General features: G+C 39.3%; 4 protein-coding genes and 2 long non-coding RNA genes across 9 annotated transcripts; 3 read left to right on the top strand and 3 right to left on the bottom strand.

Annotated features, from left to right (window-relative positions):
* The first annotated feature begins 2057 nt into the window (after window positions 1–2057).
* Window positions 2058–15134, top strand: slc17a6b (solute carrier family 17 member 6b). Its single transcript, XM_012850733.3, has 12 exons — window positions 2058–2698; window positions 4024–4279; window positions 5012–5130; window positions 8476–8590; window positions 9519–9606; window positions 9717–9803; window positions 10152–10294; window positions 10394–10543; window positions 11789–11921; window positions 12271–12381; window positions 13028–13155; window positions 14710–15134. The coding sequence occupies exons 1-12, from the start codon at window positions 2625–2627 to the stop codon at window positions 15049–15051; spliced, it is 1746 nt and encodes a 581-aa protein (XP_012706187.2). The 5' UTR covers window positions 2058–2624; the 3' UTR covers window positions 15052–15134.
* A 1073-nt stretch (window positions 15135–16207) lies between these two features.
* On the bottom strand, window positions 16208–18298 carry LOC118560083. The gene is made up of 2 exons (XR_004929059.1): window positions 17191–18298; window positions 16208–16502 (listed from the first exon to the last, which is right to left on the bottom strand). It is a non-coding gene; the product is annotated as an uncharacterized LOC118560083 (long non-coding RNA).
* Window positions 18299–34900: 16602 nt separating this feature from the next.
* gas2b (growth arrest-specific 2b) lies at window positions 34901–58531 on the top strand. 2 transcript variants are annotated; one of them, XM_036130779.1, is made up of 8 exons: window positions 34901–35069; window positions 42039–42277; window positions 42909–43018; window positions 44300–44441; window positions 46206–46269; window positions 46760–47315; window positions 47397–47504; window positions 55665–58531. In XM_036130779.1, the coding sequence occupies exons 2-8, from the start codon at window positions 42070–42072 to the stop codon at window positions 55902–55904; spliced, it is 1428 nt and encodes a 475-aa protein (XP_035986672.1). In that variant the 5' UTR covers window positions 34901–35069; window positions 42039–42069; the 3' UTR covers window positions 55905–58531. The 2 variants fall into 2 exon arrangements, with proteins under 2 accessions (XP_035986672.1, XP_021165262.2); XM_021309587.2 differs by having other exon boundaries at window positions 34902–35065.
* A 1250-nt stretch (window positions 58532–59781) lies between these two features.
* On the bottom strand, window positions 59782–76724 carry si:ch211-150g13.3 (transmembrane protein 178B). Its single transcript, XM_012850664.3, has 4 exons — window positions 76012–76724; window positions 71880–71993; window positions 64340–64477; window positions 59782–64116 (listed from the first exon to the last, which is right to left on the bottom strand). The coding sequence occupies exons 1-4, from the start codon at window positions 76388–76390 to the stop codon at window positions 63869–63871; spliced, it is 879 nt and encodes a 292-aa protein (XP_012706118.1). The 5' UTR covers window positions 76391–76724; the 3' UTR covers window positions 59782–63868.
* A 4844-nt stretch (window positions 76725–81568) lies between these two features.
* Window positions 81569–100663, bottom strand: slc39a13 (solute carrier family 39 member 13). 2 transcript variants are annotated; one of them, XM_021309588.2, is made up of 10 exons: window positions 100514–100663; window positions 94532–94897; window positions 92308–92415; window positions 91932–92074; window positions 90308–90421; window positions 88339–88416; window positions 83863–83913; window positions 83565–83697; window positions 83366–83465; window positions 81569–82515 (listed from the first exon to the last, which is right to left on the bottom strand). In XM_021309588.2, exons 2-10 carry the CDS (start codon window positions 94857–94859, stop codon window positions 82440–82442), a joined length of 1131 nt encoding a protein of 376 aa, XP_021165263.2. In that variant the 5' UTR covers window positions 94860–94897; window positions 100514–100663; the 3' UTR covers window positions 81569–82439. The 2 variants fall into 2 exon arrangements, with proteins under 2 accessions (XP_021165263.2, XP_012706190.2); XM_012850736.3 differs by having other exon boundaries at window positions 88327–88416; window positions 100514–100661.
* Window positions 100664–108373: 7710 nt separating this feature from the next.
* On the top strand, window positions 108374–111730 carry LOC110366741. 2 transcript variants are annotated; one of them, XR_002426938.2, is made up of 2 exons: window positions 108374–108565; window positions 111563–111730. It is a non-coding gene; the product is annotated as an uncharacterized LOC110366741 (long non-coding RNA). The 2 variants fall into 2 exon arrangements; XR_004929056.1 differs by having other exon boundaries at window positions 108374–108627.
* The last annotated feature ends 4696 nt before the right edge of the window (window positions 111731–116426 follow it).

The raw sequence follows: 116426 nt of genomic DNA, 5'->3' as shown, positions 1-116426 counted from the left end.
ATTTTGCATGCAGTACACACTATTTGTTTTCTTTAGATTGTTTTTGAACGTTGTAAAAAGTTATGTTCAGTGAAAATCGCTTTAGATTTACTGAACAGTCCATGCAGTGACCATATCAATTAATGGTGCTAGGTTTTTTCTGACCCCCCTTCCCCTCCCCCAAAAAACGTCAAAACCAAAACAAAAAACTAAGCAATTAAAGTTAGTTTTGGCCCTCTCTTCTTTGGTAAATTAAAATAGTCGATATATTATGTCACAGACATCCTTGATCAAAATGCGTAGACAGAAAAATTCCATCCTCTCAGAAATCATTGTAATATTTAAATACATTGTGGCTTACATTTATTTGGATCCTTTTTATGTGATCGTTTTAGGTCTGACTAATTGAGTGGTTAGAGTCTAACTATACAAAAAATTGCCATAATGTTGAAATTCTTTCAAGCTTAATGGATTTTATAAAACGTGTTAAAAAATGGGATTCAGCAATTATCACACAGTATTTTAGATTTTCAAATCCACTATGTTTTAGTCACAATCAATAAAACAGATCAATGAGCATCACATGAAGTAATATGTTTTATTAATTTAAAATGTAATACTTGTTACATCTAGTTCACAGCAAATAGTGTATCTGAACATTTTCAAATACTTTACACCGATTGTGAGTACCCTGAATGTAGAAATCATATTTGATGGACATACTTTTAAATTAATTGGTAAAAGTAATAGTACATCTACTCCCAAACAAATAACAGAGAGAGTATCAATGAATAACAAACCACTGCTTTATGTTTCTATTTTATGGACGATCCCAACTTTTTTAGTAAATGGATGGGACACAACCAGTAAGGAGATGTTGTAACATAAACACCAAAGTCTTCTTTCATTCATTTCATTGCAGTAGGGATGTAAAACGTGTTTTTTTCCTTGAATGAAAGTCTGTGCCCAGTTTCTCTGCAAACGTTTTTTTTTTTTTTTTTACTTAAATCTAAGGATCCTGCAAGCTGATACAGAGTGACTCTCACACTTGCAATGGCCCTAAATTAATTCACACAAACTGAATTTTTAGATAAGCACAAAAAATATATTTTCTCTTCAAGAGGCAGATGAGAAAAGTCTGCATATTGACCAGTTTGCCCAGTGGGGCTAAAAAGTACAAAGCACAATCCTATTACTGAGTGGAAAGGCATCTACAAGAACGATTATAGCGAGAGCACAAAATAACGTTTGCCTACCTGAATGTAGAGCAGAAATATGTCAATAAAAATATGATAATAATTAACAAAATGTCGAAGAGTTGGAAAGAACCGTAGACAAGACTTTCCCTTTTCAGCCACCAGGTGGCAACCAATACCCACAAATGAAGAGAAAAGCGAACCTTGATTTAGCTTTCGCTGTTATCACTGATTCCCAGGCTTTATTTCCTTAAACTGCATTAATTTGTTTATTCGTTTCCTTTTTTATTTATTTATTTCTAGTCTCTATTTCTAGTCTATATTATATTGTGACATCAACTTTCCAGTCGATGTTACTATCCAAAACAAATGTTTGAATTCCAAAGAAATATTAGGATAACGATGCTTCCTAAATGAAGTTCATTTTTTTCTGGTGAAGATGTGGTTGTCAAGGAGAATGGGAATAGCAGAGATGCTTGAATTATTGATGGATTCCAGCGATGGAGAGAGGAGCTTGTTGAAGGGAAAGAAGGGGGTCGGGAGTGTTGGTTCTGTTCATCTGGTTACCATAGTACCACCCTCTAGAGAGCTTCAGCTTTCTTTTTTAGGGTTACTGTCCTTGATTGTTATACATATATATATATATATATATATATATATATATATATATATATATATATATATATATATATATATATATATATACAGAACATCACAGAGATTTACAAGTGTTTTTCAGATTACAGATTGCAGCAGCTCATATATATATATATATATATATATATATATATATATATATATATATATATATATATATATATATATATATATATATATACACACACACACACACACGAACGCGTACACCCAAAAGCACAAATGTAGAATGCAGCTGGCCAGATGTTGGGCGCAGAGTTGCTGTCGCTGACCTCGGTGCTGAACACGACGTCAGATGAACCTGCGCTCACCACAGGAGACACCATCCAGTCTCCCTCCCTCTTTGATTTATTGCTACTGCTCCAACGCCCCATTTTTTTTATTTGACTGTTTTACATTTCGCGGTTTCTAATGCTGTGTGTCGCTTTGTTTAGCTTTGTGTTCTAAACTCAGACTGCTCTCTGACGCTGCTGGCTCTGACTTTCCCTCGTCTTTGGTCGTGATGGCACTGTGCGCGGCTACTGTACTCCAGGCGGGAGGAGAGCTGCTGGTGGATGAAGGCGCTCACCTCGTTTGAATTCATCTCTTTGTGAAAAGGCGTTTTCGTCACAATTGCGCTGAAAATTAAACTCGCCTGCTGGATCGTTGCCTCCCTGGGCTCAGATTCCGTCTACCTTCGTTTTGTCGCTTCCCTGCCGTCAGCCGCTGCAGTCGGCCATCCTGCGCTGTAACATGACGCTGAGGCAGTAAAATCATTCTTTAAGATAATAAGCAAACACACAAAAACTGGACATGGAGTCCATGAAGACGAGAGCTGCGACAGGGGTCAAGGAATTTGCGGGAAAGACCCTGGGTCAGATGTACAGGTAGGGACAGGCTTTTTTAAAATGTGGTTCTTGCGCCTGTGATTTAGGGAACTTCATGCTAAATGCGCTGGATGTTGTAAGGCTATATTACCGTGGTTGCATGGGTCAGTTTAATATTTTTGTTGGCTTCCAGGGATCGGGAGGCACGGCACTACCAGTGAGAATAAAATTATGTAACGCCATGTTCGTGCATGTGTGCGTGTGGGCGACGTTCGCAGGGCTCGGATGCCTCCGGATGGAGGGCCTTTACATGAAGCGCATTGACAGATAGGTTAAACTGGACGCAAGGATTTCTTCTCTATCAGTGACAATTTTCAAACCATCTGGAATGACATCGGCCGTGTTGTGGGCCTGCATGCAAAGAGCAACTTAAAGCCATCTATAATTTTCCTTTTATGTGCAGTCAAGTGAATGCATTACTTTAGACTTTGAATTTACATTTACACAATACTTACCCCTTTTGAATTTATGTTCCGTTTTAGGTGTGCATGGCACATTCTTCATTTGAAATAAAATAAACGTGATTGTCCTTGTGATCAGTCGATGTCACACTATTCCCAAGGCCTTCGGTCTCACCAACATCAATTTATTTTCGTTTTTATGTGTCCTTATAAATTATTCCTGTTGTTCATCCTCTAAATGGGTTTAAAAGGGCGTGTGCGCCATTTCAGATTTTTCCAATCGGAATTTTAGGCAATTTAATTTGTAAATGAGCGTGATTTAGCTGGGGGTGGGGGATAGAGGGGGGGGGGGGGGTCGTGCTTGAGGAAAGCCCACAGACGAGTGTCTGCAGGTTGGAGCTGCTGCTGTGTCTCTGAATACTAATGAGCGTGAAAGTGAAAGGCTGCTGCAATGCGGTACAGTCAGGGACATTTTGATCCATTTTCTGCATAAAGGCCAAAATGTTTTCTCTTTTCTTTGCATTGATTTATCTGGAGTCGATGCAGGTGGGCCTATTTGGTTTTGCGTATAGGTAGCTACTCATGTTATTTCTTCTGCCTTGTGGTCCTGAACGTGATACCATCGGCATTTTTCCCCTCGGTGGGACAGAAGAGAACATTGTGTACTGTAAAACACAGGTGTTCCAGAGGCCTCACCGGGCATATGGTTCATAGTACTCCACATATCGTATACATGAAACGCCATCATGCTAAAATAAATTTTAAAAAGCTGATAAAGATAGTGTTAAAAACATTTCCTCCTGAATTTAAGATGCTCTTGTTTTAAATGATCACAAGCAAGCATCACCGTCTCATGTGAAGGTGGGATATTTATTGCGGGTCGGGACTCAGCAGGCGGTGTTTCCTTCACCTGACTGTCTGCAGGGTGATAGAGAGGAGGCAGAAAACCGGGGAGGTGATCGAACTGACGGAGGACGGGCGGCCTCGGGAGGCCGCGGAGAAGAAACCCCCGCTGTGCGACTGCAAGTGCTTCGGTTTGCCGCGCCGCTACATCATCGCCATCATGAGCGGCTTGGGCTTCTGCATCTCCTTCGGCATCCGATGCAACCTGGGCGTGGCCATCGTGAGCATGGTCAATAACAGCACCATCCACCAGAATGGCAAGATCATCATCAAGGAGGTGTGACGACGGCAGACGCACGCTTTTACGCATGTAAAAAAAAAAAAAAAAAAAAAAAAAAAAAAAAAAAAAAAGAGGGAGAAAAGTCTGGCTGAACCCCCATTAGATTCTATTTTTTATTTATCTATTTTTGGTCAGAAAAAAGGGAAAACAACAGGTACATTTTCCAAGAGTTACGTGAGGCCTGTCACTGCTACACAAGTCAACTGGATAGGCTAATCCATCCAAAATTGCAAATGGTTCATCATCATTATGGTTAAGTAACGTGAAAATGTGTGAGCTTTGATACAAATAAAGAAAGAGCATCATATATTGTGCCTTTAAATACAATATTTATGAATAAACCGGCAAAACAACCTTGTGGTTGGACATTTCAAGCCAACCTTTTCGTTTAGTTACGAAGCTGGCATTTATTTAAACCTCATCCTTGCATAAGAATAAGCGTTACGTTTTACATGGTATTTATTTCTGTGTTTTGTTCTAGAATCTAATAAATATTTGATCACTACTAAAATTAAACGTGTTCACACACTTTCCTTTAATTTTTATTAGCCAAATTATCTTACTTTCCCAGTGTATTGCTGTGCTTCAATAATCTCATCAATGCAATCCAATTTGTCAGCTTTCAGACCTGCATAAATATTTAATAATGGCAGCCAAAATCTGCCATGTCATCTCTCTAAGATATGACCATTTTATCCAGCTTATTCAATTTTCGATGTCATCCACCAGAAAGCCAAGTTCAACTGGGACCCGGAGACAGTGGGGATGATCCATGGATCTTTTTTCTGGGGCTACATTGTGACGCAAATCCCGGGAGGATACATTTGCTCCAGGCTGGCAGCAAACAGGTCGGCAACACCGATCGTTTTCACAACATAATAACGATATTAATCATAAGAGCAATATTATAAACACTCGGTTACAATTTAACGAAAGATGAGTTTGTGGCGATTTTTTTTTTTTGGCATCGCTTGATAAACAAAATAATCTTGTTCTCCCCTTTTGTATTTAATAAATAAAAAGCCGACGGTTAAAGCGTTTCGGAACCAAATCCAAGCAGACGAGACGAGATAGAAACAGCTCTGTGTAAAACGTGGTGAGTCCAGGGCTGTAAAAACAGAGAATGACTGCAAGAAGCAGCAGACAGTAAGGCAGCGGGCTGGCGGCCCCGCAGGTGTCAAGGCTTTGTGCCACCTGTTAATGAGCTTCCTGAGGAGACCCGGGTCTAATCTGTCGCTCTCTCAGGGCATGGATACCAGACCCGCTTTGCTTGCCAAACGCTTTACTTGCCCTGCCAATGTCTCGGTCATTATAATTACGTATAGCTTACTATACAGACACCCAGTAATAGGCTTACTATGACGGTGCACATTTTTGAGGGTATATGCAGATGAAGTGGAAATCTTTCGCTTTGATTCTGATATAAACCCAACATTTATCTAATGGTAATAGCAATTTGCTATAAAATTCTTTAGAAATCTATCTGCTTTTAATTGATATTTTTCCTGTGACCCAAATGCGCGCGGCCTCACCCGTTTGATTGGCGCGAGCGGTTTTGATCTAATCATCTGGTCTCGTGCCCGACAGTGGCCCCCATCGGATTAAGGAGTAGTGGGGCGGGATAACGTGCCAGAAATGACAAATGCATTTTTTTGTGGCCTTCTCTCCCTTTATGCTAAAAACGAACTTGGGGTGGTTGGTTACAAGATTGACTGCCAGTCCTGTAGCATCTAAATCAGTTCCCCCTTATTGCCATGAAACCACATTCGTCTTCCTCTTTTTTAGAACCGTGCAAAGGGGAACCTGGTTTCCAGGCGACAGTAAGACCGCTAACCAGAGCACCGCAGCTTTTAATATTTGACGAAGCATAAAAAGAGCGCGCGCAGCCGGTCGTCGCCAAAGAGACACGTGACCTGGGCCGGATTTTAGCAGGGGCTTACCGGGGCTGCAGCCCGGGGCCCCGGCATTTCGGGGGCCCGAAGGATGTTTTCTATTTTTGTGAACGGCCGGCACCACAGCGGCGCTTGGCTGCGCAAACCCCGCCCGCCCGCCGGCCGCCGGTGCGCGGACCCCGCCCGCCCGCCGGCACCGCAACGGCGCTTGGCTGCGAGGGCCGATCGACGCCGCTTGCGGCTTTAACATCCTTCATATGCGGCCTATCAGCGTACCTCGAGTCGCTGTTGCACGTTCCATAACAACAATGTTTAAAAACCATGGTTAGTAGACATCTTAGACTTAGAAAAAAAAGTAGTTTTACTTTTTTAAAGTTTATCTGCTAAATGAAAGTAAAAATTTAAATGAGTGTAGATACAAAACAAAGATTGTGCATGTCTGCATTATAAGACAGGCTCAAAGTTTCAAACTTTGAGTATTGTTTTCTTATTTGGTTTGCGTTTGAGTAAATGTAGGTTGTGTTTGTGGTTCGAGTTCCTACAAAGAAGTTGAATGCAAAAGTGTCATTAATAAATGGAAATCTGTATTTTGTTCTTCATATTTTTCAAGATGTTCTCTGTAAAAACCTTGGTCTAGAAGATGAAAATTGTTCATCTGCACCCACCTCTGCTTTTATTGAGAACCGGGGGCTGTAAAAAATCCTTCAGAGGGCATGAGGGCATATATATATATATATATATATATATATATATATATATATATATATATATATATATATATATATATATATATATAGGGTAGTTCACGCGTGACGTCAGCGCTACATCCGGGTCCCGCGGGTAGGCAAAAACAGTACTGTTCTCGTCTACTACATGACAAAACGGGTGATTTAGAGCGTACTTTTAGTTTGTTTATTTTTGTAATCTAAGCAATGCCTATGACTTGTTGTGCTCCCGGTTGCACACAGAGGCATTCCAAATCGTTGGATGTACGTTTCTGTCGTATACCGAAGGACGAAGAAAGAAATGGATATTTTCAATGAAAAGAGCGCAGGCAGACACTCCCAATGGACTGGGGGAGCCATCATACTACGAGAGAATTTGCAGTCTACACTTCATTTCCGGTAAATACAACTTAATTCTGCTCTAGTCATTGTTCTACTTAAACAGCGGCGGAGGGGAGGTGGCGATCACTACACGGGCCGGAGAAGCGGTAGCAGCAGCAGCCGCTGCTGCTTCAGACAACTGCGGCAGAGCAGGCAGCGGCTGCTCCGCCCGTTCACGGGCTGCGGCAGCATAAGCCAGCGGCTGCTGCGTAAACACTACACGGGCCGGAGAAGCTGCTGCTAGCAGCGGCTTCTCCGGCCCGTGTAGTGTTTACGCAGCAGCAGCGGCTACAGCAGCTGCTGCTGCTATTACGCCCCCATTCACGGGCGCTAGTACTTCTGTGTTTACGCTGCAACGTTGCCGACACCGACACCCATTTTAACAAGACAAAAACACCTAAATAATCCGTAGTGAAAAATGGTTTTTTTAACCTACCAGGCCTCTGCTGAAATGCGGCCTGTGTCCGACGCCGCTTTGTGCTGTTGCACAAACATGTGTGAACAACATCCATCCATCCATTTTCTGACCGCTTAATCCCTCATGGCGTCGCAGGCGTTGCTGGAGCCTTTTTCCTGATATAAAATAATTGTAGCCGTCCAGTGGTTTCAGGGGCTTTCGTGCTCTCTTGTCCATACTGGCCTGCCGTGTTTATAAGGGAGCTGCATATGTCGCAGTACGGAACCCTTGGCCAGCATTTCACAGACTCGCTCCGTCCCTTCAGGCTTTTGCTGTGTGGATCTGGCAATCTGACACCATCAACCATCAACTTACTCTTAAAACGATCTTGTGATACGTTATCTAAAGAAGAAAAATACGTGGAGAACTCGTCAGTTTCGCTGTTTGCGTCCGCCATTGTGTTCGCCTTTTGCCTACCAGTCCGGCGCGCATGCGCGAAAAACCCGCATCAAAACAATAACAATGAACTGGTCTATATATATAGACTCTAGCCCAGGGGCCCCCATCCTGACTCCAGCCCAGGGGCCCCCATCCTCCTAAATCCGGCCCTGCACGTGACCTGCACGAAAAAAATGTTAACGCTTTCAGCATGGGGAGAAAAATTATAATATTGCACCGACATTCATGAAATTTTGTTTAAAAAAATGCTAATTTGTTTTATTAAATCAATTTCCAGTTAATTAATGCTAGCGAGATAAAGCGTCATTATTTTAAATGTATTTCTCATGACATTTGCAGGGTATTTGGTGCAGCTATTGTCCTCACCTCCACTCTCAACATGTTCATTCCCTCCGCTGCCCGAGTCCACTATGGCTGCGTCCTTTTTGTTAGAATATTGCAAGGACTGGTGGAGGTAAGAGCATCTGAACGTGTTTCAGCTTTTCGTTTTGAATGAGAATAACAACGTAAAACACATTGTATGCACTTAAAATGTATTCTTGGCCAAAGCTTTATTGCATATGTTTCCATTTTGTTCCATCCAGAAAACAAGTGCAGGGACTAACTGCGGGCAGGCTTTTTGGAAGCGCAGCCAGAGGAAATGTGATATGAGCTTTATTGATCTGATCCACTACAGTTTGTTTTTGTAGGACATTCAACCTCTTTTTTTCTTACGTCATGCTTTGTATCCTGGATACACAGCAGCAGAGTGCCCCCCTAGAGATATATGAAAGGGGAAATGCTTATTTAAGGCACAGCACTCCTCTGGCTTGCCTGCTTTGTGCATTTATACAGTTAATTGCAAAGAAACATTATTTAACAGTTCTGATATTTAAAACAGAAACGACGCAGATAAATAAGGCATTATCTTATTTCTTATTTCATTTCTTTTGAAGACAGGCTGCTCTACACACCGTTCTGCTGCAAAGAGCATGCAGACTGTAATTTCCATCTGCACACTTTTCCAATTAGCAGCTGATAAACATTTGATATCCGAATCACTGCTTTGTTCCACGAACAGCTCATCAGGCACTCAGTTTATTCAAGGTTATAAGAGAGGTGAAAATGTCAATTACTGTTAGTTATTGTCACAGATGTGTGTTTGTTCAGCTTCATGCATGCATGGGGCTTTCCAGAATGGACTGCTAAATGAAACATGAGGAAAATCTCATGTAACATAATGTAATTGGAGAATACAAGAATATATGTGAACAAGCGAACGTAAAAAGCTCATCATTCACAATCCGGCTGCTGCCTTTTTACGGATGCACAAATGATCAAACTGTTGACGGCAACTATTCATGATAAGTTAATAGTGACCCCTTCGCTGCGCTGATTTTTAGGGAGTGACTTACCCTGCATGTCACGGCATATGGAGCAAGTGGGCTCCACCCCTAGAAAGGAGTCGTCTGGCTACCCTCTCGTTTTGTGGTGACTATTTTTTTTTTCTCACAATCAAGCTGCAGAACTGTACATTTGCCTGTTATAATGGTGATTAACATGTCTAATCTTGAATAAGTAATTGCGCTTGTGTTTGTTAGGCTCCTATGCTGGCGCTGTGATAGCGATGCCTCTGGCTGGGATCCTGGTCCAGTACACAGGATGGTCCTCAGTGTTCTACGTCTATGGTACGGCATGTAAAACTGAGTATAAATGAATGGATGTATTCTGCTCCTGTGGGCTGAAGTGTTTCTAAGCTTTAGAGTTGGACGGCTAAAGAGTCCAGTGAAAGTCAAACGGATTTATCCAGGCAGACTATTGTATTGATTTCCTCCCCCGTTGTTTTGGTTTGTCAATAAATAGGCCCCCCCGTCTTTCCCTCCAGACAGGATACAGTTAGCTCTCCTGTCTGGGTTTTGTTCTCTCTCAGGCATTTGGTTGACACATCCTCCAAATGCTCACTTTACAGATCCAAACGATCTGCAGTACCTCGTCTGTAATTAACCGATGATTTTTAAAATGTGTCCCGCTTGTAGGATGCTTTGGTATTTTCTGGTACATGTTCTGGATCCTCGTGTCTTATGAGAGCCCTGCTGACCACCCAACCATCACTGATGAGGAACGTGTATATATAGAGGAGAGCATCGGAGAGAGTGTCAAAATGCTGGGCCCTGCAGAGGTAAGAGGGCGGCAATTAGATATATAGAAACTACATATAAAAATGATTTGACCCTGTACTATTTCAGTTACACTGATTCTTTGTCATGATCACTTCTAGAAATTCAAGACCCCTTGGAGGAAGTTCTTCACCTCTATGCCTGTCTATGCAATCATTGTGGCAAACTTCTGCAGGAGCTGGACCTTCTACCTGCTGCTCATCAGTCAGCCCGCATACTTTGAGGAGGTCTTTGGCTTTGAGATAAGCAAGGTGGGCCATGCTGCATAAAGCCTAATTTTACAACTAAATAAATGACACTTCACCTAAAGTAGGTGGTGGACAGGTTCTACCATTCAGATATATTTACATAATCTATCAAATGAGTTTGTTGTTTTTAACAAATTTCAAGGGTCTTAAAATATTTACTAAAGCTTTCTGAAGATCTTTTATTTCTGGACATTGGCTGCCCCCCCCCCCCCCTATTTCAGTCCTACATCTGACACATTTTTGTGTTGTGTCTTAAAGGGGACATATCATGCAAAATAATTTTTTTTAGCCCTTAAATACATTTTGGTTTTGCAGAAATGCATTCAAATTAAACGTAGCCTGTCCAGGAGCCGTGTAGATATCTGGGTCATATGTTTCAAGCTGTTCAGTTTTCTCTGCTTTCTATTATGTTTTTGAACTATCTTGATCCAGCATTTGCTGCGGAAGGTAATTGACTTCCAGTTTACTGGTCTCGCGAATCTGTAGTCAAAGCTGAAGGATGCCGATGCTACAAGTGGATGAGTCAAAATGTTCGGATGTTCATCACACTATCCCCCAGCGTACTACAAAAATGGCCAAATGGGGCGGAGTGAAACGCTCTGCATACTGGAGGGTGGCTGGTGTGAAGTGCTTCGTTTGGATTTAAAGAGACAGCGCCAAAATGAGTTGCTCTTAGACGAACCTCAGAACAGAGGTAAAAAGGAGGAATGTGGGGGCAAATTAACGAGGAATTCAGACCAAAGCATTGCAGTTCCACTTTATATAGACAGCAACTGAGTGGTTTCAATGTGAAAAGGAGGAATTGAAAAGTATGATATGTCCCCTTTAACATGGTTGTGTGAGTCATAAAGAAGGGCTCAAAACTCGTCCAGAAAACATATTGTAAGAAGACACATTCCCTCTTTCAGATTATATTCACCAGCAGTTCTTTAGGTCTGCCATTTCTTCATGACCAGATACAAGGACAAACCAGAAAACTAGAGTTGATGCAAAGATTTGCAAACTCACAATTATAAAGAGGACACCAACAACATGTTCTTTCAACCATTTCCCTCAATTATTGTTTAACAAATTATTAAAGAGACAGGCAAGAATAAAACACAGACAGGATTGGTCAATGACATCTGAAACGTTTATTTTAAGGCTTCTTATATGATTACCAGTACAGACTAAATCTGTATCTTGACGTTGTTTTTTGTTCGGTTTCATACGCATTGTAGATGATTTGATTGTTTTTATTGTCTGCAGGTGGGTATACTCTCCGCCCTCCCCCACTTGGTGATGACCATCATCGTGCCCATCGGCGGTCAGCTGGCCGACTACCTGCGCAGCAGGAACATCTTGACAACAACCACCGTCAGGAAAATAATGAACTGTGGAGGTGAGAAAGCTGAACCACAAAAATAAAAAAGTAAAATCCATAGCTCTCTCTGCTTAGCCTCCAGGTGTTGATTTCACAGTGTCTGAGCCACGCTTTTTTAAAATGTCTTTTCGAGATGATTTTGTTTATATTTTTGTGAAATCTGTTCAATACCTCCATTCTCAGGTTGACTCACTGTGCGTGCGTGGGTCACTGCGCATTGATTTCATATCTGTCAGCTACGTAATTGAGTGCAGAGCATGTATCATGCTTAATTCAATTGACACCGTGATGACCAGCAAGCCGCCCCTGGGCGTTTTGTGTACTTTGTGCACGCACATGTGTGACCCGCTGTCTTTCTCCTTGCTAGGATTTGGCATGGAGGCCACATTGCTGCTGGTGGTGGGGTATTCCCACAGCAAAGGCGTGGCAATTTCCTTCCTGGTGCTGGCAGTGGGCTTCAGTGGATTTGCCATATCAGGTTTGTGATTTGAAATCTAAAACGTAAAGTTCAAAACGTGACACAATGCTCTTTTTTTAGTTAAATAGATTTATTGGCATTTCTATGGTGCCTATTTATATTCCACACGTCGTGGAGAAATTAAAGCCGTTTTAATGTATGATTTTCTTTTGTCAAATATATTTTTGGCAGCATTTTTTTCTATCCCTACAGATCAGACTGCTGCTCATAGTGGTCTTCTTTTTATCTTTAAACCTTTCAACAGATCTCTTAGCTCATATTTTTGTTCAGTACAAAGGATGCAGAAAATCCATGTGCAAAATCAGTTTCTTGCCTCTTGTTCTCAAGCTTTCGGCCAGATTCTTTAATAATTCAGTGTGAACCGTCTCAAGGGATACGCCAAGCAGGCAGTGTGCAGCAGCTCACGCAGACACTTACTCATTCAGCCAGTCAGAGTGGGGGAGGGAGGAGGATGTGTTGCGAGTCGATGCCCATTTCTGCAACAAGATGGTCTGCATTTGTGCTGCTTTTAGCTTTAGCTTCACTTGGTGCATATTGTTGCACTCGCTCCCCAAATGCAGCAGTTAAATCTTAACTTGTATCAAAAAAAAAAAAAAAAACACGTGTTGGCAGTGTTTTAATTTAATTTTATGTTTGATACCATCAGGTTTCAATGTGAACCACCTGGACATCGCTCCTCGTTATGCCAGTATCCTGATGGGTATCTCTAATGGGGTTGGTACCCTTTCTGGGATGGTGTGCCCGCTAATTGTTGGTGCTATGACGAAGAATAAGGTAAATCCCTACTCTCTTTATGTGAACAAAATCAATATCTTCATATTACATCTGACTGCAAAAAAAAAAAAAAAAAAAAAAAAACAAAAGAGGCTTGACAGATCAGAACCCGATCAATAAATTCCTCTGTTCATTAATTACATGTAACTGTTGGTAGAGCAAATATTTACCATACAACAAAATTTCTTTTGGTGAATAATAGTTAGGCTCTTAGAGAAAATAAAGATCCACATGCCTAATGAGTAAAATCCTGCTAAAGAGCTAGCAGCTAACATGTCTAACCAGCTGAAGAGCTCACCGCCAGCTAACAAGCTATCAGTCTGTTGTTCTGAAGCAATTCCAAAAGTGGATTTTATTTTCATCTTAAAGCAGCTCCAGTATCACAAAGCTGAAGGTTTGGTGGGAATAATTTACATTTCTCTGTTTTATCTGCTTTCGGTAGTTGTTTACACATAAATCTACAGTTATTTACAGGGATGACCATGTTGGCACGGGCTCTGTTGAAACAAATACTAAACAGAATGTGTTGACAGTAATTCAACAGAAAAACGATTTCATAAAACAGCAAAGGAATTGAAATTCCCCTAATGATCCCTAAACTATTTATTTGATTAGTCTCTTTTGTGTTTTGAATACAGTTCAGCCTTAAATGATTCATACCTCTGGCAGATTGAGGTATAAAGAGAAACATTAATATTACCAGCCGCTGTCTTCTGACTGTTAATATTAACATTTTGGTTTGGCTCAGCCAGAGTATTTTTAATCTGATAAAGAATCGGTGGAGTGAGCTAAAGATTAAGGTGATGACAAAGAGACCTTCCAACCTCAAAGACTTGGAGCCCATCACTAAAGACAAATCTTTAAAAATCCAGAGGCCATAGATTATAAGAAGCGCTTGGTGAAATAATATAAGTATAAATAATTTTTAACATGCAATTTAAAAAGAAAAACATAAAATTATTTCTTTCCAAAATTTATGTTTTTACATTGCTTTACATTTTCTTAAAGAACTCTTGTTACGTATGAGACCTTTCTTTTTTGAATAATAATGATTTATTTGAATAATTTTGAATATAAATCTACCAGGGTTGTGTATAACTTCGGTCTTAAGTGTAGTAACAGGGAGCTCGCTACACACACGAGAACTTATTTTAGTTTCTTTTGTTCAAAGAGCTATGTCTTATGTATGTTAGATGCTTTCGGACTCAAAGGGCTGTAAAAACATCAGGTTAGTTTTATCCAATCCATGCAACTTAAAATATAATTTTTCTTAAAATGTTTTTCAGAGGAGAAAGCAAAATAAAGCAATTTCAGGCTATTTTATTTCTATCAATGTGCCACTCTAATTAATGGGGATTAAGGGTTTCTGTAATAAACAATTTCTCCTGGTTAAAGACACATGGTTACAAGAACTAATTTTGTCATTTCAATTAGGAACCAAACATGTTACCACCAATAAAAGTGAGGAACTGTCATTCTGTTTCTGACAACCACTGCTTGTTGATTCCCTATTTTCAGGGAAACAAAATATAATTTTTCCTTCTTCTTCTTCAGACTCGAGAGGAGTGGCAGTATGTATTCCTGATAGCCTCCATGGTGCACTACGGAGGCGTGGTCTTCTATGGGATCTTCGCATCCGGAGAAAAACAGCCGTGGGCAGACCCGGAACTCACTAGTGAGGAAAAATGTGGCTTCATCGATGAAGATGAGCTGGCGGAGGAGACTGGTGACATCACCCAGAGTTACGGGGCTTTTGGGGGTGCAGCCAAAACATACGGTGCGACCACACAGGTGAACGGAGGCTGGGCTACCGGCTGGGAGAAGACGGAGGAGTACGTCCAGGAGGAAGCGCAGGAAGGAGGCTACGGATACAGGCAGCAGGAAGGGTATTCTTAGACCGAACGCAAAGTTACTGACACATGAGTTGACTTTGTTCCCTGAGTGTCCTGAGTGTACATCTGTTTTAGTCCTAAGAATATCAACAAATGAGAAACAAGAAAAGCTACAATCCAATGTCTTATTGTTTGCACAGAGAAACCCTAAAAAAAGATCAACTCAGTGTAGAAATGACTAATATATATATATACAAATGATCTAAAAAATATTTGATGACTAGGGGTGTAGCACATATCAAATTGGCAGTATGTAAATGTACTATTATGCATATTAATAATAGATATTTATTTGGAGTGCAATTGTGTGTAAACTTGTACATTTTCATCCCATCAGCCGAGGCTTTCTGACCACACCGAAACTTGTACAATTACATAAAAGCACATCGGTCAGATAAACATTTAGAGAACAGCATCCAAGAAGCCAGCCACCTCACCGTAGAAATATGTCGATACATAGCACAGTAAACAGACACTAGACACTCCGTGGCTATAGATTGTACTGTATCTCTTCTGACAAGCGTGTCCTTTCAGTGCAACAATATGATTTATTTTCTTATCACTGGCTTCTGGATGCAAATGACCTATAGACTAGAGATTCACCAAGTAATAAATTGGTTCTGGTGGTTGATTTGGTCAAACAAGAGGTTACTAAGATGATTTTTATTGTCAAGTTGTAAACTGAGCACACCTGTAGTTTAGCATTAGATTGTTGCAAAACATTTCATCATAACGGGATTAATTACAGCAATTAATATTTACATTGGGGCCAATCCACTTAAAGTCTGGCTGAAGCAACAAATTTTTTAAAAGATTTGTTATATATATACTAAACTAAATATGCACCATATAGGACCAATATGTCGTTGGTCAAACTTGGCCTTAAAAAAAGGGTACGTGCAATGGAAGAAGTAAAGGAAGTTACCTAAATCAGTATAAAAAATTATATTGCAGAGCCAAAACCCTTGAAATGTTTATTACAAAGAAAACTAAATTATTCCTAACAGAGAAAAGTATATATGAATAAACTTGTCCAGGAGGAGAGTAACTTTGTGTGCATGTTGTTAGAGCTCATGCTGCTGATCCTCATCAAAAGGACACTAGAGATGGAAACTAAATCGAACCATAATAATAAACATTCACGTCATGCAACTTCAGGCTTTTTTTTGGTAACAGTTTTATATTTCAGAGAGTTAAGTTAATCGGGTTTAATTGGCTCTTGGCAGAGCATCTCCTCTTCACAATTTATGTAATCAAAAAACAGCAAAGACTCAATTGTCATGCAATGCAACTTTGCATGTTATTCATCACATGTTTTGACACCAATTGGCAAGTTTCCAACAACATTCATATTCTGATTGAAATGAAGATGTATTCACTATTAAGTTTAATTTCTTTCATTCTTTCTCCCCTCTTTTTAACCCCCCACCCCATCTTGTTGCAGCCAAGTGCAACCTGGTCAAAATGCCATATATATATATATATATATATATATATATATATATATATATATATATATACTAAACTAAATATGCACCATATAGGACCAATATGTCGTTGGTCAAACTTGGCCTTAAAAAAAGGGTACGTGCAATGGAAGAAGTAAAGGAAGTTACCTAAATCAGTATAAAAAATTATATTGCAGAGCCAAAACCCTTGAAATGTTTATTACAAAGAAAACTAAATTATTCCTAACAGAGAAAAGTATATATGAATAAACTTGTCCAGGAGCACACTTTGTGTGCATGTTGTTAGAGCTCATGCTGCTGATCCTTATCAAAAGGACACTAGAGATGGAAACTAAATCGAACCATAATAATAAACATTCACGTCATGCAACTTCAGGCTTTTTTTTTTGGTAACAGTTTTATATTTCAGAGAGTTAAGTTAATCGGGTTTAATTGGCTCTTGGCAGAGCATCTCCTCTTCACAATTTATGTAATCAAAAAACAGCAAAGACTCAACTGTCATGCAATGCAACTTTGCATGTTATTCATCACATGTTTGACACCAATTGGCAAGAATCCAACAACATTCATATTCTGATTGAAATGAAGATGTATTCACTATCAAGTTTAATTTCTTTCATTCTTTCTCCCCTCTTTTTAACCCCCCACCCCATCTTGTTGCAGCCAAGTGCAACCTGGTCAAAATGCCTTACAGAAACTATAATTTCATTTTTTATTTTAAAAAGTTAGATAATTTTTTAAACATTAACACAGAGGTTGTGAACATTCCTACACAAGTATTTGGTATTTGTTTACATACATGCTGACCAAATGTCACCAGAATAAAATATTTTTTATTTATAGAGTGAAGAAACATTTGAAGTGGCAATCACTATGTGCATTTTTTTTTTTTTTTACAAACTTCTGATTGTTCTTTTCCACTTTTGAATGGAACTATGAATGGACATTTTATGCATCGTTATCAGTTGTGAAAAAAAAAAAGAAAAAGAAAGAAAATAATAATATAAAAGCCTTTATGTTTGGAAATCTGGAGAGAAGTTTCTATGGAGCCCTCCAGGTGGTAGGTGTTGATATAAAAACATCCATCTATCCATGTATACAGTACACCTGCTCCTCCTTGCAGGTGTGGGAGGTGGGTGGGTTGCCCTGATGCCTATCTAGAACGCTATGACAGATGTAGAAAAATCCCTTCCTGCAGTTTAGCAAGTTGTCTCTAAATTCTTTCTTCAGGCTCAAGAAAGAATTCAAGCTGCAAGCTGAAAAAGTAAAGACAAAAGTAACTGTCACAAAGAAATGCATCCGCCATTGTGTTCGTCTTTTGCCAACCAGTCCGGCGCGCATGTGCGAAAAACCCGGATCAAAACAATAACAATGAACTGGTCTATACAAGTGTGGATGTTTCTGGTTTACCCGCTGGATTCAGCATCACATAAATGTCCGATACAAAAAACCTCTGATTTGATTTTGACAATAATATTTAGATTAAAAGGTTTAGGAAGATTTTGTAACTTCCCATCACTGCTGGTGTTTAGTTTACTTTCATAAGTGTAAATCTACCCACTCAGCTCCACACTGCTGCACATGGACACTGATGGTATTGCTGATCCACACCTACACTTTACTAAACAGAGAACTGGGTTTTAAGAGCTCTTTTTTTGTCATTGTCAGGGCTCCATATGTTTCTCCCCAGAAAGAACAAACGACATGCATTACAACCACGTTTAATTTTCATTCTACATTTTCACTGACAACGTCTGAAAGGGGGCCAACTTGATTTTCTTTGTCACTTGTTTTTGGAGACCTCTTGTCAGCACAATGTAGATGTGTGTGGATGTGTATTTATGCATGGAACAAAGTGAAATTTGTACATATTTGTATGTCCATTCGTCTCGTTTTTTTCTTTCCTTTTTAACTCGTCTTTGTCTCAGAAACTGTTACTGATGCTTCGATTTCTTTGCACAATTAACCAAAGGTATAAAAAGACAAAAAACGAAACGCAGCTTTGATTCAGCTGGGAGTGTAACATTTCAAGGTAGAGGCGACCATCAGCAGTGAGGCTCCACCACAGTTAGCCCGTTAGTGTGCAGGTGGTACCAAACATCCCTCAATGTACAAAGCAATAAATTCATAGTAACAGCTCTGATCAAATGTCACAGACAGTTATTATTTCACAGATTTGTATGCATTTGTTTAGAGGTCGGGTTTTTAAATGTAGAAAACAAATATGTGTAAAGAAACTCTATGTGTGTATAAATATATAGTAATAGAGTCCAACACAAACAGCTTTGATGAGAAACAAGTCAATGTGTTTGTGAACGGGCTGCTCACCAGATGAGAATGATAAAAAGAGCTCCATCTGAGAGGTGGACGCTCTTCTTCTTGTTTCGTTATTTTTTGTTTTGCTGTGGTCTACACTGAATGTGTTGCTGTGCTGCTGTTCCTCTCTCTCTCTCTCTCTCTCTCTCTCTTGCTTTCTCTCTCTCTCTTTCTCTCTCTCGCTCTCTCTCTACCCCTCTCGCTGCATTTTGTTGGGATAGTGTCTTTGATTCAGTGGACGAACCCACCCCTGTCAAACTCCACATGTAGTATCCCCTCCTTCCCTTGTACAGCATTTCACTGTCACTTTGTTCACTGACATTAGAGCTGAGATCTAAAAATGCGATTTTGACGAAAACGACAAATGTGCAACCTAAAATAGTGCAAAGTTTCCTGTTTTTGTGCCTCTGAAGTTACAGCGTGATTATATGGCTTCTGTTGCTGTGTAAATTGAGAGGTTTGTTGATGTCAAGATGAAATAATCTATTTCTTTTTTCGTTCTTTTTGATATAAAAAAGTAAACAAATCTGTGTTTGCTTGGTGTGTTTGTGTTGACGAGAACAGACATGCAAAAGTCAGATAACATTAAAGAGCATATGGTAAGTGAAGCTGCTTTGTGCTATTATGTTTAAGTTTCTATTGAGAATATGTTTAGACAAGCTGGTTATTTACATTTTTCTAATTTATGGAGCTACAGTATTATTAATTTGGACAGCAAATCCAATATTCACTCTCCATTTTAATCTATTTGTTTCCTGAGGGAGCTGTCTACCTCCTTAGCTGCTAAATATTTCATTTCCAAATGGAGTAAAAGAAAAACTGCTCGGTTCGTATCACCACTGCAAAAAGCTCCATTTCAAAGAACAATTAGTCAAAGTTAATTACTAGGGTGAATATGGATCATTTGACTTTTTCTTTAGTTTTCTTTTAGGGTGACAAGAAATGCACAAAAAACAAATAACATGTTTAATACGTTCACAAAGGGTGTGTTCATACACAACTATTCAGAGTATTTCCACAGACTATTTCCTGGCAACACCCAAACCTTAATAATACGATAAAATAACAATCAACACACTTATTCACTAAAAAGATGAGGCAATACCATTATGGCAAGGATCTCAGTTAGTCTGAGATGCTCCAAAGGCTACAGGAAGTGCACATTTAATGGCTATCCTCCTTCCCGGTCTGTGAAATCAATAGGGTTGGTCCCCAGTGTCCAGCTGGACCTATTGACTATTCTAAACTCTTAATGGAGATGAGAGGAAGATGGAGCACTTATTGAGCTATTTGGAGGTGTTGTTGTGATTTGTGATCTACCTGCTACTTCTGCCCACAGGTCTGTCACAGCACAACAAAGGTTTATACCCACCTTAAATTCTTTCGACAGTTTTTCCATCTGAATAATCCTATTCTTCTCTTTGATTTTAGCCATAGCTAAAAGAAAAAAGAGATTAAGATTAATCTTATTTAATGAATGCCATGCATATATGCATTAAATTCATTAATCTCTAACTCTGGGTCATAGGAGTAATTCAGGAGGGAAATATGACACTCTCCATTTTGTGGAGATCAAATGGTTTTCACAGATAAGAAGGATATATAGTCTTTCTAGTGAGTTTTGAGTCCAACTCACAGTCTCTTTTCATCAGGATATACCCCTTAAAAGGGTAAAAACTCCAAAGGAAAGTATCAGATGCCCAAAACCACATTCGCTGACTCCTTTTAAATGTATTTAATTGGATTGTTTTTCTGTTCTGTTCTGGACAATATGTTTGGAGTCTTTCTTTAGGTAAATTCACCTTATTTACTAGAAATGTGTAGTTTATTACACACTGTGTACCAAGTCAACTGTCAGCTGTCGTTAGAAGTTTAGCTACAAAAACTCGTCATCTCCAGTGAGCTATGGTCCCCCACAGCAGAGGACTGGTGGCCAGCGGCTAGATAACAGGGTGCTTGTGTCCTGTAGATGCTGCAAGGTTCTGGGTGTGAATCCCACAAACTGCCACTCTGGACCCTTAAACAGACCGTTAGTGGCAGAATGCTCTACAGGCGCCACACCGTGGCAGACCACTGCTCCCTAAGGGATGGGTTAAATGCATTTATTTGAATGTATGTCCCAACGACAAAAGAAGATAGTTATTATGCTTAAACTCTGGAACATGAGTTATCTTTCTGTGACAACTCATGTTCCAAACCACTGACTTAGACTTAATTAGACCAGAGGTGGGTAATAAGTGGGCTTACATTTATGCAGTAGCATTTACTAGAACAACTTTTTAAAAAAGAAAGTAGATTCTAGGAGTAGCTTTACTGCATCATACTTGTACTTGAGTAAAGTTATTTTGAAGTAATGCTACTCTTACTTGAGTACAACTTTTTGCTACTTTCCACACCTTAAGTTACTTCACTGAATGAAGAACAAGCATGTTTCATATGTTTCTTTGTTGAAACAGTAATTTTTGGCATTAAATCTTACACAAGTTGAATACCTGATTATTCCACTTTGAATGGCGCCACATTTGTAAATAAAATGTGTTTGCAGGTTGAGCAGGTGTCAGGATTCAGTCTTTTGGCTTGCCTCGCCTTGGACAGTATCTAGTCTTTTCCACCCTGCTTCCAGCCTCAGTTACCTCTAGATCACTCCCACCTGAAGCCTCTAATTAGGATTACTCAGTCCACCAGTCCACCAGCTACTTAAACCCTCCTCAGCCAGCTCTTCCCCGCCGGAACATCTTCCTTCATTCGTCCTTCGACCTTCGTCCTTCTCCCTTTCTTCATGCTTTCCTCGTCGTTGCCTCGCCTCACGCCTGCCTGCCTTTGCTCCCTCACGTCTGCCAGCTCCAGCCATCATCTCCCACCTGCTCCAGTCTAGGTCACCGGTCTCCTTCTCCACTAACCATTACCTTCAATAAACTGCTCAAACGAAACTCTGTGTGTGGCTGAATTTGGGTTCACCAATCTCATTACCTGATAGTAGGGAAGTTGAATTTGTGGTTTGTGCTCATGAAAAACCTGCCAAATCTTCTCGAACAGTACCAAACAGCTTATTCTGTTACAAATTCTTTTGTGCTGTTGTTTACTGGATTGGATGATTCAAACGGGAGGAAAGACAACACATTAGTAATTAAACAAGTAATTCATTGAACAAATAAGAGCCACAGATGTTCTCCACTGCCAAAGCTAGTATGACATAGACCACACACTATGTGGGCAGCCATGAATATCTTGGAGGATAGTGTTTGGCCTCTAAGAGCGGATATATGAGACTTCCACCGGTTGCAGAATGTCATATTCTTATTGCTGTTTAATGACAAACTTTGTTATTCCAGCGAGGGAGAAGCTGTCCCACACATTCACAGTGCTGCCACTGGAAGCTGTACGGCATTGATAGAGAGGTTTTGGAAAGTTTTTTTTATTCAGCGCACCTATATACTCAGCTCTGCTGCTTAATTCACACATGCATTTTCCTTGTAAATGTGACACCATTTAACAGGAAAAAAACTGTTTTTTTTTTTTAAATTGGGATATTGCTACAACAACAAATTAATAAACCCAACATAAGTTTCTTCACTTTTTATGTTGAGTGCATTATTGTTATTTTGTATATATCAATGTGTAGAACTGGTCCAATAGGTTTACATTTTTTTGTTTTTGTTTTTTCTTGTAAAATGCACTGTGTAATTTGGCAATAATATTATTGCTGGTATAAGATGGAATTTACATATGCCTGCTGAACAAATATGAGTTGTTCAGCTCCTATACATCGATGATATACAGTATATACTGCACATGTCACAGTAACTGTGACATGTGCAGCAGTGCATGACTAGACCTACAAAAACAAATGTGCATTTTTTAATTCATGCATGAAATAAAACATTTATAAATTGTCAACTTTATACAGCCAAAAGATTCCAAAATAATCCCTTAAATATGTCATTTCCATTATGACAGCTGATGATTGAGAGATAAAATATTATATTTAGTGATTATAAATGTTAGTTTTAGCATATATCTCTTCAAATATTCCCTTTTTGCCATATTTTTCACTAACTGCTGCACACATTATTTTAAAAATCAACCTCAGTCATCTGTTGTATGATAAACTTGTCCTTATAAAGAGGAACAAGATGTTCGGTTTTAAGCTACATTCACTGTAAAATGTGTTTTTAAACGTAGGTGACTAATTTAGTTTGAATTCTTCCAATCAACACTCAAGAAATACAATTCAGACCACTTGCATGCCTCCTACCAACACTGACGTCAAACAACTCCGTAGGAGCTTTGTAAAGCCCCAAGGTGACTCAGAGATCAGCCTCTGATTGATGCACAACGTCTGGACCAGGTGATATTAAAAACATGCTCCTTCTGTCTGTTTTAGTGTGTGTGTGTGTGTGTGTGTGTGTGTGTGTGTGCCAGCGTGCGTGTGTTTGCTTTATCGTGACTCTTTTCCTGTCTCAGTTCACTGCACGAGTTAATTTGACAAGCTCAATAAACGTGTCACCACTCAGCCCTAAACTGTGTGTTCTCACAGTCAACCAGCCTTAACCGTCATGCTGTCCCGTTACATCTGGGTGGAGGTGACCCATAAATGTTTGTGACCGTCAGCCCACAGCCACAATAAATTACGTTAAAAACACAAAATCAGTTTTTCTTCTTTAAGAGGAAATGTTACTTTGCCTTCTCCAACCTAATGCAACTTTCTGTGCTGAAACCGAGATTCTAAATTATTAAAAATACAGCATGTGGGCGTGTCTGTGCCCAACTGAGAGAATGAGTTTACATATGTTTAGCCATTTTAATGACTGTTCAAGGGAGCGTGGGGGCAGGTGCTATTTTAGTCTCAAGGGATCTTGAGAATGAGGAGGAAAGGAGGGGTTTTAGGAGAGTGGAACCTGATGCCAAAATCACTTTTTAATGAAAGGGGGAGGGGTCCACGTCATGCTCGCCCCCCTGAGGTCCTGCGTGGCTCATAAATAAAACCCTGATTTGCACAATGCTTCTCCAGCAGCTCTACGCAGGTTGCAGAATGATGGCAAATACTTCTCCAGACAGCATATCAAAATTATGATCAGAGAAGACGCAGAACTTGCAACATTTCACATCTAAAACATTCATACAAGATTACCATAATATTTCTGCTCCATGCTGCAAAGACAAATTTAAAACATTCATCCTGCATTGTATGGTTCCCCCCCCCCCCCCCCACATGTGAGCTGTCCGTGGTGCTTAAAGAGGGATCACTGCGTAACACCATCCTGGGCGGGTTCTGAGACGTGCACAAAGACATGGAGAATCCAGACAAAACTCAACATACCATCACAGCATGTAACGCCTGAGGATAATCCTATCTGGAAGTTGTACTTCTACACTCACTCAGGGTAACAATTACCCCACAACAGGCGCTGGATCAGTGCAGATTGGTTCAAAAACTAGAAGCAAGTTCCTCCTCCTGTATGAGACAGAAACCATGATTGGCTGCCCATCCCAGATTTCAGTGCTGTAGCTTCACAGCTGGTATATATTTAGCTGGCCTGCACTGTCAAACTCCCTCTCTCCAACCACCACCTTCACCTCCTCTGCTCATGTGATTCCAACCCTCGTGTCGGGAAGTGCGTCATCAGTTCGTCAAGAGGGGAGCTTCTGGGGCGAAGCGCTCTAATATTAGGAAGTCAAACACGTTCCATCTTAAACCCAATAGGATGATGCAAGACTGTGTGCACCGGCCTGAGAAATGTGGGTGCAGAGTACACACTGTCTCTTGCATTCCTCTGGAAAATTAGGATATTGTGTTAACAAATAAATAAATAAATCTGAATTTTACTGCAGTGGAGAGAATTTTTTTTTTACTTTCATAAAATTCTCCTATTTTTGCTTTACTGCTACCCCTATATGTTTAAGATAACTAGATAAGACTTACTTAGATCAGACATACTTGTAGATAACTGTTGAACCCAATAATCAGCCTGACACAGAGTTTAATTCTTAAAAGGTTTATTGAAAAGGTGAGTAATGGCAGATGAGGCAGGTGAACAGAACCGGACATCATCAGATGAAGGCAGATCCAGACAGACCAGGAGTGACAGGCAGTGACAGGCCTGACACAGTGATGAAAGCAGAGGCTAACCAGAACAGGCGATGCAGAGCGAGGAACCACCAGAAACGGGCAGAGCAGTCGATTTGAACTCCAGCAGCATACAGCAGTGTGGGCTGAACACAACAGGGCAGAAGAGTCCAGCCAGCAGATCACACAGAAACTGGTAGCGGCATGGGTGGCAGTACGGACGAAGCAAGGTGAAATGTTCTGGCAGGTATATGTAGGCAGGCGAACAGGTGAGCAGAGTTGACTCTATTTAGTGCAGCAGGTGAAGCTGATAAGGAGGCTGAGCTGATTGGATGATGACTGGTCACTGGTGGCTGGTGGCTGATGGGAGTGGAAACAAATTAGTCCAGAAAAGTCCAAACAAAAAGAAACAAAAACTTAAATCATGACAGATAACATCATTAAATACAAAAGCAGTTTTTAAATAGGAAAAAGCTAAGCGAATCAATCTGGCCATGTGTGAAAATATAATTGCCCCCAGTCTTTCAAATCATTGATTTGAGAAACCAAAATTTATGATTTAGTTTCACTAGCCACACCCAGACATGAATACTATCAGAACAACAGAATAAAAAAAACACTGAAACAGAACCAGTCTGTCAAAAGGAATGCTAATAGAGCCCAAAAGCAACCCATTTTGCTTCAGTACAAAGAAATTGAAGAGGTGATGGAAAATTAAATCCTTCACATCTATCAGTCTGGAAAATATTACAAAACAATTTCTAAAGCTTTGCGGTTTCAATGATAGCCATTCTCCTCAAGGGAATAAAACGTAGGAAAATAATAGTGAACCATCCCTGGAGTGACATCTTCACCAGAATTACATCAAACGTACCATGGTAACTCTTCCAGGAGGTCACAAAGGAACCTGGATCAACTTTTAAACTACTTTTAAAGCTCAACTCCATCAGCTTAACTCTGCTAAGGTCAATGTTCACATTTCAACAATTGGAAACAGGCTGTGAAAAAGTTAGAAGTTATTAAAGCCAAAAGCTACCGCTGACCCAAAACAAGACTAGTGCTTTCCTCTCATTTGCACCAAACACTTTCTGATGATCCCCACCACTGTTCACCTCTGAACAAACCCAAAAATATTTTTTTTCTGCAGTGGCTTAGTCAAAGTCAAAACTGAAATCAAATTGAACGGCTGTCTGACGACCTTAAACCAACTATTCTCGCTCAAAAATTCCCCAATTTGGCAAAATTTAAAAAAGATTGGGCTGACATTCTTTCACTGTGGTGTCAAAGACTCAAGGGTAATGCAGCCAGTTAGCAAGTTTAAGGGAAAAAAAAACTTTTCTATAAAATCCTTGTTTTAAAACTGCATTTTCTATTTACTTAGGTTAGTAACAAAAAACAAAGGAAATCTGTTAAGGCACATACGGTCTTGTACGTACTGTGTGAAACAATGTTTTGTTGAAATGGCTTGGTTGTCATTCATAATATGCAAACAAGGTGGCGGTGTTTTATGAGAACCAAAACAACACCCATGCTAAATGCAGGTTTGAAAAGTAAAAGATACAAGGATGTGGGACTATTTTTTTCCTTTCCTCATTTATAGGAGCTAAGGCACCAAGACTAAAATGTGTTTCTGTGCACTGAAGGGCATTCACATGTGTGCTGGCAGGTTTTTATTCAGCCTTGCTCCTTAGTGCTCTATAACCAGATGGGAGCTAGCATTAGGCGTGTATGAATGCGATGAGGGGGGCGGCGGGGGTATTTCCTTGAGCCCGAGCATCAGGCCTCCTTTTGTCCTCTTTCCTGTCACCGATGGCTTCACAGTGGGGCGACGAGCACACTCCAAATCTAATTATAAAGTGAGAAAGGATGGGGTGGGGGGCTGTTAATGTCTAATGTTTTCTGTTGTTATTATTGTTTGGTAGCCATAAAACAGTTTGTGTATTTTAAGAAAAGAAAAAAAAAAACATAATCTGAAATGAATTTTTGCCGCGATAAAAAAATAAAAATAAAACAATCACCTCAGGCAAACAACACTCTTTCCTCGGATGATTTATTGATTTGATTCACTGTCATCGCTTTGTGTCCGGCTGATTTCATTAGACACAGAGGTGTGACACATCTGATAGAGTGGTCTCCAGGCAGAGGGATAATACGAGAGAGACACTATCGCAGCCCACCCTTTTGTTGTACATTTAGAGCAGGGTCTCTGCACACAGTCTTATCACTGTGAGAGCTGACCATGATAAACCCATTCTCCAACCCTGTCACTTGTGTTAAACAGTATCAGTCCCGATAAAAACATTCAATAAACAATGATAATCCTCAGAATAAGCCTCTTATTATCTCCATGTTCAACTATTAGCTGTAATTGCCACTGTGAATAGCCCTCTTTGTGCAACCTGCAATTTACCCATTTACCCATCAGGGCACAATATTGTTTAAAAATTGCCGTCGATTACTTCTAATCGACAGTAGAAACCAAGCACTTGCTTGACAATTTAAGTAAAAAGGCTGCATTCAGACACTTCACTCTCTATTATCCTCCAGCAGTCAATTTTACCAAGAACTTTGCACCATTATGCGGCTGTATGTTTTTCTGTTGTTGCAGTAATAAAATGTGAGGTTCCTTTAAGAGCTCAGCTGGTTAGAGCAGACACCTTGGGACAAGGATGAGGGATGGAAAAAAAAGGACCAAGCAACAAAACACAATGGAGACACTGCATTTGACATTTGCCTGCAGAGGGGGAAAATGTTACGACTTTAAAAAAATCGAGACAAAGCTCATAGACTTTGACCATTGGCATTATATAAAAAAAGCGTATGGAAATAAGTTATTTAAATACAAAGCCAAAGGGGGGTAAAAACAGAGGTGATTTTTTAATTCAAGAAGTCACCATGTCGGAGAAACTCTTGACGGATAGTGTGTAGCGACATATAAGATTCATCATGAAAATCTTGCTTAAATATCCACAAACATCTTCCTCCTAAATACCTTTCACAAACTCTACACTGATAAAAAGACAATATCAGGATGTCAAGATAGCACATGTGGGGTTTCAGAGCAAAGTGAAGCTTGCAACAAGGCTCACATGACAAGGATAAGATAAAGCCATGAGCTTTCTTTCATCATGTCTACTTCCTTTGTTATCTGATGGCTCTTTCCCCCCTCCCTCAAGCTCCTCCTCACTCTGTCACTGCTGCATGGTGACTCAGACTCTGCAGCGATGCTACATCTGAATGAGTCACTCGCTGGTCGGATAACGTCTGTCTCGGAGAGATTTTCAACAGTCATGCAAACACACAGACACTGCGCAGACACAAATTTGTGATCATGCCCTATGATCCGTTCCCCGCACGCACAGTATCTCGGGTTAAACTCCAGCAGAGTTGCAGCTGTAGACGAGGAGAAGTCATGAAAAGCACCACATGCTTGTTTTCAGGCTCTCCTCCGCACCTCAGCACTCCACAAACATTCTGATTTTAATAGTCTTCTCTTCACACTACTCTGACCACTGCGGCACCAGAAGGGCCGACGCTCGCTGCAAATCTGACACTCATCAGCTGCTAAGAGAAGGAAGATCTCTGTTCATCCTCTCACCGTTTCTGTCCATCTGTCAGTCTGTCTCCCTTCTCCTCCGTCGGACTGTTGGCAGACACGGTGCTGGACTGTCTAAACCATCTATGCGCCTCACACATGCACACACTTAAACGCCCGCTTACATAAATGCACGCCTCTCTTTGCAATAGAGGCTTCAACAGATCAGTCAAGTCGGGGGGAAAACAGAAAGAAATGGGTGCATCTAAAGTTTAGAACAAGAGCCAAATGATTTTATAGTTATTTTGTATTCAGACACCTGAGTAATTAATCCGATGCATGGAGCAATAGTTCAGCATTTAAATCCAGGTTCAAAAGGATAAAAGTTTGAGTTAATTTATGCATTTTGGTGTGATGGGCAAGAGTCCTTGTCCATCCTGTAGACAGTGGCAGCTAGTAGAGGGACATTGATCATGATTGCTTTTAAATGTTATTGGAATAATGTACTGAACATTATTAAACATTGTCTACTTACGTCAATCAGCATCTGCCTGAATTCAGTAACCTTTGAAGCAATGGTTCATGGGAGTTTTAAAATGCTTCTTTTCTAACTTCCTTTAGCAGCTAGCTGTGCTGCAGTGCTGACATCTCAGACATGACCTTTCACCTCATTTGACTGCTTTCCTCCAAGGCTTTTGGAAATATCCTTATAGGTCTAAACATGAGAAAACTCTTATTCAACACTGATTATGTCTCAGAATCTTGAAAATGTGTGTGTTTTGATGAATTCTTCACCTTTTTCTGAATGCCCATCGGTATCAACGTTCTTCAAATATAGTTTTGCTATATCAGAAACTCAGAAAAGGTTTTAAAATGATAAACAACTAGATAATCTAAAGAATTGCTTGATGTATTAAAATCTAAATGTTAACCGTTTTACTTTTATAGAGAAAAAAACGTGTTTGAAACCATTCCTTTTTTTTTTGCATTTTTAACTTTTCATAAAAGCAATTGAAATATGTTGATAAATAATCCAAACTGTACCGAAGCTTAATATATTTACTTTTTTCATCCAATTGACTACTTTTTTTTGCAAAGCTGGTGCATAATTGTTGTTTGTCCTTCCTTAGCATTGACAACATAGGTTTTCCTGATTGGATGTGATGACAGAAACTCTAAGCAGATATTTTAATCTGTTTATCTCAGAGAAAAAAAATTACTTAAAATCTTTTTTAAATTTTACACGAAGATTTATTGATGGTGAAGGTTCTGCATATGTGCATCTTTTCCTCATTCCAAATCTCCGTCTTTTAAATCTCTATGTCCTTGAATATCTTTGATTTTTTTTCTCCTGTCTTTTGTCCAACATTTCAGCTCTCAGATGAGTTTCTATGGAGACTGGGATGTAAGCGTAAAAGGGAAGAGGGAGGGAAACAGAGAAATGTGGCTGTCAGGAGACAGTACAGCCACGGTTGAGCCTAAAAGAGTAAGGTTACAGGGTGCATTACACATTTCTTATTTTCCCGTCTAGTTCTCGCAGCCTCACGGTGGTATGAACACAAATGCTTTCATGCATTCACCCTAATGCTGTTTACTAATTCTCACAATTGAAAATGAAATCATCAAGCAATGATTTTCTGAAAGTCTCCAGATAAACATTCACCCATCACTGCACAGGGGGATGAGTGACAGTCTGATCTCTCCTGTGTTGACAGGGGTTAAGAAACTCGCTGGCGATAATACAGACCTTTCGGGCACTCCATCACTTGATAATTACATTACACTGCTACTCCATTGCTTCCCCTCGCTCCTGCTAATCTCTTCAGCGTCCGAGTAATTGGGATCGCAGTGACAGAGAGGAATGACAGCGAGTCAGCTGCTGTGGAGCTCAGTCCTCTCAGCCCTTTTCGTGACTGACTGAAGCTTTTGAAGTGCATCAAGCCCTTGTCAGGGGAGGTAGCAGTCCAAAGTCACCAAAAAGCACCTATAGGGTTCTGGTTTTAGATCTGCTTTCTGAGGTTTGGTGAGGTATAAGATTTTACATTTGATTCTTGTACTTGTCTTAATCATTTTTATTTTATGTAATCAAGATTTCAATAGTTTCATTTTGATTTTGATTTTTTTTAAAACATGGCTCTCTTTTCGTTTCATATAAATACAGGATTTGAGATGAAGTTGCTATGCCGCCCTCTAGTGTCCCGCATTGGACATACCATAAGCGCCACTTTCATTGAAGGGACACTACAGTAGCTGTTTGATTATTCGTTTATTGATCTGAGAAAAATAAAACATCCTTATGAATGAGTCACATCGCCTTCACGTTGCTGCTTTGCTAGACTAAAAGGTAAAGTAATTACCAGACTGGGCCGACATAGGAGGCTCGGCTTGACAGGTAGTTTAATTAAAAAAGGTCTGCCCTGAAGCTACTGGGCGCCTAACACAGCAAGTCTGAGTCGAAGAAACCAGAACTAATTTTTCATCACCAGGGCTGACTGACATATGGTTTAATAGCCATTTTTAACGACTCAGCGCCACTCAGACCTCGACAGGCTGTAACTGAGAAAGGTTTCTCCTGTGGAAGGATCACTAAGAAAATTAAAATCAAACAAAACCACAATTAGTTTGGAGCAATAACTCATTGTAATAGAATAGAACAAAAATTAGCATTTCATCAAAACCTGTTTCCTGCATTCTAGGTTTTTACAACACCTCAAACATCAAAATAAACTCCTGTTGAGTCTAAAGACAAAAAGCTTGAGGGTCTAGATTGAATCGCTTTGATACAAAGATCTGAACATTTATCAGAAAAGCAGCAGAAAATCACATATTGATGTTTTATTTAAGAAAAACAAAGCTAAACTTATCTTTATGGTTATGCTTTTAGCTATCTTTTTGGTATTCACATTTATTCCTTATTCATATTTAAGGTAATTACACTTTTTACTTTGGCTTTATATTGATTTTATATAATTGTATTTAATTTGCTTAATTTGGTTTATTGTTGTGTATAATGAAAATTTACACCAATAGCTCAATTCAATAATTTCTGTTTGCTTATTTGTTTCATTCTTTCTTTCTTCCCTTCTTTATAGCTTTGAGATTTATTATTCATTATACATGTTATTTTATGATTCCTATGATAATTTATTCATTTTATTCTTTATGATCTTAGTTTCAACATTCTTATGAGGATTTTAAACTTTACTTCTTACCTGAGTGTCTTCTCATAGTCACTATTAACACAATGACATTTCCTTAGTTCTTTAAACCAATGACAGTGACGTTAACTGCACATTTTCTTTTGTATGCATAGCCTTGCTTAGCTCATTATTTCTTCCTGGTTGGTTTCTTTTTCTCCTTTTTATGCTGGTGAAGCCCTTTTTGTGCATAGAACCTTTGAAGCAATGCATAGAACATGTTACGTGAACAAAGTTTGTTTTAGTAATGGATTAATCAGGGGAATATACCTGCTCTGTCTTTAACATTCCTATCTAAACTTGATAAAGAAAAATTAAATAAGTAGCTTCTTGACATTTTGCACTAGTGTTTTGAAATCAGAGGGGAAAAAAAGACACAACATGCAACCACAAAGACACAGACCGAAAAAACAAACACAAATATCTGTCAGTTTCATTTAGACACATCATCCTGCATTAAAATGAGATCTGCTTTCATCTGACAGAATGATAAAACACTTGTGAGTCTCTAATACGTATTCTCCATCTGATGGGCCTGAGGTCCTCCTGACCCAGGGGACCAATTTGAGTGGTACACAGCACATGGTGCCCTGCTGAATCTCACCCCACCACCACCAAAACCTCACCAGTGGAAAGTGGGGTGGGGTGGGGGACAAGATGAAGGCGGATTTAAGGTTTGGTTGTCTTGGAAACCGAAGATGCCATCTGTCATGCAAGTGTTGATCCACATCGTGTAGCTGAGACATTGTTATAATTTAATCATACGCTCAGGGCCAGGCAGACCTCCTGGCAAAAAGCTTACAGTTCCACGCTTATTTCCTGACAATAATGACGATGTGGGATGGTAAAACCCTTTCACCAAAGGCAAATAATGTGTTTATGGCTTTTTACAATACTTTACAACCAACGCTGCATCCGGTTCTCTGTAAACAACATGAGAAGATGAAGGGCTGATTGGTGTGAAGGAGAAAATTAAACATGAATGTAAAAGCACTGGTAATTTTAGCAGTGTTTACAATAGTGTTGCACAGATGAATACTAACTGGGTTAAAAGAGGGAGAGGTCAGAGAGGAGGTGTATTGAGGGAGGATATGGGGAGTGTCTGTTAGAGGTAGCAACATAAGGGACATGTCCCCGGGGAGAGGCTGCAAATGAACCAGCAGCCACACCTGGGGAAGGACAGACAACAGGAGATGAAAATATTGGGTTTAGTTTGTAATCCACAGCTGATCTGATTGATTGAGGTCATATTGTCTCCCACAAAATGCATGGTCATAATAAGGTTCTGGACGGCTTCAGAGTATCGAACAGAAGGTGGCAGCAGGTCCAGTGAAACAACGAAACAAAAGGAGTTATTCTAGTTGTAGTCTTAGAAAAGTTGGACAAAATTACATTAGATCAGAAACCCTCAAGGGTTTATCTAGCTTATTTCTTACTTTGACAAGAAACAATAAGTACTGCGATTTTATGCTTTCTGTATGTTAACATATGAAAGAAGTCTAGTCAAAGATTTACTTAGCTTATTCCTTTGTTACTGTAATGGCTTTTTCTATGTCATATTTCTCTCTGTAATATTTTTATCTATTCATGTACAGCACTTTGAATCATCTTGTTACAGAAAAGTGCTACATAAATGAACTTGCCTTGCCTAAAAACACACTTCTTGTCACTTTGGTCAAATAATACAGCTTTTTCCTCTCTAATGATAAAACCTGTCCTCAGAAGGTATTTGGTTTGTCCATGTTGGTAGCCACAAATGTCAGACTTGCTTGAATGTGTCAATTCTGGTGCAGAGGCTTCTTTGTTGGACTTTTTATGGGTGTTGAAGTAAAACTCAGTTCACTGTGAACGGTGACACTGATTTTCCAGTTTGATTGACTTAATACCTGGGACTTAAGCCAGGAACAGACCCATCTGAAACCCTGTTTGAAAACTATTTAACAAGGCTTAAAAGTTGGGTTCTACCATTTCTGATAATGATTAAATATCCAGTCAGAATTATGCCAGGATCTTGCTGATGCAACTTGGTATGGGACATTTAATAAATTATCTGTGGGGCTGTATCTGTATGTTTGAGCCTGTATGTATAATGTTGAACCTGCGTGGGTTAGAGAGAGTATTTGTGCACTTAAATTTTGTTTTCAAAATCACTGTTTTAAGTTATGCTAAAAAACTGTCAGGAACGGTTGTAAAGATTGACCCAACAGCAGAAGCAGCAAAGTGAATTGAAGAATTCAATGAAAAAACAAAAAGTAAAAACCAACTGATGACAGCAGTGAAACAAAAACCAGCATGAATACAAATTGGCTTGGTGTGGCATAGACAAAACAGACTCGACAAAGCAAACAGTTTAATCCAGCAGTGATTAACTGAAAATTGGGAGTATAAATAGCAAAGAAAACCGGTGTCAAGCATGACTGTAATGACATGTGAACTGAATAAGCTTAATTTGTTGGGGTAATGGCAGAAGCTGACAAACTGAAACAAACATGAATGGAGCGGAATAGATATACAGGCACCTTAAATGAATACAAAAAAAATAGAAGGCAAAAAGTAAGACAATGCAGTAACTGGGAAAAATATCTAAGAAATCTAAAAGTTGGAGTGAGCCATTTGGCAAAACCCAAACAGCAAAACTAATAACTGAATATGGCAAGACCTAAAGAACATAAATAAATGACAAGAAAACATGACTCTAAATCAAAACCCATAAGTAAACACATCCATATCATGACAAAACTTTCATTGTATAATCATTTTATCCCCAAGGAAGAAAGGATAAAATAGATCACTAAAATTCTGAAAATAAGATAATGTTCATACCAATGATGAGTATGTGTAAACTTCTCACTCTGCACTGTAAGTTTATTTTGCTATTTAACCCTCACATCCAAAAACTTCAAGATGAAAGTCTTTGGATGAATCTCTGTGTATTTATTTATTTGTATGAGTTTGGGAGGAGTAGAAACTGTGGGAGGAGTAGAAAACCACAAATCAGAAAGGATCAGTTAAAAGAAATAGCCTTTCTTTTATGCTCTTGCATTGACAACGTATAATATCCCAAATTATTTTTTTCTTTATCGTTGGTTTGATTTCCATTTAAGCACCAGATAGTTATTTATTTTCTTTCTTCCTTTGTACGCACAAAAAAACACACCAAAAAAAAAAAAAACTTGAAAAGTAAACAACCTCCACCGGTGATAGTTTCAGTTTTGGTCCTTGCTCCTCTGATCTCACTCTGTAAGGTGACACCAGAAACCTGCAGGCGTGCGCATGAAGTCTTGTTTTAAATCTTCCCCTTGTTTCACTCCTGTGGCCAAGCTGAGGGAGATGAACATCTGGTTCTGTGCCATGTGTGCATGTGAGCCTGGGGACAACTCGCCGTAGAGGAAAGGGAGCACATCTTTGGAGAAGTCTTGCAGGGTTGGAGTTTGGCAAGTATATATAATTTTTACTTGGTGCAATTGATCGGGGTAGAGTGGAAAATAATGATGGAATAAATATTACTGCTGTAGCAACTGTATCTCAGTCAGGGCTTAATTTAGACTTTTATTAAATGCTCAATTGATTTTTCTAGATCTTAAGAATAAGATTTCCAGTATTAAAAAAGATTTATTTAAAAGTTTTAAAACGTATCACATGCTAAAATGTCTCGAGGTTTCGACTAGATGTTTCTATTCAGATTAGTGCACTTTGCTATGAGTTACTAAGACAACGCTTATGCTCATTTGAATGCTGGATTAGTAAATAGATTATGCTTTGACGCCATTAATCACATAACAGCATCATGAAGTGACAGCAGTATTTATATTATCTTGATGTACTGTTATCCTGAAATCAGTACATTTTTGATAAAACATCGAATCACGTTAGAAATCATAATTTTCAACACAGCAGCATGAAATAGACCTATTCATCCTCTGATGATTTGGAGTTTATATTGTTAATAAGAGGCTGATCGAAAACTCCTGGGGCATTGACAGAAGCTTAATACCTAATAGATATTCACTGCTGATCCATGACATGTCTTCTAACCTAAAAAATCTTAAGACATACAATACAGTCATAGTAGCTGAAGGAAATGATATAATTAGAAAGAAAGACACATTCAAAGTTATTCATCCCAGTTACTAATTTGAATGGTTTGAAGTAACTAAATGGTAAAAGCTAAGATCTGATTCTGATCAAAAGAAAAAAAAAAGTAAATTCAGCTTTCAAGTGTGAACATTTAATGCACCAGTGAGTGACACATTTTCTATCGTCTTTTCCCCCTAAGTAAACAGATGTATCTCTGCCATGTTAAGTGGCCAGATTCTGTTAACTAGCTGTGAAATTAGCTGTTTGCCAAATACAAGCTCTTGTTTTATTCCCAGGAGAAGCCAGTGCCAACGACGTGCTGAAGGCCACATACGCTCAAACCATCAATCACACTCACATTTGCCCTAAATACAAAACATTTGCAGCTTTTAAGACATCGACTTATCTCAGAATCCCCTCTTTGGATGCAACATTCTGAGCGGATGGCGCGTTGTTTTAAGCTGTTTCCACCTGAATCTTGTTAAAATGCCTAAAGCCCAATCAAAAGCTTTGAAGACTCCACTGAAGCGAATCTTCCTTGCAAGCGTTCAAGGCAGGCCAAAATAAATCAGACAGAATAGAAACACAGATACATGCATAGACCTGTGTGTGTGTGCAGACAGACTCTACACAAAGCTCTGCAGGAGTATAAAGGCTGCTAGTGTCTGAACCCAGGGGTGACCTCTGCCTCGTCTTCCCAGCAGAGCCATCCTGTAGCAGAGGCGTGAATCTTGCACCTGGATGTTTTCTTAGAGAGAGGTTCTCATGGTCTGCGGGTCAACCGTTAAGACCAACCTCAAACTTGGCATGCTTGGCCGTTCCATATAGACCTTGTAAACACACCCTATAGGCTTGTCCCATGTCTGGCGGGTGGACTTACACAAGACTCTTTTTCACCAAGGCCTGTGAGAAGCCTATAGCTACTATTTTACAATCATCAACACATGTGATATACTTTTTTTTCTCAGTTTCCTGATCATATGTGAGCAAATTACACCACTGCATTCTTGTGCATAACATTTACCGGGTATAGTCTCGGCTTTGTCAACTTTTAAAACAAAATATCAGTCTTTTTTTTCCCTTTCAAAGATAGACACAACATGAACTCATCTCAGCACACACCATGTGCCCGCAGTCTTTCTGACCATCTGAGCTGGGGCGATAAGGATGTTGCCAAGAGGCAGCTGGTAACTGTGGAAAAGCTGCAAAGATCCAAAACTTAGGTGGGAGAATAGGTTGACGTGACAGCTATTAATCTTATACTCTTCAAATCTGGGCTTTTTCGCAAGACTGGCAAAAAAAAAAAAAAAAAAGCCACGATTGAAGGAAAGCTATAAAGAGTCCTGTTTAAAGTTTACCACATGCCTGGTAGGCAACATGTGGAAGGAGATCCTCTGGTGAAATCTTTTTAGCCAGCCTGCTAGACACTGTGTGTTTTGAAAAGTAACACAGCACATCACTCTGAACACACAATCACTATGGTGGCATGAGAGGGTGCTGGCAGTACTAGGGTCCAGGGATACTTCTCTTCACCAGAGACGTGCCAGATTTTTGATACTTTTTCACAGATTAGATGCTCCTCTTTTTGCATTCATGCTTACATTTTCTGATGCAGTTTACCACAACTTTGAGTTCCCAAGGCATGCCAGAGCCTATTTGACTGTAGTGATCATAACAGAATAACATTTCCTCCAGGATTGCTAGCGTAGGGCTTAAATGTGCTGTAATGTCAATGTCAATGTCAAATGTATTTATATAGCACTTTTAAAAAATGGGTAAAACTGCACCAAAGTGCTGTACAAGAACAATAATAACACAAATTAATAAAAACAGAGTATCAAAGCACTACTTCAAATAAATGCCAAAAAATAAAACTGAGTTTTGAGAAGCGATTTAAAATGATCCAAGCTGTAGGCAGATCTAATTTGGAAAGGTAAATTGTATGTCCAACATTAGACTTCCTGCATGTTTCCCATCCTGTAAATGTTAAACTAACCTCACTGAACTGATCAAAGTTTCCCTGAGCCTGGCACTAAACAGGGAGACAAAGCCTGTCGCAAACATTCCTCTCTTTTGCACTTTTACACAACCACGACATAAAGCCATAAAGAGGCTGACTAAAATCTTTTAGAAGAGGGTTACCTTTTTGTTGGTCTGTCTTTGCTCACTGTGCATCTAGTCCCTACACGTGTTTCGATGAATCGGGATTGATTTGACTATCAAAACAAGAGAGAGATGTTTTACATGAACTGGATTATTCGGTTCATCTCCTGTTGTGGGCACCACTTAAACGCATCATGATTATTACTTCTCAAACCAAAACAGAAATGTCCTCCAGACTGTGTGTCAAAGAGAATGCATTTGTCACACTCCTTTTAGATGGCTTGTCCTGACATTTTGCATGGACTTTTATAGTCCCCTTGTACTAAATCCTTATGACTTATCCCTTTTATAAAGGCTCTGGGAAATCGGGATGATGAGAGTGATAAATATCATCTAAAGATGGAAATGTAAGCAGAGGTTCAAACAAGCTATTTGGAGGGCTGTAAACCTTTTATTGGAGAGTAGCTACCTGTGGGATACAGTCATTTACACGAGGTGGGTAGAGTGGCAAAAAATGCTAAACTCAATACAACACTGTACTCAGGTAACAATAGTCCTAATTCAATATTGTGAAACAGAAGTAAAAAATTGTTTTCCAAAAAAAAAAAAAAATCCTCAATAAGAGTTAACAAGAATTTGGAAAACAGCTACTTTATTTTATTTATTTTTGTATTTTTTCATGTTTAAAAAAAAGAAGGAATACAGCTACTTAATATAACATCTGAGTTAATTCCTGATAGTTACATGCACATACTAGTATTTTAGATAATGAAATAAGAACTGAGTAAAAATTAATAACATGATAAAGTAACAAATTCAGACTGAAAAATAAAATGTTTCCAAAGGAAACCTTTTCACATCACGAAGCCTTTGAACTTAATACTTATAGTAATTTGTACATGTTTGAACAGTGCAAAGAACTACCAGGTACAATGGATACTGTTTACTCTTCCCTCCAAATGGCTCAGGAGGCTCTTCAGATAGAAAATAACATTAGAACACGAGGCTTGGCAACTTGTTCTTGGCAAACAATAGACATTGTAAGTTTGTCTGGTAAATTTTTGTTCTTTCTTTTTTGAAGTAACTACAGGTGGATTAGAGTAGTCAGAAATGGTACTCACATAAGAATGGGGTTATTTCAAAATAATACCACTCAAGTACAAGCAGAAAGTAAGGCACAGTAAAACTTCTTCAAGAAGGAAATTTGTTTCAAAAGCTTATTCAATTACCCTCGTCACTACCTGCCTCGGCACATATACATAAGTACATACACACATATGTGCTGTTTCTGAAAAGATCCATGGTTTTTCTGAGGACTGACTGAATGTATGTGTGTTTAGGAAAGAGATCCTGTGGGATGTACTGTATTACGGTAAAATCTTTGTGCGTGTATTTTATATTTAAATGTTTTTGTTTTTAGCTGCAAGACGTTATTCCATCTGGGCTTTTTGCATCTGGCAGGCCTTGAAAGGGCTTTGTCTAATATTTAGATTTGACCAAGTTCAGAAAAAAAAAACACTACTACTATTTGCTGTCTCAATTCTCAGCTGTTAGTTTTGAACCGTGTTTTGTGGAAAGGACCCTATGAACGGAGCCGTTTGTTTGTTCTGTCTCACTCCAAATCAGACTGGAGATGTGCTGTTTGTGTTGTCACCTTGATTTAATATGATTAGCCGGAGTATTGCTAATAGTCAGAGCATGTCTCTGCAAGGGGTCAAGCTTTATGATGGAGTTTGTTCTGGGAACAGAATAAATGAGCCATGTAGCAGCACCAGGAGACTGGCTCAGGGCAACGGCTGTACGTCTTATTAAGCACAATCTGTCTACAGTCAGTCAGCTAAATCCCTTTGATTAATGGCTATCTGAAGTATTGTTTGGTTAAAAATACAAGGTCTGTGCACTGAAGACATTGGTGCAGCCAGAGTGTGGCAGATTTCATCTCATTGTTTTTGTTGGTGCAGTCTATCTGTCATGATGGATTGCACACTAAGGATCCTTGTGTTGACATCTTTTGATCATAGCAGCTAAAGCAATCCATGTGGTAATATATCAAATAAAAGCAAATATTTACTTTGACTCAACAATCTACTGATTACAATTTGGCTATCAAATATAACTCATGTGATATATTTTTTTAAACCTTTAAATCTATCATCTTGACTACTTGGCCATCTTGTGGATATTGTCTTTTTTACTACCACTTATTTGCATTATCTGCTGTTAAAACGCAAGACCGGAGGGGGGAATTTCCTATTTTTTTTTGCATTTTAATCTTGGTTTGACTGCTCTCATGTATTGCTTTGCAAAAGTATTCTCTGCTCCTCATACTGCTTGGATATTTACCAAGATCTGGCTGAAAACTGAAACTGAATGGTCCGGCAAGGTGCAGATATCTAGAACTCAGGTGAAAGACTTTGCTGACAGCTATTCGTCAAGTACTCAAATCTGAAGTCCATCTTTTTAAGAGACATGTAAAACCCCAGAGTTAGAATGGGATGGATTGCAACAAGCCCTGTTCATTTGTTAGTGTGGTTAGTATAACTACGATAAAAGGTGGTTCTGCAAAGTATTGAGTCACTCAGAGCTGAAATCAGATTCAATCCACATTCTTCCAACATTTATTTAAAAATAATTTTTTTTTTTGTAAACTATGGATAATTTTCCATCCTCTAGGAAGTTAATTATGCACTACTTCACATTGGTTTAACAAAATAATCCCGATAAAATACATTTAAATATGTAGTTTTAATGTAACAAAATGTGAAAAAGCACAAGGGTTATTATTTTTTTTGAAAGGCACTGTAAATGCAAGCTCACCTCGAACCTTTGAATATATAGATTAAATGTTAGCTGCATCTGTCTTCAACATGTGTTGCTGCTGTGTGACGCAGCGTCTGTTTTAAGGGTCAAGCTCTGACATTCGCACCAACCATTATTTTTGCTTGAAGGTTTTATGTAAGAAGATTGATGACTATTTCAATTTTAAACTAGCAAAAAGCAGCAACGCAGTTTTAAAAATGTCAGGTTTGCAATCGTATACAAGAAAATAAAATTTCTCAACACCTCTACATAGAGAAAAATAACTGATTTTAGGCTAAAATACACACATCTACACATATTTACTGGTGGGTAAGCTTTCTGGATTTAAAAACAACCCATCTGCCTACAGATATTGTGTACATACATTTCTATGCATTACACAGTGGTGTAGTTTCATGTGCTGCTGCCTGGCATCAAGTTTGCATGTTCTCTATGTGGGTGCATGGTTTCTCTCCAAGTACTCTGACTTCCTCCTGCAGGTAATTTGCTCTCCCAAAATTGCTCTAAGGCATGTGTGCATGGATATTTGCCTCTGTCTTGCTCTGTGATGGAAGGGTGACGTATCCAGGCTTCCCCCGCCTCTGGCCCTATGACCTGGGGTTAGGCAACAGCCTCTCTGTGACCCTGCATGGATAAGTGGGTACAGATGATGCCTGTCTGGATAATACACCTCAGACATCTATATGTAGTTTTAAAACTTTAATTTAAAATCAAGGACACTACACTGGTACCAGAAATGGACCATCTACATGTTCCGTAATCTATGTGTTTGAGCATGTGTGATGATTAGTTAACAATTCATGCATTTTATGAACCATGAAGACCAGGTGCCGCTAAAAAACTATTTTAGCTATAAAAAGCCAAAGTGTATGTGTACAAAAGTAAAAAAAAGACTTAAAAACACAAGTAAAAGATGAAACTGTTTAAGCAGTTTTCTCGCCAAAGTAGGTATGTATGACTGGAACATGGTCTTTACATTGGCATGCTCAACAGGACATGTCCAAATAATTATCACCTAATTTAGATGTATTTTTGAGATCTTCTTGTCTTTTAGATGCTTTCATCTTCATTTGATAGCATGAAGTGCAAGTCTTCCCCATAAAACAGTGTAGAAAATGTGTTTACCTGGACCTTGGCATGCACAACAAAGTGCAGTACCAGTCAAAAGAACATGTTGACAGCTATTCTGTGTGCTCTGGGATGACCCATGATCCACTAAGGCTCATTTTGTTTGTAACTGAAAGTATTCATTTTCTAATATTGAGCCAACAGGTTTAGTACCTTTTCTAATTGATTTATGAACTCCATTACTCATCACCTGTAGACAGTTATGACTTGTTCCATATTTTTATATTTCAAATTAGCAGAATTTCCAGTAAAATAAATGTCTAATATTTTCTCCACCAGCTAGAGCTGAAGCGCGGAGAGTGAAGCAGGAATGATGAGCGCCGCCAGCCTTGATGATCCTCTGAGTCGGAGCCAGCCAACCGGGTTGGGCGTGAGCTGCCCTCTCTCGCCCAAGTACAGAAACTTAGGGCCAGGCCTCGCCTGTCTTCAGGAGTACAACCAGTGGTTACCTTACCGCCATGATGCCAGCCTCCTGCCCATGAAAGAGGATCTGGCCCTCTGGCTCAATTCCATTATGGGTGAGATGCCTTTATACTAATGCGGTCTATCAAAGGGAAAAATACTCTTTTTCTTTTGCTGTACAAACACAGGTGTTTTTCAGTCTAGCAAATTGAATAGAATGACGTACATTTAAAGCACTGTAATGGTGCTTTATTAACTTCAGCTCCCTTTGAGCTTTTTAGTTTGCCGAAGATGAGAAAGACTCAAAAAGTTTCGTTTTGATTAGAGCATTTAGTACAACTGATGCAGGCAGTTTTCTTTAGCACAGAAACAAGTCAAGCTAATTATTTCTTTCCCAAATCCCTGAAATCCGTCTCCTTTCAGTTATTTTTCTTTCCACTCTTCTGAGCCGTGCAGGAAAATATAAAGCATCTGCACATGTCAGAGCGTGTTGAAAGATGCCTATGGAGTGATTCAGACTAGATAAATCTCTGGCATAAAAGGGTCATCCTTCAAATTCTCTGCAGGTTCACATGTTGACTTTGCGTTACCGCTCAAGGTGATGCTCCCTTTTCCGTCACTCAAAACAGCACTTCGTGAATGGAAGGGAAACGATATAGAAAGGCGGATGTTGTGCTTGTTGTTACGGTAAGTTTTATCAGGGTAGATTTGTGCAAGTGAGTTAGTGTGCCTGCGTGTGTTTCTTAGGGTTGGACCTCACAGCAGACAGTTTGATGGAAAAGTTGGATAATGGCGTTCTCCTCTGTCAGCTGGCACAAACGCTCCAAGAGAAGATGATTCTCGCCAGCAGTGACAAGGTGCTGCACACTCACAGACGCATCAAAGATTATTCACACTTCCCTCCCCGTTTACTAGTGTCCCAAACTTATGAAATCCAACGTATATCGGCCTAATTATAAAAGCACATTCACTTGAATAAATCGGGACAAATCAATCATAGAAACTAAGCTCTGTTGAAAGGGTAAGTTTGGAGTTTGGAGTCAATATTTCAAATGAGTGGCACAAGTGAACTCCAGAGTGGTGGAGCAGAGCAGCTGACAGCTCTGCTCCCCATGGTGTTGAGGTGGATGGAGGAAGATGACCTGTGGGGGTAGAAGGAAGTGGCCATTTGGAGAGGATCTGTCAAATAATGAGAGGCGAGATTGTGGCTGGCCTCAAATGTGCACAGGAGGATTTCAAATTCTCTGTACACCTTTTTTGGCTCCTTAGTTGCTGACCCATTTATTTCTTCAGTGTCAAACACACAAAAAAAATGGCTAAATTACTTGGGTTTATAGCTCCTATGTGTGTGGATATCGATGCGATGTCTGACCTAAAACAGATTAGACGTTTTAACAACTTTTGCACATTCTGGCCTGGACCTGTTATCTAAAGATAACTGTGTTGTTTCACCCATATTTGCTCGTAAAAGTGTATTTTTGCAATGAGCTACAGAGCTGTATGTAACAACTTTGCCTTTCACACAAAACACTGTGGGTTTTTACATTTTCACACCCATGATACATAGGAGGATAAACCTGTTTTCAAAAGTGAAAAGCAATTTGAGAGATACACATAGTGTTAACAATTTAACGCAACATTACAACATGATGTGATCTATCAATACATTTTTAAATATAATTTGGATGAAGAGTCCCATATAGGCTGACAATGAGACACAGATAAAGATGTTGGTTTTCTTTCATTTAGCTCTCAAAACACATTTAACCACTTGACTGAAACTTTGTCAAACTTGCAACAAATGATAAAACAGGTTTGGTCCCAGGCTGTCAGAGGAAAAAAATTAATGATCACCATCTAGTCATCTTTTCTCTTACAAGTCTCACTTTGCTGCCGTTGTGTTTTGACAAGCTGTTTATCCTAAATTTATTTCCTTGTGTTCAGAACAATCAACGCTTTGGAGAATGTCCCAGCAGCTACTTATATCAACACAGCTGCATGTTTTTTTAAAAGGATGGGTGTGAAATGTTTCGCTTTATTTAGGTTGAAAGAGCGCCAGAACTCTAATTAAGAGTTTCTTTAGGAAGAAGTGAGCCTGTTCAGACTGCAGTCACTTCATACCTCTAAAACCATTACAGCCCTTTGTCAGAAGAGTGATCCACTGGCGAGCCGATGCAACTTCTGGATCCTTTTTCGCCCGAGACAACACTGCCAACTTCCTCTACTGGTGTCGAAAGATTGGAGTTGATGAGGCGTACCTTTTTGAGTCTGATGATTTAGGTGAGTTAAACCTGGATTATCCCCAACCCCCCAAACAGTTACGACATGTTTCTCCCTCCGCTAACAAGCTATTATGTGGCAGTAATTGTGCATTTAATTCAAAACGAAGGCTTTTTAACTCACAACTGTTTAACACAAGTCAACAAGCTTAGTTAAAATTGTTCTGTGGAGAACCAATGCTGTTGCTTTTTCTGTTTAGCCTTTCCTTTATTTTTCATTGTAGATTTCCATGTATCTGTTATGTTGTTCGAAACTCATTTTCTACCAATGAGTTCAATCTATTTTACCCTTTTTTGCTATTTTACTTTGTTGCTGATATGATTGTTTGCTTGAGCTTTAAATTAACTTTTAAAGTTAACTGGGACTGTATTTAATTTTGATTGATTTAATTCAGTTTGTTTTTTTGGAAGTTGTATCCTTTTAAATATATACTTTTTGTTTTTCTCAACAACAAAAAAAAAACAAGAAACGTGGCCTTGCAGACATTTAAAAAATTACAAACATGTACTCTGTGTAGTATTTTGAGTTTCTGTGTATTCCTAAGTTTGGATTAATGTTAGGCATTTACTATGTTGCGTTTGTGAATGTTTTCTGTGTTGCCTGATTAAATCAGTAATACTGAGTGAAAGCATGTTTTGATTTAATCCAGTATCTCGCCTTCTTGAGCTCAAAAATACCATCAGTGATAATGAATCTGGTGAGCCTGAAAGTAAATGGAAGTCGTACCAATTTCTGTAAAGTACTCGTGTTAAACATCTGACAACAATCTCCTGTGTTTTCGGACAAAGAGGTAGGTCTGCAAGAAAGAAACATTTTCTTGCTCCCTACCTCTATTAGGTCAATGTTTTATAACCTGATGAAATCAACGTGAACTTTTCGCAACAATTTTGGTGTATTTGTCATAAACAACAAATGGCTCAATGCTGGAACTGAATCAAAAGGTGTTTGCATACTTTTGCAGCCAGGTTACTGTGGCTTTTTTGCTTTAACATTTAGTAAATCTGTTTCAACTTTAATTATACTGGATAAATGTCACGTTTAAGGCGTAACGAAAACATTACATTGTTTATCATTAGTCTCAATCTTATACGTCTCAAAAACCTGACAATTTTAAATGGTGTATGTTGAAATATTGTTTAAAATCAACTTCATGCATAACAGATCTCAGACCAGACAGACTCGTCAACCAATATACTAACAGTATTTTTAGGGTTGCCTTTCTCTGCACACCTCTAGCTTGGGCATGTCCAAGCAGAGCCAGAGATGCGTGACAATGATAACATGCTGGTAAAGCCTCCCAAACAATATGTGACAGGAAGCACACCAGGCTTAAAAAGAAGCTCCCTCTCTCAGTAGAATCATCATCCTCTTTTCTAATGTATGGCGGATGGTCAAAAGCCCTTCAGTTTGACATATATTGCTTTTATTTATTTTTAACCATCCTAACAGTTTAAAACGAAGTGACCTTATTAAGCCATGTTTTACTGATGAGAAGACATTGGGGTTTGCAGAGGTTTTCATTGTCAGTGAATCTCTAATGCCCCTATGCCCTCACCCAAAGGAACCCACAGGAATTCCTGCTCACCTGAAAAGATAGGAAGGCACTTTAAGAAAGGATGTTCCCTGTATCTGCCCCTCCTGTTTCAGCTGAAGCTTGTTTCCTTTAGTCAAAAACAGACTTTTGTTCCCAGAAACATCTTTCCTTTCAAATAAGTCACATTTCCATCATTTTTTTTATTGTTTGCCCTGCATCTTCTGATGAAGTCCTTCACAAGCAACCTCGGGAGGTGTGCCTGTGCCTGATGGAGCTGGGACGGATTGCAGCCAGGTAAACTAAATTTGGCCATCCCCACTCTGGAATGAAGATAATTTAAAAAATGACGTCAACTGTGTTAGTAAAAGAAAACAATGTTCTAAGATTGTTGTTCTTCATGTGCTCTTGTTCATAAAGTTGGGGCACAGAAAGAACAAAGTAATGATTGGATTATTTAACATATTACTTGGTATAAAAATAACATCTCAGAATGTGTGAATCTTTGAGAATCATCAAGAATTTGAATACAAATGTGAGGCTAAAGGCTAGTGCAAAATTGAATGAACACTGAATTTGTAATCAGTTTTCTCATTACTTTTAGCTCACAAGGGAAATATGGCAGGATTCTTACATTTCACTCCAATCTGTGACTCGTTCGCTTTAGTTTTGCCCAAGCAGAATTTGATTTTAGACATGAACCTGACAGGGGATCTGTGAACTGGGGGGGATCAGTTCATATTGATTCATCAGTACCGATTCATCAATTGTTACGTCTCACTTTAAGGTACGCAGTGGAGCCACCAGGTCTGGTGAAGCTGGAAAAAGAGATAGAAAGAGAGGAGGCTGGGTGCTTATCTCCATCATCTCCTGTCTACTTTATTTATCCAACATCTTTGTACTCACCACCAGCATCCTCCCCACCCCCAGCCCCCTCCCTTCCTCCTTCACCGCCGGCCCCCCTCGCTTCGAACACAACCTGCGTGCCCGGACCCCTTGCTGCCTCCCTTGTCTCTGATCTTCCATCAGCTACCACAAGCCCGCTGCCTACATGCTCGCCCCCTCCCCAGCCCCCCCTCTCAGCCTCTAACCTTTGTACAAGCACAGCCTCAACACAACCCTCTTTGTTCTCTTCATCCTGCGCCACTGAAACATCTGCTTCAGCTCTGCTGTCAGACCAAACTCAGGGACCCTCTGCTGAAGTCTGCCCTGCCACAGAAAACAAACTTACTCCTGCAGCCTGCAAAGCTGCCATCCCCTCCCACCCAGCAACACAGACCCCTCGTTCTTCCAACAAGTCCAGAAACCGGAGGAGCGTGACCACAAGCATTTTGGATGATACGGTACGCATTTTACTTCCAGTGGAATAAACTTTGTTTTGTTTTGCTCCTTGGCCCTGAAATTGTATTCTCTATCTCTTTCAGGTGCAAAACATTATTGAAAATCCCCCCTGCAGCTGTCCCACCAGGTTTCCTGTTGAGAAGCAGCCGAAAGGATGCTATCGTGTAGGGGAAAAGGTTCTGTATTTACGGGTAAGATTCCTGCTGACTTAGTCTGAAAAATATATTTTCTTATTATACAAATAAACCGTAGATGGCATATGAATCACCCTTTACTGCCTTTAATGCCCACCTCTCATATAAAACGTTACCAAAATGATCCTGCTATGACTAAATAACCAAATTGCTGAAAAAAAGTTGAAACAAACAAACCAAAGTTCATTCTGACGTGTTAGAATGTGTTGTACCACAACTTGTGCACCCTATGGTCAAGCCACTGATCTCAGAACCAGGTCCTGCTCTAGTTTAGCTTAACTCAATCCAGTTCATTCCAGTTAAAGTCCATTCAGAAATAAGCAACTCAATAAATTGGAATCTGTTCAAAGGGCTCATTTAATTCAGTAAATCAGTTTAAAAAAGGAGACACCTACTATAGCGATTCATTACATGCACATACACACTCACATACACACACATTCACACACATACGTGTCTTATATCCTTACTGAGGACCTAGCATTGATATTCATTCATTTTCAACCCTTTCTATGGCCTAGCCCTAGACCCTAACCATAACAGTACATACCTAACCATAATGTGAACCTAATTCACACCATAGTCCTAAACCTTACTCCCAATCCAAATCCGGATGATTTTCTCCGCTGTCCTTACCATTCTCTACACATTTCTGTTCTGAGGAATTGTAGGCCCCAGACCAGACAGGTCTGCAGCTGGTCATTACGCTCTCTACTCTCATTCTGTAGAAAGTGGTGAGGATGGGAGGCGGGAGGTTTGCTCTCTTCCCCAGACCAGATGTGTGGAGGTAGCAGGTCTGTGATCTGCACCCCTAGGAATTTGATGCTGCTGACTCGCTGCATTGCAGCATTGTTGATGAGGAGGACAGTGTGACTTGGCTGATTTCAATGATGACGATGATCTCTTTTGTTTTGTTGGCACTCGGGATCAGATTGTTTTTGTCACACAGTCCACCAGGTATTTTACCTCCTCCCTGTGTGCCAGGTCACTGTTGTTCATAATGAGGCCCACCACAGTTGTAGATGATGTGGTCCTTCACCAGCCTCTGAAACCATTTCACCATGTTTGCAGTGAGTGCTATGGGTCAGTAATCATTCAGTGATGAACTTGTGTTGTTGTTGTTTTTTTACCCCTGGTGCAATGGTTGCAGTTTTGAAACAGCATGGTGTGTTGCGTTTCACTTGCAGTCTCCCTAAACATGTCCAAGTCTGTGCATTCAAAACAGTCCTGTAATGCTGGCGGATCCTGCGGGCCAGACCCTCACCTGCTTCACGGTGGGTTTTCCCCTGATAAGCAGGCCTTCTGTGCAGGAATTAGGATAACAGAGAAACGATCTAATGAGCCAAGGTGGGAGCGAGGGGCAACTTTGAACGCTGCCTTAATGTTTGTGTAGGCTTTGTCTACTGTTTCTGAGTCCCTGGATGCAAAATTGCCATGCTGATGGAAATGAGGGAGACCTGTCTTCATATTGGCCTGATTAAAGTCCCCAGCAACAATTAAAACACCCCCTGGATCTGTGGTTTGTAAGTCACCGATGGCGCGGTAGAGCACCCTCGGAGCCTCCTTGGTGTTCGCACTGGGGGGGATGTAAACAGCAGTGCTGATGATGGTGGTAAATTCCCATGGGAGATAGAAAGGTCTACATGTGATTGTCAAAAACTCAAGGTCCGGAGAGCAATGGCTTGAGACCACCTTGGCATTGTTACATCAGCTGTTGTTAACATAGATGTAAACACCCCCGCTCTGGGTTTTAGTACTGAGAGCGCGGCTACTGCTCGACCAGAAGCCATTGTTACACTGCATGTTTTGGTGCTGAACTAAACAGTATAGATGCCTTACATGATGTTAAATGTGCAATCAGGAGCCATTGATGCCGCATCCAATCAGGGGCGCCTAAGAGCCAAAGAGGCTTTATGTTGAAGTTCTAGTTCATTATGATCCACCTGTATATAAACAGGCTAGAAGAGATGATTAACGTGATTTGCAACCGTTGAGCTGATTAATATTACAAAGCAGGTGGTGCAAGTGAGCGCCAGGAGTCGGGAAAAATAACCAGTAGACAAAGCAAAACTCCAAAACTTGGTTCTAACAAAAGCCTGAAACTTAACCTCAAAACATTACAGACGATGACAGAAAGGGCAGCAGGAAGACACAAACGCTGATTGTCAGTAACTAATGCCTGCAGGAGAAAGTCACAGTTGCCATTAGAAAGTATGTGATATAAATATAAATTGAGAAAAATAAGAATACTATACATATATATATATATATATATATATATATATATATATATATATATATATATATATATATATATATATATATATATAAAGTAAGGTATGCGGTCTCCTCGGATTGTTAATCAACAGTTTAGTTAGCAACAAGTGTACTGTCAGAGAGGCTGAAAATCGGTCACCGTGTGCTTTTCAGTCTTCTACAGACACGCTCCACCCGCATGCGTCTGTATGGATGCTCAAGGAATGGGAGGCAGGGTTGCTTAGTAACCAGCAGACGGGATAGGATTCAGCTGACAATGATTGTATTCAGGACGAAGACCTTCAGCGAAGAGTACAAAACCTGGAAGAAAAACAAACCTGGCTCTCTGAGGATAAGTGTGCAGAGTCGTGACCCTGCTGCATGGTTTAAATGACAGCCCACTAGGGAGTCTAAACCTTCTATGTGAAGGGAGTTTTAATATAAGGAAGCTTTTATTTCACTATCTTAATGCATCCATTCATCTACACAAATAAATAGCATTAATGCCCTATGCATGACTGCAGAACATACTACCTGAATGCCGTTAGCCCTTTTACATATAGCAATAGAGGAATATGTCCTCCAAGTCAACACACACATGTGGCCTTTAACACTAAATTCAGTCTACATAGGTAACTATTCTGGTCAGTGACTAAAATCATGAATCTATGAATCTATGTTTTCTAAGTAATTGGTGCCAGATTTCACATGTTTTTTTTTTGGGGGGGGGGGGGGGTTTGCTGTTTTTCCTGTAAAAGATGAACATTTAAGTCAAAGAATGCAGTTTCTCTTCACCAGACTTCTCAGCTACACAGCAGCACATGCATGAACACCAGTAAAAGACACCCGAGGCTCAAAAAACAGATACGATAACCAAAGCCTGTCAAAACATTTGAATATAGACAGTAAAACTACATTATTTATTTGTTTATTGCAACATTTCAGTCTTTCTGCGGTGTACCTGTTTTGTTTTGCCTGTTGCACTCATTCTTTCTGTGCAGCCTTGCCTTACAGCGTCTCAACTGCGGTGTCCAGCTGTCAGTCTCTGGCCATAATTACCAGTTTAAACAACAACTTTGACTTCTCCTTTTCCCTTTTCACATGACTGCTGTCAGGCAACCACATCTGGGCTGTTCAAACAGAGCGACATGCCCCATCGACCCTCATGTCATTTGTTACCTTGAAGCACACCAATGTCTGTGCGTGTGCAGGGAAACATGCCATACACCTCAATTAGCATACATCATGATAACCTCTGCTCTGCTTCTGGGAGAGCGCTCGGTGTGTACAGACCTTTTTAAAGAGCAGATACTATTGATTACCGAGGCAAAGTCATTAGCAAGGGGCTTTAATCAGACAGCTTGTTAATGAGCGGCAGAGCATGACCGCCCCTCCACACATGTAAACTTCACACCCAACCCCTCCTGTTCTCTACCCCTCCTCCGTCTATTCCCTTTGGAGACTATTCAATCATGCTGGCTGTGGAGTGCTCTGCCATTCTTTGGTGTTAAAAAAGAGGAAGGCTTTCCTTTCTTTCTGAAACCAATTAGGTTTTCCTTCAGCTTCATAGCATGGATCCAGACTGACGGTGTAAATGGGAGGGAAATGCACTTAAACACCCACGGATCATCACGGAAACTCGTTTCTGTTTTTCATCTTTTGAAGACGATGTATCTGGAAAAATCATAAATGGAGGAAATTCTTTCTTCTTACTGGAGACCAGCATTTTATTGGTGGACCTCTTTATTTTTTTCCCCCCTCTCAAGTATTCTTGAGGAAAACATTAAAACTAGATTAGCTCTTTTCTTTGTCCTCAAGCACATGTTGACTTCTGAACCTAACGCTGATGGAGAACATTAGAAATAATTAACCATAAGGAAATCCAAGAGAACATTAAATGATATTGTTGATTTGCAAAATTAAATAGACCGAATAAGACACGTTTGTTCTAACAAAAAAAACTAAAATCTAAATAAGATACCAATCTAGGTAAAATAGGGCCATATTTGGTATTAAAAAAAATGAAAGTCTGGAGGAAGACAACACTTAACAGACTGAGGTGTCGTCAGGTAAAACACTGCTGTGCCCGGTGAGAGACCTGCTTCACAAGTGTGATGTCACTACTAGTTTAGTTGCGGTCTAAGTGAGACAAACAGCCACAAAATGATGTCAGTGCTACTATGTCAACAGCCCCTGAATAGCTTTGTATGGCAGAATTAGTTGGAAAATATAATTCATTTGAACATTTCTCTTTTTTACATATAAACATGAATACATCATGAATGCATCACCAAATAACATCTGAGATCTTTTTGCCAGTGCGCATCCTGTACAGATTGATATTGCATTGACATGTTCCCATGTTAAAATGGAAATACGTGTTATTTCCTGGTGTTAGAGATTATGAGATTACAGAATTATAATATGTAAATGTGTCCTCCAGGACCAATATTATTTCCATTTCACCTCCTCAACAGCATAAAACAGACCTTTTTTTTCACTGAAATTAATCTCTCAATAGAAACCAAAAAGAGGAAACTGCTCTTAGCTATACAGAACCAGATGTATGCATGCACCTACCTCCCCTACCCCGGTGATTTTACTTTCCATTTGAGCTCCATATAATTTTTGAGTCTGGTAAAGAAAGTATGGCTACTGAAACCTCCTCAAAAAAATTTATGTCTACACCAAATGCACATAAAGACTCATTCTTATACTCATTTAAGAATAAATAAGTGCTAAGAGTGGCTTTCATCACTGGTAAACATCTCCAACGAGCTATTATGTTTCATTTCATGTGTTTGAATTTACCCATGGAGCGTATGAGCTCCAAGGGCTAAGTGTGCTTACAGTTCTCTGTATTGTTACCACAAGCTTGTGTTTACCATCTTCCCATCTAGGATTCATGTGTTGGAATGTAAACACTGCTAGGGGTCTCAAGATACGGTTAGCTTTAGCTCATTGCACAGTTTTACAGTTTTCTATACATTCATACAAAAAAAAAATAAAACATCCACTAGAGTAAGGCTGAATAATCCAATATTTTATGGGGCCCTAAGAAGAGTTCGATTTGCAGGGGCTTTCCAACTACCAACTCTCACCACAGCTTAGATAATATGGCCTTAATTTAATGTTTGAAAATATGTGTAATATACATATAAAATAAACTTTACAACAGCTTTTGAATCAGCATACAAAATATTATATAACAATTGACTGTGAAGCCAAAATTTGTGTTGCTTGACTCATGTGTTACTTTTTGGAGTAAATATGTTTGTAACACTTAGGATCAGTGTGTATTTGTCTATTTATGTACTTGTTTTATAGTACGTTTTTTTGTTTCCATAGATAGAAACTTAATCTCAGCTGAGTTAAGGATATACATAATTTAACAAAATATTTGAACTCTTGGGTCCTTACTGACATATTATTAATAATTATTAAGTTTAAAATGAACAGGTACCTGGTATGCTGCCTCTTTGCCAGTTCCTCTTTGTAAATGAGAAATTGTTCTCAGCTTTCACATCTGGTTGAACAAAAGTTAAATAAACTTCTGAAAAGAAATCTGACCTTTTTCACCAATTTGGTGCGCTTGGCAATCCCTGCTAGGTTGTGACCCAAGCAGCAACTTAGTTTCTTTATGTCTGGGCTGAATCTGTAATGCCTGGAACAATTGTATTATCAACACCCTGTCAAGGTTGACTTGTCATAAATCACTTGGTCTGCACTGTTATAGCCTGTTGACGATCGATCACTTCTAAAACTGATAAAATCTATATTTTTATTTCAGTCCAAACCAAAACGTTTTGGTCAGGTATAAGAACGTTTCAATTTTACCATAAACTACCTCCTTTGCAATGGAAATCCTTCATATACCTGTTATTAGGAAATTAGCTGGGAGTGAGTACATGTAGATGTTGGTAAGAGAGAATTTTATACAAACTTACTGATAACCGCTACGATTTCACCAGTTAAATACCCCTGTCATTGGTAAATATTATTTCAACGTCTTTGGATTTAACTAATCTAGTATACTACAGAAATTGATAATCAGCACTGGAATAGTAGGATGTCTCCTGACACTCAGAAACAAATAAAGCTGAAACAAACAAAAAAAAAGTCAAAATGACAGTTTATTAATGTAAATATTAATGGTAAGAACCACAATCCCACTGCTGTGCCCGCACAGAAACCGTCAAACAACAGCATGTGTTGCTGGAAATACCAGACAAACTATTTTAGATGAATTTCAGAAACAGGAAGACACCTTAACTCTGTATAAATACCCACCTCTTTCTGCATATTTGTTTTCTGCATTTATCTCCCCCCATGCCTATAGCCTACTAATGCACCAACCAATGTAAAAAACAGATGTTTGAACCACAGGAAAGTTGTAAGTCACGCTCATCCTGTCTCATGCGAACAGAGACATCTTGTAAAAACAGAAACGGGAGAGTCACACCTCTTTCATTCTTTTTGCCGTTATTCTTTAGCGTAAAATGTGTGTGCTGGGTGTACTTTCAAACGTTAGCCTTAGTGGTGGATGTGGCTAAAGCCTGCCTCCTATTGGCAAGTGTCTGTCCTCATCCCGAGCACACTCATGTATATTTCAGCAGGAGAGGAAAGAAAGAATCAATGGAGCAGCCAGGGAGGAGGACACATGGGAATCCAGACAGTGGCGTATTGGCTGCAGACGTAGCACACTTTGTTTGGAAAACTGAAGGTGGGGGTGGGCTCAAGAAACAAGAGACACATATAGATGGGTCAGTCCACAAAGGGAGCTTCTATGTATTATTCTGCCACAGAATTTCGCCTGATGATTGCTTTGGTAAAATAGGGAATTAAATCTGACGCCCCTTCAGAGGGGTTTAAAACGTACTAAACATGGGAGAGTCAGATGCCAAGTTAAACACCTCCAGCTTTATTAGCCGACAAAATGCAGAAATAAAAACAGAAATAAATTATGACTGAAAGAAGGTCAGATTGACATCCCTTCATTATGCGGTGGCTGGTGGGAGGTTTATCCAACATGTCAGACTTGACCCCTGTCAACCTTAACATTTTAATCCGCACGATGACAGCTGAGCCAAAACGCGTCTGGAGTTTCCTTTGAAGCTACTCGAGTGGTCGGCCTCTTTGCGCATGTCTTTGCTCGTAACGTTGATTATTTTCTCTCCCTCCTATCTGCCAGTGCGCCATGTTAAACACACGTCTGCACATTAGAGGAGCATATCTGCTTGTATTATCACAATCTTAATGGTTCACTAATGAAGGGTTTATTGGCGATAGGGGCGGGCAGGAAGGCGGGGGGGGGGGTGACAGTGGCAGGAAATAGATGGCTTTGCTGGGTCTCCTGAGAGATAAGGGTCTGTGCTGAACCTATTACAATTTGTTCTTCATTTCCAAGGCTTCACATTGATAATCAAATGTCTGAATGATGTCTGGCTTCAGATTCAGCTAGCCTCCCTGAATTTATAATCAACATGTGCACTGGTCATGCAGCGGTCCCTATATTTTGCTATGTCTTTTGTATGCTTTGTGTTGGAGGTTTATACATGTTTGTGTGTATGTGTGTGTGAGTGTGTGTGTGTATGTCTGTGTGTGAGCATGCATGCTTATATCTGGATTAGAGCTGCATGTGTGCTCAGCTGGTGCCATGAGTTGCAATTTCATTTGGTTTGATGAGATTTGGACAAAGCTACCCAGGAGATTACTTGGTCCTCATAGCCAGAGCTGCACGTGCACAAGAAGCTTGTGATTATTAGCGTGTTTTTGTGTGTGTGTGTGTGTGTGTGTGTGTGTGTGTGGGGGGGGGGGGGGGGGGGGGGTCCTTCTCTGCTCATTATATAAGGATTCCCAAACATGCACTGACCTTTCTGACCTCTCATCTCACCTTTGCAGATGCTGAACGAGCGTCATGTCATGGTTCGTGTTGGCGGTGGGTGGGACACATTCATAAGTTACCTGCAGAAACACGACCCCTGCAGAGGAGGAGGAGGAGGAGGAGGAAGAGGAGGAGGAAGGGGAACACCAGGCAGGTCTGAGGTCAGGGTCTGTCGGGATAAAGTGAAGCCAGCCGGCCTGAAGATCTCAACAGAAAATTACATGGTGGTTGGTGTTCACCATCGGGTAAAGAAGTAGATTCTCCTACTCTTCCTGGCCTCAGGAATGGTTGTTTTAATTAAGCAGTTTGAAACCATTTTGTTTGAAATAGAATCAAACTTTTTTTTACAGTTCACCGACAGAGATGATAGAGACGGTCCTTTCAGGGTATCTGTGAAGTTTAAATTTGCCTAGTCGTGTATTTTGACCATAAAAAGAAAACACACAAAAAACATTTTTATCTTCAAATATAACAATATACGTTAAGCGTTCGTCCTGATACTATTTACTTAGTTCGTTTTGAGACAGAAAAGAACTTTGCACCAGAGAGGATCAGCACAAATAAATGATGTTGTGCCATCTGCCAGGTGTGCCGCAGAACTATCAGAAAGCAAGATGGAGACAAACGGACGCAGCTAGTGTAAGAGCCGGTTGAGTGTCTTGTAATGCCTCACATTAAAGTGACAGCTCGTTGTGGTCAAAGACCCACCCGATCTACTGGGGTTACTCAACCTCCTTCTTTTCGCACCTCCACTGGGCGTTGCTCACTCGCTCGGCTCCATTGCTTTTCCTCGATGTCATGCTTCCGGTCGTGTGGTCTTGTTATGGTAAATATACACAAAAGCGCTTTGTTTACTGACAAATAGAACCAAAAATAAAGCGTAAAACACAGACATAAAATACAATAAGCAATCAATTAATCTGAAAACCTTTACATGCAACCATAGTGAGCTACTGGTGTAGAAATTTGTAAACTCCTAGTATATAACTAGACCCCTTTGACAAGTGTTTGTTTGCACCAATTGGCTGGCTTAAAAATCAGAATCAGGAAACAACATTTATAGCCTCTCAAACATTTTAAGAGTCCATATAAATATGATACTCTGAAAGATTTCTGCTATTTTTATTGACTTCTACATTGTTTAATAAAGCAGAAAACCGAACTCCTTGAGAAATCAGGGATAAGTACTGAGAAAGCTGCTGTTTGCAGCACTAGTTTTCTCTGTTGGAGTGACCCATGTTTTACTCCTCTGAACGAGGCCTTTATCATGACTTAAGATCTGGTCACGTTAACTCACCTATCCCACAGAGGATGTTCCTCGTCTTGAAAATATGCTACGTGTTATGATCAAACTGTTTAGACACTTGCCATATGTCACAGGTCTCTTTAAAGTGAACAATGCCATTGTTTCAGTTTAGAAGTCAGTAAGCTTTTAAATTAACCATGAATAATTTTAGGTTATGAATTTACATGATGATTAATGTTTTCAGCTCTGAATGCAAACACGTCTTTTTCTTTTTACTATATAATGAATACTGTGAAATCTTGGGAAAGTAAGCATGTCGTACCAGCAATAGGTGGTCTAATCTCGTTGCCCCATGCCTTCGTCTCTCTGTTGTTTACAGAATGGGGTTTAAAATAAAAGATGAATCCATTTTTTTTTTTTGGTGGCTGTATTATATGACGAGGCACACATTCCTTAAATTTGTATCAGAGTAAAAGTGTTAGAGTGATCGTGATGTCTGTGACAGAGCAGATCCACAGCACCAAGACGATCAAAGTCAAAACCAATTACCTTGTGCATGAATCTGTTGCAAAAAAATAATGTAGGTTTTCTGTTCTTTTTCTTTTTTTGGTTTACTGTATGTTTCAGTTTATAACCCAAACTGTCTGGGTTCAGAACCTGTCAGACCACAGAAGCTTTCTTACATCGGCTTTACTTCTTTGCTCTTACAAACTTTCTTCTTCACTATTGATGTGGGTGAAATTACTCCAAAATATACAAAAAACAAACAGATAGATTGATTTTTAGACACCTGCCATTTTCAAAGTTTATTTCTTTAAAAGTAGTAGGGTTTTGTTTCTATTTTTTGTTTGATTATATCATCAGGTTTAGATCAATATATTAGTGTGATAACTTATAAGTTAACTTTTGATCATATTAGTAACCGGCTCCAACACTTATCAGCTTCAGTTTAAGAGTTCATATTGTGATTCTTAAACTAGAAATATTTTGATAAATGTACAAAATTTCATCATATCTCCTCTAACCCCCTGTTACCATCCTGCTGGTGTAAGCAATATTAAGCTTGAGGTTTTCTTCTGTTTTGCCCTTAAAGTTTTACTTCATAGTGAAAAACACGCATGGATACGGAACAACTGTCAGAGACTGAAAGTTAAAGCTGTCCTTGGGGGTAAGAAAGCCAGTAAAGCTGCACTTTTTACATATATTTCTGCACTGATGAAATCAAAATGAATCCAGGTGGCCTGCATATAATTTTGGGTTATTAAGGCGGTTAGATTAATCACTACTAATCAGGGAGGATTCTCATGGCTCCCTAATTAGGCAAATCGTATTCCCCTCTGACAGATTTTTGATTACTTTGATTAGGGATAATAAAATATTGAATGACATGGATAAGATTTTTCATACGTAAATATTTTTCAGCATTGCCTTTAATATCACTGCATCGTAGAAAACTATTTTTTGCATAATCACCATTTTTTATATAAGTGTTGTGTTTCATTGAATGAAACAATGACATTGTTTTGATTTGTTTTTGTCACGGCGCCTTAACCAAAATGTCCTCTGTATATCCTCTGTGCAGTGGTTTGTGTTTTGGATGAGTGATAAAGGATAATAAAAATAAATGTTTTTACTGGATGTTAATTGTTTCTGGAATTTGTTTGAAATGATTGCTACTTTTCAAATCATCGCCCCCACTAATGTTGATAAGAATGGTATCCTTACCGTATGCATCCTAAGAAACTATTTGTAGATAATTGTAAGAATTAATGATGAAAGCAAAGTACTGTGAAAGCCTGCCGCAAAGGCTCCGCCTCTCATCAACCTAATTCAAATGTAAAAGCTCCCTCTAGATGGCACCATGTCCTCGTTGACAAGAGGCCATGCCTCCCTAGCAGCACTGCTGCTAAAATCGTATCTCACCTCTCCTGGATGTCACTCCAAAGAAGAACTGCTTCTAGTTTTAGCCCCAAGGATTCATTGATATAAACATCCTCTGCTTTCTTTCTATTTCTTAGCAGCATAGGAGTAGTCCTGTATTCACGTTTTAAAGTGAAAAAGAAATAAAAAGCTGATGAACGGGGAGAATTTGCTGATGACTATTCATAAAAGGGCATAACTGCAGATGACAGGCACAGATGAGAAGAAACACCATTCACCACATTTTAATAAATACATATTTTTATTACGTTAAAATAAATCAATTAAAAATGAACACAGATTGTTGATATTTTTTTGTATCATATATTGAAAGAAACTAATGAGATCATGCAAGACTGTAATGTCTTTTTTAATCCCACACAACATCTGAAGTGGATGCACCCAGTATAAATGAGCTGTAGAAAATAATAGCTGTGCTACTGAAACACGTGCCACTCTGAGGGGAGGCATTTTCTCTCGCTGCACGCGGTTCCTCATGAAACACGCAGGTGGGAACTACTTGAGCAGAATTTTACAACCTTTCCGAACACAATGGGATGGAGTTACTTGTTCTCAAGTGTTTGTTTTCTTTTTCTAACATCTTGCGGGTCTTGCTACGGCGTGCTGCGGCTCTTTTGTATCGAGTCAGTGACGGCTGCAGACACTGCTACGTGTTCCTGAAGTTGGCCTTTTTCGAGATGTGGAGGAGTAACTCTGTGCTTTAAAACGTTTGCAAAACTCTCGGATTGCATGATGGCCCATCAAGGCCAGAGAAGTCAAATTCTCCCCCCGACAATGCACAAAAAGACTTGAGAGGGCTGTGTGCGACTGTGTTTGAGTCCCAACAACACCTAATACTTGCAGCAAATAACCTGTACAAACAGCTAACTGTTTTTTCAGCAATGACTGTGTCAACGCACGCGAGTTTTGGGTTCAAACTCAAAACTGGAGGAACTCAAATCTTCTTGTTGCATTGTGTTCTGTTAATTTTCTTTGTAGCAATCACACACAAAAGTCTTCACATGTCATAGTCAGAGTTTTCTTATATATAGGAGCCTGAACCCTGAACACACACCATGGGAGGACGCTCCCTACATGCTCTGATCTCCCGTGTAAACCTTAGAAATAAAAAGCACATCCGCCTCACACTCCAGGCTCGCTGACCTTTACATGATGCAGCAAAGTGCAAAGATCTCACCACACACTGACGGTACAAGTTTCAGTCATGCGTTAGCTAATTTTCTCGTTAATGGCAATACTGGAAGGACTGAACATCACATAAAGTGCTGTTAACACACTATGACACCTTATTTTTTTTATATGAGTATTTTGACATAGCTGACAGAAGGATGATCAAGACTGATACCAGGCAATGAACACCTGACATTTATACTTGTATCATGAACCAACGATGAATGTCATTATATTTTTTTTCTTTAATGAATTTGTTCTAGTCAGTGAGAAACAGTAATAAACTCTTACAGAGATAGTTTTCTGTTAGTTCCTAATACCTGAAACGATCACTGGGGGAAATAAAAAATATGTCTCTTTTTCAGTTAAACAGAATTTTAAATCATTTTGGCTCGACATGACTTTCAGAGCTATTCACAATATTTAATCATATAATACACAAATACACAGTTTTGTAACACATGAGCTGTTAAGAAGCTTTACCCTCATTGCCAATTTAAATGAGCAACACCCCAAGAGTTTAAAACACCTTCTGTTCCCATTTTGTTGTTTGCAGAAATGCCATAAGAAAAGAGACATTTTCTACTCCATAACTATTGTTTCCAATAACACAAGCCATTAGGTACGGATGCTGTGCTTCCCAGCGAAGTTTTTAAACCAAGTAGCTGTGTGCAGTTTATACTGTCTGTGCTTTTTGTTTTAAAGAATATCAGATTCTAAAAGTTCACACAACAAATAATAATAAAAAAAAAACATGGGCGATAAAATATTTCCCGTATCTCTTGCAGGTTTCACATTTTAAAAGTTAGTACACATTAAAATTTTTATTTTCTTAATAGAAAATATATTTTACAGCTTGAGAAGGGATCTGTGAGACTGTCAGATATAGGTACCCCTCACCTCAGTCTTAAATGTGACACGGAATAACCGCTTCATTTCTGTTTTTTTGTGCATTTTCACAAATGTTAATATTTAAATGATAAAAAAAGAAGTTTTTTTTAAAAAGAACAGCTGCTCTATGTCTAATGTACGACGCCCTCCACACTTTTTGGCACCTCTGGTAAAGAAGTATAAAGTACATCTAAATCAGTTTTAAAATAAACCCACCATTTTTCAGCAGGAGGAAAAACCCATGCTAAGAAATCTATTTTTTGTTTGGTTTTGTACAAAATCATCAGTGGCACAATTATTGGCATTATTGGTAGAACTGCTCCTCTTTACCCCACCACAGGTTTTCTATAGGAATTAGGCCTGGGGACTGAGATGGTAAATGTAGCAATTTTCTAGTTGCTGGGCGCTCAAACAGCCACATTCTCCCAGTCACACTCAGATGGTCAAACACCAATATACAGATTGGTTGGCAACTTGGGATAAAATGCCTTGCCCAGGGGCAAATCAACACTTGACAAGGAGAAGCTGGACTTAAACCCACAACCTTATGATTGTAAGACAACTGCTGAGCCACAGCCTTTATGGTGGAAGAAGCCACAGCCCAACGTTTTTATGTCGGGGGCATCTTCTGTGTCTTGATTCTGCCACGTTTTGAACCGTTATCCTTCTGAAAGACAGGACTTTTTCTGGAGTTTCAAAGAGTTCCTCATCCCGTTCACTCAAGAGCCTTTGCAAGGGAAACAGGCCCACAGTTTCATCATGCCGAACAGAGGACATGAGGGGGTTTTCCACATACTTCCTTTGCTTCATGCCAGACACCCCTGGAGTGTAGCTGAAAAGCTCGATCTTGGTCTCATTCGTCCAAAGAACACAGTTCCAGGTAAAGCCCAGGTACCGTGTTGCAAACTTCACATGTTTACATATGTTTTGGTTGAAGAGAAAATCTTTTTTTTTTCTAGCATCACTCTGAGGTAAGCATGAAATGCCAATCTCAAACAGTGACATCATTTACCACCCTCCCCACTAAGGTGGCAAAATAAGCTGGGCTGCTTGTCCATCCTAATGGCTGGTGGCTAAATGAAATGGCCTTCAGTGTCACATCATGTTTATACCCCTGCTAAACATGAACAGTTTACTAACTAGTTCTAAAACCATCCAATGTCTGCATTTTATCTTTATTTGTCCGTTGGATCAATCGGTTTCTTAGCAAAGCAAGTTAGCCTATTATGCATATTTTCAGAGATTGGGAGGAAGATGGAGTACCTTTAGAAAACCTATGTGTGCACAAGAAGAACTCGCTAAGTCTATGGAGAAAGACCATGGCTTGTAGTTGATCCCAGGACTACTACTTGCAGCAAGGCAACAGTTCTAGCTGTGCAGCTCGATTCCCAAAACACTCAGATCAAACAAATGAAAAGAAATTAGATAAGAAAACCATAAGTTTTATAAAAACTTGTTAGGGGTACCAGTAAGTCCTTCGCAGTTGTAAAATAAAAGGAGAGAAAACAGGATTATTTCTCAGCATGGGATGCCCCCTCCTGCTAAATAAAAATACACAAATAAAGGTTAATTATTTTTTCTAAAATATTCAGTGCTACGATAAAATTTTTATTCTAAGACTTTTACAAATCTTTACAAGTAGGGTCAATAATTGCAAAGGGTGCAGTACATATGTATGATTGGGACCACTGCCCATTTCCTGCGTGTTTTCTGTGTTGCAGATGATATGAGGATATGTTTCCCTTCTTACATTGTTTGTAGGTACAGTATCATTTTAAGTAGGATAAGAAATCTTGAGCCTGGCGCTGCACCGATGCCCACCATTCTTGTTTTAGGAAACAGCTTAATGTGCACGAGTTCGGTGTTCGCAAAAGAGAATGCTGTCTGACCTTAAGATTAAAACTAAACAATGTACTTGAGCTCATAGTTTGGTTTCACAAGTTTCTTTTTGTCAGGTTATTATTAAGCTGTCACCAAGCAACTGGGCCTGCGTGAGCGGTAACATCAACAGTCAGAGCTCAGTAGCTGAAGTGTTTTTAGGCTCTTTTTTTTTTTCAAACTTACTTTTAACTTTCGAGCAAAACATTTTATATTGTTCAGGTTTCTGGGTTCGTAAGTCATCTGCAAGTTCTCAGCCTCATTTATCTTGAGGAGAGATCAAGTAAAATGTAAAAAAAAAAAAAAAAAAAAAAACGAATCTCTATTTTACAAAAACATCTGGCTCTATATAGAAGTGCATTTTTCTATTTAGTTTTGGACCCAAATCTTTGTGTGTGTGTGAGTTTTATCGTACTGATCACACAGTTATCTTTTTTTTTTTTTTTTTACAAGGTCGAACCTTATACAACAGACACATTTTTTTCACATCTGTTTTTGTGCTAAATGCGAGCAACAAAACGCCATTGTCAGTGCTTTTTTTTTTTCTTCCCATTACGAACGATGACACAGATCAGAGTTCTGGCAGGATGTTCTGGACTGATTTGTTGATCGATTTTTTTGGAGAATTTCTCTCAAGATCTCTCTAGAGGAACTGAGATGATATGTGTTTGCGTGCGTGTTTCCCTTGTAGGAGCGTGAGTGGCTTTATTTGTTTCAAAGAGCACCATTTTCAGAATAATTCTAGTCAGAGATATCTGTTCCCTTTAAAGAGCCAGAACATCAGTATCTCAGAAATCAAAACAGACAACAACAAAAGAAAAAGAAAAAGAAAAGGCCTTTGAAGCCGTTCCCCACTCATGAGCTGCTGTACAAGTTGTTCTTCATGTTCCTGAAGGTTCATCGAGGGGCTTGATGTGTGAAGTTTGTCTTTATGTCGCTGCTTTTCGTCACAGATCAGGCACACTGTACACTGAAAGGATATGGCCACGTTGAGGGTGTTGTGATACAGTGACTACACTAAAACTGTTTCAGAGTTAGACATGGAAAGGTGTGCTTTGTGCGTTTGGTGGGTCGGTCTCTATGCAACGCCTCCTGTCACACGGTTCCGTTCTCCTGCCTCGGTTTGTGGGCCGTCGTGCGAGCGGGCGTGCTCAGGGAGGGAGCCAGGGTGCAGAGGAAGCCAGCCAGCAATGTGAGGCCGAGGCCCCCCCAGGCACAAAACATGGACCAACCATAGCCATGGCTAATGTCTTCAGGGAGGCCATACATGTAGCGTGGGTAGCGGGACAACTCAAAGTTGATTCCAGCCACACATGTGCACAAAGAGATGATGCAACATGTTCCTGTGTGAGCAGAAGAGCACATCAGTGATTTAAAGGGACTCCTGATTGATGCTTAAATTCCTACATGCACTGCAGGGTCGTGTTACTGCGAGGCATTGATCTGCTATCTCACGTTAACCCAAATGCGCTCTCAGCCGCCACCAAATAAACACAGTAATTGGATGAAATCAGATTCCGTCTGCATGCAAGTGTGTGAATGTCTGCGTCTGTGCGTTTACAGTACCTCCCATGAGAAAGAGTAGGCCAGCTACATATTGCATGAGGTCATGCTGCTGGCAGCATCCCAGCACCCCAATGATCCAGCCGAAAAGAATGATGGACACGGCCATGCCCACAAAACCGGCCGTCATTCTTCTTAGGTCTGAAGGGATAGAAATATGTCAGAGTCAGCGTTGTCTTAGAGGTGATACAATCATGTCAAACACACTGAAACTCGGAGTGAACCTCGCAAACAAAAACGAGATCTTAAGATGTGGTTCTGAAATCACTGCATACAAAATAGTAATAAACTATTACTATATTGTTTTTTACAACATGCTGTGTTGCATATGGTCTCACACTAATCTTCTCTCATATATATATATATATATATATATATATATATATATATATATATATATATATATATATATATATATATATATATATATATATATATATATATATATATATATATATATATATATATATACTCAGCAACAAAACTGCATCTCTGCATCTTTATATGCAGTTTGTATAATGTCTCCAAGATAAAAGAGGATGTTTCAATTCTGTTTAGGCCCAATATTTTTAATATGCAGCCAAGTGTCAAGAGGCTGGTATAGGAAGATAGATCATTTTATTTTTTAAATGCAAACCAAAATATGCTGCAAAGCAAGATGTTGAGAAAAAGGGAAAAAAATAGGACCTTCTACTGAAAAAGTAAATTAAGACGAGGGTCTGCAACACAGCACATATATCACCAGGACTAAAAAGTTGTAGGAACAAGGTTTAAAACATGTGAAAACAGGAAGGAGGGAAAGTGAACAACGCAGAACCTCGAAGCAGGGCAAAAACTGAGTAAACACTGTAAAACGAATAACAATGAAAAGCTGAGTATACAAACATAATGTGAAATCACAGGCAAATCAAAAAGCTAAAATAAAAGCCTGAGCACACAAAGCATGAATCACTCTATCTGAGGCGAATAGGTGTCACCGCTTAAGCTAACATAGAAACTGTTTGACTCTGAGGAACCTACAGCACCTTGAGGAAAGTCAACACACACACACAGAGGAAGAATGTGCAAATCCAGGACTCCCCTGACACAGGAGATTAAAACGCACTTTCACCAATAAACAAAATGCTTCTCTGAGACGGATGGGATCTTATTCTATATGGTATTAACTAATTAAAAACAAAAATGAAGAGTTCAGTCCAACTCCAGCCTCTTTAATCTTTCAGGGGTTTTACTCTTATGATCTTTGGAAACACTATATTCATTCCTCAAATCTCTTCCTTTTTTTTCCATTAGTGGTGTTTTAATGTAGGCGACGCTTAAGAGCTAGCTCAAGTGGTCAACTTGAGCTGTGCTGCTGCTTTATGTGAGATTCTTCACGCACTCTGCAGAATATATGAAGCATACCAGTTACAATTTGGCCGATCTATTTAAGCTTCAAAGCATCCTGCTGCACTCTGCACATCATGTTCTGCTGCTGCCTGCCTGCCTGCCTGCCACCGCTGCCAGCTTTTGCTTGTTTCCTTTCAGCCCCTCCACCACCCTAGCATCCCCCTTGAGCTTTGAGGTCAGATATCCTCTCCTCACTCCCTGACATGCGGAGGACACGTTTAGGGAGTAGAGATCCGCTCATCCCTCCATGGCATGCCGAGTAGGATAGCCAAGGAGTGATGAGATAAGAGCCTAGATGCAAAAACTGACTTATTCTTTACTGCCTGTTATATATTTATTTAAACTTTTGTATGTTGGTTTTGTGATTTAATTATAATACGTTACATGACCCCCCCCCCCCCCCCCCCATCTGTGATCCTACAGGGAAGCATCTGCCAAAAAAACTGAAAACAGCTAGACAAAAGCAAAAATGCTTGAGGGGCATTATCATCTAGGGAACAATCCAAAGACAAAATACAGACAATTAATTGAAAAATAATTAATTCTCTAGATGTGCATAAATAAAAAGTAGAATTTATTTAACTGTGAAAGTCCTCATTTTATATCTGGGTCACTCCAGTCTTACACCAATCTCAAATTAACTCTTGCTTTAGCGCATCCCGCTCTCTTCAACCAGCTATGGTACGCCTCCATTCTGCAAGACCAAAAAAACACGTAGAGTCCAGCTACAGTCTACGAACTGTTGCAGATCGTTGTCCTCTTTAGCCATTTGCTTTCCCGCTTATTTATTTTCTTGTAAAAATTTCCTGTCATGATCATCCTTTAAATTCAGTCTATGATTCCACTGATGAATCAAGTACATGCATATTTAGCAAAACAGGGTTCTGGGCAGAACCGTTCCTTGGACTGCGCTCTGCTAAAGAGAGGTCTCAGATGTTGTTCCTGGAAAAACATGCAGTCACTCCTGGAGTTTTGGGGTCACGGCCCCAAGTGCATCCCTAACAACCGGCACTGCTGTGGCGATGAATCTCCACAACTTCTTTATTTCCTGTTTGAGCCCTTTGTATTTCCAAAGCTTCTTGTGGGTTAGCAATGTCTATCGCTACTGCTCTCTTTTTGGCTTGGTCTAGTGCCACGATGGTTGGTTAGCCCTCACCTGCTGGATCCAGCCAGATACTGGACTTGAATCTGATAGAGATTCTGTGAAGGGAGCCAAAGATTAGGGTGATGGCAAGGAGGCCTTCCAGCCTCCAAGATTTAGAGTTTGTCAACAAAGATAAATTGTCTCAGTACCCGTGGAAATGCACCAAAGAGGCTCATCAATTATAAGAATGGGTTTGATTGGTGTAATACCAACAAAGATTTTTCCATTGCTTATGAAAAATGCAACATGTAATTTTTAATAAAAGATGTAAATCTTTCAAAAGATGTTTGTCTTATTTTCATATCAGAAACAAACTTCTTGGCTTGAGTCAAATTAGTTGAAATCTTTGCCAGGGGTATGATTATTATTGGGCTCAACCGTAGCCATATAAAACCTGAAAGAATACATTTGCTATCAGATTTGAGCCACTGTACGGAGTTATGTGTTGTAAATTGTACTGGTATGGTTAAGGAATACTGTTTAAGATAGTGATATTTCAAATGATTTCACAGTGGTATTAAATATGCTTGTGATTTTATCAGGAAACAGCTGATCAATACTGAGAAACATTCTGCAGTAAAAGGGGCTGCACATTCTGCAAGGCGGAGCTTTTTCAGTAACAAAATATGCTCTGTTTAGCATCTGTTATATTCAGTGACCAAATCATCTCAGATTTCTGTCATGGACCCAAAAGCAGCAGGACTTTGCCTCTATAGGCTTTAAACACTTACTGTAATGTTAAGAAACAGTCATTGCAAGAAGATTGTACACCCGCAAATCTAGGGTTTTAATGCAAACATGATGTGAACTTTCCCAGGTTCCAAACTGATTTAAAGCTAACCATAAGTTTCCAAAACAACATGATTAAAACATGTGGTAACTAATTAAACAAAAATGAAGCGGAAAAAGGAAGTACGAACCAAAATCGAACATAAGTAAGACAAAACAATACAACTTTACGAATCTAATGGGAATGAATCTAATGTATAATGTCTCTGTTTCTTTTAATCATGATTGTATGACAGTAAATAAATATGTGCATATTCAGGCATTGCTCTATGCTGACTCTGGCCCTGTAAAAGCTATCAATTTTCCGTTTAAGCCACACACTCGCTGCATTTAGGCATCTAGACGTGTTGGAGACAACATTCTTAAGTTAAAATTAAGCACCTGAATGGGAAAAAAGGTGATTTAAGGAACCTAAACATAGCATGGTTGTTGGTGCCACATGGGCTGGTCTGAGTATGTCAGAAAATGCTGATCTACTGGGTCTTTCACGCACAACCATCTCCCAGGTTTACAGAGAATGGTCTGAAAAAGAGACAATATCAGGTTAGAGGAGAAGTGGCAGACTGAGTTGGGATCATAAAAGAGCAGAAGCAGCTTACATAAACATTCATTACAACCAGGTTATGCAGAATATCATCTCTGTAACCATGACACATTGTAGCTTGAAGCGCATGAGCTACAGCAGCAGCATAAAAACCGAATAATATATCAAATAATGATCAAAAAAACAATCTAACTTAAAACTTATGAACACCCTGCTATGAATATAGGAAATAAAACTAAAGCACGTGTTTTTTTTTTTTTAATATAAAATACTACTCTTTATAAGAGACTCAAGGTCTCTCTGTGGAGGTGAAGGGAGCAGGACAGTTCAAGTAGCTACTTCTCAAGAGCTACAGGTGCCTTCTCTGAAAAATGTCAGGAAACAGCTGGACAAGGCTTTGAAATCACATTTTTCACGAGTACAAAACATGAATGTATGTGTTAAGCACGGGGACGCTCAACACACTTGAAAACCCTTGAAAAAGCAAGTGTTTTCAGCTGTGCTGTATTGCTGAACCGAACAACGGCGGCGGGATTCCACAGACACTGACTTTACTCGTCTGTCGGATGCGGCGGGTCAGAAGAGAAGTGTGGCGGCTGCAGCGATTTACCCTGGCACCCGGCACTGCATGAGAGCCGAGTAGAGGAGGAGGAGGCAGAGGCAAGGCGGGGATTTGTGCACTGCACGGATCACGCCGGTGCAGAACTCTCACAAGAATTCAAATAAGTGCCCGTCAAATATCAGAACAGGTTTACAGGGACTTAATGGCAAAGACAGTATTTTTTTATTTTTAAATAACTGATGAGAAAAGAGCAGAAAAGGGTTCGTTTCTCATCCGGGGGGAAAGGGCAAATGCTTGAGCACCACTAGGGGCTCTATCTGTACACATGCCTGACTTGCAAGGCGAACCTAGGAAAATGGCCAGTGAGTGCATAATGGCTATCAGTGTCCCATAAAGCTGCTCGTTACAAGCCAGTCTCTGTCTCTCTCATCCATTGTGAAACATCACTTTACACATGAGAACCTTACAGAAAATCTAGCAAATATAGGGACACATATATACTATTCTGTCAAAAGCTACATACCGTATCTGCTCAGGGGAGCCCTTATTGTGCATCACTAACAACTCCACTGCTGCCTCACTTTTAGCTCACATTGGCTACATTACTTCTTCTGTTGCTTGTCCAGGTGTGTATGTCCTTTCGTTGCTTTATTAAATGATCATCCCACACGTATTATCTGCATCTCATCTAATCAACCTCTACTACCAACTTCATTGAGCAGAGCAACAGACAGATACTTGCAAAGAAGCGATTAATGTGCTTTGGGATAATGTATGAACTGTGATAGCAAGATGTGGGTGGGGAGTTGATGGGCTCTACTAAGTTGTGACTAACTAAAATATGTGGCTTTTGGCTGGTAACAGGAAAATGAATTGTGCTGTAGGTAATATAAACGAACCATGAAAACTGAAGAAGAAAAAAAACATCTAAAATCCTCTGAAGAAGTAATAAAAAAAACTGGTACTGGATAAGAATGAATAAGGACACTGCCACATTTGTTCCTGTTCAAAATAAGTAAAATCCCACAGAGATATACCAGGTCAACACGACGAGAACGTTGTTGATCAATTTTCTGAAGGGACTTCACCCAGCTTAAACCTCAGATGATTAGTTTGGAGAGCTCTCCACTGCTGTAGTGTTGAGGTCAAAAGAGATTTATGAGGCCTTCAGAAGGAAGACTGCAGCAGCTTGAGTCGGGTAAGAACTCTCAAGGGATTTGGAAATTAGCTATTTGACTTTATAGGAAAATAGTCTACAGGCAGAGCACATTCAAAACAAATGCTAAAATGCACGGGTCTGGCCATCAAAGCAAGTTCACCCCAAAACCGGACTTCAAGAGGCTAAGAGCAATCTACAAAAATCCTAGAAATGTCTCCATGCAGCCTACAGCAGGCTGTTGCTGCTGTTGATGAGAACATACTGTCCTCAGGAACCAGAAGGAGACTTCACAAGTGTAACCTACACAGAAGGTGTGCAAAAAGGACATTGTCTGATAACTATGTAAAGCACAAATCCCAAGTTAATGTTTCCCAGACAGAAAATCAGCAAAAATTATGCCAGCGTAGGATATGTTTGGTAAAAATCAAATATAGCATTCCAGAAAATAACTTTTAGAAACTGTGTAGCATGAAGGTGGAAGTGTTTTGGAGATGCTTTGTTGTAGCAAGACTTGGCCAGCTAACCATCATAGGATCTAGTAAGAATAAATGGATTTAATTGCTGTCAATTTTATAGATCAAATTCTTTGACTAACATTCGGTCAGCTCGGCTTCTGGTCATTCTTCCATGATGTGGCCTGTAGCATTTATTGCTCACCTTTTAAAGGTAAGTCACTGTTTAACTCGTACTCTTACATGGTTTCAAAGCTTTGCACTTCTTTTTGGGGTCTGCTCTGACGGGTGCTTCACCATCATGGAACCAATGGTTTATGGGCCGACTTGTGCGGCTTACAAACATTCTGCTATTAATATTTTAACATTTGTGTGACTTTATCCTGCTATAAACTACACATATTAATCTGAGACTTGTGCAATGATGTAGGTCTGAGCAACTTACGGCACTGACAAATTGGAGCGGTTCTGTAAACCTTTGTGTGAAATATGCCACATTCATTGCAGACTCTTTTCAAAAAAGCAGACATACGGATGGAAGGAAAATAATTACACCACACAGCGAGAGTGGCTACAAAACAGGTTTAGCAGAATGTCCATTTGTCATGCACAAATGCTGCCATACGGTTTCAACTTATCAATGCATAGCAGAGCTTCTAATTAAGGTGTCCAAAGAAATCTCATTTATTCATGGGTGTACCTGTGTGTGATAGCACCCAGCCTGGTTGCAAAATCTTAAACTGTAACTAAAGGTTGAAGTAGTTTGCGACACCGTCTAAGAGGGTTTTTCTTGTGAGAGCATCGGATGACGATTTAGCCTTCTAATGAAAGCATTGTATGTAATAAAGCGTTCTCGCCCACCTTCATATTGATGCAGTGACAATAACACAGATCACAGTTTCTCTCCGTTCATGAAGTAGTTTTCTTTTTGTCTCATGTCTTCACTAGAACAAGCCGCATGTACTCATCCCACCACATTTCTTATTCTATATATTAAGTGCGTATCGCTGCCAATCACACAAGCTACAGATGCTGCATACATCAGCGAGCAAATTGGGTCTCCGCAACTTCCCTGACAAATGGACTGAGATAATCAGCGAATGAATAATTGACCTTCTGATTGGAGGATGACTGATTTATTGCCTGAGCAGCAGCTAACCACTAATTACTACAGTCGCCGCTGTTGCTGTGTAATGGCGGCAAACTGTCAGGCTATAAATAATGTTTAGGACAATTGTGAATGGGAGGCAGTAAATATGCTTTAATACACTGTAAAATACGCCAATTTAAACGTTGGCAGCAGATTGGTTTGATTGACAACAACTTAGAAAGAATGTCTTTAACAAATATGTGCAATGCCAAACTTTTGAGAGCTGTACCAAATCATCCATCGTTATGGCTTAAAAAACATGGATTCCATATTTCACTAAGCTTAAACTCAAACACTGGAAAGCCCAGATGATTAAAAGAGACAAAACAGACAGAGAAAGAGTCTCTGACTTACGGAGAGCATGCCACTCGTCCTGCCGTATGGTCTTTGTGATGTTGATGGGTAGATTCCTGGGAAGGATGGACGAGGAGTAGTGATACTTGACTGGGGTGCATCTTTGAATTATTCCTGGTAATCAGACAGAATGAAAAAGACAGTCATAACTGGAGCAGTAAGATTAGTTTAAGGAGTTAATGAAGTCAGAATTGCATTTTAAACCTTTGCTGTGTTTTTTCTGGGATAATGCGATGACATGCGCACAGGCAAGGCATTTATTTTTCACCCTGTCTGAGTTTTAATTTTCTGAGCTGGCCTTTTTAACCTTGTTTTTCCCTACCCTAGCATAGTAATTAAGGAGGGATTAGGAAACAATGTGGTATATGGATTGTACTCCAAAAGGTCTCGTATTGAAATTTTCTGATTTAAAGTGAATCTCATCATATTTTTGCATACATTTGGCTTTTCAGACTCCATCTCTATAATCCAGCTCTGACTATTTCCGGCAGTCTCTGTGCAAAGCAACACTTTATACACTGAAATATGGACCTATCTATGCAAACAAACTGCAGTTTCTTGTATAGGTCAAAAAGACATAAAACAAGCTCCACAATTTCTTTAAAAATACCACAATTCAGACCCTTTTCTGTCAGAACCATAGCCCTACAATTTCAGTAGAGGTACAGCTCTTTTGTTTATGTCTAGGATCGTCAAGGTCTCATGTGATAGCGTTTTGGTACTGATATCCAAGGCTACAACTCGGTACTGTTATTTCACCTCAAGACGCTTTTAAATCTATTCTCCAAACACAATTTGCTAAAAGTGAAACAAAAAAATTGGTTAATAACCCATTAATAGGATCAATCTAACATGCTTCAAGAGCAGCTGTTGAGCAGCTGTCTCTGTTGTAGGGATTTTTAAGGTGAAGTTCTGTTAGATTTCATCTGCAGCCAGTGTCTTTCCTGTAGCAAGCAGCTGTCTGAACAATCTCTGTTTGGAGAAGCAGAAAGTAGTTCTGAACAAAGTCAAGCTCAGTGTTGGAGCAAGGCCATTTCAATCTGATATCTGGTGTTGAATATAAAGATTTTATATATAAAAAGTCTGTAGTTATTTACATTGTAGCTGTGTGGTCTCTTAGCAGTGTTCCAACTGATAAAAGGTAGCAATTAGAGCTATATCATACAGGCGGAAGACAGTCTTTAGACTTTTTGACAAAGCTGTTCTGCAAAAGTGCCACAAAGACAAGCCTGTCACTTATCAGCCAACAGAAGCAGCCATGTCCCATCATGACGTGTGCTAATGTAAATAAAGCCGACATCACAAAACTAGCAACTGACAACAGAATTGCTGGCTATAAAAGAGTGTTGTTTTCACTCCCCCCTCACTTCATATCTACTCCCAAACTCAGATCTGACACCGACTATGCTGGTGGCCCTGAAAGCATAACAGGAGCAAACCGACTTCTATGAACTTCATAACCTTGGTCTATGCACAAGTCACAGAGAGACAGAAATAACGGTTGGGTTTTGTTTTGCAAAAATGACTATTTACTGCTGGTAACTGGCTTAATTTTGAGCTACAATTAAAAAAAAAAGTCATAAGTATAGAACTAACTGGAGACTCTGTTGCATTTTTTTCAGTAAAGTAACAATATAACCACTTCAAAATCATCAATCTTCATGTTTAGAAATGTTGAGTAAGATTGTGCCCATATTTAAAAATAAAGCATGTTTAAATTACTTATATGTTTTAATATTTTGAGAACCTAGTTTCCCAGCTGAGCCTAAATGCAGCATACTGTTGGGAAAATCCCCTCTCAGCAAAGAACATTCTTTCAATTTCCATCAGCTGGAATGTGTGCTCTGACATAAAGTTTTGGTTCGGTCCACCTTTCTTTCACCACTGTTGCTGCATGAGAAACATTAATGTTCAAAAATACCAGCGTTTAGTGACAGCTGGGAGTCCTCTCTTTGTTTTAGTGTCACTTTTTTACAATTGCGCAACAGAAAGTTGCATTGCACACTTTAAAAAGCAAGATTCTTTATTGTCATTGTGTACAAGTAATGAGATTTTGGTCAGACAACAGCTTAGAATTAACATATAACACACAGACACAAATCAAAGACAGAAACGTCCAAGTTGAATACCCCGACAACACCTCCTGAGAGGCTAAACAGTGTGCAAATAGCCAGCCCTGAACGTCTGATAAGATTTAAATGTTCAAGTAAAAAATAAGTAAAATAATGTGCAATTCAATGTACCAGACAACCACTCCCTGAGAAGTTAAAAGTGTACAAATAGGTATTAGCATCAATTGAAAAATTCAAGTTAATTGAAATATTCAAATAAATACACAAGTTAAAGAACTGTGTAATTTTTATAGATGTCCAAACAAACACTCCATAGAAGCTAAAAACGTGCAAATAGACATCAGCATGCGTGAAACATTGTAAATAATTCTTAATTGGACCAAGAACCTGTGGAACCAGCAGTATAAAAAGACTGTAAACTGAGCTGGTGGTCTATTTGATTTTCAGCAGGGGATGATTGTCTTCATTTTGAGCTTTAGTTCTTCACATAAACATTCTGCAAAGCTACAAAGCTATGTTGTTTGGTACATGTGCAAGCCAAGCTTACAGGGCCGTATCTGTTATTTTCAGTATGAAGGCATGTACCCCTACTGGCAAGACTATGAAAAATATTTTCAGTGACCCCCGAAAGTAAGACCCAATTTTTAAGATCTTAGTTTAAAACAATAAGCAAAAATTAATAAATACTTTTGACCGCCTGGGTCATCAATGATTGCTGCTGGGTTGTCATGGGAAATATTTTAAAATCTCTGTGTTTATTTTTACGAAGACTGGTCTGAATTTAAATTATTAAATCTACAAAGAAGTGTGTGCTCTCTTACAATTTCAGTCAGAACAGAGTTCAGAGAAATTTTAATTATTACAAAGTCTACATTAAAAATATTCACAATAAATTACTTTTTTTCAATACATCTCAGTGAATAATAAGAGAGATTTTCTGCTTTGTATCTTTCTTTGTTCAATTTCTAACCAGATTTTGGTAAATGGTATAAACAGAGACCAGTGATAGGGGTATTAATTGTATCTTTAAATACATTTTTTACCTGGTGAAAACTAAAATGAAACACGATAATCCTTATAGCAGCACTACTAATTTACTGTTAGCAGTGCTGCTATTTTCACTTAACAACTCAAACATGAAATTAGTGAAAAGTGAATCAGACACAGCTTTCTAATCTTGGAAATTGGATTTGACCACATGAAACATTTACATCCGGCACCTTTAAAACCACCATAAATATTTTAGCATGTTTAAAACTGATTCCAATTTTTAATCTGGAACTCTTCAGTGAATTCATGGAGATTAGTGTTATACTAAAAAAGCAGACACAAAGTTGTGAGTTAATTCAAGCTTCCAGGACTAAGAAAGACGGACATGCAGCTGACACTTTACAGAATGAGTTGATGTGAGAGATAATATTCTTCATTGTGTTATTTGGGCTGTTTTAAGGTCAGTTGTTTTAAAGGCTGTTTTAAGGATGATAACTTTTAACAGCTGTTGTTACTAGATATGACAGTCCTTTTTGAGCGTATGCTCAGTTTTTGCAACTCTGGCCACATTCGAATGGGGCATCATTGGGTTAGAAGAGGCACTGCAAGAAAAGCTTGACAATAAATTTTATCTCATGTATTGGAATCCAAAAGGTAAACAGAATCAGGTTCCAGTACATTTTAAATCAGACCCACTATCTGTGTGCATACATACATACATACATACATACACATATATATATATATATATATATATATATATATAATATATATATATATAGATATATATATATATATATATATATATATATATATATATATATATATATATATATATATATATATATATATATATATATATATATATATATATAGTTAAAGGCGTTGTGATTCTGACAGGATAGTTCTTTCAGCACCATGGAGAGAGAATACGCCAGCTAATACTTCAAATTTCACATTACTGCATCTGGACCGCTCTGTGTTTTCTGTCAGCTTAGGAGTGAGCTCATCGCCGAGGATCACGGCCTGCTGCACACCAGCCGCCAGGTCTCCATCCCCCCTGTGTTTACCTTTGTAGATAAGGTCCTCGGTCTCCAGGTCGAACCCTTCCCGGTGACACTTCCTCCAAAGCCCGGAGACGGTAGAGTTGAACTGTCGGTTGCAGTGAGACTCCATGGCAGAAGCCGCGGGCAGAAAGTGCCGCTTCCCCCTGACGAGAGGAGCAGCATCTGGGCCGCGCTTTGGAGGCATCTGGAGGGGGAGGTTGTGGTTTGAAATGTAGATGTAACCGGGATCGTTTCGCTTGTTGGCATAGTTTTTGCACCTCTCCCGGTGTCTCCTGGCGTCGGTCTCGTACCAGTAGTCGGTGCAGATCGCCATGGCGAGGAGACCCAGCGCGCAGAAAGCCAAGAAAAGCCCTGCGCTGGTTAATATTTTCATAGCGGCCATCTTCCTTTGCTCGGTGGAGAGCCCAAACAGTGGCGAGAAGGTTCCTCCGTGGCGGTGGTGGTTTTGCTGGTACCGGCGTGAAACAAATTCACGACGGCACTCAGATCTTCCTGCAGTCCTGCACTGGGAGCATGATGCTGCAAGGCCGGAGCGGGGTGGACGGGATGCTGCGGTCTATTGTCGTGGTGCCCGGCGCCTGAAATGTTGTTCCCACCATCTGTTATGGTACAGGAGGAGGAGAGAGGATGGATGGCGACCAACGCTGTGAGGAGGAGGCAGGGGCAGGGATGTAGTTGCGCTGTCTCTCCTCCAGGTTGCCGCGGGATGGGGAGCAGACAGAAATATGTGCTCCGTTTCAGGGGGGAGTGGTGACCATTTGTTATGCGTGAATGAGCATTCAGTGAATATGTAAAACCAAGGTGCATGTGGGGGTGTATGAATTTACAAATGAACTGTAAACCTATTTTGAAGTAGACGTTCGTGCGATTATAACAGCAACCAAACGAATGCTGTTTCATTAGTTTAAACTATTGAGATGGCATGTTTGTGTATTACAAAAAGGCAATAACATCAATTCACTTTGAACATCTTTATTTGAAAAACAGACATATGGGAAAAAAAAAACTCTATGAAATACAGGTCAGAAAAACACACCGGTCTCATTCTAAATTTTAAGTTAGTGCATTAAATGACAAATTTGAACCATGCTTTCTTTTTTTTCCCCAGGGTGACGTCAGAAAGTTCTTGCTCTTATTTATTTATTTTTCTTTTTTACTTAGGGATTTTGTGACAGTATTTGAGTAAGTCTTGTAATGTTGTGTACAGGTTTTTACATATTTGCTCAAAGGGACTGTCTTGTAAACGAGGCCTTGTGTTTCAATGAGACTACCTGTATAAATAAAGGAACTTTGATAAAGATTGACTAAAAATGGATGCATGAGTTAGAATTTGTTGGACATTTTCTTTGAGCCAAACAGATACAACTTACACGCTGAAATATATGCATATATGAACAAAATTAGGAGAATAGTGCCCAACCTTAACCAGTTGTTCCTCAACCATACAGTTTTTAGAAATCAACAATGTACTGGCATGATTCTGGCCCCGTTTCTTAGAAACGATAAAAATCAGTTAAATATGTAAATTTCCTAATTGGGAGCTGGGTTTTAAAAAGTCTATACATTTCATAGGAGTTGATGTCTGGAGCATTGCTCTGTTCAAACACTTAATTGCTCTCAAGTTTACATAATCAAGCAATGTTTTTTCTTTGGTGAAGTTAAAGAACTTGACTTTTTGCAACGCATGAGTATCACCGTCAGTGAAACAGACTATAGATTATGATGCTAACACCACCGTGCTTGACAATTGGTATCCGAAACACTCTGTTTGTCATCGTGGCTAAATAGTTCAATCCTTGTTTCATCCAACCATAAAACCCTTTCTCTCGTCCTCAGCTGCAAATTTCAGCTGAGCATGAAGGTAAACACCCTCTCAGCCCATGAAGGCACTATGGATTGTAATGATAGGGATCCAGTATATTTATTTTTCTTTTAGACAAGATATATAGTGGATGCTGAGTTGTTCCGAAACAAAAGGGCATCTCTAAATTACTTTTTTCAAACTTGGTGTTGAAGCTGAGACCAGACAATTATTAACAGCTAAATAAAAAAAAGAATACTTTGTTGGTGGTTTCAAAAAGAGTGTAGTTTCTCTGAACTTACTCATGGATATTTATCTAAACATTAGAGGGGGTGTCATGTATATGTTTGAGCCTGTATGTATAATTTTCACCTTGTGTGAATTAGAGCAAAACCAAAGTAAATGTAAGCTAAATTAATGCAACATTCTTAGCCATACTGAACATTTGCGAAGATCTTCCTGGAACTATAATTGTTACAGCAAGGATGCTCTAAACAGCTCGCCCAGTTAAAAGATTTACTTTTTTTTTTTTTTTCTACATCGGGGAAAACAATCACATGATATGTACCCTGAAGCTTTTCATACTGAAAGCCTTAGAGCGATAGTTATTTGCACACATGAACGAAACTCATTTTCAGCCGATGCTCATTTTGCTTTAAGGAAGTCACACTTTGTCATTTTTTAAAGACGCTTTGTGTCAGCTAACAGTTTTGAGTGGTACGCTTCTCTCAGGTTTATCTTTGTGTCTTAGCTTTCTTTGTTGTAGGTCTGATTATTATTCTTATTCTTTGTTCTGCACTAGTCCAATTACATCTTTTTTTCACGACAGATTGCAGATTATGCCAAGAAAATTGCTTTTTTTTTTGTTTGTTTTTTTAAATAGTGCTATGATTACAATGTTTCAACACCACAAACGTTTGTATGTCAAATTGTCAGTTGTTCATCTTTTGTGGCAAAAAATCTGAAGTTCTTTGTTCTATATACATAATTTATTGAGCATAGCTCCTCAATAACTGGTTAAAATTAGGTGGCTTATTAAACTAATAAATATATTTGACCCAAATTAGTCAGACACAGGGCTGTATTAATTAGTAGATAAGCAGTTAATGTCCAAAGGAAAACTTTTGAAGACTATCAGAGTTTGAGAAACTGCTTAAAACCATCTAAGAAGATAATGAAAACCTGTCCATTTCTGCACCGGAATAAAGCAGCAGCAACAAAAGAACTGAACTTATATAGCAGCGTTCTAGTCATGCCGACCACTCAAAGCCCTTTACATTGCAGCCAAATTCATCCAATCACTAATGTGCAAACATTCATACACTGATATGCAAATCAATAGGCACCTTGGGGTTAGGTGCCTTTCTATAAGCTAGCTATAATATAGAGATATAGTATATAGTATATATAATATAGAGATAGCTATAATCGAACCACAACTTCCATATTGCAAGACGACTACTTTTCCTTTATCACGCTGTGGGAGGAGCTTTTCTTCGGGAGGGACAGGAAAGCCACTCAGAGTTGATAGGAGAATGGATGATGCTAAATGCAGTCCCAGGAGAAAACCCTGTTGAGGCTGCAAAAGACTTGAGGCTGGGATGGATGGTCACCTACCAGGGCCACTCTAAAAATACAGCCAGAGCTAAAATGGCATTGTTTAGATAAAAAAAGAATCCAGGTGTTAGAACAATCTAGTTCAAAGTTTAGACCCAAACACAATTCATTTGTAGCAAGGCAAGAAAATTAATGCTCACCAACTATTTCCATTCAATGTAACTGAGCTCGAGGTATTTTGTAAAGAATAATGGGCAAAAAATGAATTCTGTAGATGTGCAAAACTGGTAGACATGCTACCAAAGACTCGCAGCTTTAATTGCTGAAAATGAAATTCCAATGAATACATTGTTTGCGACATGAGGAACTGAAAAGGTTCAAGGGGTATGAAATCTTTTTAAAGCACTGTAAAAACAGTTGTTTACACAACTTCAGCGGTGGACATCCAGCTCTGTTAAGTGCAGCCAGTTTGGTAAATTACAAAGGCTTACCTTTTTTGTATTGTATGACAACAGTCAAGCTTTATTTACCCTTTCTCATTTGTGTTTCTGATTCTGTATAACAGAATGTACACAAGTTTAAAATGTGGGTGAATTCTTATGCGGATTTGCAAATTTAGTTTGTCAAAATATACCCAGGCGTCTGTTGATCTGAGCAAAACGTTAAGCAGTTAGCACCTGGAGAGGTAATCCTGTTTACGCTTGCATGTTTTGTGATACGGCTGCAAGTACCAAAGTGTTCCTGTTGGTAGCAAGCTACAGGATCCTGGCGATGAATGGGTCTACTGTATTTTTTCAGTACTCCTGGCTGTCTGTTCTGGTCATGACTTACATAAGCTGATTGAGTACCACATAGAAATTCTCGAAAAAACAATCTTGTTAAACTGCAACAACATGCCAGTCTAACGTAAATCTGGACTCTTGGGCTAAACTGTGACGCTGTAAGAAGGGGAACGTACCATCTGCCTCTGCGTTTCTGTCTTTTGCTGCAGCGTATGCGGCAATGGTTGTTTTTATGGGCTGTGACTGAAGAAGGCTCCCACAGATTTTAAGCTGCTCAAAGCCTGATGACTAAGGAAGGCGACCTGCTGCTGAGTCGTTATGGCATTATAAGCTTGCCAAATGCACTGCTGAAACTGGAAATGTGTGAACACAGTCATTGACCCCTCCCCCCTTACTTCCATATGACAATTTATCACCCTTTGCTGTAGATTATTCTCACCATGAACATGTTTATGCAGAAAGGTTTAACACCCTGAGCTACCTGTGCATCCTAATATAAATCCATCCACCCATTTATTAGCCAAAATCGATCATTGTCATCAAGGGTAAGCTGCTGATCTACAGCTATAAAGGAGATAGAGACGGCATACACCCTGGACAGGTCACCAGTTCATTAAAGGGCAGCACAGATAAACGGGACAAATAACCACTCACACACACTCTCTTGCACTTCAGGGGGATTTAGGATGACCTGCTAACATAACACACATGTCGGTGGGTGGTGGGAGAAAGCTGGTATACGCGGACAGAACCCACGCATGTACAGCAAGAACATGCAAACTCTGCAGAAAGAAACCAGAAGGGATTTGAGTGCACAAACTTCTTCCTGCGAGGCAGCTGGGCTAGCAACCGCAGCCCTGCATACAAACCTACAAACACAAGAATTTAGATCTGCCATCAATGCAACGAGCATTACCTAATCACAATGGTCGAAAAACACTAATGCTCAAATTCCACACTTTGTCAGATGACTTTTAACATTTTCAGCAGCTTTTTTACATTATGAATAAAAATGTTTAGTAAAAATTCACTGAAAATATTCTGATGAGGTTTCAGGCTTGAAATACGAAGTATATAAAAATTACAGCCTGTATAATGGATGGGAAAAAAAAAAAAAACTAAAAAGGATGGATTGATAGACAAACAGATGGAAGGACAAATGTGTGCAACATGGACGGATGGGAAAAAAAACTGTTGAATGAGTGCTGGAATAAATAACACATAAATAGATGGACCATTTAGGCAGTGGAACAGGGAATAAAGTCTGTAATTGGAATATATTTACGCTGAAACATTTTCATTTGAAATCTTTCACAGGACCTGGACATTTCTTTTTGGGGTATATTTTTTCCAGATCTTTTAAAACTGCAGTTGTTTGTGTCGCTCTGTCTGGAAAATAAACACCCATCCTTTCACACAGTTGTCTAAAATGTAAGTTTATTTCTTCAAAAAGTCTTTTAAAACACGTATCATCTCTTGTTAACTGTCCAAATACTGCATCTAGTCTCCCAATGATTAGTAACAAAAATAACTCCAATTCTAAATTTTAACAAATAGCTTCAAAGCATTTTTGTTAAACGTTAATACAAACTGTTCTTCATGTTGAAAGCTGTACGACGAGCTGAAGCTCAAAAAGGTGCAGACGACACTGTGGAAGGCAAACAGGCAAAATGCACTTTGGTAGGATTTAACACTAGTAACTGATTATTCTCACCAATGGCCACTTTTGTTTCCTCAACACAACACTGAAAAATAAAAGGGTGATGAAACAAGTCTTCATTTTCAAATGAGTATTCAGAAGCTACATGACAAATTGACGGCTAACAGCAGTGACAAAACACACACATTTAAAAAAAACAGAGAAACATCCGTGCTCTGGGTTGAGAAACGCCTCGTGTTGAGAACCAAAGTTATTGTGTTTGCTAAAATGAGATTGTACCTGGTTGTGAATGTATGTGCAAAGCATCATGATTGTCTTAAAGACAATTTGGTAACAGATTTCCATACAAAAGTTCTTTTTTGGGTCCTTAAGAATCAAGTATGGCACATTTCAAAGTGTCCGCATACTACCGTCCTGTCTTCCTATTAAGACAGTCTTCCTTTCAGTCATCCCTATATAAAGTGCCGATCTTTGACAGATATTTGCTTTAGTGTTCCATTACAGAGAAGCCAGAGATCTCTTAAAGCCTCCCCATCAGGATAATGTTTCCCTGAATAAGAGGCTGGTGCAGAGGACGATTTATCTCCAGTAGTAGTGTTTGTTAAGGCAAGCGGCTTGTCTCCTTCCATGTTCACTCAACAATGGCTGAGAGCAAAGCCATGGTACCCACCCCACAGAAGATGAGCAGTATTTGCAACAAGGAGTGTCTGGAAAGAGAAAAAAGAAATGCATTTAGAAAGAAGTCTGTATTTATTTCTTCTTACATTAAAAAACTATATGTCATCGATGTGTTTTTTTTTTTATTAAACTCTTTAATAGGCATACCTTGAAGAGAAAATAAGTGGAATACATTAATTATAGTCAGCTGCTTTTGGTTTGTTTACTTTTAAAGTTCATTTTAAACTGAGATTATGGTTCTTGTTGCTACTGGCTGATGTCTTCCCTGTCTTCTTCTCAGCTACCAAAGGCTGCCAAAATGATCCGAGTTTTACTGATCTACATAGAAAGGTAAACCAGTTGGACCTTCCTTCATCTGAGATCATTAGGTTGATCTGTTAGAGCTTTACAGAACTGGGGAAATGTTTTAAAGCAGCCATGGTTTCTAAATACGTTGCTTTCAAGGAGTTGGATGATTGAAAGCCAGAATTTGGGAAAGTGCCAACCATTAGCTACAGATAGATAAGTCACGTCATCAGGATCTGATACCGAACCAGCGGGAAACATTCTTCAGCTTAGGGCAGGCTGCAGGTGAAAATGATTCATCTAGATACATCCCAATATTCTGTATTAGGACTTTTTATGCCTCAATAATTCACAAGTCTCAGTTAAATTTAGGAAAAAAAGCAATTTATTTCAATATAAGGTACTGGCCTTAAATGAGTGACAGCAAACACAAACAGTCCTAATCAAAAGGAAAAGTATAAAAAACATTTTAAAAGCTGTAATATTTTTTTTAATCAAATCTGGGTCTTTGGAGGCATAATGTAAAAAAATAAGTTCTGTCCACCTCCTGAATTTGTTTTGTTTTTATCCATGGGCTTTTAAGTTCGCTTATACCTTAAACTGGACTCCTGCAGCAAGTCAGGCACAACAGTAACCAAGGCAATGTAGAGGAAGCCCCCGGCAGTGAAAGGCAGAATCCAGCTTGGTGAGCTTTCTAGAAAAAAAAAAAAATTATTCATTAATAAATGGGCAAATTTCACAAGACCCCAGTTACATAACACATTCGCTTGTGTGTTAAACGGCCTTGTACTACCTGCGCCTTGTGGTGACTGAGCACAGAGGGCAAAACAAGCTCCTACGACCCCAACCAGGGCTGTAGACAGCTGCATCCGGGCGGCACTCCAGTGATCGAACCCGGCTCGCAGCAGAATGGCAAAGTCTCCCACCTGTGGAGGATGACATTTTTCTCAGCGCAGGAAAAGCTAAACAAGTTTGTTTACAAACAGCGCACTAGCCCGATATGTTATAAAGGTCCAAGAGATGATGCAAACCTTTCACTGGAAAATATTGAAATAATACTACACGGGTTTATAAGAGAACCGTTATCTCACCTCATGAGGGATTTCGTGGAGCAGGATCGCAAAGGTGGTGAGGAACCCAACCTGCAAGTCAGAAAAAGAGAATAGCAAAGGATAAGGCCATTTATACAGCAATGTTTTAAACCTGTTTCATTTTAACCCAAAGGAAGCCCAATGCAAAAACAGCTATAATACGTAAGTTAAAGCTTCCTTCAATAAAATAATGAACGTAAAGCACGTAGAAAACAAGCTAGATTTGGTTCCAACTATTTGAACATAATATTGCATCAGAAATTACAGAAATTCCCTTATTTAAGTGAGAAAACACTAACAAATTAGAATATCATTTTACAAGGGGTATAACCGTCGGTCCATTTATTCAAGTTTAATTGACATTGTGTTAATTGCAGTATTATGTGAAAACTGTGACACACACACACACACACACACACACACACACACACACACACGAGTAAACAAAAAATGCTGGTGAAAAGTCTTGCATGTGCATGTTTGAAATATCTAGTCAACTTCCTTTCTGGCACACTGATCAATACTTCATGCTGGTAGCCTTCTGTCTCTCCAGCTGTACTCCTGTCCCAGAACTGCAGATACACAGTAACCTACTGAAGCGGTACAAATCCATGTTTCTGCAATTTTACATGCGCCTTTAAACAAGAATGTGCAAAGCTTTGAGTCCTCAAACAAGTGCTCAGTCAGTGGTCTATAAGTGAGCCTGTATGAAAAGCTAAACTGTGCACTCACAGGTGTATCTTTTATTCCTTTGTTCGTGTACTTAACACTGAACTTTTTCAAATGCAGAACAAAATAAACAAAACTGTTTTTCTAATCTTGGCACTAGGTGTTGTCCATTTGCTTTCTGGTACAGATAACAAAAAAACAAAACAAATATAACTGACTTTACTTACCACATACATATAATGATAATTTAGATATATTAAGAATAGTTGTTCCAGCAAGTAGTAAGTCAGTTTTAAAACGTTCACATTCTGTGTATAAAATTAACCACTGTTCTTAATTTGACATGTTAATGATGAAAACTTGAAACCTTAAAAAAAAAAATTAATTAAAAAAAATATTTTAATTTGTTAATCAGGGTTAATTAAACTAACAACAAGGGCAACAATGAGAAGACCCTAAAAAATAGCAATGGTTTTTGCAGATGAGGCCACAGATATTTTTCTTCCTGACTATTTTTGACTGATTTTCAGTAGTTCTGCATCTGACCATGGTCAGTGTCACTACTGGTGCCATGAGGCGATACCTGGACCCTACAGAGGCTGGACAGGCAGTCCAACTCTACCAGGATGGTGCCATTGCAGGAAAGTTTGCCGTGTCTTCCTGCACAGTCTGAGGAGCATGGAGGAGATTCCAGGAGACAGGAAGTTAATCTAGGAGAGCTTTATAGGTCCTTAACCCATCAGCAGAACTGGAATCTGCTCTTTTTTTACATGAATAAACATGATATACCACCAGAGCCCTATAAAATGACCTCCAGCGGGCCACTAGCATGAACTTCTCTGACCAAACTATTAGAATCAGACTTCATGAGCCTGGTCTGTGAACCAAACATCTTCTATTAGGCCCTGTACTCACTGTCTGGCACCGTGGAGCTTGACTTGTATTTACCAGAGAATACTGGAATTGGCAGGTTCCGCACTGGGGCCCTGTTCTTTTTACAGATGAGAGCAGGTTCACGTTGAGATCCTGTGACAGACATGAAAGGGCCTGGAGAAGCTGCGGTGAACGTTATGATGGCTGTAACATTAGCTAAGTTCACATGAACAAAAGTAATGGGAATAAAGGGCCGATCGGAATAAAAATGCTTCATGTAAACAAGCCAAGTGGAATATTGCGATTGGTTTAACTTCAATGGGAATGAAATTGTGTTCTGAACGAGAGGGGTGGTTTACGCAGATCGATAATCTGATCAACGTACATATAAACGCTTGTCAGGCTTAAGTTTCTCCAAATGTGGCAAACAGACCCGAATGCACATTTGCCCTCGACGTAAACATGACGTAATTACGCGTTGGTGAGTTGCTGAGAAATATATCGGGAAGCAAAACTGTCGGAGCTCCCGATTCAACCTTTCTGTTCAAAAAAATGAAAGAGCTCAAAATTGTTGTTTACTCAGTAACGTTTCAACCATAATTATAACGTTGTGTACATCCAGCCTGTGCGCTCACAAGACAAACAAACTCGTATAATACTGCTTTGTTTACTATTTTTTGTTGTTTAGCAAAGACTAAAAGTACTTCTTCTGTGTTTTTTTTAGGGGAATTTGATGACTGCTAATGACAGAGTGGTTCTCTTCTGAATGAAGCCGGGTGCATAGAAACACATTACGATCAGATTAAGTGATTGTGTTTACATTTTAAACGAATACATTTTAAAGGCATACTATGCAACATTTTTCAGTTAATTAATGTGTTCCATACCGTTTTGGATGATTAAATGAGTAATTTCAGGTCGAACAAAGGTTTTCTCGGCCGCCCTGGGGGTCTGTGGGGGAAATACCGCACTTGCAATTGCAAGAGCTCACGGCCCGCACTCACAGAAGTCTTGCTTTACGGCGAGAACTCCATGTGTTTTTGCCCTGCCATTCACTATATGCATGCGCGAAAGCAACAACAAAGAACCGCGTGTTAACGTCAAATAAACATGCAAGCATATCGAGTTTTATTATTATTATTATATTTTTTATTTTATTTTTTTTTATTATTTTGACGAGACTCTACCGCGGCGGCCGCGGCTTGGCGAGGCGGCGGCCGCGGTGAGGCGAGGCGGCGGCCGCGGCTTGGCGAGGCGGTGGCGGTAGCGTCTCGCCAACATAAATAATAATAATAATAATAATAATAAAACTGGCGAGGCGGCGGCGGCCGCGACTTGGCGAGGCGGCGGCTTGGCGAGGCAGCCGCCTCGCCAAGATAGCGCTGCGGGAAGCTTGATGTTCATACCTTCACTGTGTTAGTCACTGTTTGTACTGCCGTTTTTTCCACTTTTCGTTGCGTTCGCCTGTCTGCTAAGCTCAAAACAACCGCGCCTGGCTTCACAGAGAAACCAGAACAGCTGAGCATCTTTACGACAGTGCACTTTTACTTTCGCCCTCTGGGGGGAGCCTCGCTGGAAAATTAACCCCGGTTGCATAGTATACCTTTAAATCTGATCGTGAAATTTTGTGCATGTGAACATAGCTAACATTTCGCATGTTTGCTTTGATGGTGGATAAGTGTTGGTCTGGGGAGGCATATCCATGGAGGGACGCACAGACCTGTAAAGGGTAAACGATGGCATCCTGACTCCATTAGGTATCGGGATAAAACCCTCAGACCCAATGTTAGACCCTTCGCTGGTATAGTGGGTCCTGGGTTCCTCCTGCTGCCTGATAAAGCCTGGTCTAATGTGAAAAGAGTATGCATCCAGTGCCTGGAGGATGAAAAATAATACCATTGACTGGCCTCAACACTCCACTGACGTAACCCCAACAAAACATCTCTGGGATGTTGTGTTTAGGTCCATCTGATGCCACCAGGTTGCCACTGTCCAGGAGCTCAGTGATGCCCTGGTCAGGATCTGGGAGGAGATACCCCAGGACACCATCCGTCATCTCTTAAGAAGCATGACCCAAAACTGTCAGGCATGCATACGAGCATGTGAGGGCTGCACAAACTGCTTGAGTATTTATCAAATCAGATGTTACTGAAGTGTCATTTTGAGTTGCTGTAATAACATTTCACCAAATTGGACAGCAGACTTTCTCTGTGACTTTAGATTAGGCCCTCTGGTTGATAATCTTCTTTAAATGTTTTTTTTTATTATTCTACGTTCTGATGTGTTTTGAACATGTTCCTTTAGCTCCTTTGAGTAAAGTGTTTCCAATAGATACACACATACACAAATCTGTTTATTATATTAATAAACACCCTTGTGCAAATTCTCAGTCATCTGTTATTTTAATAAACTACCTCCAACATTTAATGCATGAACTCTGTCAACACTGTCTTTCCTTTTCCTTCCTTCTGTAAAATGTTTTGGAAAAAACACCCTTAGCAGCAGTACTGGTCAGTGACTCACTTTTGCTAAAAGTCCCTCGTTTTATCCATCCATGTCATTAAAAATGTATTAATATCCCACTTTAACCTATTTCGAGAGTTTAGCTGATCAATCATTGGCATCATTTTCTCCTGTACAGTCAGCCAAGCTGGAGGAAATTATTACCCCAGCCAGAGTGAGATTCTCCCAGCTTTCACAGCTAGTTGGTGACTTTTTCTTCTTATGCATCTTTCACACTAATGACTTAACTTTTGACTTTTCAGGATCAGCTCCTTTAGGATTATTTGACCTTAGGTAATGAAACTTCCTGTCTCGCACACAGATGCATATATAATAAATAAACCCGATAAGCTTCTGAGCCGACAGTCTGAAATGGGAACATTCATAGAGGTGATGAAACACTGTGAAATACAACCCTACCTTTTTGCTCACCAAGAAACTCCCAGCTACTGCCAGGCCATGGGTGAAGTTGTCAATGCAGTTGGCCAGAAGGTTTAGGTAGCCACTTGTCTGTAACATATTGTACAAAAAAAGGTTTAAAACCTAAGAAAACACTGAGACGTAATGTCACAAGATTTTGTTTTTATATTTTTCTCATTTTAAGGCCAAAAACACACTTCAAATGTAATTTGATCATGCATGCTTATTAAAAGTGCAGTGCTGTGAAAAGGTATTTTACCTTTCATTAATTTATTCTACATTTAAATGCTTCAGATCAAACATATTTTAATACTAGATAAAAATTACTTGGATACATACAAAAAGCAGGTTACTCTTGTTACGCCATGAATTAAATGTAGTTAGCCACATGTTTAGGTCAATTTAAATAGCCACACTCATCTTCTGTTTTTACTTGAAGCCTTTAAACCAAATTTTGCTCAAACGTACATTGTGAATGTCCAGTTGGATAACAATAAAGTCTAAGAATAAGTCTGATTACTGCCTGTCCTATAGTATATCAAGCAATTACTTAAAAGAACCTCTCTGACAACTTGAAGTAGGCCTAGACAATTCAAGAAGTAACAAATGCAGTGGTCTAAAAGAAAATCAAGAAAGGATTTAAGAAACAAAAGTCATTGACATTAGTTTGGAAAGGGTTACTAGGTCCTTTGAAAGTCTTCAGGACTCCACAGAACCACAATGAGAGTCATTATCCACACATGAAGAAAACATGGATCAGAGGTGAACCTTCACAGAAATCAATCAACCAAAATTACTTAGAGTGCATAAACAACTCATCAAGAAGTTCACAAAAGATTTCCAAATCAACATCTCAAGCGCTGGGCTCCTCACCTGCCTCAGCTAAAACCTGTGCGCATGACTACATAAAGGAAGAGATCGGGCAAAAATGGACTAAATTTGAGTGTCAGGTGAAACCCACTTCTGACCAAATCACTCCCGTCTCTTTTATAAACTGATCCCCAAGACATTTGGGAATATATTCTGTGGATAGATGAGACAATAGTGGAGTCTTTTGGAAAGTGTGCATGCGGTTACACCTAGACTAAAACAAACAGCATTTAAGAAAGAAAAACTACATACCTACAGTCAAGTATGGCGGTGCTAAAGTGATGGTTGGTGCTTGGGTTTTTTGGGGGCCTGAATAACTTGCTGTAATAGAAAGCTGTGAATTCTGTCCTCAAGCAGAAAATCTTAAAGTAGAATGTACCAACATCAGGCCATGACCTTAAGGACTTGGTTATTACAGCAGGACACCGATCCGAAGTATCTGCATGTCCACCCCTGAATGGCTTAAAAGAATGAAGGTTTTGGAATAGTCTAGTAAAAGCAGGATCTTAAATCTGATTTAGAGACAGTGGCAAGACCTTAAACAGGCTGTCTTTCCCAAAAACCCTCCAATATGACCAAATTAACATGACTCTTCTAAGAAGAGTGGAGAAAACTTCATCCACAGTGATGAAAAAGACGCAATGCCACCTATTGCAAATTATTGTCGGCAGCTGTTGCTGTGGCAAATGGAGGTATTAAGTTTATGGGAAGATTACTTTATCCACACAGAGGCAGATGGTTTTAACACCTTTTTCCCCTTAACGAAGGAAATCATCATTTGAAAACTGCATTTTTTTTAATTTACTCAGGTTATCTGTCTCATATTAAAATGTATTTGATGATCTGATGTTGAATTCTGAGCCAGTGTTTTGCCAAATTCTCATCAAGGTTACATAATGACTATAAAGACTCTTAATTCTTGAAATATTTCATTTGGAAAAAAGTGAAATTAGAAGAAATCTGTAAGACGGCAAATACTTCTTCGTTGCCCTGTATTCTCACTTCACCTAACAAGCCCAAGAAGAAAAAAAATATAGTGTCTTCTAAAAGAAACCCCTATCAAAGGGAGACGTTTATCTCCACTGGGATATGCTTCGGTTGTCAACATTACCTTAATTTTCTCTGAGCCGTCGTGCAGACTCTGACGCTTGAAGGATTTCCATGACTCAGCATGGTGTCCGTTTCTGAGTGATGCCTCCGCTTTGACGCTTAACGCTGAATTTGACTGTGGAGAAAACCAGTGTTTAACTTTTAGAATACAAAAAAGAAAAAAAGTCTCCCAAATAGAATTAAAGCTCTCAGTGTAACAAGCCATATGTAAAAACAGCAATTTAAAGGAAATCAAATTCATCATTGCAGCAAAATGATGCCTCATTGTTGCCTTTAGTCTGTGCAGAAAGGATCAGAGTCAACAACAGATGACCCTTATATTTTTCCCGATCTAGGGCTTCTGTTTTCTGAGAATAGCCAACTTCCCTGTCCCACCATTTAGAAACCACTTATGTAGCCATTTCAACCAATAGTCAAATAAAGATGAAAAAAAAAAAAAAAAAAAAACTTGCGGTCCTCGGGTTGCCACAAGGAAACGTTTGCTCCATCTCAGTGACTGAAGCATGAGGAACTAATGCAGCGTGATCAATTTTAGGGCTATTAGTCATCGCCAACAGTTTAGGGCGAAATTATCAATGCAGAGCACTCAGAGTTTAGAGTAAAAATAACACATTGATGCAAAACGCTCGCATAATTCACAACTAAATATATGCAGCTCATTACTGTTGGTGCATCTTGTAAGATTAGCACAGACACTTAATGTTTTAGGGGAAAGCACTTAATAGCCTCCGCCTTTCTGTAAATCCTGTCCATGTCTATTGTTGTCTCTGCCTAAAAGCGGTGTTCTCCTGTGGACGATGAAATGGCTGAAGCAGCTGCTTCATCCCCTGCTCTAAAAATAGACACGAGGAGAGGGGCTGAGACGTGGATTCCAATCTTCTCCCTCACTGGCATTAGAAAGACAGGATGGAGCATGTACACTGCCTTTACAAACATACTGCAACATGTTTTTTTTTAGCTAGCAAAAACAATTTATTCTTAAATATTAAAAAGCGTATACTTTTAGGAGAGTAAATAAGCTCACGCTTTGATGTATGTTAGACATGGCATCTCATCTCTGTATGCGTAACAGAGAAATAAAATATAAATATGAACAGCTGTTGCAAATCTGTTTGATGCGAATACAGCACCATTGAGGATTAAGCGGCTCTTTGATAAAAAGCACTTCTTTTGCTTTTAGCCTCTGACTAGATGTCAGGATTGAAGTAGATGATGCACCTGGGTAAATATATAGAGTAAGCTGATGTATACAAGAGTAAAAATGCTGGCAACAAGGAAATGGGAGCAGCCTGGCCATCTCCACCTACAGTGCAATCCAAAATAAAAAAAATGCTTTGCTTGGGTTTTTTTTTGTTTGTTTGTTTTTCAAGGGCAGAAGGCTAAAAAAAAAAATAAATCACAGGCAGGGAAATCAATAGGGATTTTTTTTTTTTTTTTCAAAGTATGTAACTGCTGCTGTAAACTCCCGGGTGTGCTGTGGGTCATCTGACACAACAGTCTTCAAAACACCACTGACATGTGCAGACTAAGCATTATGGCTGCACTGAGCATGCCAACAAAAAAGTGGAAATATGTGAAGGCCTGTACCGACATGAGAGAGAGAGAGAAATAGCGTAGATACTTACAGACAGATTAAAATTCAGGTCTGAATCTGGAGTGCCATCCTCGAGGCCGTCTTCATCTGGAAACATTTTCTCCAGCAGGTGAAAGGCAACCAAACCGATGATTACCCACAGGCCCTGGGTCATGTAGTGGTTGTGTTTACTAGCTGCAAAGATGGCAGGCAGACTGTAAATAAGTGGGTATAAGATATACACTAGAGATTTGGAGCTGCTACTAAAAAACACAGCTTCTAAAAACTGCCAGAGACCTTAGTGAGGTGATGTATAAATGCTAATTTCTTTCTTTAATTAACCATTTTCCCCCCTTTTCTTTTCAAGAAGGGAACACATTCCACTGTGAGTACAGCATATTTATGAAAAAGGTGCTTCTGAGACCTACCTTGAGGGCCAGAGAGCGCCCACGCCTCAGGAAGGAGGTGAAGAAACACATCACCTAGGAGACCACCAATGGCAAAGCTCAAGAGCTGCTTCAGCTTCTGGCATCCAGCTGGCAAAGAAACAAGGTACCAATTACGACAAGGCATGATTAACAAAGACTTTTTAGCTTGTGTTGGCTCTAAATAAGGTTTATGATGCGCTTAAAATATTAATTTACAGCCTTAAAAAGATTGTGATAAATTAGCATTTTTTCTTTCAGCCTGATGGTTGTCATTTTCACATATGAGGCACTTAAATGCACAGTGGTGTCTATGGCTCACCATGCCTGCATTACCTATAATAAACACACACACACACACACACACACACACACACACACACACACTAACCTTGGATTGTTTCCTTCTCAAAGACTAACTTCTGGTTGGGCTGCATTTGTCAGCCCACAGCCTAAAATACATGTGGAATGCCACGTTGGTGTGGGTGTGGACCGTCAAACGTTTCAGCCCTCAGGCTCACCTAAAGTGACTTTGGCCGGGTCACTGGAGTGCAAGGATAAAAAACCTTTACAGTAGATTATCAGAATTAATAAAGAAGCTACAAATCTGTATTGAACTGCACGTATGCATTGCTTTAAACTGCTATATGTAGCTGTTTTCAGGGTGTAAACTGATGTTTAAAAGTAATTATCAAGTAACTAACATGTTAATTTAACAGTTGCATTAGACTGCCCTCGGCTTCAGCTGGCCATCAAGTTAAATTTAAACAGAAAGCATCGCTGTGTTTAAATCTAGCATCAATGTTTTGGCACACGGTGCTGTTTTATCTCTTGTTGCACTTGGCAGCTGAAGCTCTTCCAGCTCAGAAGGGGTGGGGGGGGGGGGGGGGGGTTGTGGCTCTGGTGGCCTTTATTTGACAGTTGCCAGACAGGAAATGGGTGAAGAGAGAAGGGGGATGACATGCGGCAAGGGTCTCTGGGTCGGGACTCAAACCACGTCGAGGACCGAGGCCTCTGTACACGGGTCATGTTTTTTCTGCCCCTGCACCACCGCCGCACCCAAAGAGGGAACTCTTTACACAGATAGAGATCTTTTTCTAAAAAAAAAAAAATAAATAAGCTGTGAACTTGCATCACAGCAGTGCTGCATAAAGTTCTATCCCTCATTTAGAAAGCATGCAGCTGTGTTCAAATTTCACCTCTGCTGAAAGTTTACTTCAAGCTGGGCGCTCTATAAATCACCAAAAAATTTGGGATGCAGCTGGAGTTTTTTGACTAGCTGCCCGCTTTCCAACAGAGTCCACTGTTGATCCCACTGGAGGAAATATTTATTGCATGGGGAGGAGATTCATCACAGAGCTATTCAATTTTAAAACAAGAAGTGGCGCAGATAGAAGAAACGACAATCAGCAGTTCAAACTGTGTCATATCACACATTTTAAGAACATCAGGAAAAAATTATGAATCATTGCAGATTGTTATTTTTAAGCAACGGTAGCACGTATGAATGACCCCTACACAGCTCTATAGCAAAACGGAAGAATGTAGCTGCGTCTGCCATCCTTTTTGCTGGTATGGAGAGACATGAGCAATCCTGATTACTTCTCTGCGACCAAGTCTCTGGAAAACCACTACATGAATTCCTCATCTTCCAGATGTGTGAACTAGCAGCACAGTTTGTTCCATTTTCTTGCCAAGGTTTCCATGTGAAATTACAAATCATTTAAAAACATCATCATAGTTTCCTCTCCCTTTTGCTCCTGTCCTTCAATATGTTGTTTGGGGAATTTAGAGTCCTTATTACAGTAATTAGCTGGGATTCAGAAAGCTGGACCTGCGTGAAAAATACCCTCAATGTTGCAGGGTTCTCCGACATATAAAAGATGCCCAAAAGTACAAACAAAAAAAAAAAAAAATCACCAAGGTAGCATCCAAACAAGCCAAACAGATCATCACAGGACAATATTTAACAATGTAGTATTTATGCAACTCATTTTACAGACAAAACAGGAACATTTATTTATATTACCACAGACATTTGAACTCTTAACACTTCTGCTTTGAGAAAGTTGCTCATCTGACTTCATGTCAGTGGGGGAAAATTAAATGCATAATAAAATATTAATAAGATGCAAAGCGTATTTTTAACTGAAAAAAAAAAAAAAAAAAAACATCAATATTATAATTCGCTGTTAAACTATATAGACTATATATTGCCATCTCCTACCTTCAGTTTTGAGGGAAGCTCTTGCTTCAAAAGGAATAACAAGCAGGGGGAAAACCCCACTGAGTCCCACAGCGAATGAGCCCACCAGGGACAGGAGCCATACATGCGTGTGCTCACTGGTGAAAAAGTCTGCGACCGCCTGCAGGCCCGGGAGGTCATCTGCCAGACTGGGGCCTGGTCCCGCAGCTGTAGCCGTTGCATGAGCAATGGAGGTTTGTGTCATCTTCTGGCTGCTTGACGCTCCCCTGGAGGTGAGCATCAACAGAGCAGCGGGGACAAACAGAGCAGCGACAGCCCAGCCGGGCTTCCAACAACTTCCACCGTTCATCCGTCCCACGGACCAAAGAACACTTGGAGCCAGTGATCCTGTAAAGAGGAGGGTAAGCCAAGAAAAAAAAAAAAAAAAAAAAAGAAGACGGGTAAGCTACAAATGTCTTCATTTGATACATTTCTTGGATTCTAATGCTACTGAAGGCAAAAAAGATTGTGTGAATCCCCAAGAAAAATACTGTATTTTTTCGGACTATAAGTCACACTTTTTTTTTTCATAGATTGGCCAATCCTGCAACTTATATTCAGGTACGACTTAACTTATATATCAAATTTAAATGGTAATTCATCTCCAGACAGAGCTTCTCAACAAAAATCAGAGACATCCCCCGTTTTCGTTAGAAAAACCTGGTCACCTTAACTTAAATATTGAAATATTAACTTATAGACAACAAAGACTAACATGTTTGCATGTTGTTTCAGTACGCATTCACACAGGGGAGCGTTGTGCGGTGCAGCTTGAAGGACCCAGACCATGACAGAACCCTGTTATTAGGCTGTCTGTGAAGCTAATAACAGCTAGCGCTAGCTTTCAGGTCTCTTGTCCGAGAGGTTTACAACTTCGCTGATGAGTATAGTCCGGTGCGACTTATATGCGTTTTTTCCTCTTTATGATGCATTTTTTGACTGATACGACTTATATTCCGGAGCGACTTATAGTCTGAAAAATACGGTAAACAGAACATCAAGAGATAATGGTGTACGTTGCAAATGAAATCAAGTTGCAGTTCTTAGTGAATTTAAAATTTTAAAAATGTATGAGGTAAAGCAGAGCAGAAATTCGAGGTACATAATGAAACAAAAGCAGTATCTAATCTGAATAGCTCTTTGATGTTGTGCTCTGACCACTCTGCAGGTGTTCATCCACAAATAGAGCCAAATCTCTTTACCGCATTATAAACACAGACCACTTGTTTGCTGCAGACGGAAAAAAAAAAAAAAAAAAAACATTTTCATTTAAAACATTTTCAGTAGGAAAGCTGATGACATCCAGCTAGTATTTTGGTTGTTATGCAGCAAACACTTGGATCTCGGTGCTGTTTACAGCAGAACTCAGAGCTGACAGTTTGTTCCTACCAGCTGAAATCTCAGTGGACGACAGTCTGTCAAAGAAAACTACAAGCATGTTCCTGGTTTTGCCATTGATCTGACATGCCTTCCACTGTCTTTGACAGGGCTCTTCCACTGAAGATTGTTTTTTTGCTCTCTAGTTTGTGGCTCTTTCACACCAAACTGACTGCAGCTTCCAGCACCTAACTCTCTCTATAAAGCCCTAGTGTCTGGAGAAAAACCTGGATTCAAGCATACTGTATTAAAAATAATCTCTAACGGCTACAGCTACCCCGTGTTCCTCTTAAATTAGCTAATTTCAATTCAGAATTTAGCAGCAAACATAAATCTACATTAGTTAATAGGGTTATAGCGTTGTCAAAGTAATAAATATGTTGATATAATCAAAATGAATTAAAAAAATGCATAAATCAAAAGATGATTCTTTGAGTCAAAATCAAAACAAACAGGCCCACTCTTATTACTGCAGCAATACCAGAGAAAGTAGGGCAGGACGATAATTCAATAACAATATATAATCAATCGATAAACGTTTATCGATGATAGAAGAAAAAGGGTCAATAAAAAGTTCAATAGAAGAACAGTTTTCCTTCCTTTTAGGTTTTAGCCATGTAGGTTAATTTTATAGTCACTACATCCTCCCAACCAATCAGACACAGACCCTTTCTATTATATCAATATGCTTTTTTTCCCTATATCATCCAGCCCTACTATGCCTTATTTGGATATATGGCCATTTGTGAGCCAAGCTGAAGAAAAGCGAAGGAATATCAACGTTGGTATTAAGAAGTGATTAATAAGGATGCACGATATATTGAGAGTAACATAGGTATCGGCCAATGTTAGTCATTTTCTAACATATCGGTATCGGTCCGATAAGTAAAACCGGGCCGATATTAACAACCAATGTTTATTTTCATTTGGTTGCCCTTTGGTCCAGTGATGCGTTTAGTTTTGTTGTTTGGCCATGTGACAGGGACAGTAATGCATTGCAGGATTGTGGGTTTTTAAATGAAGCAGTGATGTGATGTCAGCAGTGAGGTGTCATAAGAAGACGTACGAAAAGCAGCGTCTAAGTCTAGACTATAATCCACATTCAAAAATTCAGCGTGTATAATTTTAAATCAGTACAAAATTGTACAAAATTTGATCAGCCCAGAAACGTAAATGTGCACGTGTGTGTATATAAATACACACACATTGGTAAATATCGGTTATCAGACATAACAGCAATATTAATATCACACATCGATATTGGCCCAAATTTTCCTATCAGTGCATCCTTTCAGTGTTGTATTATGGCCGTCATCCATAAGAGGGCGCTGTAGCTCACCCTTAAGCGGAGGCAGACCAGTGCTCCATCCGAATATCCTTGATTGTAGCTCTTAGCTCCTGTTCCTTAACCTTTGATGGGGTCAACAGTAAGAACTCTATCATTGATAGGATAGGAGCTTCGGACTGCTGTGCCGATTTTGGACAGCCTTTAACTTCAACGTCTTTACGACGGAAAGCGAATCAAATATGGGCCTACAGCCTTCCAAAAATTAAACTACAAAGTGTGCACGCTCTTCTCTCTGGAGATTTTGGTTGATATCTGTGAGGTTGGCTGGGCTTATAACATTTCATATCACGCAGAAGACTTTGGGGTACCTTATAGCTCCTTAGCACCACAGGGTTCTCCCCAGAAATTCAGAGTATAGTGGAGGGGCTGTAAAACTTCACCCGGAGGGGAATGGGGGTGAGGGTCTAGAGGGAGGATGCTCTAGCATTTTCACAGTTTCAAGTACAAATGGAGGCCATTTCCAGTAACTTAAGCTTTCTTTCCACTCTTAAATGTACAACTTAAGATACACAAGAAAATATCCAACACAAAGTTCTTCTTATGGTCAAATGAAATGTTGTTTATTGCTAAGGATATCTACAAATACTAGTAGAAAGGTAACATTTGCAAGCAAATACATAATGTTCACCATCATATGGTCTAGCCTAACAAACTACTGCTCAGTTTATTCTTACTCAAACATATCCATATGGGGTGACCAGTCCCACCAGCTCTGTTCTAAACCACTTTCTACATCATGTAATCTAACACCACAGGGTGTCTGCTACTTTAAAGTAATTACCCCTCCTCCCCAGACAGGCCGTCCACTTTAGCACCCTGCACGTTGGGTCGTTTTCTGGCCACTCTTCCTCAGCTACAGGGGCTGCGGTCACGGGCAAGGACGCAACAAAAAAATGCAGAGATGGCCCTCTGATCAACGGGCTAGCGTTTGCGTTTTGTCTCGTCTCAATGAACAGGAAGTCAGGAAAAGTTGTTTATTAAATTCACCCGCGAGAATGGCTCTTTAAAGGTTTGCAATACAATATTATAGAACAGCAACATATAGCATTAGCATGCTTGAGACTTTATAGTAGTTTTCATTTCTAATGTGTCAATCACTGCAGTCTGAGGTCTGTAGACGGCAGACCGTTGTCGACTCCCCCTAGTGGCCTGGACCACTTCCGTTACGCGGAGCTAGTTTGCAACTTTTCTTAATTCGCAGTTGTTTGTGCTACTTGCAGCATTTTGCCTTTGCATGTGTTTTGTGTGTTAGCCACATTATATGGTTTTAAAAAAGACCAAAAAGGGTTTGATCATGATCAAAAGTTATAGTTTAAGTTAAAGTTATATACACCAAGCCGCCATCCTGATGTTTTGATAGTCCTTTTTGTGGATAAAAATAGCACCAGACGTGGCGCCATCTACCGACAGTATCGCAGAACTACCATAATGCTGGTTTGCTTAATTAATAAAACAGCATTAAATAATGCCGGACCAAACCTGACCCTCTGCAATGCCTCGCAGTAAAGCGGCAGCTCTGCGTGATTAAAGACCAATCATTATTAATTGAATATATCAATCTACAACAACTTAAAGAGCCGCATATAAGAACATACAACCAACTCTGCGGTCACATCTGAGCAACCGGCAGGTTTAGCGTCAGTTTCAATGAACACCAACGTTCATACTGTGTTCCCAGAGACATTACAGTTTTTTCCCTCTTGGAATCATAGATTTTTTTTGTGTTTTTTTTCACTGGATCTTGGACCTTTCTGCATTGTTTCGCTGAGAGATGCTAATAGCTGTTTAGTGGCTTCCTTGTTTTATCCCCTGTTGTGCACACACAGTGACATACTTCCTCTGTTATTAAAAATAAACATGAAATGCTTTATTTACTAACAAAATGAACAAAAACAAACGGTAAACAAAACAGTAAATAACTAATATGCCAGCAGGACGTGATAACCTTTTATTAAAAACTTTGTATGCAACCAGAGTGAGCTACTGACATATAAATACATAAAAAGTCCAATAACGTGGCTATGCACCTTTAATTTTTTTTTTTTTTTTTTTTTTTTTTACAATTATGACAATATGTATCTCATTAGGTCTTTCACAGACTCTGTACTGTACAACCTCCAATAGTGAACATCTGAGGATGACAAACAGCAGCTCCTGAAACAAAACTAAGTTGGGTTTGCTGTAGTCCTCGGGTCCAAGTTCCAAATTCAGAGATAACTGGAAGCTAGCACAACAGTAGAAATCAGCATTTATTGAGTGGTTCACCATTGTAGGATTCACTTCTGGCTGGGAGTCCCCAAGATTTTACCTACAGCCAGCACTTCCCTTTGGAGAAGTTTCTGATTAAGGAAATATGTAAGAATGGTTTAGATCGTTGCTGGTTATTAGCTTTACATCACAGTTAACTTGAGATTATTTACCTTTGCCACTACAGGCAGCATCTAGTGCAGTAGCAGTTATGGCTCCCTATAATAGTTTTTATATTGCGTAACTTTATTATCATCAGATGATGCATAGCCAGATCCCTGTCCAGTTACTGTAACAAGCAAATATCTGCCATAACAGAAGTTATCCATTTAATATGCTGAACGAAATGCGAAAAATAAGGAATACGCTTAACAGCTGTAACACAGGCAGGGGGCAGGGACAGAAAACTCCAGAAGCAGCGGACTTCCAGCCAGACTGCTCATGTATACTTTTATTTCCTTCCGTCTCACCAGCTGAGGTGAATACACTTCAATGCAAGGGAAGCATTGATGTATATCTTTGTATTTAAACGCACTGGACACATAAGCGTCCTGTCCCGAGAGTTAGCAAAACACGTGGAGTAAATGTTGACTGGAAACGGCAGAAGCGCAGCAGTGAATGAACCGAGAAGCTCGGGACGCCATGACGCTGAAGTGACGAAAAAGTGAGCAGAACTCGGTTTGCGACGGAACATTATATGATGTGGGGTCCGGCTCCGAGGTCTGCAGCTAAAAAAAATAAAAAATAAAAAAAACTTAGCCGCCGGCTAAGAGCAGTAAAACGGGGGGAGGTTTGCAGCGGGACACCCTCTGCTAAAGAGGTTAGCTGCTCAGACACGTAGCCACGCAGTAAGTTTAACGCTAACCGCGGCTCTCCGACTGCTAGCGTCAGTTTCACAAACTTCCTGCCATTAGATAAGGAATAACTTTTCAAAGGAAACCCATAACCCCTACAAAATACAATCAAAACGAGGAGTATTTGTGTGTACATACCTTGTTGTTACGAAGGTCTGTGCACCAGTGTGTCCCTGCCATCCAGACCTTGATGAGAAGCAGCCTGGCTTCCTGCAGACTCCCAGCTGCTGCTGCTGCTGCTGCTGCTGCGCGAGGACAGGGATCCACGCGCAGCTCTCCCAAACGGCCACGTATCAGGAACACGAGGGGGAGCACCATGGAAAATGTAAACACGAGATGGGAGTCATAGCGTGGAACCCGCCCCACCAGAGATTTTAGGAAGTAGCCTCCTAAAAAACACTCAAAAACTAACCCATTTGCCTGTTGAAGGAAAACCAAGTGAAAGATATGATTTGACGTAGGCTATAAAGTTGATAAATATTTAAGGTGAAATTAATCATTCATTTAACTTGCTGGTAAACTAAATCTGTAATTCTGGCAATCAAGCATCTGCATGTACACAGCATCATATGCATTGATGTCTATAAATGCTGTTAGTTTAGTTCTATGAGTTGCTTTTTGCTCACTATGGACAATTTGCAGTATTTAGATTAACACCTAGTTTGTTCATTTTTTAACTTTGTGTACATTTTTCAGTAATCTTGTTGTTTTGCACTTTACTCTCAGAAAAAACCCAAACATTTATCGTCAATCTCCAACAAGCTGGTTATCACCACTGTTTCAATGTGCACACCAAAACTAAGTAGGGGGTATGATTTTAAAATTTCAAATACACATGAGACTATTTTTCAAATCTCCTAAGGGTGAAGCAAAATAAGTTGCATCTGTATCCTGTACAGTAGTTGGTTTTAACTGTTCACAACAACTTAAACTTGTTTTTAATCCACATATTTGTGTTTACTTTATAATATTGTTCAGGTAACATTTCTAAAATACTTCCAAACATGGCTGGAAAATATTAATTAGCCTAACCAGGAGAGCAGCGTCTTAAATCTAAATGATTCGCTTTACTGTTTATTATTAGTGTTTCTTAATAAATATCTTTTGGTAGATTCAGAAAATGCAATATGAAGATTGCCGCATGTATAGATTATGGCATGCCCTAGACAAGAGGGCCCTGCAGAAAATAGGGAGGGGAGCTGTGATGGTCAGTAGAGTGTCCCCACCCTCTGTGCAGCATCTGTTTTAGAGCCGCTGCAGACACACAGCACTGAACATTGCCATCAGGAAAACGACCACCTGCAAGGTTTTATGAAGCCTTGAGCTAGGGCTGGGCGATTAGGCTTAAAAATTAAATCTTGGATTTTATTATACCAAATCCGATTTATTGATAATTTTTTCTTCTTCTTTTCATTTCATAAAAATAAATCACAGAAATATTTTTTAAAAACTTTCTTTTATTCCAGTCACTTCATCTTGGATTTGACCTGAATTCAAAATGCAACTAACAACAAGCTTTGAAACGTGGTTGTAAAACATGATGGCGGGCTCTGCCATTGTAAACGATGAAAATATAACACAATGTTTGCTGCTATTGGTAATGTCACACAGTGAGCTAGTTTTAAGTATGCAGGCCTCACTTCACTTGTTTAACTTCAAACTAACTTGAAAAATAAGTTAATTGTTAAATTATAGTTCATCAACTTAAGGTATGAAAGATTCCTCTTTATTCTTATATTTATATTCAGCATTGTATATTATAGCCAGAACAGGTTTCCCCTTTTGGATAGATAGTGCAATGTTTCAAGGAAGCCCAAGGTGTGCATTGACAAAAAAACAAAAGAAAAAAAGAACGAAAATAAAAAAAAAATCCAAAAATTAAATATTCATAAACTGCAAAATCAAATGAATCGATAAAATCAACGTATTGCCCAGCACTACCTTCAACAGAATGTCTATGGGACTCCTTTTGTATACCACACTGGATAACTTTTGCATTCTGCATTCAATGAATCTCTCAGCATGCAGCAAACTCCATTTATATCTTCAAGCAGACTCAGACCAACATACAGCTACACAGATTTCTACCCTTAAATGGCTTAAATGCTAAACTGCATGAGGATTTTGTATTACTGCACGTTTTCTTAATTCAATATTCAATTCAATTTTATTTATATAGCGCCAATTCATGAAACATGTCATCTCAAGGCACTTTCCAGAGTAAAATTCCATCAGATTATAGATTGGGTCAGATTATACAGATTGTGCAAAACATATCCTATATAAGGGAACCCAGTTGATTGCATCAAAGTCCTGACAAGCAGCATTCACTCCTCCTGAAGAAGCGTAGAGCCACAGGGAGAGTCATCTGCATTGTTCATGGCTTTGCAGCAATCCCTCATACCGAGCAAGCATGAAGTGACAGTGGAAAGAAAAACTTCCCATTAACAGGAAGGAAAACCTCCAGCAGAACCGGGCTCAGTATGAATGGTCATCTGCCTCGACCGACTGGGGGTTAGAGAAGACAGAGTAGAGACACAAAAAGCACAGAAGCACACATTGATCCAGGAATCTGTTCTACATTAGATGGTAATAGCGGATGATCTATCTTCCCTGCATTTAAAAGCTTGAAAGTCTTTTGAAGGAGCGTTGAATGCCCACTAGCATTAATGACATTAACTTTGTTAACAACTTAACAACTAATACCCTAGTGAACCATAACTATGGTTTGTTTTAAACATAATGCTTGCTCTTGTTTAATGGTGTTTCGTGTAACTTTAAGGTAAACTCACTCTAATTGAAACAATGGCCACAGGAAGTGCCCGACACTTCATTTTCGGTCGATTGTCCACTACAGCGCCCTAAGTTAACGTTTTGAGTCTGATTTATTTCCAGGATGTCATGGATGACGCCGGCGGACCCGATATTCAGCTGGACACAGAGTTACGTTTGTTTTAAAATAGTTTATTGTGAGGGAAGAATTGTGGCGGCTGAGCCAGACAAGCAGAAACTGACTTGAACAGATGAGTTATGGCAGGTGGTGCAGACAGGCAGGGATGAGCAGGGGACCAGAAGATGCAGATAGGGACAGAACAGACGATGTGGACCAGGTAACCACTAGAACGGGCAGAGCAAAGCAGCTGGAGCTCATGGGGAAACAGGCAGACCTCTGCAGCACACAGACACGGGCAACTTTTAACTGAAGAGTCCAGCTGGCTGAGCACACAGGATCTGGTAGAGGCAGGGCACATCACAGCGGACGAGAAGAGAAGAGAAGAGAAGAGAAGAGAAGAGAAGAGAAGAGAAGAGAAGAGAAGAGACATGCTGGCAGGGATGAGATGGCTGAAGCAGGTATAAGTAGACAGGTGCACAGGTGAGACGAGTTAACTAATTACTGGCAGCAGGTGGAGCTGATGTGAGCAAATTGACTGTTGACTGAACTGATTGGATAGTGGCTGGTGGCTGAGAGGGGACAGGCTGATGGCAAATGTCCAAAACATCAAAAACCCTAAATCATGACACGGGAAATAATAACACATTAATAAAAAAAACATGTCCTAAAGGTTATTGATTTTTATTTGCCAAATCCATCCATCCATTTTCCAAACCGCATAATCCCTCATTGGGTCGCGGGGTTGCTGGTGCCTATCTCCAGCGTTCACTGAGCGAGAGGCGGGGTTATTTGCCAAATCATTCTTTAAAACGTTATTTCCTCAAGTAATGATTTGTTTAACTCAGGATTTACATTGTGAATGGGCTGAACACGTCAAATGTTGTTTTAAATTAGTTAAACTAATTTAACCTTGTTCCATATTTTTTAGATGAACTTTGGTTCTCTAATTTGGATTTGCAGTGAACCAAGATTCACTGAATCATTCTGATGATGGTTTTCAGCTATTTTTATGTCTTTTTTTGTTTTGTGTGTGTGTACTAAGTTCTGTAGCTTCTTTTTATCTTCATTTTGCTTAGTAGTTTATGTTTCATTAGCCTAGTAGAGAGGGTTTGTTGATAGATATCTATGTGTACTTTATGTAAACAACATTATGTAGTGGTGTTCTCTGGATGTTAATTTTTTTCTGTTAATATATTTTACATTTCAAACATTTTTGTTCTAAGTATCTGTGGTTTATCACTATTTTTTATACAGAAATATGTTGTTTGAATGTCTTGTATTGTTGTGTTTGGTGTTCTTTACAATAAAATTAAAATTAAATGTTTTTATTGATTGTTGGTTACGATTACCTGAATATGTTTGCATTAGAACAAAAGTAAAGTGGAACAAATGGTTAGACCTAAAAGGTATTTTTGACATTTAGTTACATCTTGCCACAAAATGTCCTTGTGAAATGATGTATATTTAAGCTTCCATTTCCTTTTGGTGATGGAATTTTTAGGCTTAAAAAAATAAAAAGGTAAAAATATATTAGTTTACTTCCATTTTGACTATCACTTCTGTGCACTTTGACTCACCCTGTTGTTGTGTGGCGGAAGAAAAATAAGTATATATAACAACATTCCTTTGATTATCCAGAAACAATTTTTTAAACTCCCTTTCCAAACAGCCATATCTTGGAAATATTATTGATCTTTAACGTTTCTGGCTTTTGTAGCTGAACCACTGTTGCAGATCTGTGATTAGAATTGATATTTGTATACACTGAATAAAAACAATCATTTTCTTCCAACTCAGGATTAGAAACAAAATCTCTAATTATAGTTGCTAAATGGTAGCATATTGACCAAGAACTCATTTGAGAAGCAAACTCTAAAATTCCGAGACATTTCCTTAATATTTGCCAGTCATACTGTTATTGAATCACACAAATCATTGCAATAAAGGCTATAATTCAATGGCTCCTAAACTGAAATGAAAGTTTTTTATTTTCACATAAAACACAACTTGGTAAAGAACCCATTTTAGATGGTATCTCTGGGTATTTTTGTTATAGTAGCCAATGAAATCCATCTTGTTCTTAATTCCTAATTTGAATCTCTAAAACACCCCAACAACAACTCAGTTTTAAACATCATTTGTGTGTTGAAGATCGTAGGTCTGCCACACTTTGTTATGTCCTCGATTTGCATTCTCCTTTTTGTCTTTTTTGGCACACACTGTGTAACATAGTCAGGTACAAGGACTAAAGGAGAAAAAGATTATAAGAAATTCTGGCTCTTTGGATCAATTAAAAGACTGAAATGACTGTACATTTATGTTTTGCTGCTTCTGAATACCTCCTATTGGGACAAATGAAGATGTTTGTTTTGACTTCCATATTTCAATGTTTGGTAGTTTCACGTAGAGCTTTGAAAAACCCAATAGCTAACGGCATTTAAATATACAAATTCATCCGTTATCTATACCCACTTATCTGTGCAGGGTCACTGCAGAGGTCCCCTGGACAAGTTGCCAGCCTATCACAGGGCAACACAGAGGACAAACACACACTCATACCCAAGAGCAATTTGAGGAGCTCAGTTGACCTAAGTGATGTTTTTGGACTGTGGGAGGAGGTTGGAGTACCCAGAGAGAACTCATGTATGCGTAGGTAGAACATGCAAACTCCACGCAGAAAGACTCCAGGCTGAGATTCAAACCCAAGACCTTCTTACTGCAAAACAACAGTGCCACCAACTGCACCACTGTGTAGCCCCTATATGCAAATTGTTTATCCTTTATATGAAGTATTTAGTTGATGGGAATTCCTCTTATGTTGAGACTCCCATTAACCCACCAATCCCCCTGCCGGTCTCTCCACCTTCTTTTACCTTAAATCATTGGAAATATTTTTTAAATTAACTGCCTGACCACCAGGGGGTGCATGTGACAGGCGTTTTCTGTATGAATTGTGGTTTGCCATTTGTCTTAACAACAGTCAAGCGATAATGTCACTTTATATGGGAATATTGACATGTTTGGCTCAGCATTGATTTTGCATTAACGTTTATACATACTGTTTGTAATTAGTTTGAGATGAAGTAAAGAAGGTTGTTTTCCAGTAGCCCAATGGATTTTGTTAGGGTCTGAGCTGCAAAATATACCTTCATGTTTCTTTGGAAGTTTCAAACAAGTTATAGAATAAATAATAACATCCATCTTTATACATACTTTACCAAGTAGTAGTAAAAAACATCCAAGTACTGACTAAAACATGCTGAACAGCAGCTGCTTCTGTCGCATCAAATCAGAGGTCTAAGCACGTTGCAGAGTACAAACGGACATTCAGAGACATGTTTTTTTTAATAATTTGAGACTAACCAAAGTTTGAAGTTCTCAATTTTTTAAAAATAGACTAACGGACAGGCGAACCTAACAGTGTGAGGTATGAAGATAGCAAAAATGCATGATTAATATCCGCACTGACTCATCTTTGTCTGTGACTTGAGCAATACATAAAGAAAGAAAGAGGAACTTGGTTGTTTGGTGGGATTGAGGTCCAAAGCCTTATATGGGTAAAATTGGACAAATATGTGTATTTCATGTGTGTAGTTTGGGAATTAAGAGTTTAAAAAAGCAATGCATTGTAAAGCATATCAAGATGGCATATTAGGAAGACTCTAAATAGTTAAACGATGATCCATTTTGTGGGAGGAAAAAAATCCCCAAAACCGAATTAAACCAGTGTTCCACTGTTTGTACGCATGTGTATGGATGTTCATGTGCCTCGTGATTCACCCTTGTCTAATAATACCCGCAGACCCAGTCTGAGAGCTGAAGCTTGTGGAGTCCAGTGAAAATGAGGAATCAGGAATAAGAAGTGAGAGGGCTGGATGTCCCCTTGGCTCGCATGTCAAGCGGGCGTTCCATGTCATTGTGAAACGCACGATGGCCACTGAAACCTTGGGGGACTGTCAGCCAGGAAACCCAGGCCTTAACGTGGACCGTCACACGATCACTGCACTGCAATATTCCGTGCAGGGCATTTGGTTTTTGTTGCATCAGAAATTAAAAAGTGTTTGAAGTCGTCTTGTTAGCAAGAAGCAAATGTACATGTGTACTGGACAAATTACGTTGGAATTTTACTGGAGAGTCCAAAGAAGTTCATAAATATTTAAGGTGAAATTAATCATTCATTTAACTTGCTGGTAAACTAAATTTGTAATTCTGGCAATCAAGCATCTGCATAAAAACAGCATCATATGCATTAATGTCTATAAATGCTGTTAGTTGTGAGTTTGGTTCTATGACTTGTTTTTTGCTCTCTATAGATAATTTGCAGTGTTTAGATTAATGCTTAATTTGTAAATTTTTTAACAAATTGTAAATTTTTTAGTAATCCTTTTATTTTGCACTTCTTTACTCTCAGAAAAACGCAAACATTTATCATCAATCTCCAACAAGCTGGTTATCACCACTGTTTCAATGTGCACACAAAAACTAAGTAGGTTTTCTGTCATAATTTAGTTGTGAGAAACAAAATAATAAAATTTGACACAATATGAATGGCCCTTTTCACAATGTTATCTTTATGCCACATGATTTTGAAATTTTGTTTTGTTGTTATTTTTTTTTTTTTTTAGTAATCAAAGCATCTCTTTTCTCCACGCAAAGGTCATTTTACAAATTACTTCTGTTAATGCATGATTATTGAGATTCTGCCAGTCTGTTCTGCATTTTTCATTATTTCAAGTCAGTGTTAAAGGGGAAGCGTCAACTATTGTCAGCTCATAAAGACGTGCCCAATGCCACTGAATTCAAATCATGGTGATAATCTTTGTTATAGTCTCCAACAGTGCTTGCTGTCTGTTTCAGTTTCATGTTAGAAACAGCTTTGCCGGAAGCACAGTAAACACTACATTTAAAAAAAAGAGCACTCACAAACAAAAACAAAAATTGTTTCCTGCACTTTTTACTTTGCTTAAGTCTTAGACAATGATGTGTGTGGATCTGTGGGAACAAACTAAACTCATCACCGTGAGTATTTCTCACAGCCTTGACAACTCATTTCGTAGGAACAGTTTGCCACCTTCTTGTTTTTAATAAGGAAGAAGAACAAGGAGAAGAAGCAGAAGCCTTACAGAACCAACCTAAATTGGTAGAATTAAGGAAGTTTTTAGTTCCGCTGCTAATGCTGAGATATATGGAAAGCTTGCATTTTTCAACCACCTTTGGCAATTTGCTCCCAGCGATTCAACATCTCCCTGGTAGACACCTTTGGCAGCGGGCCGCTGGATGCTGCGCCGAGGACGACGGTAAGAGCCGAGGACATCAGCTCTCCGAGCGAGACTGTGGGCGTTTCCTGACTTTGCTGCTAGTAAGCTCTCTGATATGAATTCCTGCTCAGATCTAACACACTCCTTCGTGTTTTAGATTTAGGAACAAAAAATGCTTCTTTTCACCTTTAAAGTATGTACTTAAGTGTTATTGAATGAAGGAAAACATTGCATTTTGTTTGGTTACAGGTTTTATTAAATCTTATATAAATACTTTTGTCAGAATCTTACATTTCACAAATAGAGAACGAAATGTATGTTTCTTTCAGTTTAGATGCACGATTAAGTACAGTTGTTGTTGTTGTTTTTAAAGTCTTCAAAGTATGATTTTTATTTATTTATAAAATGAAGAGTGAGACATTTTAATTGGTTTCTAAAAAAATCTAAGACTTAAAAAATGCTCAGCTTCTACCCTTTTCCAAATAGTTGAGCTAAAACTTTAGTTTTATTTTTGAGTTTTCCTTTTTATCTTTTCTCCTCTGAATTGCTCAACTGGCTCAGAAGAAATGGTGAGCGAAGACAATTACGAAATTTGAATACTGTCGCAGGAGTTACAGAGTGTGGACATCAAACTGCAGTCATTCTGGCCAAACTGATGTTCAGCAAAGGATGAGTGCAACACTTCCTGTTGCGACGTACCCTGTATCCTGTTTTCCACAGTCAGTGGTCATGCATGTCATTCCCCTCTGCAGAGCAGTGCGGGCACGGTCTTGTGACCCTGTTCTGTGAATTTTTCTGTTTTAAAAAATCTCCAAGGGTCTAAAAAAAAAAAAAAAAAAGATCTATCGTCAGCAGAAATAAAGTACTGTAATAGCACTGTAAATGTATGCATGCCTGTCGGGAAATGGCTGTGGGTTTAGTGAAAAAAAAAAAAAAATTGATCAAGCAAATCAAGTTATTGTGAAACGACACTGCTACGACATTCGTAGCAGTGAGGAGAGAGTAAGAGTGGCAATTTAATTTTTTTTTTTTTTTTTTACAAACCGGCGGGCTGTTTTCTGTCGTGTATATTGTAGAATCTTAAAATAAATGTATGGAGAAACAGTTATGCGAACACCGACACCTCCATATAGCCTGTGACTCGAGGGGCCAAGCTACGTGACCATGATTAAGAGGTGCCAACAAAACTGTTTGCGTGCTTGTGCAAGCTTTTGGCCATCACAGATACGTATCCTGTGACAGCGTTTAGACTGAAAACTGTGAAAAGCACAGTTACACCCTGTGGTGCGACCAAACCAAAATGCAGCTCTCTTGGCAAGAGGTGCAGGTCCCAAGAAAGGAATTTCACAATACGAAACACTAAAATACTGTATATCAGCGCTGGAGGTTTCATTTTATTCACTTGTTATACGTCAAGTTCCTTCCAAACAGTCTCAACTAATAGCTGAAACCTTTTGACTCGTCAGTGTAGGAAAAGCATCGGCCCGTCTGTCTTGTTGTATGCCGTAGACATATCATTGCTATAGCTTATTGTCATTTTCAAATGAACAAATTCAACTTTTCTTTTTATTCTTTTTTTTATTTGTCGCCGCGGAAAAAAGTAGTAGCACTTTTTGATATCCTTTCAGAGGAATAATAGCGTTTCTGTTTACCCCCGTTAATGCCAGAATTTGTAACTCCTCTTTTATATGTTTGCTTTTGGTGCAACTCCCAAAAGCTTGAACAGATCTGTATTAAAGCTAAAAGAAGGAGGAAATACAAGGAAGGCTCCATCAAAATATAAAATGCACAAACATGTGGTAACTCGGTCTATTCTGATTTTCCAGATCAGAAATCGAAATGTTCTGACCAATCCCCATGAAGTTTTCACAGTGAAGATTTCCTATTTTCGGATTGTGAGCTCAAATGACATGCAGCAAGCAAATAAATCTTAAACTAAGAACTTTAAAAAAAAAAGGAACTGTTCTCTTTAGCTAATGTCTTGTGAAAGTACAGATATGTTTTTTCTGCAGTCTTTTTTAGGCAGAAACCCTGAAAACAGTAACTTTCGTCAAGTTGACACCGATGAAGGTCATAAGATGGTCTGTTTTACGAAGATAATGTTTCTCTGATGCAAAACAGTTTTAAATACCTGGAGGTCAACACTTTTGACCTCAATAACTTTTAATGTCTCAACCCAGCTATACGGTGACTGAATGTCCGAAGTAAACAGGAACTTTTTGGAATTTCAAAATAATGTGCAAACGTCTTAAACCACTCCTCATTTTGTGGTATTTCACTTCTAAGAAGCCAAATAACTTATTTAAAAGGTCTAAGGAAATTAGACACCTTTTAAAGATTTGCTTGCACATGTACTGCTTTGTGTTTCACTCATGCGCAATATGAAGCCTTTTTGACCAACTTTTTACAAAAAAAACATTTATCTAGTTAGTTTTATCATCTTTTAAATATAAATAAACGTCCAACCTGAGGATTTTAAAATTTCAGTGGCCACATAGAAAGGTTAGCAGGGAACTAAGTGTATTTGGCAACACATGGAGTAATTGTAGGTACCTTAATATTACTATAAGTGCACAAAACATACTCTGAACATTTTTGAGTTGTGGAATTTCATCTGTGACAGAGAATCCACAGAGATATTTTAATGCCACACATGATTTTTTTCACAAACATTTTAGCTTTCACTAAAACTAGATGTGTATTATTGACAAATTAGGAGAAATGTGGCTTAGGTGAAGTAACTACCTTGCTGGTGGTATTTAACTCTTTTGCTTTGTAACCTCTCAGCAATTAATAAATAACAGTTTTAACTGAATTTAAACACCATTGTGTTAAAATAACAATTTGTAATAACAACAACAATAAACTGTCACTGGATGTTTAGGAACAAAAAGAAAATTCATACACCAGGATGTGTTACAGATTTGGACATTTAAAAACAATGACCTTTTCTTGCATTTATAGATGAAACTTATCTCCAGCCGCAAGACTTTCACAGCCTCAAATGTTTTTTTTTTCCTTTTTTCCCCCTTACAGGACTGCGTTGTATCCATCCTGTTTTAGATCCCTCTATCTTGCCATCAACTCTGACCAGCGTCCCTGTCCTTGCCAAAGAAAAGCACCCGGGATGCTCCCATCACTGTGTGCTCAGGGTAATCTGAAGGGTTAGTATTGCCATCATAGAGTTTTGCAAGTTGGCCAAAAGGTTCGGCTAAGGTATTGCTTGAGCACAGCTCCTTCTTCCATGTTTGCTTTGTCCACTAAACAGCCTGTGACAAAATGCAAACTACTTCTTCTGGATTTCTTTGAACAAAAGCTTTGTTTTGATTCACTCTTCCATAAAGGGCCGATTTTTTCAGAAGCAGTAAGTCGGTGTATTAATAACGTCTTTACAAAACTAGCAACAGGCTACCCGACTAATGCCTGTCTTGTCAACAGATTCTACCACCTGAGCTGAATCTGAGAGGTAACATTGGAAGAGCTATGGATGTACTGTCAGGATACATGGACGGCCTTGTCTTGGTAGAATAGCAGCTCTGCTAAAGTCTTTCCATTTTTAGATGATGTGTTGGACAGTGCAATGTGAAGTGTTCAAAGCTTGGGATATTGTTTTAGAACTTAACCCAGCTTTAATTTTCTACACTTTATCATCCCTGAGTGTTTCTTGGTCTTCATTACGTTGCTTGTCCTCGAACAAACCTCCGAGGCCTTCACAGAACACCTGCATTTATTGTGCTGAAATGAAATTACACACTGACAACATGGCATCTAATGACAAAAGGTTACACTGGAACGTTATTCAGTGCCGTTAGATTAAAAGAGGTTAAATGCATCTGCACAGCACCCTTTTATTAGGAGAACAAGATTTGCAAACTGTGTCATTTTCATTCCAATACCAATTTAGGTGCTGTTTTGTACTGCTCAACAACATTAAGTCTCAATAAAGCTGGCAGAGATTAGAGTTGTAATTTGAGAAAGATTCAAAATGTTCAAGGTATTTTTATGGATTACTTCATTTGGGGTGGGTCTACTTTTAGTTTGCGTTCTCCAGATATCCATTGTCACCTCTACTGTCTTGAGCGGGTTAAGCTCCAGGAGGTTCTGATTGCACCAGTGGACCAATCGATCCACCTCGTGTTGGTGTGCACCAACACGAGGTGGTGTGATCTAGTTGTCATCCTAGATCAGACCAATGACAGCGGTGTTGTCCACCAATTTCAGGGGCTTTACAGACGGGTACGCTGAGATGTGATTTTCGCATGTGTAAATGGAGAAGAGGGTTTGAGAGAAAACTGGATGTCCGTCCTGATGGTTCTTGTGCGGCAGGAGATGCTCACCAGTCTCACCTGCTACTGCAGGTTAGAGAAGTAGCGATCCACTGACAGGTGGAGGCTGGTGCTGTGAACTGGGTGAGCATCTGGTGAAGGATGACTGGGTTGATGGTGTTGAAGGCTGAGTTGAAATCCACAAAAAGGATCCCAGTGTACGTCCCTGGTGGGTCAAGGTGGTGGAAGATAAAGTGTAGCCCCAAGTTAATTGCATTATGCTGACTGTTAGCCTGGTGAGTAAACTGCAGGGGGGCTGTGATATCCTTCAGATGCTTTAACATCAGTCGCTTAAAGGATGTCACAACCACAGACATAATGGCTACAGGCCTGTCCTCCTTGTAAACCTGTGATGGTGCATTTTTGGGGCCTTTGTTGATGGTGGAGCATTTGAAGCATGAGGAAACCTCACACAGTTCCAAAACATCCAAGTGAAGATGGGGGCCACTTAGTCAGTGCAAGCTCTCAGGAATGGGAAGGAGACCTAGTCAGGCCAATGTGTAAATGTGTAGTGAAACACCTAATATTTAATGGTTTCATGCTGCTCTGTATGGTTCATTGAAGAATTATCTGATATACCTGTGCCATTTACACAATTATTTTAAATATGAGCAGTCTTCCTCGTCACTGTATGACTGTAACAAAGTTGATATAAAGTTTCTTGATCAACGGAAGTAAGAGGCACCTAAAAAGCTATTAAATATTCGTCTAAAGTCATTTTGCACATGGCAAACAAAAAGCTATTTAGAAAAGCAGATCTGTTGTTGTTTATATGCTGTTTTAAAATGCTACAATCTCTCTGCAGAATATGGAAAATGACAATGCAGATCAGCACAAACTGGTTTATTTTTTCCAGTATTTCTTTATAACATTTTAAAAACAAGAACATACAATATAAGGCTGTATCACTTTGCTGAGTTGTGAAAAAGATACTTTTGTGAAATAAAGCTAAAATTGTTATCTTCCACCATCTGCCTGCTGTAGTTTCTTTTTTTTGCTGGTTTTTGTTGTTTGTTTTTTTTTTTTACAAAATTTCACAACAGTTTCCATTCCTGACTGTCACAAAACAGTTGCATACCAGTGTCTTATTTATGTCATATATATTTACATAAATGTTGACACCTTTAGCCAAACTGTTTTTAGTCCCTTGACATTTGCATTTTAGCAGCACCAAAATCACATTCCATTTTCATTCATAATTAGTGAGAAGGTTGAAAATGATAAAATTGCATGTGCTAAGCCACCAAGTAACGCAAGAGAGAAAGAAAATCTATCAACAATTCAACAAGCTCCCATGGTAAGGGCTGGACCATCCTGGCCAAATAATACGTAAATGTATTCATTTAAAGGCAATTTTCAAGGAACTGAATCTGAAAACAAGTTCCAGGTTCCCCATTTAGCAGTATGTTGCTTATGTTGACCATGTAGTGTGCACTGCACGTCCTTTATCTTTCAGGTCACATGGACTGCAAACAGTGACAACCTTTTAAAACCAAACTTTGTGGTTAAAAAGTTATAAAAAGTTGAGTAACAAACCAGTTTAGCAACACCCAGAAGTATTAAGTTTAAATTTAATACCGATAGAAGTAAAGAATTAAGTAAACGCTAGTACATGATTTATGTTAAATTCTGGCAAAATAGTGGGCAAACAGCAAAACTGCAATATGAGTAAAGGACTTGTGAATTACATTTCTTGACATCTGGCACAAGTTAGATAGATATAGATACTAGATGTACAAATTTGACCCTCCGTGGTGTAGCGGAGTAAATCAGCCTTTTTAATATGGGGGTACAAGGGTTAAAATCTCGGTTCTGACACGGGCAAGGCAAGGTAGGAAAATCCAGAGCCATGATTGTGGTCAAGACAAGGCAAACAGACACGAAGTACCGCTGGACGTCTACTTGCAAAAGCTTTCAGTTATCTGGCACTGTCTGGCTGTCTGATGAGGGCTGCTAAAAAGCAGGGAACATGTGTGGAATTGACTGCACTGCAGAGCAGCAGAGAGGCCAGCTTGCAGGTGGGGTGCATTAACTTAATTAAGGCAGAGCAAGGCGGGATGAAGACAGGCCAGATCACGACAAATTTAGTTCAATTCAATGTACACTCAAAAAGTGAACCAGGGCAGTTGTTCACTTTATGTTAACATTTCATTCATTCATTTTCATTCTATATCTATAAATAAGATTAAAAAACATCTGACCATCCCTTATCTGCCTTTTAATTCTAAAGTATAAACAGATAGTAGTTGTTCATTATCATTTACTATATCATAACAGTTCTGATTTCAAATTATCTGCTTATTATAGCTGACTCAGATCTTTTTAACAGTCTCTCTCAGTTTGACTGCTGTTTTAAAAACCAGCATGTAAAAGAAAAAAACATTAGCTGAGGTCTTTCTTTCAGTGCTTTCAACAGCTATTCCCTCGCTCAATGTCTCATGCTATTGCTTCTCAGATGTCAGATTATTGAATTCCCCGGTAGAAAGACATCAGGATTGGTCCCAGAAGTAGGAATTCAAACTCAGAGAGTCAGAGGTATCTAACCTTAAATGGTGCTTCTTATCCAAAATGGCTGCTAGAATGCCCCACATTCATATACCATGTTAAGCAGCAACTTGCAAAACTAGTGAGTGTTGTGAATTCTGATGCTGTTCTCTTTGAGAGCTGCAGGCCTGTAAAAACTATGACCAATCTCTGCCTTTTGGTCCAAAGGGCATGGATTTGTCAGAGTTGTGTCCCTGCCGGGGGGATTTAGGAGTGTGAAGGACCCATATTATGGAAAAAGTATCCTCAAAATGAGAATCTCAAACTTACTGCAATGGTAAAACGAGAGCAGAAGAGTTTTTTTTTAAGTGTTAACTAGCTGGGCTAGAAGGAACAAAGTAAAGAGAATTACAGTAAGTAATATGAAAAGTCATAAAGGTAAATAAAGTTGCCTTTGAACAGTTTCCCATGATGGCTAGTGTGTGAATGAAAGTAGGCAGAGGGAGCAAAAACTAAGCCATGCATTTCTCAAGAAATTGTTTTACACAGGAAGACATTTAGACTTTTAACACTATCAGAAGAACAGACGCTGGAATCATCAGTGATGACTAAAATCGAGGGACATTTCAGGGAATTTGGGTCGAACTAATCATCTCTCTGGAATGGTCAGACAAGGTGGAAGAATAAAGAATCAAGTTCAGTGAACAAATACAACTAGGTGTCATCACCCAGGGGGAGCAGAGAAAATAATTTAAAACAAGACGGCCCGATGGCTGTGCCTTGGGGAACGCCACTGGTAACCGAAAAAGAAAAAAAAAAACTATCATCGGAGTCAAGAGTGTGAACACTGTGTGCAAACCAAAAGGTATGATGCAATACTACATTTAAATTTCCTCACCAACTTGAAACAAGCAGCACACACAAACACCAGAAACCAACTAATGAGGGCAGGGTGAGAACAGGTCCAAATGGTCAGAAAGCTGCACAATGAGGCACTGGGGGGAAAAACCCACATGCAGGCAGCGGTACAAGATGAGACATTGTGGCAAATGAGGCAGCTATATAAAAGCAGAGAAACAGGTGAGCTGACT

The sequence above is a fragment of the Fundulus heteroclitus genome, unplaced genomic scaffold (genome assembly GCF_011125445.2).
Source record: "Fundulus heteroclitus isolate FHET01 unplaced genomic scaffold, MU-UCD_Fhet_4.1 scaffold_38, whole genome shotgun sequence".
Lineage (NCBI taxonomy): Eukaryota > Metazoa > Chordata > Actinopteri > Cyprinodontiformes > Fundulidae > Fundulus > Fundulus heteroclitus.
Note: the sequence above shows the minus strand (reverse complement) of the source record. Positions and strands in the feature narration are given on the sequence as shown.

Coding starts and splice junctions, on each gene's coding strand:
- slc17a6b (XM_012850733.3), top strand. CDS start 2,625: ATGGAGTCCATGAAGACGAGAGCTGCGACAGGGGTCAAGGAATTTGCG. Junction 11,922..12,270: donor GAAAATAATGAACTGTGGAG/GTGAGAAAGCTG, acceptor TCTCCTTGCTAG/GATTTGGCATGGAGGCCACA. Junction 13,156..14,709: donor GTGCTATGACGAAGAATAAG/GTAAATCCCTAC, acceptor CTTCTTCTTCAG/ACTCGAGAGGAGTGGCAGTA.
- gas2b (XM_036130779.1), top strand. CDS start 42,070: ATGATGAGCGCCGCCAGCCTTGATGATCCTCTGAGTCGGAGCCAGCCA. Junction 44,442..46,205: donor TTTTGAGTCTGATGATTTAG/GTGAGTTAAACC, acceptor CTTCTGATGAAG/TCCTTCACAAGCAACCTCGG. Junction 46,270..46,759: donor CTGGGACGGATTGCAGCCAG/GTAAACTAAATT, acceptor TCTCACTTTAAG/GTACGCAGTGGAGCCACCAG.
- slc39a13 (XM_012850736.3), bottom strand. CDS start 94,859: ATGAACGGTGGAAGTTGTTGGAAGCCCGGCTGGGCTGTCGCTGCTCTG. Junction 92,416..94,531: donor AGCTTCCCTCAAAACTGAAG/GTAGGAGATGGC, acceptor TTTCTTTGCCAG/CTGGATGCCAGAAGCTGAAG. Junction 88,417..90,307: donor ACGGCTCAGAGAAAATTAAG/GTAATGTTGACA, acceptor AATATGTTACAG/ACAAGTGGCTACCTAAACCT.
- si:ch211-150g13.3 (XM_012850664.3), bottom strand. CDS start 76,390: ATGGCCGCTATGAAAATATTAACCAGCGCAGGGCTTTTCTTGGCTTTC. Junction 71,994..76,011: donor CGAGGACCTTATCTACAAAG/GTAAACACAGGG, acceptor TCTGATTACCAG/GAATAATTCAAAGATGCACC. Junction 64,478..71,879: donor GGACGAGTGGCATGCTCTCC/GTAAGTCAGAGA, acceptor CTATCCCTTCAG/ACCTAAGAAGAATGACGGCC.